The sequence below is a fragment of the Gopherus evgoodei genome, chromosome 3 (genome assembly GCF_007399415.2).
Source record: "Gopherus evgoodei ecotype Sinaloan lineage chromosome 3, rGopEvg1_v1.p, whole genome shotgun sequence".
Taxonomy (NCBI): domain Eukaryota; kingdom Metazoa; phylum Chordata; order Testudines; family Testudinidae; genus Gopherus; species Gopherus evgoodei.
Window position 1 is genome coordinate 18,243,148 of NC_044324.1, and position 144,179 is coordinate 18,387,326.

Consider the following 144,179-nt stretch of genomic DNA (forward strand, 5'->3'; position numbering starts at 1 on the left):
TAAAATGTATGTGTGAATATTCTTGTGAATGAAACTCATTTAAGTCACGTTTATTCATTTATTTGCCAATATTTAGGTGGAGAAAATTTTATTCACAAGATTTTTTTCTTGTGGAAAGCAAAGCACTAGTGTGAATAAATATTCACAAGAACACTCACTCCCAAAGTGCTCTCATAGCCATTTAGAAGAGATGTTGTGATTATTTTTGGCAAACAGTTATGAATGTTGGCAGAGCGTTCACAAACAAACACAGAACCTTTTTCTTTTATAATGCCTAGGATGTCCAATCAGGGAACAGGAATAAAACCATGTGACTCAGGTGAACAGTCACATGGCATGAATACTAAATACTCATTGTGACAATGAGGAATGGATTGTTGGGTGGTTAGAGCACTGGAGACTTGGGGTTAAGTCTCTGCTGTGCCACAGACTTCCCGTGTGACCTTGAGCAAGTCACTTAGTCTCTTTGCGGTTCAGTTCCCCCATCCATAAAATGGGGATAACAACATTGCCCTATTTCACAGGGGTGTTGTGAAGATGAATACATTGAATGTTATCATTCCCTCAGATACTAGAGTAATGGGGACCATAAAAAAAGGTAAGACAGATCAACTATCTCACGAGGCCAACATCTTTTCTCACAACCAGTTTGTGTACAAATCGTGATCTGGTCACATGCAATTTCCAAAGAGGCAAAACAAAAATAAAAAAGGCTACAGTTCATCCAAAAGATTGCTTGCTGTCTAGAGTTTTCCCAGGGGCAACCCTGATGGTTGGAGTCAGCTCCAGCTTTGACCTCCTACAGAATGCTGTCACACAACCTTACCTTCCCCAAACCAGCCCCTGCTCCTGCCAGAGAAAGAAAAACCATAGAAGATTGTTCACTGCTGTAACTATGAGTCCCAAAGACAATGTACTAGACCAGTGGTTCCCAAACTTTTTTCCACCAAGGATCCCTTTGCCATCTGACTAAATTACGCAGGCCCGTTTCATTTTGTATAGAGGTTTCTTGTTCTTATTATTCTCTTTGTTGGGTGAATTATTATTTATTATTTGATCCTTGCTAATTGATATTCTGTTTCAACAGTAGATAATTTTTTCTTCTGAATGCTTCTACATTTTAACCACTGATCCATTTTTGTCTACAAATTCACAGTCCGTTTTGGTCAATTTCACAGTTAGAGGATTTTAAAAATGGTAAATTTCATGATTTCAGCTGCTTACATCTGAAATTTCACCGTGTTGTAATTGCAGGGGTCCTGACCCAAAAAGGAGTTTGGGGGAGGTCACAAGGTTATTGTAGGGGGGATTGCAGTACTGCAACCCTTACTTCCGTGCTGCTGCTGGCAGCAGTGCTGCCTTCGGAGTTGGGCAGGTGGAGAGCGGCATCTGTTGGCCCAGAGCCCAGCTCTGAAGGCAGAGCCGCCGCCAGCAGCAGCGCAGTAGTAAGGATGGTACGGTATGGTATGGTATTGCTACCCTTACTTCTGGGCTGCTGCCCGCAGGGCTGGACCCTCAGTCAGCAGACGCCACTCTCTGCCCGCCCAGCTCTGACAGCAGCAGTGCAGAAGGGTGACTTGGTATGGTATTACTCCCCTTACTTCTGTGCTGCGACTGGCGGGGTGCTGACTTCAGAGCTGGGCGCCTGGCCAACAGCCACTGCTCTCTGGCCACCCAGCTCTGAAGGCAGAGCAGAAGTAAGGATGGCAATACTGTACCCCCCCCCCAAAATAACCTTGTGACACCCCCACCCCCTGCAACTCCCTTTTGGGTCAGTGCCCCCAATTTGAGAAATGCTGGTCTCCCTGTGAAATCTCTACCGTATAGGGTAAAAGCCCACAAAAGACCAGGTCTCATGGTCTGTGATGCATTTTTCATGGCCAAGAATTTGGTAGGGCCCTACACATCACCCTTACTTTCACTTTAACTAAAATGATATTTGTGATGTAGTCATGGTATTACTGGAATTCCCCCACCAGCATGAGCTCTCCTGCACCATGCGTGTGAGATCACGAAGTGCAAGGACACCATTTTCAGTGGTGAGCTGGAGCTGGTTCCCACAGGTTCCCAAGAACCGGTTGCTAAAATTAGACCTCCGTGGAGAACTGGTTGTTAAAGGGCCAGGAAGTGAGCAAAGAACTCCGGTCCCCAGGCTGGACCATCCTGTTGCTCCCAGGATTCCCAGCCCTTTCCCCACTTCCTCCCAGCTGCAGCGTGGCCAGCCACCGGCATCAGCTGGGCAGCTCAGCTGAGCTCTGGAGTTGTCCTGCTGCTTTGAGCTGCTGGCAAGGTAAGGGGGGAGGGGGCTGCAAGCTCTAGTGTTGCCGGGGGGGGCAAGTGGGGCAATTTACCCCAGGCCCTGCAGGGACCCCTGTCCCCACAAGTATGTCTCCCTTGAGCCTGGCCCCTCCCCGGCTCCCCCCCTTTAAATCAGAACGTTTTATAGGGAACCGGTTGTTAAGATTTTGGCAGCTCATCACTGACCATTTTATTCTCAAAATGGACCCTTCCGCGCAGCGTGACCTTGCACAAGAAGATGGTGTCCTGGGTGACCACAAGGAGGACACCATCTTGTTCTCCAAATGGCACCCTCTCCACAGTGTGATCTCACCATACAGGGTGACCTGGCAGGTATGGTGAGATCACACTGTGGAGAGGGTGCCATTTGCAGAACAAGATGGTGTCCTCCTTGTGGCAAAAATGGCATAACACTGTACCAGCGCATTCCAGCCCCGCTGCTGTACTCTGGCTCAAGGGGCAGACCCCCACATAACCCACAGCAGACCCCACTTTGGGAACCATTGGACTAGACGGTCACTTTAAATTTCTCTTTTAAGACCATTATTTATCTTGGAAAGGAAACCACTTACCAGTTCCTTCCTGAGCCAATTCAGAGCTTCCTGAATGCTTTCAAAGCCACTTAGTTTCCCTGAAGTCAGAGTCACCTTCTCCTGGGAAGAACTCCCTTTGAGATGCACCTGCACCTTTCTTAAAGGGGCAGCTTCCTCTGTGGCCTTTTTTTCTTCTTTAACCTCTTCCTCCCCAGAGGGCTTGGGGCTCTTCCACGTCTGGTCCTCAAGTTTGGCCTTCCACTCCAAGTAGGAAGGGCGCCTGGTCTCCAGTCTCAGTTTCTCTGTCAGAGTCTTCAGGCTTCTCAGGTGGTCATGGGGGGGTGTGGCATTCTCAGAGGAGGCATCTGCACTGTCCACCACCTCTTCTATTTGGATTCTGGGCAAAGACATCCTCTTCTGTAGTAAAATGTTATAGAGGTTGATTGTAAAGTTCAGGGCAACAGCAAAACTCAGGGGATCCTTCTTCTGAGAACAGCTTCCATCTGTTGACTTGATACACAAAAGCAAGCTCTCGTAAGCCAGCCAGTCACATCAGCTGCCTCTCCTCTCCGGCGGAAAACACCTAAAAATAACGAACGATTGTTTTAGCTGCAAGAAAAAAAAAAGGAAATGACAGCTGAGTGACAGCACCTCCTAAAACCTGTCTGGAATGCAGCGAGTGAACACACGTTATAAACCACCATGCAAAGCTCTTCCTGGGTTATGTTACTTCCCTACAGATTCCTGACTGTTCTCTTGGGCAAGAATTAACAAGCTCTAACTTTTAGAGAAACCTTTGTCATGAAGATCTCTCAATCCTTAAGCTTCTGACCATAAAGAGGTCAGGAAGAAAGCCTTGTCCCCCTCTACTGATAGCATAGCATTGCATAACTAGATGCCTTCGGGAGGTTTTACACTTTCCTCTGAAGCATCCAGCGTTGGCCATTGGTGAAGTGAGGCTCTTGATCAGCCAGGCTCAGATGCAGTAAAAACTCAGATTTCTAGTCAGAATTCAAGCCAAAGGCAGTTGGGACATGTTTGATTAACTTTTTTTGTTCCAGCCCAGTTTTTCAGACTTTATTGTTTCAGATACAAAGGATTCGGTCTGTTCAAGCATCCGAACTTTTGGTCCCAAGCCATGATATTCAGATCTAGCTCCTCATTTCAGAAGATCGGGAGGAGGGGACAGAGTTTGGCCTGTTACAGATAAAAGGAGTGACTGTGACATACATATCTAGACTGGGGTTCAGACCCCAAATCTTTCCAAAGTTCAGTGTGTTTGGACATGGGATTATGGGCTCCTTGCCTTCTCTGACATAAACACAGAGCAATCTGTACATTTAAAAACAGAACAAGACCTAAAACCCTACCAAAACAAAACACTCCACTGCACCCTTTGGGGAGAGGAGGCGCGAGCAAACAACACATGACAAGTGTTAATCACATCGCTTGAATGTACGGTGATGGGCGCAGTATAGGGGATCTATAGAATAGACCAATATTGGGAGCAAACCTTAAAACTTTGAAATTTCACATATCTCCACTCTGCTCACACACCTCTTTGTCTGAGACTAACCCTGCACCACTGGCACCTTTCAGTGGGGTGATCAGTATGTTTTACAGGCATCACTGCTCTGAGGTAGGCAAGTTTTATTAGTCATCTGAAATGACAGTGGATTAAGATCTGAGTTCTATTCTCACTGGCTCCCTGTGTGACTGTAACCATATCACTTCCCCTATTTGTGCCTCAGTTTACCCATCTGTAAAATGGAGATAAATGAGGCCAACGGGTGATATCTAAGCATTACCATTGTTACATGGAACGGGATGATGTTAGGCGCAGATAAATTAAGTGACTTTCTCAAGGAGCTGCGCTAAGTCTGTGGCTGAGCTAGGAATAGATCCAAAGGAGTAAAAACAGAAAACAAAAATCTGTGCTGCTGGGTTGGTAGTGTGCCCAGAAAGAACTGCCAGTGGATATCCAGCCTTCTAGCTGAATATATTAAATGTTGTAATCTTAGTGATTCAGTAATTCTTCTGCCTGCTATTGACGCCCACGAGGGCCCCTGTAATTTTGAAATTAAGACCATAATTACTCCTTGCAAATCTTTTCAGAGAAGATTCAATTTAAATAAACATCAGCAGGCAGCAAGGTTTGCCCTACCGCTGCGTGTCGGCAGGGAAACAGACTGGGAAGCTGATAATATACACAGACAGTCCGTGGGTGGAGAGCTATTCAAGTGACAGGATTGTTCCTGCTCTGCAAATTAATGGGAGTTATCTTGAGAGCAGGATGGAGCTGAAAAGCTAGAGTTGATTCAAGCTGGCAGCTCTCACTGGGGCTAGTCTGGATGTCTGAGGGAAGCATCAGAGTTTGGCTGTTGGGATCTGTGCACACTGCTGAGGAAGGATGAGTTAGTGGTTAAAGCAGGTGGTAGGTGATTTAGGTCCAGTTGCCAGATCATAGACTATTAGGGTTGGAAGGACCTCAAGAGGTTATCTAGTCCAATTCCCTGCTCAAAGCAGGACCAATCCCCAGATTTTTACCCCAGTTCCCCAAATGGCCCCCTCAAGGATTGAATTCGCAATCCTGGGTTTAGCAGGCCAATGCTCAAACCACTGAGCTATCCTTCCCCCTCCCACAGAGTCTCTGTGTCATCTTGGTTAAGTCACTTGCTCTCCCCGGTTGAGATTTTCAAAGGTATCTAAACACCCATCTCCCATTAAAATCAACAAGAATGAGATGCCTAGATACCTTTGAGGATGTGGGCCTCTGTGATGCAGTTCCCTATGTGTGAAATGGAGGTATAAATACTCAGTATTATTTGGATTATGGTAGTGTCTTGCCCTGCCCCATTTGTGCTAGGTGCTGTACATATTCTTTTGTCTGTCTTCTCTGTTTAGGCTGCAAAAACTATTCAGAGCAGGGATTGTCTCTCACTGTGTCTGTATGTGGCTAGTACAATAGGATCCTGAAACTACTGATCCAGGATAAGGCCCTTACTGCCAGACAGAAAGTATCAGCTGTTCCTTCACTGGTATTCCTCAGTGGGGAAATGACACTTTCTCTCATTGTCACAGGCTCCTTGGCTCAGGCAGGGGATTTGAGTTTTTCTGCACTGAAAACCACTACCATTCGGAAGCTCGAACCCGTCGCCCCTCTCGCCCCAGGCAAAAAGAGGCAATTTTCACCATGAAACCTCCCAGGCCGCCCTGTCTCAAAATGTGCAAATAGATTTTTCTTTTGAACAGCAAAGCCTGTTATTCCTCCCACCCTTTCCAACTTCAATGCTGGCAAAAGGGATTTTGTTCCAGGTCCCCTCCCAAAGATATATTCACCTGGGGTCAGAGAGCTAATGCGGAAATGTTTTTGAAAGTTATAAGCACGTAAAAAAAGTGTGTGGAGTTCTAAGAGAACCAGTTTCGTAACCCTAACGCGAATTTGCTCCCCACCCCTGGCTAGGATAAACAGAGATCCATCATATCCTAAGTTATGTTCAGCCCTTTGCATTGCCTTCTGCACAGGAGTGAATTCAACCCTATAAGCGTATGCCACTTTATCAGTGCAATATGGAATATATTACAACTCATGCATAATATATATCCAATATCCATGGCAACATGTGACATGTTGTATACGTACGAAGGAACAGTAACCAGTACACATTATTTATAGCAAATTATTGAGAAGGCTCTGCCTGGACAGAGTGACTTGGTTTGCTTGGTTACTGCTGGCAGGTAACTGCTCTTCCTGGTCCATAAGTGAATATGGCTCTAGCCAGCATTCCTTGTGCATCCACTGAAATCAATGGGCCTTTGTAGTGAGTAGATAATGCTCTGGTTTTGTGTTCCTGCAGTGGACTAAGAAGAGGGCATCTCATGAACTATGAAGAGAGCAAAGACTCACTTGGCTGATTTTTAGAACAGATAAAACAAATCACGTTAATGCAATGCGCGATTCAGCCTGTGGAACCCCCTGCCACATGATATAACTGAGAAAATAGTAAACTCTGAAACAGACTTGGACAGTTATGAAACCGATAACTATAGTAACTGCAGTAAAAGCAGGCAGGGTAACAATACTCGAGAGCTTTCAATACTCATGACATAGGGTGTAAGCTAATTGGCCCCTGGGAACAGGAAGATATTCCCTGCCTCCAACATTGGCATTGCACTACATGATAAGATGCATCTTGGGGGTTTTATACCTTCCTCTGAAGCATCTGGCATTGGTCACTATTGAAAACAAAATGGTAGTCTACCGTAGCAGGGCCATTGATCTGTTCCAGTGAGCATGGCTATTCCTATGTTTCTAAGTGTACGGTGACATCTTTAGCCTTTTAATGTTGTTACCCTAGCTGCTTTTACTGTCCAAGTTTGTTTCACAGTCTACTATTTGCCCCAGTATTATCATGTGGCAGTGGGTTCCGCAGGCTAACTCACACATTGCATTAACATGATTTTGATAATGATATTAATTAGTCATTTGCAACCTAATGCCTGAACCTCTGCAGGAAAGTGATGCGCTCAAGTCCTTAATATAATTCTGGAGAGACGTCAGGAGAAGCTTCCATCCTGTAGAATGACTCAGCTTCTGTCTTGCCTTCATGTTTAGGGCACAGAGAGAGGAGGGATTTGAGGGATGCAGAACCTTCCACTTGCTTTGTCAAAGCCCATTTGGCTGACAGGTAATAATGACATTGCCATTAGAAGTCAATCAGAGGCTGATGAAAGGAAATGGAAGAGGTTGCGCTACGAATGACTCCATATTAAACAGTGCAGTTCATGGCCTTTTACATGGCTGTGTAATGGAATGGGCATTTTAAATGACAGCTTTTAACATCAACCATTTCCCGACCCCCTGACAGCTGCCCCGTGGCTTATGCAACTTGGCCCACGCCTTATTTGTCCACAGAGCACTACGCCCAGTGACTCTACTGGGCATTCAGCAGCGTGGGAGGTCAAGCAGGTTCATTTTATCTGGGTGGATTTTTTGGAGGAGAAAAGGAGGACACAGAACTGAGATTTGGTTAATATTTTGTATCAAATGGAGTGATGTGCAAAAAGCAACGTAGCCCCTTCATTTCATTATGTTTGATGGATGGTATATTATGCTATTTGCCTGTATTATTCTGGATGAGCAGCAAGCAATTCTAATAGCCTTTATCAATCTGCTCAATTATTCTTTGAGAAGAGAAGAATATACCATGATGCAAACCCTAGACTTCCCTGGTCCAAAGAAAGGACTTACACAGCACCCTTTCTGACAAGCTCTCCAGGTAGCCTCACGGAGCGTGCACTGGACTGGCACCCAGGAGACTAGTTGTCTGTTCCTGATCTTGAGCAAGGCACTTCACCTCAGTTTGCCCTTTTTTAAAAGAGGGGCAGTGATACTGCTGTCTGCTGCAGTGTGCTACAGAACCACCTGGTATCATTAGCAATAAAAAATAGGGGTGATCTATGCACAAATAGCAAAAGGTGTGAACGTAAACTGATTTCAGCGTGAGGCTATGTGGGAACACTCTGATTTCAGAATCAAAGAGGCTACAGTCAATTGTTTTAACCAACATCAGTTAAATCAATTTTTTCTACTTTTAATCCAAAAGAAGTGACTTCCCTCCCCCTCTCTCCCTCCTGCAGACATGCACCGAAGTAACCAAGTAGGGTTTAGGAACCTGACTGAGTTAAACTGGTGCAAGTCTGTGTGTAAACCAGACTTCCAGGCCAGATCCTGGTGAGAAAAGCAAAGTCCATCTGAATGATTATTATGGTTTGTATTGTGGTGGCACCTAGGAGCTTCGGCTGTGGACCAGGACCCCATTGTGCTAGGCGTAGGACAAACACAGAACAAAAAGAAGCTCCCTACCCTGAAGAACTTACAAGCTTAATGGTCCTTCCATATGAGGACCATTGAGGATGGAAATTTTAGCTGCCACTGACCAGGTTACCTGGGCAATCATGCTGTGGCCACTAATACAGTCAACAGCAGGAGTTGCAACATCAGCCAGGCCCCTGGGCAACACGTATAAGAGACCAGGGGAGACTAAGCCTCCCCTAGAAAGGCCGGCCATGCATAGGGGAAATGCCACGGACGCGGCATGGGACACCCCTCTGAAGGCAGCCGGAAGCAAAGCTCCATAGAAGTGGGGGGAGCCCACACTCTGCCCCGCCCCCCACTCCACCTCTTCCTCTAAGGACCTGCTCTCACGCCACCTCCTCCCGCCCCTGCTCCGCCTCTTCCCCAGAGACCTCCCCCCGCCCACCAATCGCTCCTCTCTTCCCCCCCACCATTGCTCACCTAAGGCAAGAAAAAGTGATGGGCCATGGCCCCGTGCCCCCTGGTGGCCCACATTGTTCCAGGAAGGTGGTGGGCGGGGCCTCAGAGGAAGAGGAGGAGCAATGAGCGGAGCCTCAGGGGAGGGATGGAGAAGTGCGAGCGGAGGGTGGGCGGCAGAGACTTTGTGGGAGGAGGCAGAGAGGAGTGAGTGGCGGGTGGGACCTCCGGGAGGGGGAGGGAAGAGACGGAGCAAGAGGGGCTTCAGGAGAAGACACAGGGCAGAACCTTGGGGGCAGGGCCATGGTCCAGGCACCGGTGGCCCCTGTCATTTCTAGGTTGCTTCCAGCACTCACATGTGAGCCTCCTCAAATGCCTGTGCCCAATCCCCACCCTGCTCCAAAGCAGGTTTTGGCTCCGTGGATCCATACAGCATAGAGATCCAGGCCCCTGTCCCATCTCAGATCCTCTCTCCCTGGGAAGCTCTGGAGGCCTGTCCCAAACATCTTCATCATTGTGAAGATGGGGATATGGCATCTGCTTTGCTACTATTTCCCTCCCCCGGCCACACAGTGGACCTGCTGCTTTTCAGCTGTTTGGGGGTCATCTCCACCAGTGCTGGACACCGCAAGGTTCAGCCCTAGCTAATTAATTCATCAGCATTTCCATGACACTTGTCACTATCACATTGGAGTGGCCAGTTAAGCCTACCAGCATCCCCTCTTTCACAGGTGGGATATGTGAGAACAGAGAGGGTCATGAGGCAGCCAGTCAGGATAAAGGAAAGAGCCCTGCTTCCCGACCCACGGCTCGAACCACTGCACCACATCCATAAAGGCAGAACAGCCAGATGATATGCGAAGGCTGGGGCCTGTAGATCTATCCAGACTGGAAATGCTGTTTGTTTTGGATAGACACTGTTTAGCAACTGCGGTTACAGAGTTGGGAGGCATTGCTCACCAAGAAGCTCTGATGATCCAGCCAGAACTTACGTCTCCTCTGGCCGTGATCCATCCAGGCCTTTGGGTTCATGAGAAAGCATCTGTTCTCTCCATGAAAGCTCCGGGCCAAAAAATTTCAGGGACCAGGCATAGAATCATAGGGTTAGAAGAGACTGCAAGTGGATGTCCACCTAATGGACTTTCATCTCTGCTGTATGGTTTACAATGAATGGGGAACCTGGGCCTCTCAAATGGAGTAACGAAACATTGCATTGGGGCTGAGTCCTGCTTGTCCACTGAAGCCAATGGAGCGGAGGGTGCTCAGCACTTCTGGCCCCAAACCCATGGGAGTGCCATGCGAACAGTCTCATAGCCAGTAGCAAGGGACACCCATGTAATGGAGGGGCTGCTGCTAGAGGGGGACCATCTGTTCCCATAGGCGCCGACTTCCCCTCCTCCCAGTGGATGCTCAATCAACCTCGCCCCTGGCCTCACTCCTGCTCTGCCCTCACCTCACCCCCATTCTATCCTCTTCCCCCAAAATCCCTGCCCCCCTTCCTGCCCCCATTCCACCTCCTTCCTCCAAGTCCCCGCCTCTTCTCCACCTCCTCCCCTGAGCGTGCCATGTACCCGCTCCTCCTTCCTGGAAAGTCCTAAGTGCCGCCAAACAGCTGTTAGGTGGCAGGAAGCACTGGGAGGGAAGGTGAGGAGCGGGGATGCAGCACGCTCGGGGCAGGCTGCGGGGAGAAGGAGACGAGGAGGTGGGAGTTTGGCTTCTGGTGGGTACAGAGCACCCACTAATTTTCCCCCCTGGGTGCTCCAGCTGCGGAGCACCCACAGAGTCGGCACCTATGCCTATTCTCTCTTCACCCTGTCCTGTGTATGCTGAATTCCCGCCTTTCCATGGGTAAGCCATGCCTGCTCGGTGTGGTTCTCTGTCCCCCTCTAGTGGTAACTAGGCCAACTAGAAATTGATGGGCCTGCTACAGCCTTGACCACATTAGTTGAGACAGTAGAAGCTCATACATTAAAATCCCAAGGTCCTGGTTTTGATCCCTGCTGCCGACAACTCCAACCAGGGGTGTCAGTGTTATACACATGTCAGTAGAGGAGCCAGCTGGGCACGTCTGTGCCTGCTAATTCCCTGCCCTCTGCAGGTTCACACTGTGCCCAAAGAGCACCGTTCAGACAGGGAAGCAAAGACATGATCCCCGCTATAGGGTGCAGGGGGTAGATGAGGAGGCAGTGTGAGGGTGACCAATAGAACAGAGTGCAGTTATTTATGGCTGTTATGTAAATATCTTGCTGGTTCTTGTAGGTGTATTGACTTTAATTTAATTGACAGATAAGGAGGTTAGGCAGAGGAGCTTCCAATTACAGCAGAAAGAGCTGGAAAATGGGGTGTGGATGTGCATCTCTCTGGCAGCACACAGGAAGATGGGGTAATTAGACACACCAGCAATGTTAATTATGTGCATTGTAGTAGCATCTAGAGGCATGAAATGAGATTAGATCCCCATCACGCTAGATACGTGCAGACAATCACAGTCCTGAAGAGCCCAAAATCTAAATCAGAAGACAGACAAAGGACTGATTATTAGTCCCAGTTTGCAGATGAGGAACTGAGAGCAAGTGACTTGGCCAAGCTCACACAAGGAGAGCTGGGGAACTGACCCCAGATCTCCTGGGTTTTAGAGCTTTGCTTTAACCATAAGGTGATTCTTTACCAGGATCGTTGAGTGCAGCCTCTCTCTGCTTACATGAGTAGCACCTGCCCATTGATGTCAATGAGACTACTCATGTGAGTAAGGGCTGCAGGATAGGATCCCAATGGCTAGATGCGACATGTTTGTGAGTACTCATGATGATAAGGGGGGCACCAGTCATGGAGCAGGACCCTACTGTGCTTGGTGCTGAACAAACACAGGACAAAGGGATGATCCCTGATTCCAAGAATTTACAATCTAAGTATAAGACAAGTCCAAGTGGAAGATGACAAGCATCTTGGGGCAGGACCGTCCCTTTGTTACAGCCTCTTGCGAGGTATCGAGCAGAGGTGGCTGGAAAACAGATTTTCTGTTAGGCAAAAAAAAAAAAAAAAAAGAAATCAAAAAGAAATAAATAAAAGTGTCTCTAATTGGGACAAACAGCTAAAATGTCAGTTATGTTCATGAAACAACATTCTGAACAAAAATTCAAATTGGGTCAATCAAAGCATTTATTTCAATACATTCAAAATGTTTCTTTTCTAATTTTTTTATATAAATTAAAATCAATTGCTAAACAAAAGGTGGTTTTGATGGGAAACATCCCAACTTTTCAGTCTGCAAATGTCAAAGTGGGACAATTAGGCAGCTTCAGAACTTTTTTTTTCTCCACTTTTTTCTTTTTCAAAATGAAATTTCATAGAAACTCATGAAAAAAAATGCAGTTTCATCAAAGCAGCGTGACCTTTTCCGATGGAAAACTGCTTGGCAGAAAAATTTCCAGCCAGCTCTAATGTCGACTTCTCAAGTCTCATTGAAGATACTCAGAGCTCCGGGTGCTCTGCACCTGGCAGAATTGAGTCCTGAAGGGAGCAGTTTTCTATCCCTCCTGAGCCTTAGGTTTGTGTTGAACAATTTACAGCTTCATCTCCTGCCAAAGGAGGGGAAGAAATTGCTTCACTCTCCCGAGGGTTGACTTACTTCCTGGGTATGTTTGGGGAAGGTGAGGAGAGCTGTTGCTTGCTGCTGTCACCCGCTGACTTGCACCAGTGGGAGCTGGGAAGCAATGGCTAGTTGCACTGCACAATCTGCAGTGAGTTTGCTGTGGGGCTGGTGGTGAGGAGCTCGCAAGCGTTGCCATAGAGATTAGAATAGGGCAGGAAGCTGGCTCCACTTTCCCTGCGACCATTAACAAGCAGCTTTCCCCCTGCATCCATACGCCAGCCAGTTCTTAGTGGAACCGCATCACAGGTATGCGGTGGGGAGGGTGCAGATGGTGCCGATGCTGGGAACAATGGTGGCTCGCCCTTTTGGCCTACGGTTTCCAATCAGAGATGGGATACTGATACTCTTTGGTTGAATAGCCCCTTGTTCCACAAGTGGCCAATGAATGGGGCTGCTCATGGAGGAAGATTTCACTCCGCATGAGGCAGGGGTATCAGAATTCAGCGGCTTTGGGTTAGCAATAGGAGCACATTTGGGGAACTGTGTTGCACGGATCTGTCTCAGTGCACTTATATACCGAAACATACGCAGCACTGGTGGGACAATAACAGTTGTCAATAACAGGTGGATAAATAACAGTCCTTGCATAATGGAGAGACTGAAAAGACCTGTTAGGTCATCTGTCCATCCCCAGGGCTCTGTGGAGGATTGCTCTCCCGGCATTACATTAGAGCATGGGAATGTCTGATCTTTTACTGTATCGTTTGCCATATGTCCCTGCTGCACGTCTCCATTTCCATAATGTCCTTCAATAGCCTGCAACAATCTTCAGTCCCAAGAATCAAGATAGAAAAAACTGTATTCAAGACTAGTCTCTCTCTGGGCCTGATCCAAAGTCCTTCAATGTCATTGGGAATTTTCCCATTGACTTCAGTATATGTTCGATTGGGCCCTCTGAGGGTAGGTGCATAGGAAATATGACATGCAGTGGTACAGCTTAAAGGACTGATTGGACTGAGTTTCATATGGGGGCTTTACTCATGGGTAGTGAAGCCATGAATGCATTATGCAGGTGGCTGCAGAGCAAACCTTTCTACTGTAGGACCACTATCAAGCATCATGTTCTCCTTCGACATGCTCTCAGGCTGTGTCTCCACTTACAGAGGTGTGTAGAGTCCAGACACTGCATGCCCTCCCTAGCATGGGTAGAAACAGCAGTGGAGACGGTGAGGCACTACCTAGGTGAGTAGAGACACACCAGAACCTTAGGGTATGTACCCTGCATGGCTCTTTACACCCCCAAGCAGCATCTTCTCTGTCTACATTGCTAGTTTTAGCAGTATAGTGTCCTGCTGCCGGAGCCTTTCCCCAGTGTCTCCCCCCACACCAGAGCCTTTCACCGCCATGCATAGCTACACAGCGCAATGTGGACACAGCCTGCTTTTCACTGCGGTGTGTAGCTCTACGTACCCTACACACCGCTGCCAGTGTAGACAAGGCTACAGACACACACATACGCAGACTGGCTGGATCTGAACATGTTTCATTACGGAACAAATATGTTCAAGAAAAAACCCTTTGGGAATGTTTTAGATAATTTTACACTTTTTACTGGGACCAGTTCTTGAACCTATACTGGCTTAGTGCCCAAAGGGCCTCACCTCCACAGGTGCAGACAGGCATAACTCCTCCATGAGTGCAACTGCATGGGGCTGAGAGGGAGGTATACAAGGCTCCACATCTGAGCTAAAGTAACTTTTCTGAACCCCCAAATGTCACAATTTTAAAGTCTTACTGTTTCCCCCAAAATCTGTGATCATACTTCTTGCCTCTCGCCCTTTGTCTGTTAGCTCTTAAGCTCAGGACCATTTCTTACAATGTGTTTGTACAGCACCTAGCGCCATGGGGTCCCAACCCGGATTTGAACCTGGAGGTACTATTGTAATACCACAAGTGCCACCACTAACACAACGACAACTAAACACATTGGCTGGCTGCTGATGCTAGCTGGAACAGCAGTGAAATAGTTAACGCTGAGTTATCACCAGCATTCCCACCATTGTTCCTTCTTCACGGTAATAAAACCTGATTGCGCAGTCCCATGTTCCAGCACCAGCTCTGGACTCCTCCCAGCTCATAAACATATTGTCTTTCCTATGGTAGCCCTGGCAGCTGGGGGAGAACATTCCCACCCTAGGCTCGCATTGCGTGGCATCCTTTACATTCCAGTCGCAAGCAAATGAAGTCAACGGAAAGACTCCCCTTGATTTCAACAGGTTTTGCATCGGGCCCTGAGTCTGGTTCCCAGACTGTGCGAGGCGAGTAGGAAGAGCTGAGCTTTCTTCACTTTCTGCTACCTGTAATTAGGCGATGCGTCCTGGCCCTTTCCTTTGTTGCTTCTCTCAAATAATGATCAGGAAGATCCAGAGAGGGGAGCCGTGGGGGCTGGCTGACCTGTCGCTCGGTTTGCAGGGGAAATGAAACCAACTGACCAGACTTCAGAGAAAGAGCAAAGCTGTGATGAAAAAGGATTCAGGGAAAAGGGAGGGGACTGGCCCTGTCAAACACACCCGGCCAGCAGCACTGCATCCCCCCGGTCCTCCCTGATGGAGAGAATTCAGTGCCACTGACCTAGCATTGCCTTGTGAATCTGCTCTTCTTTCTGCAGGGGGAAGGCTGTTTGCCCAGAGAGGCCCTAAAGATTACAAACTAGTATTTTCCCAAGCATCAATCTGAGCATACAGTACACCCAGGCTCACTGATCCTGATCCTGATCCTGAGCAACCGTGACTCCCCCTGGCCTCACACTCTGCGGGGAGCAATGAAGATTTTGTTCCCTACATTTTATAGGACTTTTTCCAGGCTAATTTCAAATCTCAGTTGTCAGTCTCGGGGCTCCACTGTATAAACACAGAGGTAGGCAGGGTCCCCACAAGCAAAGATGCTACCCCCTCTTGTCAACCTCAGATAATTCCCCACACTTCCCAAGTGTGCACAGCCCGAGTTAGGGGGGGAAATCCTGGCCCCACTGAAGTTTTGCTAGTGATTTCAAGGGACCCTGGATTTCACCCATAGCGTTTAATTCTGACTTCTTCCTCGGAGGCCAGCTCCCAGCTTTTTGCATATGATAGGAGCTCATCCTCAGCCAATTGCAGCTGGTCCTCACCTCTTGTTATGCACAAACCCAGCCAGGGTCTGACCAGTACCCGTGCGAGAAAGAGAAGCAGTTCTGGAACTGCCCTGGATGGAGCTAAAGGCTGGCCTTTCAGAAGCACTCAGGTCCCATTTGACAACAGACTAAGCAGCTGTATAGCCAAGGGAGCCCAGCCCGTTGGGTGCAGATCCCTTCTGAAAACACAGGCACTGCTGGGTGCCAGGCACTTTGCAAATCCAGCCCTGCTTACGTAGGAGCTGAGCTCTGTTGAAAATCTGGCCCCATTGTGAGTGCAGAGCAGTTGGAAACCTGGCCCCAAGCTCTTTTGAACATGCTGGTCCCAAGGGCTTTGTTGTGGCCTTTGCCACAGCCTTGTGCCATCGATGGGGACTCCCAGCAGGGGTCTTGACCCACCACCCCAAACGAGGGAGAGTAATTAGCCATTGGAACCGCTGGCCCAGGGACTTGGCCCACTGAGGTCATTACATGGAGATTGGATGGCGTTCTCAGAGGTATGCCCTGGCAAGGAAATGTGACAGGGCCTCAGTGCAGGGATGGTTGGGTGGAATTCTTAGGAGGCGTGACTAGGATGATCACAATGGGCCCTTCTGGCCTTAAAATCTAGGACACTGTGAATCCATCCTGGAGCACCTGAATGCACAGAGGCAGTGTGGACGTGAGCCCTGCTGTGCACTGCTTCCCCCCACCCCACCCGCTTCAGGATGGTTTGTGCCCTGGCAGTGCCAGGAAGGAGCAGCCCCTGATCTACAAAGCGCAAGAATGGTGATCCTCTCCTGAGGGTGAGGGCAGGCTCCTTGTGCCCAGCTGCACACAGGTCAGACACACTCTGTTGCCGAAGATCCCAAGGGACCTGGGCTTGTGCTCTTCCCTGCCTCTCTGCTGTCTGCTGTCCTCCACTCCAGAACCAGCTGCGTTCCACTGGGGCTATGTGAACAGAGGCAACAAAGCTTAGCCTGTGTAAACTTAAAGCATAGCGTTCTGACTCCTTATAGGGGTGAATGAAAAATACCTCTCTCCCTGGGAGCTATGGGGAGCGAGTCAACTCTTTACATACAGGAGGGAATTTAGCCTGGTGAGGGGTTTCTTGTAGAAGTTCTTTACTCCTTTCAGGGCTTGATCCTGTGAGCTGCTGAAGACCCTGCACATGCACTGAAATTTTTAGGAATGGATGTAGCTCCCGGCAGCTCACTGCAGCTTGCAATATTGGGCTCCGAGTTCCTTTTAAAACAATCCAGGAACGGGTGGGGGGTCGGTCTCCATTGTCTGCTATAGCTATTGTTCCATACTCTCTGTCTAATCCAGTTCCGTGCCTTAGTATGGGATCCATACAAACACACGGCTGATTCATTTCTTTACCAGGCATTCACCAGCATTGTCAATCCAACCATGACTGTTTAAAGATGAATTGACAGCTAACTGCCCCCGAAAGATTCCAGCTCTGCTAACTACCAGAGGATCAGGCTCCTCTTTCCTGGACTCAGTTTCTCTGTTATGTTTTAAAAACTCTGGTGGCTGACAGTTTATGGTCATAGGATATCAGGGTTGGAAGGGACCTCAGGAGGTCATCTAGTCCAACCCCCTGCTCAAAGCAGGACAATCCCCAACTAAATCAGGTGATGATGAGCAGAACATATATACAAAATGAGTTTATAATGATCACAGCACAAGAGGTAACATTTAAATACGCATTAACAGACAGTCCTGCTTTAGATGAGAAATGTTAACTCTTTGAACACCATCCAAAACCACATTTTAAAACTACAGCACTTAAAGAAACAAATCACTGGAATCTACTTACAGCAGTATCTCCCGAATTTCTATTGACAACCGGGAGCTCCACTGAACTTTGTAAATTAGCAAATCCATGAGCAAACAAAGCAAAGATAATCAGTCCATAGCCAGGTGGACCAGGGTTTATTTACTGGAAAGGAGCAGTTTAGTTGTATTAATGTTAATAATGTTGTAATCACGGCAAATATACTGATGTATATTTCATAAGGGCAGAGACGTCTTAATACTAAGAGAGCTGGCTGCGCTGGAATCTTTACTGAGAAGTAAGGAGAGATCCCTGTAGTAATTTAGGTGTGTCAGTTATACAGCGCGTGGACTGGCGGTGTTCTGCTGTGCTATGATTAAAGAAACCCCAAGCCAGTGTAAAAGGCTTTGCAGGAGTTCTGGATTTTTTCCCAGTGTTAGAATAGCCTGTATGGGCCACCTCCTCAGCTGATGTAGATCAGTAGAGTTCTGATGGAGCTGATTTGCTCCAGTTGAGGATCTAGCACCGTGTCTGATTCAAAGACGGAATGACAATAGCTAAACCTGAAAACACCTCTCCCGCTGCAGCCCACCAACACCTCCCCCAGTGCCATTACCCCAACATTCACTTGCACTGTGTCGGGGCTTTGAGCAGCAGATGATTTTCCCTTACATGGGCCAGACTCTGCTCGGTTCCACCGGTGTCCGTCTAGGGATTTTCTATTGACTTTGGCCAAGTTACCCCCCCAGCCACATCCCGCTTACAGCCATGGAACCGGGAAGGGAATCTGTTCCTGTACAGGCTAGCTGGGAGTCTAACTGAATGTCCTTGATGAGGTTTTGGGGGGATGCAGCAGCCACTCAGGGCCAAATTCTGCTCTGACCCTGCCACAAGCCCATTCAAATCAACAGCGCTGCACAGGGTGTAGTCCCTGAATGGATTTTGGCAAGCCATTAAAAAGTGTGCATTCCGGGGGAGGGCGGATGCCCCTCTAGAGCCCATGAGCACACAGGATAATGCCCTTTCCTGAACTACGCCGGGTTAGCATGGACAGCTCTCACCAATGGGCTCTCCACTCTACCTCCACCCAGTTCACAGGCTCAGATACCAATATCTGACCATTGTCCATATTACCAGGGACAAAATAAAGACCTGTTAGGCCATCGAGTCAGTCCTCCTGCTAGTGCATCTTTTATTTAGCGCTTCGCTCCATCGCCTGGATGAAACTACGGTTAGGAAGTAAATAAAGGAATCAAACTTACCGAGGGCTGAGTGACAATTACTACGCCAGAGACACATTTTTTTCCTCTGTGGCTCCTTCAGCCTCTGGTTTGCAACTCGGGGTTTGCAAAGCTCGGTCAGTGGTGCCATCAGGTTTCTGTCTCGCTCTTGTCTGTGGCTTGCTGCTGAAATCTCTCTATGTCTATGTGTGTGTGTGTTTTAAGAGCTTTTTTTCCGGTGGTTGCGTCAGGCCTGTTGCCTGGATACAGGCGAGCTATTCCAGTTGGAGCTTTTCAGTCCAGAATTTCTGTCTCCCTCTCATTCACACCACTGAGCCCTGGACCCTACCTCCCACCAAGGAATAACCCAAAAGAAACCTGAAAGGGAGCAGCAGCTGGGCTGGGTCCTAAACACACCCAGGTTCAGCTTGTTTGGGTAAGGAGCGAAGGAGGGCCAGGTGCATGAGACTCAAAGTCAGCGTAGCTGACAAAGCAGCTGAGTTGCTGGCACTTGTTGAGGATGGCAAGCCCAGATGCCTGAGATGTAATTAACCAGATGTAATAAAAACAACAGGAGTCCAGGGTATTGCAAAATGTGCCAATGGTTCTTGCATGAAGACTCCCTGGCATGAAGCAACTCCAGAGCCACCCCAGGATATTCCTATTTGGGACAATTACCAGCAGTGATTTGAATATTTTGTTTCTGCTTATTGGTCCCAGACCAGGCTCCTTGCACAGAGGCCACAGAGCAGTCATGGGTGCCTATGGGAGGAGCTTTGAAAGCCCTTTGTTCAGATCCAGATCCTGAGAGCTACTGAGCACCTCCTGAGTAGGGCTGAGCTCTGAACGACTAGGTAGGGTGATAGAGAGGCACATGAGTGAAAACATGTTTCTCTTATAAGATGTATGACGCCGTCCGGCCCTGGCTACACCAGCCAGTGAAACAGTGTTATGTGCTTTTCTAGCAACAACCCCCCCTTGTGTTTAAACATTTCTTACTGGAAAGGTGCTTAGATGCCTTCAAATCTCAGGGCTGGTCCACAATGGAAGCTTACGTTGGCACAGCTACATCTCTCCAGGGATTTAAAAATCCACTCCCCAGGAGACATCGCTGTGCCGACCCCTGTGTAGGTTGATGGAAAAACTCTTACCATCTCTCAGGGAGGTGGATTGACAATGCTGACGGGAGAACCCCGCCCGTCACTATAGAGAACGTCTACACAGCGGTGCAGCCGCAGCCCTGCCGCGGTAGTACTTTAAGGGTAGTCATAGCCTCAGAGACTGAAAGAGATCCTGAAAGGCCAGAAGCTATCTCAGCCCACATTCACCAAAGCCCTATACCTTGGGATGGATTTAAACACTGTGTTTAAGTGAGTAAAGAGCAGTGGCTGCCAGATGTCGGGCTGAATTTAATCTCTTTCTAGCGGTGTTAAAGTTTAAACCTTTGGAGACTTGTAAAGCACTTTTCACCTTAGTATCTAAGTATCTGTGCCTGACTTTAAAACACACTGTGGTTTGCAGTGTTGTGGTAGCTGTGTCGGTTCCAGGATATTGGAGAGACCAGGCAGGGAAAGTCAAATATTTTATTGGGCCAACTCCTGCTGGGGAGAGAGACAAGCTCTCCAGCGTGAGCGCGGTGTAAGCTCGAAAGCTCATTTATCTCACCAATAAAAGATATTGCCTCCTCCGCCTTGTCTCTTTAAAACACATTGAGCATTCAGCTTTTGTTTGTCTAGCAGTTTGGAAGTTGCTAGTGCTCTGAAGGGTTAAATCCTTTCATTCCCCATCCCCACTTTCACATACTGCTCTTAAGCTTTTGTGAGAGAAATGCATGACCTCCCCCTTTGTGTAGGTCAGGGGGAAAAATGTCTCCCACTCTACGTTTCTTTGCCTTCCTCTCTCTGCTGCACACCAGGGCCATTCACATGGCACACACACACAGCAGCGAGAACTCAACTCCTCCTGCTCTCACAGGACAGGCCCGTATGTAAAAGGAGACTCTCCTGTAGCTGTTAGCAGAGCAGGGCCTATGACACACAGCTGAGCAGTGCTGATCCCAATCAAGAAAAAGCTGTGGCATCGAACACACTAGCCAGTTCTTTACAGTCGATGGATTACGCCTGGAATTTTTAAAGGGATTGGGGAGCCTCCTTTGAAAATCACAGCCTAAGGGTGGGATTGTCCAAAACATCTAGGCGATTTATGGAATGTCTCCTTGTTCTGTGTTTGTACAGCACCTAGCACAAAGGGGTCCTGCTTATGACTGGGGCACTCCCACGATAATAATAAACAATAATAAAGGTCATAATAATACGTGCCCGACTAATCAATACACCATAAATGTCCAAGGCATTGATGAAGCTAACAGCTAGCAAACAGCCCAGGGGGCAGAAATATTCACATAAAGTAATTTTCAGTCCAGATAACAAACACATTTGTGGATAATTTGCAAATAAGTAGAGGTGGGAGAGGAAAACTTGTCAAGTTAATTATTTGCTGCACTTTCACCTCTTGAGAAATTCGGATTCCATCCAGTAGAGGGCAATGTTGTGAATTCACCAGCCAGTCTATTACAATTTTAAAGATGGCTCCTCCCCAGGGGGTGTGTCTGATCTGAGTTTAAAGTTCTAGTGATTTAAGACTTCATTCTGGTTTATGAGTCATCTGAGCCCCCTGAAATGAACCATGTTTCTATGTATAGTCAGGTGCCAGGAGGGAGAGGTTTAAATTATTATTTATATTAACTAATGTGAAAAAATCACATAATTTGGATGTAGCTTTGAAAACATTCAGTGTGGATAAAAAATATGTGATCTGGAATTTGTGTTTGAAAATAAAACTGTGTGTTTCTCCCATCCCTTTCCCACCTCGCCTCTCAGTAATCACACCACTTATTTGACCCGATCTGCTTGCCTGTCCACCATCGTATTAGATTTCTTGGTCTCTGGCTCACGTACATTGCCAATGGTGGGCTTCATCTTCCAGCAATGTCCCTGTCAATGCATCATTGCCTAGTACTTATCAAGGACTTTCTCAAGCCAACACACTGAAAACTTGGTTGCTAGGTCCATCGTACTGGACTGGCTTATTGTGCGTTTGCCGATCCACATGACATCAAATGGAGTCATGCAGAGTTGCTGTCCGCCATTTCTCGGACCAGGTGCTCTAGATTGATCAGTTGCGTGGAACTCAAGCTGGCTGCACATAGGGAATCAGCAGGTGTATGCCATCTGCACCATGCAGTTGGAGATTTTCAGAGGTGCATAGGAGATTTAAATGCACAGCTCTAGGCACCTTTGAAAATCTTAGTCTTAAATTACTGGGGAGAAATTTCTTATGAGGCTTTTTTGTTGTTCTTCGTCAGGAGGCTGTGTGACAATTGCCATGGAAAGGAAGGATGGTCCAGCGGTTAGGGTGCTGGCCTGGGACTCCTGAGATGTGCTTTCACTGCCCTTCTTGGCTGCAGGCTCCCCATTTGACAAGGCAAAGTCTCTCTGTTTGCCACCTGTAAAATAGGGAGAACAGTGCTTCCCTCCCTCATCAGCACAGTGTGAGGTTAAATGCAACAGGCACTCTGGTAATGGAGCCGTTGACCTCCATTTTTTGTTAACATCTGTGGTGCTTCCCACCTGAGGATCCCAAAACACTTTGCAAACACAAATGAATGTAGTCTCCCAATATTGCTGTGAGGAAGTTAACACCTCCACTTGACAGATGGGGAAACTGAGGCACAGAGGGATTAAGTGATTGACCCAGCATCACACAGCAAGTAAATATCTGAACCAGGATTAGACCCCAGGGTGAAATCCTAGCCCCACTGGCAAAATTCCTATTGACTTCCCCAGGGCCGGGATTTCAACCCTAGTCTTCTAATGCCATTATGCTCTTTGTTAATACAGCCATGCTTATTGTATATCAGTGAATAGAGAGCATCATAAATGTCCCTGGCATTTTACAGATGCATAAAACATGAAGAGACATGCTTCCCACCCCAGAGTCTAACCTGGGCAGATCTGACATGGGGTGAAGGTTCAAAGGCAGGTGCTTGTGAGCACGCCTGCTAGCAGCAGATCCTCAATGGCAGGCTTCATGGAAAAATACTCTTTAAGAAGGGATTGGAAGGAAATACTGAGCCCTGGTATACATAATAAATAATAATAATACTAGGCTTTGTAGAGCCCTTATATCTGCAGATCTCAATGCACTTTACAAAGAAGGTCAGTACCATTATCCTCCTTTTACAGTTGGAGAAACTGAGGCAAACGTCAGGAAGGGATTTGCCCAAGATTACCTAGCAAAGCAGGAAATTGAACCCAACTCTCCAGAAGCCCAGCCACTAGGCCACACTGGCTCCCCTCCACAGGCTGCTCCAACCACAGGTAGCATCCAACAAGACCCAAGGGCCAGAGTGGGAAAGGAAGACATCCCTTTCCAACTGTACAGAGAGGGTTGTAATGAGCAAGCAGAGGGGTAGGAGGAGCAAAATGAGAGTGAGGTGGGGAGGTGGAGTCATGCAAAGCGAGGCCAGTTCTTTGTATCCTGCATGGCTTTGTTTACGCTAAAATTTCTCTGAACCCAAGTGAATTGGATGCTGGTTAATTCAATTTAGCTAACACCTTTGTAGTCGTTAGCCTGGACTTTCACCAATTTCTTCCAGGTTTTTGGCTTCCCAAACAGGTGTGACCTGGACTAAACAATTGGGGAGGGGCCAGGCCCTACTCACCAATGTGTTCACCAAGTCAGTTGACAATAATTAACTTGAGCTAAAAACCATGCCCTGTAACTAACACTATACTGTAGTAAAGGTGTGAGCTGGGAAGCTGTAGTGATCACAGCCTGTGGAACAGTATGGGGAGATTAGGGTTATATTGCTGGGGGGAGCAGGGTGTGAGTCTGGATAAAGGGCATGGGTATGAATTAGGGCCCCAGCCCACCCCATATAGGCACAAGATTGTCTGAGTATTGCTTTCTCCCATTCTCCGTGCCTCAGTTTCCCCCTCTGTGAAAGGAGGCTAAAGATACTTTGTAAAGTGCTTTGAGATCCTCTGATCAGGTGTAAAATATAATCATTCCTACACTTCCATGCAGGTGTTGCCCTTCCTGGCAACAGTATAAAATAATCATTATAAAATGCACATTTAGGTCTCAGTCCCACACTGAGTTCCAGACAGGTGGGCCCAGGAGGAAGACCTGCAAGTTACATAAGAAAAGCACCCAGACCCCTGCATATTAGAATGGCATGCAGCTAAATTTAAATGTTAATAAGAAATTTTGTTCTACTCAGCAAATAAATGAGTCATTTACTTGCACAATAAAATCAATACACACACAAATAAAGGCTGGAGAACTGCATTAGCACAATAATGGAGCTGGTGCTGACCCCCTGTTCATATTCTATTCGTATTTGTGTAACTGATTTCAACTCGGCACATTCAAAGTTGCCAGGAATACACAGGAATTGACTTCAGTAGGCTTGGGAGCAGGCCTTACATCAGTAACTAAATCACTTTAGTACAAAAAAGAACCATTGATGGCCCAATCTTAATGCTTATTTCTCCATCAGTCACTGCTTTTATGGAGCACTTGCCCTGCAGAATGCATTTCTGAACAATGGACTGGGTGCCAAATTATGTCTAGTCCAGTGTGAATGTGCAAAAGGAGGAGTGGACTGGGCATATGCGACATTGGCACTTCTCTCCTGGCATGTCGATACACACCTAGGCCAGGTCTTTGCTAAAAAGTTAGGTTGATCCAGTGTCGCTCAGGGGTGGGAAAAATTCACGTGTGTAGTTAAACTGACCCAACCCCCATGTAGATGGCCCTAAGGCATAGGTGCCAACTCCGTGGGTGCTCTGGGACTGGAGCACTCACGGGGAGAAATTAGTGGATACTCTGCACCCACTGGCAGCCAAGCTCCCCTCACCCCCACCCCACCTTCTCCTCCTCCTCCTCCCCTGAGCACACCACGTACCTGCTCCTCTGCCTACCTCCCAGCACTTCCTGCCTGGCTGCTGCTAAACAGCTGTTTGGCAGCATTAGCATGCTCCAGGAGGGAGTGGGGGAGCAGGAATGTGGCACGCTCAGGGGAAGAGGCGGGACCTGGGTGGGGATTTGGAGAAGGAGTTGGAGCTGGGACTTTGGGGAAGGGGCGGAGTGGGGGAGGGGCCAGGGGCAGAGCAGGAGTTTCGAGCACCAATGGGAAAGTGGGGAAGTCAACACCTATGCCCTAAGGTGATGGAAGAATTCTTCTGCCAGCCTAGCTACCACCTCTAGGGAGAACCTCTCACCAACTTCTGAGAGAGGTTCACGAGCTACATAAAAGCTCTTCTCCAGGTCTGGGGTCTGATCAACACTGCAGGGGGAGGGGAGAGATCGATCTAAGATACTCAACTTCAGCTACAAGAATAGCATAGGTGAAGTCGACATATCTTAGATAGAATTAAAATTACTTACTTTGCGTCCTCGCAGTACTGGATCGATGGCTACGGCTCCCCCATCAACTTTGCTTCCGCCTCTCGATTGCTGGAGTTCAGCGATGTATCGTGTCTACACTGGGAGAGGTACTCAGAGCGTCACAGCTAAATTCAAGGTGGAACAGATAGTTTATCAAAAGACGTTAGCAATATTATAAGGGCCCCTTCAAGGTGAAGTGGTCCGTTAACACTCCTGCAGTGAAGGCCAGAAAGGGGATTTAATGTGTTACTTTTTGTAGGATAATAATGAGGTCACCTGGCGATCAAACTTGCCTCACCCACAGAGTTTCCCTCATCTGTCTTGTTGTGTGGGCATGGACAAGTCACTAACCTGCTCCATGCTTAGTTTCCTCATCTGTCACACGGAGACGACTGTACGTACCCAGTGCTTGGAAATCTTAGAATAAAAAGTACAGTTCAAGGACAAACTTTTATTAATTATCACAAATCTATGCTTACAGCTGATGCTTCGGAAGAAGGTGTAGGTTTCCCATAATGCACCTCACTGTGCCGCAATAGACCTGGGCAATGCCAGGCTACCGCTATTCCTGAGCGTGTGCCGGTTCATTTTCTGACAGAGGGGCCTGACAGTTGTGTTAGAGAAACTGAAAGGTGATAGCCTCGTGAGCCACAAGCCCAGCCTGACTAATCCTGGAGGGTTCCCTCCTGTAAGAAGCTGAGTGCCTTCAGCTCCCATGGTAGTCCGGAGGAGCTGAGAGTTACCCCGTCTGAATACAGTCATCGTTCCAGCAGCATGAGCGATAATGGCTCAATCCTGCTAAGACACTGAGCACCTCTTGTAAATTGCAGGATGTACTCAGCACCCAGACTGGATTGAGCCCTTATTGGCTAGTGCAGTCTGCTACTGAGAGGCTCACGTGAACTCACCGATGGAGCGTCATGTTTCGCTAGCCTGCTAAATGACCTCATTACCAAATCATATCTCCAAATACCCGGGGGCATTCATTGACATTTTAAAGTAATAAGAGTGAACTATCCAGTCCATTCTCTGGCAGAATGAAGCCAGGAAGTGTTATAAATGCCAGCTAGATGGGGAAACCTTCCCTGCTTATGGAATGATAGAATCACAGAAGTGTGGTAGGACTGGAAGGGACCTCGAGAGGTCATCTAGTCCAGTCCCCTGCACCCAAGGCAGGACTACGTAATAACTAGACTATTCTTGACAGGTGTTTGTCTAACCTGTTCATAAAATCCTCCACAACCTCCCTAGGCAATTTGTTCCAGTGTTTAACCACCCTGACAGTTGAGTCTACACTACACACTTACTTTGATATAATTATGTCATTCACGGGTGTGAAAAATCCAAACCTCTGAGCAATGCAGATATGCCAACTTTAACCTCTTGTGTAGACAATGCTATGTCAGTGGGAGCAGGAGCACCGGAACCTTGGTAGAAGTGTGGGGTGCATGAGGTCCCACCCTTCTCTGTGGCCCTGCCCTCTGCTCCTCATCTTCCCCCCAAGACCCCACGCCTTCACCAGGCCTGAAGCTGGAGCCAGGTAATGGTAAGAATCACCCAAGGAACCCGGTAGGGTGACCAGATGTCCCAATTTTATAGGGACAGTCCCGATTATTGGGTCTTTTTCTTATATAGGCTCCTATTACCCCCCAGCCCTGTCCCGATTTTTCACATTTGCTGTCTGGTCACCTTAGAACCCGGTGAAATTCACTCCTATGCAAAGGACCTACACAAGGCCTATGTGCCTCTTAAGTCCAAATTTCAGGGGTAAGAGGAAGTATGGGCCAGTAACTTGAGCACTGGCCTGGGTTCAAGTCCCTGCTCTACTACAGACTCCCTTGAAGAAGTCACCCCATCTTTCTGTGCCTTGATTCTCCATCTGCAAGATGAGATGAGAGCACTGTCCTACTACCTCACAGGGTTGTTGTGAAAATAAATCCATTACAAATTGTGATATCCTATGGTAATGGGATTAGAACATCTGTACAGCAGTGACTTTCATATGGACCAGCAATGGGTCTATTTTAGTGCATTCATGTAACACTGGCTTCTAGATAAGGTTGAGTTTGAACTTCCAGAGTGCCACCACTGTTCCAGTTGTTCATAGCTCTTCCAAACAAACCCATTTTGGGGTGAAATTCTCTGTCATTTGTCTCAGTCCCAAGGTGAACTGCTCCAGGGGGTCTCAGCAAACTGAATCCAGTTATTGTTGAGTTATTCCAGTGCGTGAGTGGTGGAAAATCCTCTAGAGTATGTTCTAATTAGGGATTTTAACTCAAGAATGGCCGAACCTAATAAGTTTGGGTAAAATTGTTACTTGGACTGCACACTCATTCATAGGCGCCGACTTCCCTGCTTTCCTGGGGGTGCTCAACCCCCACCCCTGCCCCTGGCCCTGCCCCCATTCCACCCCTTTCATGAGGCCCTGCCTCCTCCCTTCCCCCATTCCAACCCCTTCTCCAAAGTCCCTGCCACAACTCCGCCCCCTCCCTGCCCCTATTCCAACTCCTTCCCCAAATCCCCACCCCAGCCCCGCCTCCTCCCCTGAGCACACCACATTCTGCTCCTCCCTCTCCCTACCAGAGCCTGCTAACGCCACCAAACAGCTGTTTGGCAGTGTCCAGGCAGGACACTCTGGGAGGTAGGCAGAGAAGCAGAGACGTGGTGCACTCAGGGGCAGAGGAGGAGGTGGAGCGGGAGGTATGGGGAGTTTGGCTGCCAGTGAGTGCAGAGCACCCACTAATTTTTCCCTGTGGGTGCTCCAGCCCTGGAGCACCCATGGAGTCGGCACCTAGGCATCCATCCAGGGGCATGAGAGGAAGTAAGACTCCCTCAGACTGCTGAGTGAGCTCCCTGGATCTTGGATCTGGCAAGTGGCATGTGAGTGACTCATACCCATGACTCCTCCCCCAGAGCAAGTGGACAGGCAGTAGGTGGAACCAAGGCTCCACTTCTCTGGTGTACCACCTTGTGTGGCTTATTAGCAGCACTGCACACTCCGAGCAAGGAGGAAGCAGGGAAGGAGAGGTGCCCGTGTCACCTCAATCTTCCCAGGCACTAGAGTGCAACAACCACATAGGCCACTGTGCACCGCACAAGGAGTTGCAGGATCAAAGCGTGGGAAGTGCTTTGAGATCCTGGAATGTGAAGTGTGAAACATTGTTGCAAGTCACCCAGAAAATATGTCAGAGCCCCCAGTAGGGGAAGCAAATCTGTAGCTAATGCAGACAGTAGCTGTCACACAGCTAGTGAAGGGAATATAGATATATATATATCATCTGCCTGTGTCACCTGCCAATAGCTGAGTGACTGTACGATACAGCCGAGGCATCTGTGGAACTGGAATCACTGACAGAGGCCGCAAGGGCTCTGCCATCCCCGGAGATACTGGATGGTGTGAGGTTCCAGCAGGAATCCTACAAAGCAAAGACACTCGCTAATAACTATAATTCCCTGGGAACAAATCAGGTGAGGGAGATGAGCAGTTGCATTCATTGTAGATACAGAGCGTCCAGTGGAGAGCTGTAAAGGCATATGAAGCTGGTGTGTCACCTCTCAAATACTCGGAAACCTCAGGGCCTGCCCACATCTCCATTGGAGTCTGGGGGATTTGCTGTTGGGAGCAGGATGAAGCCCTTAGAGAGCTTTGTGAGCTGGGTACAGGACTGCTACAAGGGCCCCCAGCAGTGTTATAAGGAAGAGCCAATTTAGAGATGAACCTAGAGAGGATCCCTCCCAAAGCCAGCGGAGGCAGACTAGGCATAGTTCTCCATCCTTGTGCTGTCGCTGATCCCTGCACCAAACGAATGCAAAGTAAGTGACTGGGTTGCTTTCCATAGCCACTTGGCACAGCAGTGACTGCAGGAGGGGAAGGCAGTGGAGAACAAGGATTCACTGCGCGAGTGTAGGGAGCAATGTACTTAGTTCTCAGGGACAGCATGGCCTATGTGGCAATGGTGAGTAGGAGGGAGTGGTGTGAACTGTACTCATTTCTTTACCTTACAGGCTGGCTTGCTGCCTGGTGCTTGAAAGGCTGAATTTGGGGATCTGTGAATGTTCTGGCTGGGAGTAGAAACTGGTGGCAGCCAAGTATTTCTTGGATGCAACTTTATGTAGTTACAAAGAATGTACAAAGTCCTGTGTCTCTGACCACAGAAGGAACCAACTTATCAGCCCCCATAAACCCATGTAGTCAACACCAGACTCGAAAGCTCTCTCTAGCTTTTTCCAGAGTCATGCAGGGTGTGTCTACACTGCACTAAAACTCCCCTGGCTGGTCTGTGTCATTTGCACAGGCTCACAGGGGATCAGGCTCTGGGGCTATAAAACGGCAGTGTAGATGTCCGGGCTCCCTCATGGGGTCCTAGATCCTGGGCTCCAGCCTGAGCCCAGATGTCCACATTGCAGTTGGATTGCCCTGCAACCTGAGCCCCAGAAGCCCTCCTCAGCTGACGTGGGCCAGCCACTGCAGCGTAGACACAGGGCAGGTCCACAATACAAACGCTGCATCCACACAGCTGCACCAATGCAACTGCACCGCTGTAGCACTCTGATGAAGATGCTCTAAGCGGATAGGAGAGAACTCGCCCATTGGCGTAGGCAGTAGCTATATCGGCAGGAGAAGCTCTCCCTCTCTCTACACGAGGAGTTAAGGTCGGTATAACTGCATTGCTCTGGGGTGTGGATTCTTCACACCTCTGAGTGACGTATTTATACCAAAAGTAAGTGTGTAGTGTAGATCCGGCCAAGCTCTTTATGGTAACAGGCTCCTGCTTGGCTTTTTCTTACTTCTTTTCCACTGCCTCTCTCTGTTCTTGTCTGTCACCTCAGTATGTGGGTTTGCTCACGCTCCCACGCCCAAAACATGACAGTACTCAGCCCAAAAGCTCCTGGGCCAGTTCGCACACACACCTTTTGGTTTAGGTGGGGCTTATGTTTGCAGGAATGTTAACTGAAGGGCAAGTTCTCACCTCTGAATCTAATGGGGTTTTAACCCAGCCCATAAAAACACTCCCTCACCTCAGCTTCATTCATCATCCAGAGGAGGCCTGAAACCCATCCCCTATAGAAATAACTTTACAACGGCCCAGATGTCTTCACATCACCAACCCAAGATGGTGGCATCCAGGTAGTATGCTGCGTCACTGTGGCCTCACTGGGAGGAGCATAATGCAGGCAGCAGGAGTCCGGGGAGGCCGCGCTGGGAGCAGGCAACTGCAGAAGCTGTGGCTGGTGGTGCAGGAGTTCATACAGGTGGCTGGAAGCCACCCTCCTCCTCCCCTGTGGGGCCAGGAGCCCAACCCACATGGGGCTGGGGCAGGAAGAGCCACCACGAGCTGAGGAAGGAAAAGTGCAGACTGAAGTGGAGTTGCCAGTGCTGCCTGCATCACCAGGAGCTGGGCAAGGCAGGAGCTAGCCTGGGTGAGTAGCCAGAGGGCCAGGATAGGGGCCCAGAGAAATGCCCCTGCTCTGCTGCAGTTCTGGCCTCATCACCCCCTAGAGACCAGCACCAGCAGCTTTCCCAGGAGAAAGCTAAGCAGCTCTTCCAGCAGGGACCCGGCGCCTCTGCTGTGGCCTCTGTACAGAAACAGGCCTTGCTGCTGGTCAGCGTGGAGAAGGGGATCCGGCAGCTGGAGCGGCGTCTGGGGCTCAGCAAGCACAGGAAGAGGGGGGCATCTCCTCCATGCTGCACAGCTTCACGCAGAATGGGCTGGGCTATATGCTGGAAGCCCTGGGGCCCGAGACCACCCTCTCCAGCCTCTATAAGGAGAGCAGCAAGGAGGATCTAGATCCAAAGAGGAAAAGGATGCAGATGAGGGGCACCTAGATCTGAAGGAAGGGAAGAAGATGATAAGGAGGATATCAATATGGAGTCACTAAATGAGGAGAGGTGGGGAGCTAGATAGGGAGGAGGAAGATGAGGAGGGGAAGTTAGACAGAGATGAGGAGGTGAGGATAGAAAACACTTTAGAAACCTCAGAGAAGGCAGAAGTGGAAAGGAACTGGGAGCATGAGAGGAAAGGAAGCAGAAATCTTTCCATGTCCCCAGAGGTTGGTGGCATACATAAACCCAACAAAGCCAAGACCTCCAGAGAGGAGATGAGCTTTCGCCATAGGGCTCCAAAGTGTGTTCCCCCTCCAGTGAGAATAGCTGATGAGACAGTGGATGAAAAGAAGAAGGAAGAACTGGGAAGGCTGAAGAAAAAAGTGAAAGGTCTAATTAGCAGGTTGAGTGAACCAAATTTGGCCTCCATAAGTGGACAGTTGGAAGAGATATACATGGCTAACAGTAGCAAGGACAGGAATAAATGCTAACAGATGTTCTTATGAATGCTTGTGTTACTGCAGTCATGATGCATGCTGGATAGATGGATGATGGCACGTGTCATTTGGGACAGCATTCTTCATCATCCCGTGGGAACTGAGGCTGGTGCTCACTTTTTGGAAGTGGTGGTAAGGAAATTTGATGAATTCTATCAAAGTGATGCTGAAAGGAAAGAATGGGATAACCTGTCTGCCGTCTGTATAAGTTTCACATAGTGCATTTGCTGCTGATCCCTAATATTCTGAAGTCGCTCATTAGCAGTTTTACAGAACAGGGCTTTGAACTGATTCTGCTCCACCTGGAAAATGTGAGTTTTTCCTTGAGAAAAGATAATGCTTTGGCCCTGAAGGAGCTGGCCTGGAACAAAGCACATGCTGTGGGGAAGAAATTTCAGGACCAGTCTAGGGTTCACTTTATACTACTATAACCCTTCTGCCCGTTTGAGTTGGCAGCAACAAGGGCCAGGTTCAGTATCCAAGGGTTCCGTTTCAATAACACAATGCAAAACTGGCTTGAGCCCCCACCCAGTGACCTGGGACAATTGCATACCACCCCCTGGGCGCCTCTAAGAGGCAATACTTCCCCTCTTGCAAGCACGTTGTCTGAGTTTAGCAAAATCCTTTTAATACAGGAGGGAAACAATGCGGCATCATGTTGGGGAAACACCACAAACAGGATTCATAACACAAACAATGAGCAAAAGACCCACCCCCAAGTAAGTTTGGCAGTATCCTTTCCCCCTCAGGGTCTTCAGTCCAACAACCCAAAAGACCACCCCCAAGTCCCAAAAGTCTCTTCAGTCCAGCAACCCAAAAATCACCCAAAAGTCCAACAACCCAAAAGTCTCTGTCCCTGGTCAGTGCAGTCCCAGATTCAAAAGTTTATCTGCAGAGTTTTACCCTCCCCCCCTCACAGCCTGGGTGGAAATTGGGGAGGTGGAAAGGGGCACGCAGGGTGTTAAGGGGCACCTTACATGATCCAAGGCCAACTGCCTCACCTCTCCATGGGGTTCTGCTGCAGCCTCCATCATGAGCCACTCCACTCCACCAGCTGTTCCATGAGCTGTGCCAGCCATCCCACAAACTGCTCCACTCACCAGCTACTTGCAATATATCTTCAACTTTCCCACTACTTAACACAGCACTCAGTGATCTCAGCTCTTGAATAATTTTAGCTTTTTAGCAATTTCAGCTTGTAGTAGGGAAGCCCCAGATCTGGTGCACTATTAGCCCAAAGTGAATTCAGCACAGCAGCCTGTAACTAAATTCTTAACAGAATCAAAATTAGCTGTGCTATTCAACGGTAGAGATTAGAGTAGTTACAACTGGTATTTCAGGCCCTCAAACAGGAACCTATGCCATCAGATACACTATACTATACAACTCTCACTCTCCATTCACTGAGTGTTGGAACCCATGTCCCTTGTCTAGCGAGTGCTACTTAGTTGATGGTGAGTCTCTCTGTCAGAAAACAGTTCCACTGGCTTTGATTCACATAATCAGGGTAATAAGACTTTATTCTTCCTGCCCCAATAACAGAAAAACTGGGGATCCCACAGCAGTCAAAATGACCATTTGGGCAGCTGTGGGCTCACGCTAGGCAGAGTGGGTGTGCCTATGCAAACAAGACCAGCCTCTGAAGTTCTTTTCCACAACTCACCACAATTCACCACCAGATGTCAGGGTAGAGCTCATCCTGACTCTGCTTACACTACTATGCTGGCACTAAAAAACAATGATATACAGAAAATCCCAGGTTACGACCCTGAGCCAGTTGAGAAGCTGGGCAAGCTGCAAAGAACACAGGTCCACCATAGTGGTTCTGGAAGAGAAACTCAACTTTGTGTGTCATTGGAAACTCCCCTCAATGCTGACTGGGTTGGCCGTTAGTGGATACTAGGGTCATCCTAGAGTGGAGTACCAATGACTGGTGTTACCAACAGCAAGACTCATCACAAACTGCCTGTAGGAAAGATGAGTTCAAAGATACTGGAGCTTGCTCGTAAGCAGGGAATGAACATGGACATCAGGAGAAATATTTGTTGTGTCTTGATGAGTAGTGAGGACTTGTTGGATGCATTTGAAAAACTTCTGAAGCTTGGACTTAAAGATCAGCTAGAGAGACGGTTCGTGTTCTCATAGACTGCTGCCTACAGGAGAAGACATATAACCCCTTTTATGCATATTAGGCTCACAAGTCTTGTGAATATGATAGAAGATTTCAGACAACATTCCAGTTCAATATGTGGGACGAAATCCAAGATTTGGGAAACCTGTTGGCTGCTAATTTCTTTAACCTGGTTTCTCTCTTGGCCCACTTGCTAAAGACAAAATCACTATCGGTCTTCAAGTTCTTGGGTGATAATGCACCAAGCCCAACTATAGTTGAAGTCAGTGAACTAGATAAATCTGAAGTCCACTTCTTGCAGCAAGTCTTGTATATGCTATTAATAAAAACAGACTTGGTAGAGCTGACTATCATCTTTGGAAGGTTAACGGGCAACCCAAAATTAGGAATGTAGCGTGAAGGTTTGAAGCTTTTCCTTTCCCACTTTTTCCTGAAGAATGTAAAGCATACAAAAGCACTGAACAAGCCAGCTTACTAAAAGAAAGAATTGAACTAGTGGGCAGGAATTTGCAAGACAAAGAATACAGATTAAAACTAGAGTTTTAGTCTTCAAATAAACGTGCATGGAAAATAAGAACGCACAAAACCTGACCTTGACATTTTTCACAAACCAAAGACTTGAGATGCTGAGCAGGGCTGTAATGCTGCAAAGGACTCCATGTTTTGGGTTATGTAGCACTGCATACACCCAAAACATGGTTACAGCGGAGAAAATAGACACAGAAAAATAGAACACGGAAGAAGAAAAAAAGTACAGATATTTATACATTAGTGTGCATTGTTTTAAAAAAGTATTGTTTTTCCCATCGACCTCCATTCTGTATACCTCCCGTTGCCAATTATCATCAGAGGAGATAGCTGAGTTTCCTTTAAATTTTAGTTAATTCCATGTATCAGTCAGTAAGCAGTAGACTTCAGCAACCCCAAGCTTCTAGCCTCCTGATTCCTGCAAGCTTCTGGGTTAAGACTGAGGTTGATACTCAGAGCTGCTCACTTTTTTACAGGTATTATTTTAAACAAAACACAATGTGTTTCTATGCTGTACTCTGACCTATAATAGTCTATGTCTGATTTTAACTGGAAAGCTTTTTAATAGCACAAGAGTATTGTTAGTTGTAAAACAGGCCACTAGATGGTGCAGTCACTGGTAAGGTTTGTAACTACTCTCCAGTTTTAAATAAAATTCAACTGATTGCCTTAGGAAAAAAGCCCAACCCAAAATAATTTTATTCCCTCCCAATTTTCTTTGAGGCTTGTCTCTGCTCTTTCCTTTTATCTGCAAGAGAAGGGCCCCTTTCAGACAGACCCTGAGGAATGCCTATTGTTTCTGTGGAATTTGCTGGCTGAGCCAGACACTGCCCATTCTGTTCATATGGGGGCGGAGGTGGTGGGGAGAAGGGCTCATTGCTGTCACAACTTTCTCAGCGTCCACAGTTAGTCTCAGATTTGGGTGGGGGCAGCCATGCAGAAATCCTATCCCCCTGATATTGCTTTAAAAGGTCCTGATGGAGAACTCAGGGTTTAGTCCTGGGACCCAACTGTGTCCAGTATACCACTTTGTTTAGTTGAGCCACTTCTGAGTAGCATCTCTCCCAAGGTATATACAACTTGGGGCTCCTCCCTCCTTTCTCCCAGGGCTGTGGAACCAGCCCAGGTCCCCTCTTTTAAACATTGCCTCACGTGACTGCATGTCATAGAGAGTGGGTGGCCAAACTGCAGCCCGTGAGCTGCATGTAGCTCTTTTACATAGAAAATGCAGCTTGTAGAGCTCCCCCCTCCCCGACCACTTACCAGACTTGTGGAGGGAGCTCTGGGTTTCTGCCCTGCAGCAGGGTGGTGGGACTGGGGGTATCTGTCAGAGACAACTGGTGCCTGCTGAGAGTAGGGGCCCCCACAATTTAAAGGTCCCTCCCCCCAATAGCTTGAGTCATGCCCCCTCAGGCACACTTCCTTTACCCTCAGCAGCTCCTTCCTGCAGCTCCCAGGTGTTCACGTGACACCGACGGGATCGAACCTGGGACCTCAGTGCATGAGCCTCTCCTGAGTGAGCTAAAAGCCAACTGGCTGCTAGCTAAGGCTGTAGAGTAGACAGGGCTGGCTCCAGCTTTTTTGCCACCCCAAGTGGCAAAGCAGGTGGGGGGGGGGATAAAGCCGCAATCGGCAGCACTTTGGCAGCAGCTCAACCGCGCCGCTTCATTCTTCGGCCGCAATTCAGCAGCGGGTCCTTTGCTCCAGGAAGGACGGAGGGACCTGCCGCCAAATTGCCGTCGAAGACCTGGATGTGCCGCCCCTTTCCATTGGCTGCCCCAAGCAGCTGCTTCCTGCGCTGGTGCCTGGAGCCGGCCCTGACCCAGGAGGTGTGTGGGTTACAGCAGCACTGCACAGAGAGGCAGCCGTCAACAGCGGGGAGCTGCAGGGAGGGGCCGCTGCGTTAGCCTCGCATGCAGAGGCAGCAGCAAAAGCAGAGGCTCTCCCTGCAGCTCCCAGCTTGCTGGCTCCAGCAGCTGCCATGCAGAGAGGGGGCCCTGCAGCACCATGTGACTGAGCGGGGCCAGCAAACCCTGGCAAAAGTGGGGAGCGAATATGACCCCATGTGCTCCGTCCATGTTGCCTCCGTATTCTGCCCAAAGGGGAGGGGGGTCTTGGAGCTTCAGCCCCACGAGGGGCTCCTGCAGTGGCTTGGGGCTCCAACAGAAGCAGGACTGAAGCCCCGGCCGGCATGCTCCAGCTCTCGAATGTCAGAAGATTGTTGTGTGCAGCTTGGAGGGTCAGCGCACGTGGCTACCCTTGAGTCTCTGCATCGTATCAGAGGCTAGCCTCCCATTTTCCCTAGCAAAATGCTGAACTTTTCCCACTTTTCATGGAAGGGTTTCTCCATAGTCCAAGTCGCTCTTCAAGAACTCCATACAAGAAGTCCTTAGCTAGTGCCTGAACACAAGGAGTGCAGGGGTATATTTTGTACTCGGAAAGGCACCTCTTTTTGGAACCACTCACAATTCTTTGGGCTCAGTTTCAAAGTGGCCACCTTCAGTTTACCACCGACCATTTGTACAAATGATTTAGCAAATGCACCAGAATATCATTGAGGCGTAACAGCCAGGCTGAGAGGGGCACTGCATATCAGACCCTCTCCATTCGTCTCTCAAATGTGGCTGGTGCATTGCACAAGCCAGAAGACAGCTCTTAAACTGCCCCAAGCCTGGTCCTGTTGTGAAAGCAGGTTTTTCACTTCCACTTGCCAATACCCACCTTTAAGACCCAGTGTGGAAAACCAGATTAAACCTACTACAGCATCAGGGTATCATCTATTCATGGTAATGGACAATAATCATTTAGGTGCCTTCATTTAATGCTCTATAGCTCCCACAGAACTTGGAACTGGCCAGAGCTCTGGGTGAGAATCAAGGGCTGGTTGAAGGCTCAGTTATGCCTTCCTGCTACATTTCCTCAATGACCGATAGTGCCTCTTCCCTGTTGGCAACTGGCAACTGGTGAGGCGGCTGTTAAAAGGGTTGGCTTGCCTCAGATTCAGCCAACTGCTGGACCAGTGCAGTACAGCCTATGACTCTGTTAGGTCAGGAAAACAACTCCTGGTTGCTAACCAGAAAGGTTCTCAAGCTGCTGTTCCCCATTTAAAAGTACAGCATTGCACCAGAAGACCAATAGAAACTCTGGGAGCTCATCTTTCCCCCGCTCAATCTTTCCTCTTGTAGTTTTCTTCTAGACTGGTATTTAACTGATCCACTATTTCACATTTTGCAACAGCAGCTCCCCTCCCGACCCCGCCTTTTTTTTTTTTTTTTTTTTTTTTTTTTTTACTATTCTCTGTTTGTCAGAAAGGTTCCGCAAATGAACAGTGCTCAGTTCTCCTTTCAGATCCACAGGAGCGCTAGCAACTAAGATTCCCCTGAATGCCCGAGTCTCGGACGACTTTCAGCCACTCCTGTCCCTTGCTGGAAAGCTACACAGCATGTAGCTGTTATAATGGTTTCTACCTGCAGGGGGAAGAACAACTTCCCTACTGCAAACCAATTGCCTACAAACCATTCATCTTGCTTGGGCCGTGTCTTTAAAGGGAATTTCCACCCACTGAATTTGTCAGACTTCTTTCCTGACATTGATTGACAGTTATTGGCCCTCTTGAAATCCAAGGCAATTATTAGTTCATCCACTGTTTCAGCCACCCAGATGTCTTGCTCACATTTCAGAGGTGCAATCTTGAAACCCAGTTTTCCCAGTCTTTGGACAGGCGCCCTTCCCCTAGTCACTACTTCATTTGAGTCAATGAGGTGGCTCAGTTTTGGATTCACAATTCCCTAGCCTTTTTAGCGTGTCCAGTCTAATAACTGTCATGTTTGAGCCCATGTCACACAACACAGATCCTGATACACACTCAATAGCCAGACTGTCATTACGGTTGTGTAATCACCCAGATCTAAACAAAACTGTGGGACTGACACTTGTACCTCCAAATTCCCCCCCCCCCAGCTTAGGGTCCCCCTCATTTTCTAAACTGGGAGAGAAGCTTTCACTAGGTGCTTGCAACAGTCTCTCTTGGCCTGCCTTAAGTTTATAACAATCATCCAATTTTTTCACAGTACCAGCAGAAAAGGAACTGGGGGTTATAGTGGATCACACATCAACAGCGTAACACCGTTGCAGAAAACCCCCAAGCATCCTTTTTAAGATGTATTAGCAGGAGTGTTGTAAGCAAAACACAAAACATAATTCTTCCACTCTACTCAGCACTGATAAGGCCTCAATTGGAGTATGGTGTCCAGTTCTGGGCACTACACTTCTGGAAAGATGTGGACAAATTGGAGACAGTCCAGAGAAAAGTGACAAACATGATTAAAGGTCTAGAGAACATGACCTATGAGGGAGGATTGAAAAAACTGGGTTTGTTTAGGGTGGAGAACAGAAAGCTGAGAGGTAACTTGACAACAGTCTTCAAGTACGTAAAAGATTGTTATAAAAAGGAGGGTGATACATTGTTCTCCTTATTCACTGAGAACATTACCAGAAGTAATGGACTTAAATTGCAAGAAGGGAGAATTAGATTAGACATTAGGAAAAACTTGCTAACTGTAAAGGCAGTTAAGCACTGGAACAAATTCCGTAGGGAGCTTGTGGAATTTCTATCACTGGAGATTTTGAGAATAGATTAGACAAACACCTGTCAGGGACGCTCTAGATAATACTTAGTCCTGCCTCAGTGCAGGGGACTGGACTAGATGAGCTATCGAGGTCCCTTCCAGTCCTATATTGCTAAGATTTAACTGAACTTTTTCCCTTAATTCTTGCATTATTGCCAATTTCCCTTGTTTTACAAACCAAATTGATCATTTGTGCCAATCGTTCAGTACAGTAACGGACCAGATTAGAATCCCTTCTTTCATCACACATATTGGACATGGAGCTGTATTTACAGGACTCATGGTGATCAGCTTCCACCTTCCTCACTCACAGCTGCTTCCTTTTCTGGTGCACTGCTGCAAGAAAAGATCCAAATTCCACACCTACAGGAATGGGAGAAGTTCTCCTGTCAGCGTAGGTAACCCGCCACGTTGCTGTTGGATGTGTCTTCACTTAGGCGCTACAGCAGGGCAGCTGTGCCACTGCTGTAGTGTTTTAAGTGTGGACATATCCTGAGCTGGCTATAATTTTGAACCGAGACAAAGGGAGTTTTTCTCTCAATGCTTTTATATTATTTGAGTTGGGACCGCCAGACCTCTTCCCTCTGGGCCCCTAGAAAACTGTTGTTAGTGTCCCATCTTACTCAAGTCCTCTGGTTCTCTCTCAATTCCTTATCCAGATGCGGGCAGTGATCCTTTGATTTCCTTCTGTAGCTGAGGTTTTAGCTTCCTAAGTCCTTGCTGCATCTCATTGCAGTTGGCGAGTTCCAGATTGGCTAAAATTTGTTTGATCTGCATTATCTGGTGGAAAAACCTCTGGTGTATGGCAGTGTGATTGCTGGTCACCTCATCAGTCCGTTTTACCCTTCCAGTCTAGCTGTGCTGCAGTGGGGTTTCCCAGGCTTTCTGGGCCCTTTGTAGTTGCTGCTCCAACAGGGATCGCATCTCAGCCTGGAAGTCCTTGAGGCCTTTCCGGGAAACCTCCAGCTCTTGTTCTAGGTTTGGCTTAAATCCTTTTGCAAAGTTTCTAGCTCCTGCTTTAAAGCCTGCTGGCTACTTTGGGTTTCTTCAGGCACCTCCACTGTTTGTTCCATCTTGGTCCACCAGGAATCCCCACTAACATGCCCTGTCCTTGGAAACTAAATCCCACAGCAAGCACCAGTGATGCCCCTATTTGACCTAAGTGGCTAGTCAGCGTTTGGGGCTGTGTGCGTGTCCCAGTTGGGAGTAGAAATTGGTCAGAGCCAGGTATTTCTTTCATACAGTCTTGTTTCATTTGCAAAGTCCTGTGTCTCTGAACACAACTGGAACCAAGAACAAAAAGGAGCAGTTTCTGAGCTGACCAGCCACTCAAATCCTTTTAGCCAACAACAGATCCAAAAGCTGTCTAGGTTTTCCTTCCAGGGTCAGCAGCACTGTGGTTACAGGCCCCTGCTTGGCTTCACTTGCCTTTTTTTGGGCAGGTCTACACTAAACCCAGGGGCACCGGAACACTTTGTATAGTGGGGGAGCAACAGCCCCCCTTATTCCTGTCCGTGTCCCTGTCGCCCCCTAGAGCTGGGGCAGGAGCAGGCCCATGGATCCAGGAAGGTGGGGATGTGGACAGGGGAAAGAAGGCTGAGGCTGGGACCACAGCTGGGGCAGAGCCTCAGGTGTGGGGCCAGAAGTGGAGCCCTGAGCATGAGGCAGGCAGCCGGGATCCTAAGTGTGTAGCCAGGAGCAGGGCCCCACGTAAAACCTGGGGGTGCTGCAGCACCTCCTGCACTGGATCCCACGCCTATGCTTAAAACACTGCACTGGTGCAGCTGTGCTGCTGTAGCATTTCAGTGAATATGCTACTAAGCCAATAGGAGATCTTCTCCCTTCGGTGTAGTTAATCCACCTCCACGAGCGTCAGTAGCTAAGTTGATGGGAGAAGCTGTCCTGTTGACCTAGCACAGTCTACACTGGAGGTTAGATCCGTGTAACTGTGCGGCTCAGGGGAGAAGATTTTTCCCACCCCTGAAAGAAGTAGTTAGATCAATGTAAGTTTATAGTAGACCTGGCCTTCCTCTTTCTTTGTTCTTTCAATGACCTTGGTATCTGTGTGTTCTTTCACAGTCCCACCCAAAACAATACACAGCTTTAACCCAACCCATTACAGGTTTCATTCAGCTTATAACAATATTTAATCGCTTGTCTAGTTAATGGCTCCGGAAAGGGGCTTCCATCAGATCCCTTGTGAAAATGAGACGAAAGCAGTATGGGAAAATAATTTCAGCCCATCTTTGTTATAGGATAAAAAGGGATGGTGGGCAGGGCGAGATGCTGTGATTTAGGCTTTGGAAATATTAAAAAAAAAGAGTGGCCAGTCTGATTCCAGGCCAAGGAGGATGATAAGGGCGGGAGCAGTTCCAAGGTTAGAACACAAAGCAGGAGTTAGGAGTTCTGTGTCCCATGACTGCCATTGACTCTGCGTGTGGCCTTGGGCAAGTCACTTATCCCCTCTGTGCCACAGTTTCCCCATTGACAGAGGGATAATAAATTGTCAGCACAAATCCAAAATACAAGGTCAGCCAATGTTCCAACATGCAGGGTCATGTCCCTGGTACAACATCACCGAGCTCAATGGGGTTAGTTACCAGCTGGATTTCATCCATTTAGTTTAGGGCAGGACCTTAGTGTCTCTTCCTGAGTTCTTTTATCTCGATCCTCTTCAGCTTCCGTCTGATATTTTATTAGTGGTGTGGAGGTTGCTGAACAGCCTCTCAGATTGGATTGCCTTGTGCTTAAACGTCAATACACTCCACCTGTCACAAACCACGTCTAATAAAGCAAAAAATCCGGGGAGCTGGGGGCCCTCCACCAAGAATGGCCTATATCCCTGGCCCCCAGAGAGCAGAGAGAGCTTCTTGCTTTTAAAGGAACAGATCAAAGGAAACAGAATATCTCCATCACATTTTCATGGCTGCATTCCCCACAGTAGCTAGATTTCAGAGCATATATGGCTTTCTGCATTAACACCAATCCTCTGAATTACAAACAGCAGAGCAGTCTGGAGCACAAGCATGGCAGGTTCACTCAGGGCAGCCTTGTCCTGGGTGGGAAGAGTCTCCATGGGGAGCCCTAACTAGAGGACAATATAATGATCCAGCATTGAGGTGAGCAAAGGACAGTGTAGTAAGGAGGTCATGTGACACGCACAAGTGCTTCTAAAGGTTGTGCCCCGGTCACTTGGTAGGTGTCAGCATTCCAGAAAGGCCCCTTTCCCAGAGAAAGAGACTCTCCTCTCTGTGTTTAGCCAGGAGATGGCGTGTTCTTAGCCAGCGTTGCTACCTGGTGTTGCAGGGGCAGAAAGAGGCCAGAGGCCCAAACCATGCTCCTAGACAGCAAACTCTTTTGATGAAAGGTTGGCACATGTTTCTCTGGAGGGAGCCGACAAAATTCATCCTGGCCTCCCGCAGCATCATCTCTGTCTCGGCTGATGAAGCTCCAGCCAGCTTGCCTTCATCCACGCCTCATTTAAAAGCCATTGAAGTCAGTGGAAAGATTCCCGGGCTTTGCTGGGTTTTGGCTCACACCCCGGGCGAGAGGTGGAAAAGGCACCGTCTGGATCCAATGAAAACAGGGGTCAGCTGTAGAGCAGAATGAAATTTTTCAACTACAAATTTTTCCTGTTAGAAATTCAGATTTGGGACAATTCAACTGTTTCACAAATTCATATCAGCTCTGGCAAAGTGTTTAGGTCTGTAAAAACCAAAACCAAATTCAAGGTTTGAAAAGATTTCAGTGTTTTGTTTTTGACATTTTCTAAAGAAAACATTTCAATTTTTCCATTCAAAATGACTCGAGTTCGATACTGATTTTATTTAAAAAAACTTGGAAAGCTTAAATGACTCAAAATCAGATGTTTCATTTGACCAGAAATTTATCCTCCCCCTCTCCCCACCCCAATTTTGCAGCATTGCCAGTGAACAGAAAAAATCAATTATTTGCCCAGCTCTTGTCAATGAAGATGGTTGGGTTGAAGTGTCCAGAAAAATACAGAATGACATGATCCTAGATAAACAATAGTCTTGGCATTCAGCCCCATTCATAGCAATAACACCCACAGAAGTACCACAAACTAAGGGCCTCAGTGCTGCCATGAGCTCTGTGTGGACACACTCTTGTCCCAGCATAACACTGTTGACTTCCATAGAGCTCCAGGAGGGGGCACAGGCTCTGCCCATGCAAAGCTGATTGCAATACCAGGGCCTAATTGTACAAAAGGTAGGAAAGCTCATGGGAGAAATGCAAATCTCCACATGCCCCAGTGATAGGGAGAGACTGGGCAGCATGAATTACCATCTTCTGTACCTTCCATCCCCAACGACTTTCCTGTCGCTCAGGCTGATCCTTCCTTCACCCCTAAATGCAGCCAGTTTTACCATGGGCTATGGGGGCAGGGATAGTTCAGTGGTTTGCACATTGGCTTGCTACCCCCAGGGTTGTGAGTTTAATCCTTGAGGGACCATTTAGGGATATGGGATAAAAATCTGTTTGGGGATTGGTCCTGCTTCAAGCAGAGGATTGGACTAGATGACCTCCTGAGGTCCCTTCCAACTCTGATATTCTATAACTGTTATTTAAGCACGCACATCAGCTGTACTATAGTCCTGAACAGAAAGTGAACTAGAAAACAGTACAATAACCTAGATGAATACACAGGGGGAATTCTAGTTAGGCAGGATGTATAATCATTTGCCCTGGAATCTGGCCAGAGGTAAATCCTCTAATGTTCAGTTTACCCAGTACATAGCTCAGTTCCCCTCTACACACCCCACCCTAGCTGGCCAGAGGGTACTTACTTGTGAGCCATTATGTAGAATCCTGAAAGCACGTAGCCAAAAAATTTCAGGGCTTGCTTCTCCTCTCATTGATACACCTATTTGACACCCTTGAGTGGAGTTACATTCAAATTGCATCAGTGTGGGTTAGAGGGGGAGCAGGCGCTATCTGCACCCAGACACTGCTTTTCATATAGCCTGGTGAGTCTTTGCACGGTGTGCGTGGGGGGGGGGAGGCTGGGAAGAGCACTTATGAGCTGGTCACTGTTCTAACATTAGCTCGGGGTGTGCAGTGCGGTGGTGCTACCAGCCCCTGATTACTATAAGTGTAACAAACCAGCTAGATTTGTCATTCAGCTGCTCTCGGCAGGAAACCACTAACAGCACTCAACTGACAGAGCCAAGAAGAATTGGGGTTTCTCTCGGTGTGTTTTAAGAATTAAAACTTATCAAGCTGGGCTTATGTTCCTCAACACACATCCTGCAAAGGACTTTTTCACACCGGAGGATGACTAGGAGTTAAAGAGCGATGCTGTAGTCCAGTCAAGAGACACACCAAAGTAAGTGCCTGCTTTTCCATTAGCCCCACTTTTTCAGTACCCCACTTATTGAATGAGTGCTGTTTATCATGAGGATTATTCTTTTACTGGTTGCCTAGTACCCCGACTACCTGCCTTATGAAAAAAATATTATATGGACTAAACAACCTCTTGAGACCCCTTCCAGGCCTACGTTTCTGTGATTCTGTGCTTTTTGGGGTTTTTTTTTTTTGGGGGGGAGGTGTCAGATCCTCCACTGACATAAACTGGCATATCTCCATTGACTTCAATGGAACAATGCTATTTCACACCACTTGAGGAACTGGCCTGTTAATATTAATTGCCGAGGGGCCAGGTGGTTAAGGTATTTAAGTGCCTGAAGATGCAGATAGGCACCTAGTGACACTTTCCAAAGTGCCCACGGGAGTTAGACACTGAACTCTCATTGATGTGAGCAAGGCTGCTCGTTAATTAATGTCGAGTTGGAAATTTGCTGCGTAGCTAACGGCAATCCAATTTATTTATTGTGGTACTATTGCAATTAACTGTCAAAATCCTCTCTGGCAACTTTCTTCTTGGACGTTGGTCACCTTTTTCTTGAAAGAATTAAATCCATTGAAACATAAATGTACCATTAGCTACTTCTCCATGTGTTTTTTGTGAAAGCAGGGCCCAATCCTGAAGTTAAGGGGAGTTGCAGGACTGGGTGCTTAATAGATAAATGATGCTTGTTGTATTGTCGTCCTGAAGGGACTGTGTGGGGTTTAAACCAAAGCCGTAAATGTCCATCATGGCATGATGGGCAGAGAAGACACTGTAAGAAGAGGGCACCTTCCTCCGCTTTGCCCCGCAGCGGGTTTTGTGATTCAGTGACGTTTCTCTCCTCTTGGGAAATATTTTCTACTTTCTCTCTCTTTTTTTTTTATTTAACCCTGAACTTTGTAGCTCGTTATTTAACCTGGGTAAGGCAGACAAAGGGTTTTGTTTAATTGTGGATGGAGCTTCTGGGATGCTGGTGATCTCGAACAGAGTGGGCTGGGGTGTAATTGCTTCACTCCCAGAAGACTTCATCACCCACACATCTGAAATCTTCTGGCTAAACCTCTATAGCTTTCAATTGTCTGTACCCCAAATCTTCAAATCCTCTACAGAAGAGCTCTACCTTGCAGCCGTGTCATCTTATGGGTGTGTTTGATGTCAGTCGGGGTTCTGTGCATTGCGTGGTTACAGTATTGAGCCCTGTGTTTGTATCTCAACCATTCATGTCATGGGCGTTGGCCCAGATCCACAAAGATATTTAGGTTCCTAACTCCCACTGAAATCAACATACCCCTGTCCAAAATAGAGAGCAGCTCGGAGAATTTTGGCACCTCAATATCTTTGAGGAGCTGGCTGTGTGTAGGGTGACCAGACAGCAAGTGTGAAAAATCAGGACAGGGGGTGGGGGGTAATAGGAGCCTATATAAGAAAAAGACCCCAAAATTGGGACTGTCTCTATAAAATTGGGACATCTGGTCACCCTAGCTGTGTGCCATAACACTTACAAACAAAAGGCAAATTTTTCCTAGCCGATCTGCACTGGGAGTCAGGACTCCTGGGTTCTTTTACATCCATCTCTGCCACTGACTCTTTGTGCCACCTTGAGCAAGCTGCTTAATCCCTCTGTACCTCACCTGTGAAGTGGGACTATTCATAGCTATCTCCCAGGGTTGCTGTGAGGCTTAATCAATTAAAAATCATCAAGTGCTTTGAGGTCTTCAGATCAGAGATGCAGTATACATGAAAAATGTTATCCTTATCTGCATGGATTCCTAGTGCATACTCAACACTCACTGTGTGCACTGACCTCTCATAGCTGCTGTGTATGTTGGACAGGAGCATGTTGCAATAAATCAGCAAGAAAAATGGACAGTTGCACAGAAGTAAAGGCACCCGGGTTAATACTGGATCAACATTTGCAAATGCTGTGGTACCAGCTGAAATAGTTGCGTCAGAGTATTAAATGACTTTAACAGAAGGTTTTGCATGGACCTTTGAGGGCTGCAGACCCCGGCTGGAGGGTATGTGAGTGTAGCAATCACATATTTTTAGTGGGATCCTGATGTGGTTATTTCATACCCATGACACAGTTTTCAAAATGGCCTTTTAATGGTGTCAGTTCTAGTTTTATTCTGCAAAAACAAGACTTTGCTGTGCATGGGTTAAGGAGGCTCAAAATCTGACCTCTGAAAAGCCTCGAGACTCGAGGGGGCCAAAAAATCGAAAATATTTGGACCAAAATTCTCAACTTGAGACATTCCCTAGTCTTTTAATTTTTAGCTGCAGCTCCCGTTGCCGCTGGTGCCGGGGGCTGCTCATCATCTCTGAAAATCAAGCCGATGATGTCTCCAGCTGAGCACCCAGAATCACTGGCAGCTTTTTGAAAACTTGAGCTATACTGTCCATTTCAGACAGGGATCTGAGCTCCCTTCTTTACTGCTGTGGAGCTCTTCCTTCACCCAGGAGGTTTTTTTAAGTCCCCCATGATACCCACAAAAATCATCCTGTTCATAGGTCCACGGAATTCCTGGGTTTATATTTAATAAAGGATAGTGTAAGAAAGGAGGTTCCCTCCCCCAGCCCGGTACCTCATGATGGCTTTTGAAAGAGGTAGAACTACTGTTAAATATCACCATGGAGTTAAAAGAAGGCCAGGCAGTCTATAGATGAGCAAAGTCGGAATGCATGGATCCTATGCTGCTGCACCATTCTTTGCAACTTGTTTAACAAAACGTCCTCGCCTTTTTCTCGTTCCATTTCTCTCTCAAAATTAAAAGACGCTTCAGAAGGACACTTTCCCTTTCCTTTTTTACACCTCACGAGACAGAAGAAAGGCACATTTGTTGTTCAAGGATCCCTTAAGCCATGATCCTGCAGTTTACTCGGGAGTGAAGCCTATTCCCCAGTGACACAAAGAAGGCTCTGGGCAGCCATCGATGTCTACTTGCTGGTATAAATGTGCAAGATCCGGGTCCTAGAGCTAAATCCTGCTCCAGCTGATGACAGTGTCTAAACTCCCATTCATTGACATCAATGCTGGGCAATCGGCTCTTTATTTAATGCTCCAGCATTTCTCGTCAATGTCTCAAATCTGTGTCTGTTGTAGGAGCAGTAAAAATTAGATCTAGTTAGAGTGAGATGAAATTAGCATCTAAAGCAGTGGTGGGCAGCGTGTGGGCCGCATGTGGCCCTTCAGGGTAATCCGCTGGCGGATAAGACAGTTTGTTTGCATTGACTATCCGCAGGCACGGCTGCCCGCAGCTCCCAGTGGCCACAATTTGCCATTCCTGGCCAATGGAGGCTGTGGGAAGTGGCGTGGGCCTCAGGTTGCCCACCTCTAATCTAAAGCGATGTATATGTAACTCCCACTGCCCTTGACAAAAGATTACAGTCTCTGATTATCGATATTAAGTGTGATGGAGATAGTGACCATCCCTCGACGTGCAGCTCTGAGCCATGGATTAATGAATGTGCCTAAATGCGGTTTGATGGGATATTAGTGGGCCACACAGTCATTACTTTTTTTAAATGATCAGTAACATCTAACCACCATAAACAGGAATAGCAACCCAAGCCTGTACATTTCATTCTCTGCACACAGAGTTGCTGTGCTGGAAACGTAGTGCTCAATCTCCCAGCCGGCCCACTGCACCGAATGTAAGACGCAGCAGAGCTGACCAAAGAACGAAAAGCAATGGTTTGGGAATGATTTATGTGACGACTGATGTTGGGGAAAAGAACAGTGAATAATTAATTTGTCCAACATGACCACATCATCTATATGGCCGGTGGACGAATTAAAAGCTTTATTAATGAATAATGTATTTGCTAATTGATTAGGAAGGTTCATGGACTAATCTATTTGTATTTTTCATCCTGCTGCACGATCCCAGCTAAGAGTCCTTGCGGCTCCTCCACTACCGTGTTGTTGCAGCACTAACCCATTGAGCACATGGTTACGGGCCACTCAGCCCACAAAAGGCAGCCCTGCAACTTGAGAAAATACCTCTCCAACTGTCAAGACCCAAACTGGGGTAATGGGCAAAATGGGAGACAGCAAAATTTTTCTTGCAGGAAAGTTGAAATGCAGTGGGATTCCTTCCACCAGCGCATACAGCGCGCTCTCCAACAATGGTTATGGGTGTCTGGTACAAATAATTTTCAACAATAAAAGTAAGGGACACCTGATTTGTGTGGAAATTTGGAAGTAATCTTGGGAGAAGAGAAATGATATCTCTCAAAATGGGGTACTCAGGAGGGGGATGCTTAAGAAATGGGCCATGGGCAATAGTAAAAGCTAGATAAGACGTATGGGAAAATCAAAGACATATGAGATATGTATGAATGGAAGGACTGAGAATAAAGCCATGCTAGATTAACAGAGAAACTCAGGTAAAAGATACATCTTGGTTTCTGCCTCATCTCCTCTCTTTTTTCTATCATATATTTCACTCTCAGTGAATGAGAAGTATTGAAAGAGAAATGTCCGTCTTCAGATGGGATAACATAATGCAAATAAAACTCATTGGGAAATTGCTTTTTCTTGGGAAACATTTTGAAAAAAAACCCATTGTTTTGACAAACACTGTTTTCCATTTTTGAGGATATTTTTAGTTTACATTTTTGGAGTTATCATTGAAAAATAATTTCAGTTTTTGGTAAACACTGAATATATATATATATTTATTTATTTATTGAAAACCGGGGGGGGGGGGGGGAATCTGTGGAAATGGACATTTTTCACAAAAATTTTACTTTGTAAAAAAAAAATTTTGGTAGATTTTTTTTCTGGTAGCTCTAAATAATAGACGAGAACAGTAATCGCCAGAGGGTCCGGCATTTACAAGAAGGGTTTAAGTGAGAGGGAGCTAGACGCTGGAAATTCTGGGCCTGATCCGAAGTGTGTGTTACTCCAGTTTTATACCCATGTAAATCCATTGATACCGCTGAAGCTAATGGGAGTTTTAATATTGACATCAAAAGGAGAAGGATTCAGACTTGAGATGTTTTCATGGTCAATAAGATAAATTTACACTACCATGAAACTGGAGTAGCCCATGGTGAATCAGGATTATAGTCTGCATTACTATGCTGTAAATAAGTGAATTTCTATAACACACAACCTTTTGCCCTGGTCTCATCCTTTGTACACCCAGACTCCACACTGATTTCAGTCAGGTGTTGCTGATGTGAAGGTTGCAGGGTCAGCCCCTAATTTGGTTCAGTGTCTTTCATGCAAAGTGGATCCTGACGAGAGAAATAATGAAATGACATTTAGATGAGGAATAATAGCAGAGGGAGAGAGAAAAAAAGAGCTATGGGCAAGGGAGATACTTATGTTCAGATGAGAATTAGAAAGGTAGTGACTTGCCGGAGCAGACAGAGAAAAGCATTCCAAGGACCTTAGAAATGCCCTTACTCAGATCCTTCCAACTCACTGATCTTGGTTGGAAGGGAAATCTTAATGTTAATATAATCGAGACTGTGATATATTTCTTGACCCCATTAAAACTGTTTAGGAACCAATTTATTTTTTGGATAGTCCCTCTTGTGTGGTCAAATTCTTGATTGGTCTTTTCATATGTGCATAATTGCCTGACTCATTCAGCCCTGTCTCAGCTGCCTTTCTCTCAGGTATAGCAAAAATACTAAGGCTGTAAGGCCAGTTCTTAGCTCCTTATGAGTCAGATCCTTGGCTGGCCTAAATCAGCATAGCTTCATTAACTTCAGTGGAGCTGAGTTGATCTATACCAGCTGAGCATCTGGCCTCCTCTATGTTCAGGCTTACCTTCAGCTGATGGGAACTACAGATGAGTCTAGCCCCAAATCTCGGAACTGAACACACCAAAACTTTGGGGAAGTCTGGATTCAGTTCTGAGTTTCACAAGTCAGGCTCCTCCCTAGATACAGCCCAGCATGACCTGATAAACTTGCATGGTCCTCCTAGAGCGGTGGGAGGGAAAACCACAATGCTTGTGAGGGAAAAATCATTAGTCAGCTCCTCAGCTGGGTCTAAGCTCATGTAAAGTGGCCCAGTTTGGCTGATTATGCCAGTTTACATCAGCTGAAAATCTAACTGCAGTTTTTGTGCAGCCAGAAAAAAGGTGATTTGGGTGGTGGGAGTAAGAAACCCCTCTCACGTCATTTTCACAGAAAAAATGAAACATCATCGTCTCCCCAGAAAGCATCCCCTCTCCCCTCCCCCACACCACATTTGAGCAAAATTTCCATATACAGTTTCCAAAATTCTCTGTACCTCCCATATACCCAAAACTCCCTCCCAGTTCCCATTGGCCAGCCACCATCCTCTCTTCAGTCAACCCCCTCCTCAGAGCTCCTTTCTTCTGCAATGTCCACGAGAAGTGAGTCAATAAGAAGTCATCATCGTAAGTCATTACAAAAAATACTTTGCAGGGCCATCTAGACATGTGCCTGTCTGAACGGAACAACCCTGTCAGCGTGTTTCTATAGACCTGCAGATGATGATGTGAAGAGGCAGATGGGTAAATAATGATGAGAATCGGGCACTCAGTATTGCAATACGGATAGTTTGGAAATCATAGAATCATAGAAATCAGGGTTGGAAGGGACCTCAGGAGGTCATCTAGTCCAACCCCCTGCTCAAAGCAGGACCAATCCCCAATTAAAGCATCCCAGCTGGGGCTTTGTCAAGCCTGACTTTAAAAACCTCTAAGGAAGGAGATTCCACCACCTCCCTAGGTAACCTAGTCCAGTGCTTAACCACCCTTCTAGTGAAATAGTTTTTCCCAATATCCAATCTAAACCTCCTCCACTGCAACTTGAGACCATTACTCCTTGTTCTGTCATCTGCTACCACTGAGAACAGTCTAGATCCAGCCTCTTTGGAACCCCCCTTCAGGTAGTTGAAGGCTGCTATCAAATCCCCTCTCACTCTTCTCTTCTGCAGACTAAGCTGGCAAGCTGGGTCCATTCAAACAAAATGAGTTTTAGTACGCGCAGTTAGACATGTAGGAACAAAGAACACTGGGCTAAGCCTCCAGAATGGAGGACAGTATTGTGGAAAGTGCTGACTGTGAAAAGGAGTTAGGGGTCATAGTGGGCAAACAACTGAGCATGAACTGACAGTGCAATGCTGTGGCAAAGAGGGATCCTGGCATGTATAAGCAGAGGAATAGCGAGTAGAGCTGATTTTTTTTGGTTTGCTGGCGGTGCCAGGAAAAAAAAATTTTTTGGTTTGGCACAACATGAAACTGAATTTTTCTGGAATTTTCAGCGCATCAGAAAAGTAAACAAACATTTCCTTTTGGATCAACACAAACGTGGCAGTGCCCTGAAATGAAACTTTCACTGAAATTCTGTGCAGCTTTTTTTAAAATAAAAGTAAAGAAAATGAAGGGCTAGTTTCAAGCAACTAGAAGGGGAGGAGGTGCCATGGTTGTCTCCTTTTTCAGGCCAGGGCCCAGTGGTTAGGGCACTGATCTGGCACGTGGGGTACCTGAACCCAGGGTTCCCTCTCGAGGGCTGTGGAGTGCCCTAATAACAAGCGATAGCTAGACTTGGCAGAATTCCAGTTTTATTCTTTCCTAATTTCAATGGATGTTGATGTTTATTTTTAAGCATTTTTTCTGCTTTGATCTATTTAAATTTTCACAGTCGTAAGAAATTACAGGTGGTCAGACAATGGTGGTGTGTCAGACCATCATTATTCACTGATAATAGATACTGAGGTTCAAAAAGTTGCAGCTTTATAGCCATGAAAACACAAATTGTCAACATCACACGTCAACATCTACAAAGTCAACGTCCTTTGATCCATCTGTAATAAAAGTCCTCAAGGAGCATTTTCCTTATTTTGCCAATCTGCACATTTGGATGATCGACTGGAAATGCTTCTGCATCTGTTGGGGATGTGTGTGATAAGATCAACGTTTACCGACATTGACTGATAAAAATCTCATCCTTCCAAGCCTCGCTATTGGGTATCCGGGTGTGGGTCTCTTTCAATTTCTCCTATTGACACTGTTTCACTTTGTATAAAATACGCGAATAGTCACCGGGTCAGAGATGTGAGAGTTCCAAGTCCAACGGTTATTTCATTATTTATGGGACAAGGTAACTAGGTGAAACTTAATGGCCTGTGATACGCAAGAGGTCACATTGGATGATCTAATTGTCTCTTCTGACCTTAAATTCTGCTTATCATCTTCCTACTCCCCTACCCACTCCCTCCATGTTGCATGGAGTCTGCAGTTGAATTGTCGGCCCATCACAGCAGGCCAGGAGGTTGCGACCTTTTCTTTCCAACACAGACCTCATTGCTATGATTCATGCCTGTGTCACTACCAAAGATGGTTGCCACGTGCTCTGCTTTGGGCTACGTCCCTACATCCATTTGGAAGCTGAAGTTGGGGCAGAATGAGACAGCCTGCTTGCTGAATGGGATCTCTTGCCATGAGCTGGGTGCTTCATGACTGCGATGCCTGCCTGCAGGACTCCAGGTGGAGTTTAAGGGGTTGGTACCAAGTACCAGTCCTTAAAGCCCTAAATAACATGGGCCTCTCTCTTTTAGAGTTCTCCCCATACATGAGACCAGCAGAGGCACCCAAGCTGGAGTTCTCCTGGTTATAAGAGAGGGAGCTGCAGGCGATCATTCTCTGTGAGGGCCTTGGAACTCCTCCTGCCTGTCCTGAAATAGCCTCAGTCTAGCTTGTTGGGTTTCTTGGGGGGAGGTGTTCCCCGAGGAGCAAGATTTATTCTTATTAATATGACAGCTGCCCCAGAAGCCACAACCAAGATCAGGGCCCAGTTATGCTCTGCCATGTACAGACATCAGAAGCAGCACTTCCTACTCTAAACAGACCAACCATGGGAGGCAAGACAGAGACGTTTCCAAACTTGTCCAAGATCACCCAGGGACTGTTAGGCAGAGGACCCAGCGCTCCTGACGCTAACATGAGCGGTCTTGCTACTAGACAATGCTGCATTCATGGCTGCTGTTCTCTAGCACCCCATGTTCTCGCAGTCTTCTAGCAGTGGGAGCTCTTAAAATATTTCTGCTCACTAGAGAGGTTTTTGCCGGTTCCACTGCCTTTCTCATTTTAAGTATAGAGAGCTTGTCTCAAAACAGAAGAAAGTTTTTGAGTGGATTCTCGACTCATTTCCCAGACCTACTGAGAGGACTTGGGTTGATACTAGACTATTTATACCTCTCAGCTGTATCTGGTCACAGCCACTCCGTCCTACCTAAGCAGTGGAGAATAAGTTCTGAACAAGCAACTTCCCTTTTCACAGGAGTAAGAAGTGAAGCTGTGGTGAGAGCAAAGAACTCAGGTGCTTTCTCTGGCTGTGGAGGAGACCCCCCACCCCGGGTGAATCTTGTCTGTGTTCAAGTGAGGCACCTTTTGTTGGTTTATCCTGAAACTGCATCCCCGGCTTCAGCTAAGTGGAACCGATAAAACGAAAGTTCAGGAGGGAGAAGTTCAGCAAATGCCTACCCTCAGGGCTTCCTCATTTAGCTGTCTCCTGGGCATGCACACATAATGGTGTAAATGTTTAACCGTGAGGGCAATTAACCACTGGGACAATTTACCATGGGTCGTGGTGGAGTCTCCTCCATTGGCATCCTGTGGCCTGTGCTATACAGGAGGTCAGACTAGATTAGTGCAAGGGTCCCTTCTGGCCATGGGATCTATGAAATACAGGGCTTGAGCCTGCAAGTGGCTTTGCTTAAGGAAACCCACCCTACACCGGGGTCAATGAGACTCCATGCAGCCCCCAGGCATCCACCCACGCGTGCTCAGTTGCAGAAACAGGGCCATACCTTCCCTGAGTGTTAGTAAAAGTAGCACACGTGTGGGGCGATTAACCAACCTAAGCCCCATCCTGCAACTGCAACCAGAGAGCAGACTTTTGTGCCCATGCAGAGCCCCATTGACTTCAGCGAGTTTCCCCATGGGAAGAAGTCCACCTACGCAGGGCTTGTTGCAGAATCAATGCCTCAGTGACTTGCATAGATTGAATTTTCATGAAGGGCCTGATGAAAACTGACACCTCCTTCCTTTTATACTCTCTCATAATCCAGGAACCAGGGTCCCTCAGTTAAAAAGAAACAGTTCTTTATGCAGCCTTGTAGCAGTGTGGTTACCCGCTCCTGCCCTTCAGGGCTTAAAACAGCCCAGGAGAGGACTGTGGCTGAGGCAAGAAGCCTGGGCTGATTAGGGAGGGTAGGCTCAACTGGGGCCATGCCCCAACCAGGCCCAACTGGCTCCTATAAAAGGCTGTGAGCCAGCGGCCCACTCTCTCTGTGTTCAGAAGGAGAAGAGCCTGGCTTCAGGGAGCTAGAGACAGGGCACCTGAGTGGAGCAGGGCTGAGGAAAGGCAGAGGAGCTGGGGAGCTCCAGCCTGGAAAGCCCCAGGCTGTGGCCTAGCATGAGGCCAGCAGGTACTGGGGATTGCTGAGGGCAACCCAGGGGTAGGCAAAGGCAGAAGGTCCAAACCCAACCTTACCAGTGATGAGTAGGCTGATACTGCAGTCTGCCCTAGAGCATAAGGGCTAGACAATGACTGGCAGTAGCCTTATACTGAGGCAAGGTGGGGATAGAGGGTGGGGGGTTCCCTGGGGAGGAGAGACCCAAAGAGAAAGGGGTTACTGCTGGGTGGCAGCACTCCAAATAAAGGGGCACCAGGTCCTGGGAGGGACACGGGGAACAAGAGACAGGTGGATCACCGGCCTGCAGAGGGCACTCCAGAGGCTGGAAATCAAGCTAATTCCCTGAGAGACCAGCAGGAAGCACCGCAAGGGTGAGTCTGCGCACCTCCACCAGCCTATAGGCAAAGTCCCAGCAGGTTTTATTAAATAATCAACACAGCTACCTCTTACAGGGTTCTTTTCATCAGTGCACCTCAAAGTGGTAAATTTCATTGTCAAATTTAACAGAAGGGTAAACTGAGGCACAGAGAGAGGAAAATGACTTATCCCAGGTCACCTAGTTGACCAATGGCAAAGCCAGGAATAGAACAGAAGTCTTATGAGCACCACTCTCGGGTGTTAGCCCCTAGGACACACTGCCTCCCCAAATACTGTAGCTGAATTAATTTATGGTCAATTAGAGCTGGGTTGAAATTTTTGGAACCAATTTTCATTGAAAATGGCCTTGTAGCAGGGCTGGGGTATAAATCCCTTAGATGCTCTGCCAAAGGGATAAAGAATCCTGTGGCACCTTATAGACTAACAGACGTTTTGGAGCATGAGCTTTCGTGGGTGAATACCCACTTCCTCAGATGCATGTAATGGAAATATCCAGGGGCAGGTATATATATGTGTGCTAGCAAGCAAGCTAGAGATAACGAGGTCAGTTCAATCAGGGAGGATGAGGCCCTGTTCTAGCAGTTGAGGTGTGAAAACCAAGAGAGGAGAAACTGGTTCTGTAATTGGCAAGCCATTCACAGTCTTTGTTCAATCCTGAGCTGATGGTGTCAAATTTGCAGATGAACTGAAGCTCAGCAGTTTCTCTTTGAAGTCTGGTCCTGAAGTTTTTTTGCTGCAGGATGGCCACCTTAAGGTCTGCTATAGTGTGTCCAGGGAGGTTGAAGTGCTCTCCTACAGGTTTTTGTATATTGCCATTCCTAATGTCTGATTTGTGTCCATTTATCCTTTTCCGTAGAGACTGTCCAGTTTGGCCGATGTACATAGCAGAGGGGCATTGCTGGCATATGATGGCGTATATTACATTGGTGGATGTGCAGGTGAATGAACCAGTGATGGTGTGGCTGATCTGGTTAGGTCCTGTGATGGTGTCGCTGGTGTAGATATGTGGGCAGACGTGTACCCAGAAGCCTCCTACTGCAAGACAAACCCAAGAGAGAAACCAACAGGACTCCACTGGCCATCACATACAGCCCCCAGCTAAAACCCCTCCAACGCATCATCAAGGATCTACAACCCATCCTGGACAATGATCCCACACTTTCACAAGCCTTGGGTGGCAGGCCAATCCTTGCCCACAGACAACCTGCCAACCTGAAACATATTCTCACCAGTAACTGCACACCACACCATAATAACTCTTGCTCAGGAACCAATCCATGCAACAAACCTCGATGCCAACTCTGCCCATCCACCAATGTAATATACGCCATCATATGCCAGCAATGCCCCTCTGCTATGTACATCGGCCAAACTGGACAGTCTCTACGGAAAAGGATAAATGGACACAAATCAGACATTAGGAATGGCAATATACAAAAACCTGTAGGAGAGCACTTCAACCTCCCTGGACACACTATAGCAGACCTTAAGGTGGCCATCCTGCAGCAAAAAAACTTCAGGACCAGACTTCAAAGAGAAACTGCTGAGCTTCAGTTCATCTGCAAATTTGACACCATCAGCTCAGGATTGAACAAAGACTGTGAATGGCTTGCCAATTACAGAACCAGTTTCTCCTCTCTTGGTTTTCACACCTCAACTGCTAGAACAGGGCCTCATCCTCCCTGATTGAACTGACCTCGTTATCTCTAGCTTGCTTGCTAGCACACATATATATACCTGCCCCTGGATATTTCCATTACATGCATCTGAGGAAGTGGGTATTCACCCACGAAAGCTCATGCTCCAAAACGTCTGTTAGTCTATAAGGTGCCACAGGATTCTTTGCTGCTTTTACAGATCCAGACTAACACGGCTACCCTCTGATACTTGATGCCAAAGGGATAGCTTCTCCCCAGCTTCCCGGTAGAAGGGCCAAGTGCAGGGGCCCAGACACTCAGCAAAGAGCTCAGCCGCAGGCTCTAGCAATGGCAGGCTCAGAGGAATCAGCTGAGTTGAGTGGAGCCAGCTGTGCTGGGGGCTGGGAGGAGATATAAGCCCAGGCTCATTAGGGGGAAAAAGGCAAGCCATGGAAAGATAGAGGGACTGCAGCTCCGTCACTAATGGCTGCAGAAAGCCTCAGGGGCCAGTAGACCCAGAGAAGAGTCAGAGTGGGGATTGGTGTTGTGTGAATCGGGACTTTGTATTAAGCACTATAAATAAAAAGACACTGATGAACCACCTGAAGGAGGTGTTGGACCCTTACTTTGACCAGACCGTGCACAGGGACGAGAGGGCAGTAACCTGTGCAGGCCCTGTGACAGGCCTTTTTTATCAAAAAGTGCAAATTATTGCAAAACCAATGGGGTAAAAATCTGTCTGGGGATTGGTCCTGCTTTGAGCAGGGGTTTGAACTAGATGACTGCCTGAGGTGCCTTCCAACCCTAGTATTCTATGAATCTATGATCTAATTTTTTGTTCCCCAAATGTTTTGTTTTTCAACTTTTTTCTATGGAAAGTTTTGACGAAAAATATTAACCCGTTTATTTTACTTCCAAATATATTTTCATTGAGTTGTTTGTGGGTTTTCATGTAATGGAAATGCAGTTACTCAACTCTCCATGACAAAGAGGAAGAGTATCTAAAATAGGTATAATAAGCGTCAGATGCTCTTTGAAAAAGGTGCAACCACTAATCTGGAGTCTCCATTGACTTCACTGAACCTTTGAGCTTAGTAAGGCCTTCAAGGGTTGGATCAATGGTCAGAGCAGCAGGAAGGGAGCCAGCATTGTCTGCTCTGCAAATCCACCCTCCATGGCTGCTCTCGGGGGATAAAGGGGGAGGGTAGAGGGTGGAGCACAGCTGTCTTTAACCCCCATCGATTCACCCCTTCCCTCAAGCTGCAGAATCCCTCTGCACCAAGCCCAGCCACTAGGGCTTGGTGCATGATTTTGCCAAAGTCTTTAATCCTGGATAATTGGCACTTGGTTTTTATTAACCCAGCAGACAGCAAAATCTGAGAAGGGGCAACAGTGTTCAAAGCTGCCTCTCAAACCACTTCTCTCCCCTCCTGCTGGATGTGCACAGAAGAGTGGGGCTGCAGGAAAGGCGTTCTTGGCATTCACGTCCTTCCCCAGGTTTGAGATAACTCGGGCCTTCAGGGCAGCCGTCAGGCCCAGCTATTTGCTTAGCCGTTGGGCAGGGGGCAAGGTGGTTTGTTTGGGGGAAGATGGAGCATATACAGCACCTGTCAGGGAATGGTGGCTGGGTGGGTCTGGTTGTGTTGTCGGAGTTGTTGTTTGGGACTGATGCTGTTGCACAGGATTTATCAAAGCTCTTAGGGCCCAGGATGGGGGATTTCTGCTCACACAAAAGGATCAGAACCTTCACTGATGTAAACTAGTGTAGGTCCATGGATGGTGATTTACGCCAGCTGAGAATCTGGCCCCAAGTGGCTGGCAGGACATGGCTCTTTGCCAGCTTTGAACTTCTAGGTTCTCTCAAACCAGTCCTTTTATTGCCACTCTGGGAAGGTGGCAAACGGCATCTGCAATCCCTTGTCTCCTTATGCCCGGTAGGCACTTTTCACTCCTCTGAGCTGTTAGATCCTGCTGTGTCTTTGTTCGCCTTGTCTGTGAGCCCTTTGGGATTGGCGAGGTGGTGTCATTCACTCGGGGGTAAATTGTGGCTGTCCCCTGAGTGGATGTGCCAGGATGGATGGTTACTCCTTCCCATCCCAACACCACCCTAAAAGAAACAGCCAGAATTCAGACTCACTGCACCCGGGAGCCAGCCGCTACACCTAGGAGTCATCCTTGTCCAAAAGGGATGTGGCCAGACAACAGGGGGCGTGGCCAAGGCACTGAACCACATAGCCCACCTGCTGGCTTGCAAAGACAGACATGGACAAGAGTACACACTGTTGATTACCTTAAGCAATGCAAATACTGCCTCCTGGGGCATTCTGCTTGTATCTCCCTCCTTGCTGGGGCACTTCGCCCACTCCCCCACCTCCCAGCCATGTAGAGCTGGGCAAATGCGCAATCTAGCCCTTTGTTTGGAAAGCACGGAGTAAATTCCCAGTACAGAATAAATTGCTGATGTTAATTAGTAATAAATAGATGATAAAAATTAAAATCTACATCCCTGGAGGCACAATCTAGGGTAAATAAAGCTCCAAGGACCAGCTGAGTTTGCCTGTGAAAAGCCTCTTACTGCTCAGCAAAGTAGCTGGCAGGATTCAGCTGGTTGCTGTTCTCTGTGAAATCAGCAATTTTTTCTGCAGACAGGGGTTTTGATCAGCAAATAACCATGCCAGCATCATATGGAGATTTTCTACTTCTGGAGAAAGAGAGAGAGAGAGAGAGAGAGAGTTTATTTTTCCTCTCCCTTCTCATAAAGCGTTTGCATCTGCTCAGACTGGAGCCCCTAACCCCCCAAACACCGTGTGGTCTATCATCCCAGCTGGCTTCTTGCTAGAAGGCACCACCTTTTGGAGCAGGCTTTAATGAACCAGTGAATCTGTTTTTTTTCCGGCTGGATTCACCTGCTGGAGCAAGAAAGTTGAAAGACTCCGAGAGACAGGTGATTCTGAACCAGCCTTTGTTTGGATGGAAGTAACAAGCCGGCCTGATGTGGTTTGAGAGATCCGAAATTAATCCATATCGTAGTTACTCCATTCATGCACCTGGAGCACAGGTTAAGGTGGCTTTGAAGCATTGTTTTTCTCCCTGGGTTATGGATCCATGCAGGAGCCTGTCCGGCCCCACGTGTAAATCAGAGAAGCCTCTGGGCTGCTCTGACTGACGCTCTGCTTCTAACCCTCATGTGGTATGTTCAGCCACATCTCTGATCTGCCTCAGAGTTGGGAACAGGGGTACCCTCCAGATTCTCAGAGGAGATCAATTCTACCCTCTGGGGATATATCTACAGAGTCAAGCTAAAGATCCCCTCACATTCAATGGCTCACTGGGCTGACGCAGTTAAGGCACATCAGTTTTATATGGTTCACAAGGGAGCGATGGTGCTCAACGGTGCACAAGGGAATGATGTGGTCAGCATCATGTCTGCCTGCCCTTGACTGCCTGAACCCAGTACCCATTCTGCCGCTGAGGGAACCAGAGCCAACCTTTCAGTGTGAGATTGTGCAAGACTCAAATCCACGCCCTTTAGGATTGTGATCAAGCACCTCAGTGACTCAGCCACTGAGAGGCAGTGTATCTGTGCTGTAATGTAAACCCAGGTGTGAGAGACCTGGGCTTGTGGACTCAGGGTTTCCAAGCCTATACACTGCACCGCAAAGCTGGTTTTACAATTGCTGGATCTGCATCTCACAGACGTGTTAGTGCATCTGTACTGCACCACACAGACCTTCTGACTCAGGTCTGCAGTTTGACGTGGATCCACACACTGCAAAATGGCAGGGCTTGGACCTGAGTCACAGCAGGAGTCAGGGTGTGACCCACCCACCTCACAGGCAGAGGATCCAGATCCTGAGAGCTCGCTGACCCACGTCAGACTGATTTGTGTGTGGATGAAAGGGGGGGCTTGGGCCCAAAGCTGAACAGAGCCCGTGTCATAACCTTAGTCCCAGATTTGGACCTTAGCGTCCAAAATATGGGGGTTATCATGAAAACCTCCAAGCTTAGTTACCAGCTTGGACCTGGTACTTGCTGCCACCACCCAAAAAATTAGAGTGTTTTGGGGCACTCTGGTCCCCCTGAAAAACCTTCCCTGGGGACCCCAAGACCCAAATCCCTTGAGTCTCACAACAAAGGGAAATAATCCTTTTTCCCTTCCCCCCTCCAGGTGCTCCTGGAGAGATACACAGACACAAGCTCTGAGAAACTACACAGAGTGACTCCCCCTCTCTGTTCCCAGTCCTGGAAACAAAAAGTACTTTCCTCTTCACCCAGAGGGAATGCAAAATCAGGCTAGCAAATTCAACACACACATATCTCCCCCCCGATTTCTTCCTCCCACCAATTCCCTGGTGAGTACAGACTCAATTTCCCTGAAGTAAAGAAAAACTCCAACAGGTCTTAAAAGAAAGCTTTATATAAAAAAGAAAGAAAAATACATACAAATGGTCTCTCTGTATTAAGGTGACACAATACAGGGTCAATTGCTTAAAAGAATATTGAATAAACAGCCTTATTCAAAAAGAATACAAATCAAAGCACTCCAGCACTTATATTCATGCAAATACCAAAGAAAAGAAACCATATAACTTACTATCTGATCTCTTTGTCCTTACACTTAGAAACAGAAGATTAGAAAACAGAACTACTTCTCCAAAGCTCAGAGAAAGCAGGCAGACAGACAACAAAGACTCAGACACAAAATTCCCTCCACCCAAAGTTGAAAAAATCCAGTTTCCTGATTGGTCCTCTGGTCAGGTGCTTCAGGTGAAAGAGACATTAACCCTTAGCTATCTGTTTATGACAGCCCGGGCTTAATATGAGCCCTTGCACTGCCAAAATGACATAAAGGGGCCTACATGAAACTGCAAATCAGGCCCAATATCTTTATATGGCAAAGGGGAGACAAGATAGGACCAGAGCGTCGCTAATAGGATAGGACCAGTTCCCAAGCTGGCTAACATGTAGGTTCGCATCTGTAGCACACGCTAGCTGGGGCCCCACCCTGCTCCTTTGCAAAGGACCAAGCAGTGTTGCTTGTAGGAGGCAGGTGTCTGCTCTGGGCTATCCTGCACCAGCAGGACAGCGCTGCTCCATTTGCCCCACACCCAGCCTGGCTCCTACCAGTCAAGGCAGCGATTGGCTTGAGGAGCCGCCATTAACGGTGAAGAACCGGCAGCTTTTTGGCTACAACCAGCAGAGCTGGAGCCCTGGTTAGAACTAATTCCCCGTTCCCAAACACTCTAAGGGCTCCTGTAAAACCAGGGATGGATTTCCCCAGGCTACCCCCCAGAGCATTTGCTGGCCAATATTGCAGCATTAGGAAAGCAAAGCAGATGCCAATGCCTGTGAGATGGGAAAGTTTAAATTAGGCCCTGACCACATCAGCCACTGCATCCTGCTACAGGAAGATAGTCACGCACTCCACCTTCTCTGCCTGAGCTAGACCTTGTATCTGATGGGGACTGTTTATAGTACGCTATGGTTGTGTTATCTTACATCTCTTTCTTGCCCTTAACCTAGGTAACTAATCATTTAGCGACTCAAAAAACCAGCAAGGGGATGGAAGCCAGTTACGTTATATGCGAATATCTGTAAATAAGTAGGGCTTTCTTTTTCAGAGGCAGAAGATAAAGAATATAGGACAGGATTCCCCAGTATGCTGCAGCTACTCTGCATAGCTCTAGTGATGTAATTCATCCCTGGTTTAATGAGCTGGTTTTTCAGCCAGGTTTTTCAGCTGCTCTATGTTGTCCTACTAGTGCAAAAGAACTGGAGAGGACCAGTGCATCTGGTCCATAAAATGCAACCATGCCGACAATTCTGCAAACAACAAAAGAGACTCTGGAGTGTTTAATGCGGCGGAGGTCTGATTTGCCACAGCACAATTTCACGAGAGTGAGGTAGACAGGTGAGCTGAGATGTCTGCTTTTTGGCTAAACTCTGTTTTATTTAGGGTGACCAGACAGCAAGTGTGAAAAATCAGGACAGGGGGTTGGGGATAATAGGAGCCTATATATGAAGAAGACTCAAAAATCAGGATTGTCCCTATAAAATCGGGACATCTGGTCACCCTAGTTTTATTGTTACCTTGTGATCCCAAGAAACCTCCCTTTGTCTCTTTCATCCACATGTTTTGTCCTGACTGGCACCTGGACTGTAAGCTCTGAGGGGTGAGGATTGTCTCCTTTGTCATTGGCCTGTACAATGTCTAGTGCAAGGGGGCCCAATCCAAAGCGCAATTGGAACAGAAATAGTATAATTGAATCCTAGGGTCTGGGTGAGTGTGTGTTACAAGTCCCCTCTGGGCCAATCCATGAGGATATATGTTGGTGCAGCCCCCAGAGACAAAGTTTGCCTCTTCAGCTCAAACCACTTACTCTTTTAGCCCCATTTTGGTCCCCAGGGTGTTGGTCCAGAGAGAGGCTGTCCCAGTTGCTTTGTGCTGCTCTGGAAGCTCCAAGCAGCTGGAGTGGATTCGTGAATCTAGCACACAGAAATCAGAGTTGGAGAAGACCTATTTGGTTGATCTTCCTGTCCACCTTCATGGTTCTGTTAAAGGCTGAGCTTGCTCACATTGAAGTCAATGTCAAAAACTTCAGTGACCTTCAGTGGGAGCAGTAGAGTGTTTGTTCTTCTACAGCAGTGGTTTTCAACCTTTTTTCATTTGTAGCCCTTAAAAAATTTTGAACAGAGGTGCACATCCCTTGGGAAATCTTAGACAATCTGCAGACCTCCAGGGGTCTGCAGACCACAGGCTGAAAACCACTGTTCTATAGTAATGACAACCTTACACAGACCTCAGACACATAGTATGTGTCTCCAGTTTCCATAGAATATTAGAGTTGGAAGGGATCTCAGGAGATCATCTAGTCCAATTCTCTGCTCAAAGCAGGACCAACACCAACTAAATCATCCCAGCCAGAGTTTTGTCAAGCCTTAAAAACATCTAAGGAGGGAGATTCCACCCCTTCCTAGGTAACCCATTCCGGTGTTTCACGACTCCCCTAAGAAAATAGTGTTTCCTAATATCCAGCCTAGACCTCCCACACTGCAACTTGAGACCATTGCTCCTTGTTCTGTCATCTGCCACCACTGAGAACAGTCGAGCTCCATCCTCTTTGGAACCTCCCCTTCAGGTAATTGAAGGCTGCTATCAAATCCCCCCTCACTCTTCTCTTCTGCATACTAAGTAAGCCCAGTTCCCTCAGCCTCTCCTGATAAGTCATGTGCCCCCGCCCCCTAATCATTTTCATTGCCCTCCGCTGGACTATCTCCAATTTGTCCACATCCCTTCTGTAGCGGAGGGACCAAAACTGGACATAAAACTCCAGGTGTGGCCTAACCAGTGCCGAACAGAGGGGAATAATCACTTCCCTCAATCTGCTGGCTATGCTCCTACAGCCCAATATGCCATTGGCTTTCTTAGCAACAAGGACACACCTGCTGACTCAGTTTCCAGTCTCATTTTAAAGACATCATATGATTCACGTGATTTAGCCACTTCCTTTCAACTTCCCACTTGATGTTCTTGTACCAAAACACCAGCCTTACTGAAAATCACATGCTGACAAACAAGAAGGTGCAAAAGTCAATGCAGACAGTCTCACGAGCAATGGTCACTGGGGTGAATGGGGGTTACAGGAACATGCCACGAAGGGTGGGCAGATCAGCATGTTCCTGGTTGAGTGGTGGAGCTGCCCGAGACTGACCCATTATAAATAGATCTGCTTTTTGCACAAAACTTTTTGGGGGCAAAAAATGCAGCTTTCTCAACACCGAAACATATTGTGAATTGGTATCAGTTTTGCCAAATGGTTTCGGTCCAAAAAAAAAAAACTAACAAAATTTTTAGAAAGTTAAAACATTTTGATTTTTCTTTTTGAAATAAGATTTCTTTTAAAAAATACCTTTCTTTTTATTTTTAAATGATCAAAAATGTCTTAAATGCTAAGAACTGATACAAAATTTGAACTTTGTGTGACCCAAAACTTTTTTTTTAATTTTTGTTTTACCAAAAATTTCCTTTTTATTTTTTGAAATTGCCAGTGAGCTGAAAAATCCATTGTTTGCCTAGCTCTCCTTGTGAGAAGGAGATTAGGTTTCTTTAGTGTGGAAGTCATTGCCTGGATTTGAAGTCCAAGGCCAGCTCCATCTTATAATAATGGAGATCCAGAAACGCAACGGGGTGAACCCCATAGTCCTGATTCAGTTGAATCAATGGGAGCTTTACCTGAATAAAAACTGAGTAAGGACAAGAGTGGGGTTTTCAAAAGGGTCTAAGCAGAGTTAGGTTCTAGTTCTCATTGATGGCTAGTGAAAGTTGAGTATACCAAAGTCCCTTGCACTTTGGAAACTCTCATCCTTAAGGACTTGGTCCCCAAATGGTTTGCGGGCTTTAACTAGATATAAAAGTGCTTTATTTTCATTCTTGTCCTCATCAAGCTTGCTGTGTGATACATGTATCTACAATGAAGGTTGGATCGGTGTGGCTTCATTGACCTTTATTTACCCTGTCTCCCCCTGATGTTTTTCTAAAAGAACGGCTCTAGGAAATATTTTAGGGAAGTTCTTCGGTGTGTGTTATACTGGAAGCCAGACCAGCTGATCAGAATGGTCCCTCTTAGCCATGGAATCTAGAATCAATGTGATCTGGCCGAGAGTATTTAGCCACCACATAAGCCATATCAGTATAGACACCATTTTACATCAGCGCAGCAAGATCAGTGCATGCAGCTCACACCAGGATAAGGTAAACTGATGTCAATCATGTCTACACCTATGGGGCTTTGCACTGGTGCCTGAATGCCCGCCAGCAATGAGGCTTAAATGTCTGTCAGCTGGAAGAGGTATTTGAGGGCTAACTTAAATAGTCTTTTGTATCTCTAGAAGTAAACAGAGGCTTTGCTGTGCGCAGAATTACACTGTGTTGAGCTTCTCAAGATGTGCCTGTCCTTCTGACCTCACTCTACCTACATGTGCTGTGAAATGGGTCTCAAAAGCTGCCGAGTGAATGATACTTTTTGCAGCAAGAATGGTGCAGATATTTCACTTCATTTGGGCTGGAAATGAGGTGGGATTCAAGGGCGAAAATCTGCACTGGTCAATGCACCAAGAGGTATATGGTCTTTCAGAGGACCGCCATCCTTTTGGGTGTGTCTACCCTGCGACTAAAAAGCCCAAGGGAGCAAGTCTCAGAGCTCGGCTCAGCTGACTTGGACTAACGGGGTGCAGGCAGCAGAGCTATAAAATAACAATATTGATGTTAGGGCTAGGCTGGAGCCTGGGCTCTGAGCCCCAGGAACCTGTGTCAGCTACCTTAGCCAGCTGCCATGGGTCTCTTTTTGCAGAGTAGACATACTATCTGTTACTCTTTGAAGCACAGTAATTTTGGAGGTGCTGTACAAATAATCAGTGTGTCTGTAGCCTTTGTGTGTTTTCTGACATACAGTATGAGCCTGATCCTTGGGGTGTATTAAAATCTGCGTTAAAATTGTAGGCTGTTACTTTAAATTTCAGAGGGGGTTGGCTGGGGACGGGGGTCTAGGGGAAGTGTGTTATCTGCGTCCCACCTAGAAGCACCAGTCAGCCAGCAGAGAGCCAGCCTAGTGTAAGGCCGGGTGAGTTGCGCCTCTCTGTTTTGGGGAGTAACCTGCTTTTTCTCTCTGTTTTGGGGGTTTTGTGTGTTCTGAATTCTGAAAAAATAAAGTCACGCTACATTGCAACCTTCCAGAAAGAATATTTATGTTTCTATCCAACAGCTCTGTGTGTATGCCATGAATGTAACAATCCCATGCAGTGCTGATTTCCCTCAACTCCCATGGACCCAAGTGGGTAGAGCGGGTCAAAAAACCTGTTATTTTCCCTGTGAGCAATTTCAGACAAAATGTTTTGGCTCAAAACTCTTTGATGCCAAATTTTGATTCTTTGGCAAAAAGCTTCCAAACTAAATGAAAGTTTTGATTTCAGATTGCAATTTGTGATTCATTTTTGGTTCCGGACACCAAAAACAGTTTGATTTCCAAAAATGTATTTTTGACTGTTTTTTAACTTATTTACTTTCTGGAATGGGGTGGGGTATGGGGAAATAAGCCAAAAAGGGAAAGAAAGTAGGGAAAGACATTTATTTGATATTATGGTGGTGAAAGAGTAACATTTGCAGTTAATTAATTAACTGACAACTCTAGCGGTTAACACTAAACAAATTAGCTAGATTAAAAAAGTGTTGCAAGTAATTAATTGGCTGATTGAATGTTAATCAATTAACCAATAAATTATTTTACCACCAATCAATTAACAGTTTAATTGATTGCTTAGTTGCTTAATTAATTGTGACTATTTTTTAATCTAGTTCGTTTTGCGTTAACTGATAACTCAAGCAGTTAAGTAATGAACTGCAATTAATTAACTGCACTGCTAAACAATAATGGAATACCAATTTAAATTTATTATAAATATTTTTGGATGTTTTTCTACATTTTCAAATATGTTGATTTCAATTACAACCCAGAATACAAAATGCACAGTGCTCACTTTATATTACAACAGTGCAATGTGAACACTGGTTCTCACTTTCAGGTGACATTCAACATTATCTCCTGCAAATGTAAACAAACTTGTTTGTCTTAGCGATTGGCCGAAGAAGAAGTAGGACTGAGTGGACTTGTAGGCTCGAAGTTTTACATTCTTTTGTTTTTTGAGTGCAGTTGTGTAAAAAAAAATTTACATTTGTAAGTTGCACTTTCATGATAAACGGATTGCACTACAGTACTTGTATGAGGTGAATTGAAAAATACTATTTCTTCTGTTTATCTTTTTTACAGTGCAAATATTTATAATACAAAATAATAATATAAAGTGAGCACTGTACACTTTGTATTCTGTATTGTAATTGAAATCACTATGTTTGAAAATTTAGAACATCCAAAAATATTTATAATACATTTCAGTTGGTATTCTCTTATTAACAGTGTGATTAAAACTGCAATTAATTGTTATTTTTTTAATCTCTTGATTAAAATATGGGAAAGTGGGTCTCCCCTGCCATTTCTCTCATATTTTTTTTTAAAAAAATCCAGCTTTTTCAAGTGGGAAAAGGTAAATAAGAGGGCTGTCAATTAATCGCAGTTAACTCATGCCATTAGCTCAAAACAAATTAATTCAATTCAAAATATTAATTGCAATTAATCAGTTTTAATTGCACTTTTAATAATAGAATATCAATTTAAATGTATTATAAATATTTTGCTGTTTTTCTACAACCCTAATAAATAAATCAGAATATTCCCTCCATACACACTTTATCTCATCTTTTTACCTCCTTCCCCTCTTTTTCAGAGGAAAATAAAAGAGAGAGTGGGGGGAGGCTAAAAAAATTGAGAAGGGAGCATTTTCCACCTGTTTTGATACAAAACTTCTCAAACCTCTCGTGAAATGTTTTTTTTCCCCCAAAATTAAAAAACTCAATTTCTTCAAAAACAATTTTTTGTTAAAAAAAAATTCAACTCTATTGGTTGAACAAAACACTTTATTTTTGTTGAGGGGAAAAAAAAAAGCAAAGACATTTTGACCATCTTTGGAGGCTCAGCACCTCACAGGAGGCCTAGCAGACTCTCTCTTATCTATCTATCTGAGGGTTTTGCACAACAGTTATCTGCATGTAGGACTGGCATATCCGCAAATCAAGAGTATAAATAGAGTGTTTCCAGAATGTATGAATCAGGTCAGAAAGGGGCTAATGTATATTGTAAATGCCTACAGCTCTGGTCTTCTTACATTTCTTAAAAAAATAGGGCGGAATGATGAGCGGCGGAAATTATTCGCAATTATTTCACAAATTCCAATTCCCATCTAGGCAGAGCCACATTTGTTGACTTTTTCTGTGTAGTTTTGCAAGAACCATTTCTAAATGTGAAACCTTCCTACGCCATCAGACGAACCAGGTGCCACCATCTCTGTTTATCCTAGGGCGCTCTTTGCAGGTCCTCTTGTGGTGTTAAGACCCATAAACTTTCCATCTCGGAGTAGTGTTCAGTGCAGCCTTTTCTGTTTGAGGAGGAACTTATATTTGTGCAAATGCACCTGGTTGTCTGCAATTCCACTTACTCTTGTCTGGATATCCTCCATGTTGAGTGGAAGGATGGTCTAGTGGTTAGGGCACTAAGCAAGGACATGGAGACCTGGGTTTAATTCTGTCCTTTGCCACAGACTTTGTGTGTGATGTTGGACGAGTCACTTAGTCTTTCTGTGTCTCAGTTTCCCCATTTGTAAAATGGAGTTAATAACACTTGCTGTACCTCACAAAGGTGTTTTGAGGAGAAATACATTAAAAGATAGTGAGGTGCTCAGATGCCACAGGGGTGGAAGCCATAGCTAGATACACACTTAGAATGAGGCTGACAGTAGCTAGACAATGCAGAAGGAAAGTGAATGGTTTTAAGTAGGGTGACCAGATAGCAACTGTGAAAAAAAACGGGACGGGGGTGAGGGGTAATAGGTGCCTATATAAGAAAAAGTCCCCCAAAACAGGACTGTCCTTTTAAAAATGGGACATCTGGTCACGCTAGTTTTAAGCCAAGCAGCTTGTCTATGATCCAATCAAGGATCAGCAGCAATGCCTCAGTGGCTTAGTGGACCAGTAACATGACTTGAAGAGCAAATTCTGAATATCCAATACTCAAATGCCCACATGTGGCAAGTAGTTCAACACGCAGGCTGAAATATAGTTGCACAAAGTGTTAAAGAACTTCAGATAATGAGCAAATTCATTAGAGTCATGATCTGTTCATGGACAATTCACAAGTGGAAAGAATGGGGCAAGATCAGTAAATAGATCACATTTGCTCCTAATAATCACCTAGTTCTGCTAAGCAGGGACAGGCCCTGTCAATACTTGGATGATGGTTTTCACACCTCAACTGCTAAAACAGGGCCTCATCCTCCCTGATTGAACTGACCTCGTTATCTCTAGCTTGCTTGCTAGCACACATATATATACCTGCCCCTGGATATTTCCATTACATGCATCTGAGGAAGTGGGTATTCACCCACGAAAGCTCATGCTCCAAAACGTCTGTTAGTCTATAAGGTGCCACAGGATTCTAGACAGCCAAGGAAAGCCCAAGCTGCTGAAAGAAGTGGAATAGGTGTCTGAGTAAGTGAGGTTTTCTCTTCTGAGTCAGTGGCATTAGAGGGCTTTGTACTGCCACACAGATCATCCAAAAACTCAGGTCCTGACTACCTGAGTGCATTGAAAAATTCGAAGTCACGTTTTGCAAGAGCAGGGCATTTTGCCAAAGGGGGGAAGCTGGAAGCTCTGCCCCATCAGGCAAATTCTGTCTTTTACATTTGGTGTACCTGAAACTCCCCTTCTTGCTGGAAGCCTGTATGCTGTGGCCTCCCCTTCCTGCTCTCAGTTGCCACCAGATTCCACCTCAGAGATGGCTGCATATCAATGGTGTAGTGATTTCTATATATACACAGCTAGACTGTGCCACTCTAGTGCAAATTGGTGAGCCATTCCTCACAGCAGGCCCTGTGAAGTCAATGGGAATTCGGTGCCGCCAGCTCTCGCGAGTTCATTGCAAGTAACGCCAATGGTGCCATTCTCTGAGAGTCCTGGGAGAAGCTCCCACCTTCTCAGGCATTTCAGCTCCGCTCAAGGAAACCCCCCTCCCATTGCCTGCCTTCGGCTTACCTGCCTCCTGGGGGAAAGCAGCCAATCATGGATGCAGCAGGAGGTAGGCAGAACTCTCCCCACTCCCCGTGGGAGCCTAATGGGCTTTTTGGTAGGGGTGGGGGATTAGTCAGTACCATTCCCATGGGGTAGACAGGGAAGGGAAGCCAAATTAGCCCAGCGGTGCAGGATGGCTCTGCTCCCCCATTTTCTCCTGTGGTGAATGGGTCAGTCTGTTCTCTGTTCCTCTCCTCCTATCCCTTCAACACCAGACCTGAGAACGGGGGGCAGGAGGATTTGGTGCAGCGGCTCCCCCAGGCCTGGGAGACTGGGATGAAGAACCCTTGAAGCAGGGATGTGCTGAGGAGCAAGGGGCAGCGGTGGGCAGTATTGATATGGGCCCGGGGATGCATAATTACAGCTGGGATGGGCAGATGTGGGGTTGGGTGGGCACAGAAGTCATTAGACTTTTGGAGGTGATGGGAAACTGGTAGCGCAGCAGTCAGCATGTTAGGTAAATCTGTGTGATTTGCTCTCAGCTGGGTCCTGCCACCACAGCTCCTGGAGCAGGGTCCAAATCATCCATTTCAGGAGAATGGGCAGCATGGTATGTCTCACAGGTGCTGGGTGGTGAGGGGAGCTCAAAGAGAGACCAAAACCACAGGAGATGGCTTTTTGATACACATGATGTTTGAGTCAGTCTAGTGACTTGTTGGGGTCTGGCACATGCCATTTGAACTTTGGAAGTTGGCAATACTGGGGTGATTCATGGATAGGGTGACCAGATGTCCCAATTTTATAGGGACAGTCCCGATTTTTGGGTCTTTTTCTTATATAGGCTCCTGTTACTCCCCCGCCCCCATCCCGATTTTTCACACTTACTTTCTGGTCACCCTATTCATGGAAAATGTGCTGCTCAGCTGGAGTCAGGATATCAGAATCTGTCCTAAAACTGGTGAAGCCCTTTGGGAACCATGTGTATAAAAAGGACTGCCTAGGTCAGCTTCTGATATCCTCACTCACGGAGAGCATAATGTACTCTTCACGTGTCTCAGCATCTGACCCCAGAAGTACAAGTCAATGACCATCATGTAACTAGAAACACTGCTCACTGTCTGTGCACCCTGGATTTCCATAGGTTATTAAGCTCCTTTTCCAATATCACACGGAGGAGCTTTCCTCTTCTTGTTAATCAGGTGACTTGTCTCTTTTACCCTCTTCCTGTTGTTTCCATTGAAGAGCTGAGTGGCAGTTGCCAATGGGGAAATCAAAGTCGGCTTATAATTTACAGATGTTTTACCCTGCTTAGTGTAACCCACTGGGGAGCGTGCGTTACTGGTCCCCCTCTGTGCCAATCCACAGAGGCTATGAGAAGTTATAGCTTCCAGCTAGGGAGCTTTATCTCAAGGGGCATCTCATGCTATTAGCTGGTCAATCTCTGGTGTGTCATCCAAGAGGTTAGTCATCACATCAGCGTCATATGTGGGTATAATGCTCCACAGTGGAAATAGAGATGGATTCCTTGAGTGAAAGATCTTACAACCTAGGAGCCTGGTGCTGTCACGCTGAGTGTGTGGGACTTGACAAGCTGCCCTGAGTTACAGGCAGCAGTAGCTGCCCTGCCATTGAAGCAGACTCTCAGAGTCAGAATTCATTTCCTGGCTTGTCCCCCTGGATCCAGGGTAAAGATTCAGTCTGCTACTGATTTAGACAAGGAGCAGAATAATTCCTCTTCCAGGCAGGCTCAGCAAGGGGGGAATGAGCAAAGTCAGGGCAGCCCCCGCTTCCCATTCCTGCCCGCCCACACCTATCAGAGGGGGAGCAGCAGTGCTATGGAAGCTACTCTCCCACCCCTGTCAGGGTGCATAGCCCGTGCAGGGTTGTAAAGGCATCTACGCTCCCTTATTCTCCTGCCTCGGCCTGTAGAGCGAGAGATGATTTTGCAAAACTAAAAAATTAGAGCCAGTTGAAAAATGCCAATTTTTGCTGGCTTTTTCCCCCCCCTTCCCCCCCCCCCAAATATATATAGGGAAGGGGAGGTGTTTAAAAACCTGTCACTGACAAATCTTTGGGGTATCTGAAAACTGAAAAGTGAACAATTTATTTCTCAGTAGAAACATTTGGGTTTCCTAAACCTGATGTCTTTTCTCCTGTCATTGTCAAAGCAGAACATTTCGACCGAAGCAAAGAAGTAGGTTGTGGTCAGAAAGCCAGTTTTTGACACAAACATTTCAACCATCTCTATTCAAAACTTCTGCTACCTTCCAAATGCTCGGACCCAGAGTTCCCGTATATGCTCTGGGCACTGGAAAGCCAGGATGTTAGCCTCAGAGATGCACGCCCAGTGCCCTGCTCTGCCACAGATTTAGAATCATAGATTATTAGGGCTGGAAGGGACCTCATCTTGTCCCAACCCCTTGCTCAAAGCAGGACCAATCCCCAACTAAATCCCCAAATGGCCCCCCTCAAGGATTGAACTCACATCCCTGGCTTTAGCAGGCCAACGCTCAAACCACTGAAACTTCCTGTGTGACCTTAGACAAGTCACTCATCTGTCAGAGGCAGAGAACAGTGCTTCTGAATCCTGCAGGCCTGTTGTGAGGCACTCAGGTATTACAATAATGGGGGGGCTTTTAAGTACCTCTCACTCATCCCTACCATTTGTCCTTACCTTAGTTTGAGACCTGCTAACACCACCCTTGCTTGTACTGAATAGCACCTTACTCCGTGAATCGCCCCCCGTCACGTGCTCATTTGTGTTCTCTCTCACAGGATGGGACTGTATGGGAGCAAACGCCACCAGTCCACGCCACAAAAGCAATGTGAGGCTGCGAATAGGCAAAAACTTCAGATATTCTCCAGGAAGAAACCTCCTCCACCCCCGCCCCCAGTAAGTAAGCAGCTTGTGACTTCCTTTCTGTGTCCTGTGGCAGCGTAGCCGCAGCGGCTCAGGTAGTTCTGAAATCCGTAGGGCAGCACTTGTGTATGCCAGCGGTAACTCGAGCCCTTTTGTTCCCTTCAACTCAGGCCACCTTCTCTGTAAAGATGAGGGAGGATGGTCCAGTGGCTAGAGTGCTGCACGGGGCCTTGAGGGACTTTGATGCTATTTCTGGCTGAGCCTCAGACTTCCTTAGGTTTGATAAGTTGCTGCCTCTACTCTGTGCCTCAGATCCTATCTGTAAAATAGAGTTAATGCTCCCCTCCCTCATAAGGGTGGTGTGAGGATAAAGCCTCTTCAGGACTGTGAGGTGCTCAGAAGCCCTGGAAGCATCTACCTGGGTAGATTCTGTAGACCAGTGGTCATTACTCGGTCAGTCGAGATTGACTGGTCGATCCCAGAGAATCTCCCAGTCAATTGCGATCTCCGGCGGTGCAGAGGGACTGCCCCCGAACCTCCCATTGGCTGGAAATGGGGATCTGTGGCCAATGGGAGCTGCGGGGGCAGTGCCTGCAGAGAGGGGCAGCATGCAGAGCAACATGCCCCCCGCTTCCCACCCCCAGGGGCTGCAGGGCCATGTTGCCCCCTTCTGGGAGTGGCATGGGGTTGGAGCAGGCAGGTAGCCTGCCTTAGCCTCGCTGCGCTGCCGACCTGGAGCTACCCAAGGTAAGTTCTGCCTGGTGGGAGGCTGGCACCCCAGCTCTGAGCCCCCTCCCAGAGCCTGCACCCTGTGCCCCCTCCTGCACCCCAGCCCCCTGCCCCAGCCCTGACCCCTCTCCCAGAGCCAGCACCCCGAATCCCTTCCTGCACCCCAACCCCCTGCTCCAGGCTCAGCCCAGAGACCTCTCCCACACCGTGAACCCCTTGGCCCTAGCCCAGAGCCCTCACTCACTCACTCCCTCCTGAACCCCACCCCCTACCCCAGCCCGGTGAAAGTGAGTGAGGGTGTGGGAGAGAGGAGAGGATGGAGTGAGCAGGGCGGGGCCTCGGGGAAGGGGCGGCACAGATCCTGCTTCCCCTTAAATTCAAAAAGTGATCTGGGGCATAAAAAGGTTGGAGACCACTGCTGTAGACATGAGAGGGGTTGAGACCAGATGGATGGCTGACACGATCATTTGCTGACACTGTGCATGGTATCGAAGTGGAGAATGGACTGGATCTGGGAAGAATATAGCTAGCTAGGTGAATAACCACCCAGGCTTTGCTGTTTTCTGTTGCCTCGCTGAGAAAACCTGGAGAGATTCTAAATGGCATAATTTTACCACATGGAAAACTGAGGTGCAGAAGGATTAAACCCCTAAAACTTGGGGATTAAATGTAGGCATCTAAAGTTAAATCTGTGTATTTAGGTGTAAATAATTAACCCTGATATTCCTGAGCAACCAACATTCTATGAGCTGGAGACAATTATGGCAGATTCCTGGTTTTCTGCCTGAAGTAATACTGATTTGTAAATTCCTTCAGGGGGTTCATTGATTGCATCATGCATCATTTAACAGAGATCTTGCAACAATGAACTGCATTACATAGTATGGCAACGTTTGAAATCTAGTTAACTCCACTATAATCATCCAAATCAATTGACCAGTGAGTTTTTAAGGACATGCACAAGCAAGCTCTGAATGCGTCATAGTAAAATATGCTAACACCATGAAAATACATGAAGAACCTGTTCCTAAGCACATTTAAAGCAATTAAAAAACTCCTATTGAATTCAATGACTTTAGGCCTTGAGTGACTTTTGTGTCACAAAGAAGGTCCTTCCCCTAGTAACAAATGGACTTTTTTTATTTCTCCCAAAGTTCAGACAACATATTAGAACCTCGCCTCTAAACCAAACATCACAGCAAGGTAAGATTTTTACATTTAACCACTTCACTGTTTCCTTCTCCGCCTCTGGGGTTTCTGCAAGACAATGTGTTGTGACTGGGTGAACGAGTTCTAATATCATCAATTCATTTGTGTGGGAGGGTTTTTTTTAGTTTTCATGCAGATGCACTGTTAGCTCCTTATTAGTACATCTAGGCCTGGTCTACATCTAAAATTTAGGCCGCCTTAGCTGCGTGGCTCAAGGGTGTGAAAGTAGACGAGTTGTTAGAAGGATTTGATGTAAGTATTGGTAGTCATCAATTTCTCTCTCTGGTCAACAACCATAAGGGAAAAAACGTTCTCTGTTAATTGACCAAGTGGAGCAAGGTCTACACACAGGGGATTGAATCAGGAACCTCCAAAACTAAAATTAGGAGCTGGTAGAACTTGATCTAAAGAACTAATCTGTGTTCTCCCTGGCTATAACAGACTCATATCCTCTGTGGACAGAGCAGTGAGTAGGCAATTTAACGTACATTCAGTAGTGAGTTACATGCACACGCACACAAATTTCACTAAATCAGTTTAGTTAAATTGATGCTGGCCCTTCTGAAACTGGTTGAAGAGTGCTGTATATTGAGTGCTTACGTTTAATAAGGAATAAACTAAATCATCCTTAGGCATTCTTCAACCAATGTTAGGGTGTCCACACAAAGGTGTTGCATTGATAGAATTAAATTGGCACATGTTTTGTGGGTGAGCAAAGCCTGAGACTCAGAAGAGCTGTGCTCATTTCCTGGCTCTACTCCAGACATTCTAGGTAACCCCAAGCAGCCATTTCATATCTCTGTGCCTCAGTTCCTCATCTGAAAAATGGGCTAACAATTCTTCTTTTATGCCATCCTTTGTCTGTCCTGTCTATGTAGATCGTAAACTCGTAATGCAGAAGACTGTGTCTTATTCTCATTATTTTATATTCCGACTGTGGTAGCACCTAGCAGTCTTGTACAAACATAGCAAGAAAAAATTCCTGGCCTGGAAAGCTCACAACGTACAGTGCCTAGCACATTGGGGCCCCAATTTAGGTTGGGGAGGGTCTCATCAGTGCTCATAGTTTACTGTCCCAGGATGTTTTTTGTCAATTTAAAGGGAAAATGTTACAATTAATATTAAGGATTATGGTGCTATTATATCAGAATCTGTTCCATGACAAGGTTGCCTGCAAAAGCAGAGGACTGGAGTGGATGGCCCAGGAGGTCCCTCACAATTCTATGTCCTATGAGCTCTGGACCTACCACTGTTACATATTAAGTAACAATTATTCAGAAACTGAGGGTTATGCTATTTTTATTTCCCGTTTGTGCAAAAATTTTAGCCTATAAAAATAATGCAAAAATGCAGGACTATCCATAGAAACCCATACAAATAAGCATCACATTCTTCCTACCCTAATTGCTATTAACAAAAGAACTTCAAGGTATGGAACTAAGCGTCTGCCCAGACAAGGAGCCAGACATTTAAATGATTAAACTAAAGTTTATTAAAATCTCTTAAACTGGGCTGGTTGAAAACTGGAATTTCCATCCCCGTGGGAAATTCCGATATTTTGCTTTATGTTTTTGGATGAAAAGTCGAAATGTCAAAACTTTTTCCAGATCGGAACATTGCTAAAAATATCAATTCAGAAATGTTGAAATGTTTTGTTTCAGGCTGGTTCAACTTTAATTGGTGTTCCCAAGAACTCCTGTGGAGCCTCATGGGAGCTGTGATTTGACTGCCTCGGGAGTCTGGGTGTTTTCCCATGGAAAGATTTTGCAGAAATTGCATTTTCCAGAACGGAAAAAGCAACGTTTTGACAGAAAATTCCCAACCAGCTTTATTCTCAAGTCTTCAAAATCAGTCTGGAAATCTCAAATGCAGGCTTTTGAGGGGATTTGTCATCTGCTGTTTGCAGTCTAGCCAGAAACGCAATGAGAGCAGCTTCCCTCAGAACTGGAGCTTTCACTTCTGCTTCCGGCTAGAAGGCAGAAGTACAAAGGTGCTCAGTGAAAATGAAAAATACTTCAATGATATATTACAGGAACTTTTTCCATTCCATCTCAAAACACACACCCATGCACTCACATGCGTGCGCGCGCACACACACACACACACAAACCAAAAAGGCTCGGTTTGGGGTTGGGATCAGTTCTAGTTTTGGGGGAAGGTTCAAAGAAACAGAGTGGTGAGGTTCTTATTTTTTCCAGTCTGAGGAAGGATTTTCAAAAGTGCTCTTTTGCTACAACACAGTTTTATGAACAGTTTTGGAATAATTAGTTTATTCCGTTAAGACAAGACAATTAATGTGAATTGACTGAGGAAACTCAAAATCTAGGCAGTCCAGCCATCAAAAAAGCCTAAGAAATAAAAGACCTGAGATGTGTTTTCTTCAGAATTGCCAGCCCCACACCTTCAAAACCCATGATTGAAGGCACAAAAAAATCATGAGAATTGCTTTAAAAATCACAAGGTGTTTTTGTTGTTGTTGAAAGACTAAATGTTGGGTTCTTTTTCATTGCCCTCTGGCTTGTGAAACTTCAGGGTGAACTTGCTTCACGTTTTCAATCTCTTCTCTGCAACTATGGTTGCTACAAACTGACTTTTTTTTTTTTAAATGAAAGCTGAGACTCTTACATAGTCACTTGACTCCAGAGGCTGGAGCTTTAAGAAAAATACCAAAATTCAATAGGATCCAGATAAACTCACAAGAATTGGCAGCACTGTATGGTATCTATTTCAATTAGACCTATAGGCTCTATAGCCAGAGATTTTTAAAAATACAAACCTGTCGTCTTGGTGAGTCTTTGCTCATTTCATGCCACATGGGTTAAGTCCCCAGTGGTGACCATGAGGATATGAAAGTTGTCATTCCCAAAAAGGCCTACATCTTCCCTGAGCTCTTAAGGGTGGGGATTATCTTTTTGTTCTGTTTGTACAGCACCTAGCACAATGGAGTCTTGGTCCTGCATTTGGTAGGGGGAAGATATGGTGGTTTTGTAAAGGTGTTTGGTAAAGGGAATTCCCTCTTCCTCTCTCTTGCTATCCACATTTCAGCCTGGATTTTCAGAGAACACCGATGGTTTTTGAGTGCCTTCATTTTGGGGTCACCAACCTGGGGCCTGGTTTTTCACAGAGCAGGTGCTGAGTGCTTTCTGAAAATAGCGCCTCCCCCCCCTCCCCCGCGCCCACATCATTAGTCACTTTTCAAAATATTTGTCCTAATGCTTGTCCCACCAGACACATGGACTTAAGCATGGAGTGGAGAGGAGTTCTGCCACTGGAAATTTTGGAAATATTGAAAAAATGAAAAATGAACATTTTTGACCAATGTCTGAAAAACTTTCAACCTAAAACTAAAACATTTGTGACCAAAAATGTTCAACTTTCTGGAAAAAACAAAACAAAAACAAACCTGCAATACAAACAAAAAATCCACCCACAAATTTTGACACTTCCCATGAAAATTTTCACCCAAATTTGCACAGAAAAAAGAAAATGTTTGAGCAGCCCGAGCCTGAGAGACCCCTGGCATTACGTTACACCTAGTGGTAGCAGCAATGGAAGTCGTTGCATAAACAGGCCTCTGGTGTTTTTATGAAAGTGTTGTCTAACCTGCGCTGAGCCGCTTATGGCCATGTCTTAAGGCCATCAGCTCTAGAGAACAGGGCCATTCCTAGCTGACCTGTGAGCACAGGACCAGAGAAAGCATAGTCGGTTTGATGTGCGCACACTAGCACGGCCAACCCATGTTCTGAACTGTGGCTATTTTGCCCCCACCTCCTCCTAGCACTATCGTAAACCATTTCGGGAACAACGCCCTCTGAAGAACTATCCCACAGGACCCAGCTCTCTGAAGCTGTGGATTCTGGGACATCTGTAACCTCCACCAGTGCATGAGGGGACAGCAGTGGGAGAACTGTTTGAACTAATAGGCCCTAAACCTGTGCAGACTATGCTGGTGTTGAAAGCAAGGCTCACCCAAGCAGTCATTGGACTGTAATTAAAGTATGTGGTTTGTTGGTTTTATACTACAGCAGCACATAGTGGCCCCTTCCGAGGTCAGGGCTTCACTGTGCAAAGTGCTGTACAGAAGAGCTCATAAAGTGGTATTATCCTTATTTTACAGTGGGGGAAATCCACTAGTTAGTCAGCAAAGTCTATCCTGTGCCTGGTCTGAAACAGCCAGTGTGGAGTAAGTCCCGCTGTCATCACTACTCTTGTGACTAAAACCAGGACTGGGAGTAAGGAGGTGTGGGTTCTGTTTGTACCATACGGTACTTATGTGGCCTTGAGGTAAGTCATTTAGGGTGCATCTACACCACAAACAAAGACCTGTGGTGCTGAGTCAGGGTTCGGGCTCAGGCTGTGGAGTGAAAATAGCAGTGCAGATATTCTGGGCTCTGAAACCTGGCAAAGTGGGAGGGTCTTAGAGGCCAGGATCCAACCTGAGTTGGAACATCTACACTGCTGTTTTTAGCCTAATCCAAAGGCCACTGCAGTCAAGAGAGAAACTGCCATTGACCAGGGTGGACAAAAATCGATGACATTTAAAAAAAATCCAAACATTTAGATTTTTTTTTTAATTTAAATTGGATTTTGTTGATTTTGTTATTTAAATTACAAGTTTTTCTTCTTAAATGTTTCTTTTCTGTTTATAATGAAATCTGAATTTAATACAAAATATGTTAAGGTCTAAATTTATCATAATCTCTTAAAACACAAGATGGGTGAGGTAACATCTTTTATTGAACAAACTTCTGTGGTTAACGATAAGATTTTGAGCTTATATCGAAGAAGAGCTCTGTGTAAGCTCAAAAGCATGTCTTTCTCACCAATAGAAAGTGGTCCTGTAAAAGATATTACCTCACCCATCTTGTCTCTCTAATATCCTGGGACTGAGGCAGCTACAACAACACTGCAAACATAATCTCTTAAAACATTTAAATAAAAAATAATATGCTGGTTTGTGTGTTGAATTAAATTCTACCATCCTAATTCAGCTTGACGTAAATCATGAGCAAAAAGTTAGTTATCTAGTAAATAAGCAATATGTATTAGGCCATTTTCTGACATAATAAAAATGTACAGTTAATATGAGTATGAAAATATAATATATAATTGCTTAAATATAAATATATTGTTATAGTGTACTCTCCTAGATAGCAAAAAGATGTAGCAAATCTAGTGTAAAGGCACTATTTAGTTGTAAATCAACATGTTTTAATGATGGTATCAGTCAATGACAATTCACCTTTCTTTAGAAAACATTGAGCATTTGACCTCTCTTCTCCTGCCAATCTCATTATCACTAAAACAGGAATAAATATTAACTGCCTCAATGGGATGATGTGGGCGGTTAGCACGTTAACCTGTGTGACATGCTCTGAGATCCTCAGATGGAAAGCCTCACAGTAATGCAAAACATTATTATGTTTCCAAGTTTTCTCTCTCACTGGAGCTGCTCCTACCTCATATCAGGAAGACTCAGACTGATACACTTGAATCTGCCCAGTTGACCTTCAGGTTCCTCCCTAAAAGCTGGAGAAGGCTTTGGTTTCCAGAGCCTCACGATTTCTCCCTTTGATCATGTGACATTGCCAATAAATCCCAAAACAATAGCCAGGCCCGGCACACACAAAACTCGTGTTGTTCCGGAGATGTATTATCTTTCAGTGAAAAGGGGTAGTCTCGGCTGCTTGCTGATGGCATTATCTGAAAAGGTCAAAGAGAGAATGTGACTTGACTGTCTGTCTTGAGACATTCTATATATAGAATGTTGATCACCCCTGCTGCATTACTTAGGCTACGCGCACACAAAATCTTTCCACATCACATGGGGTTTTTACTTAAGCTCCTGGTAGGGTTTGATTTGCCCTAGAATGTCAGGAGAGCAGAGGTCTTTTCTGCTTCAGTAGCCGTAACCACACAGAGCAAGTGAATAGTTACATACTTGTTCAGAGAGATGCAGCCATGCCGTAGGCGCAGGGCATGGAAATGTAGCAGTGAAACAACGTCACCAAGTATTTCACTGACAAAAGGTTCACACTGGAGTGGATTATTATGTTAGTCATACTCTGACAGTGTCCACAAAAGGGTGCTGGGTGTGGCCAGCATTTTAGAGCAAGATGCAGAGCCCGAGGCTACGTTTCATGGCACCTCGTTTACACTGATGCAACACCGCTGGTGTAAAGTTGGTGTGTGTGGACAGAGAATCAGGCCTGGAGCCTCGGCCCTGAAGTGTTTACAATCTAAGGACCTGATCTAAAGCCGATGGAAATTGACAGTACTCTGAATGGTCTTGAGTGGGGAAAGGCCAGCAAGGAGGAAGCAGTAGTTGAGGTATAAGAGAATGGGGGCCTGAAGGAGAGTGGGGAAAGGCCAGCAAGGAGGAAGCAGTAGTTGAGGTATAAGAGAATGGGGGCCTGAAGGAGAAATTTAGCTGAGTCGACTGAGAGGACAGGCTGGGTGTCAGGCTATGTCTACACTTCACAGTGATATGTAGAGTACAGACACTGCATGCCCCCCTAGCACAGGTATAAACAGCAGTGTAGACACTGAGGCATTGTTTAGGTGAGTAAAGACACACTAGAACCTTAGGGTATTTACCCTACATGGCTCTCTAGATGCCCAAACAATGCTTCCCCCATCTCCATTACTATTTTTAAGCGTAATGTCCCGTGTCCTTCCTGTGCAGGAGCAGGGAAAGGCTCAGTAGCAGGGAAAGGCTTTGGCGGGGGGAGCTGCAGGAACCTTTCCTTTCTGCCTCCCCGCTGCCAGAGCCTTTCACTGCTGCATGTAGCGACATGCCACACTGTGGACGCAGCCTGCTTTTCACGGTGGCTACTCATACCCTACGCACTGCTGCTAGTATAGACAAGGCCTCAGAGATGTTGTGTAGAAAGTAGCGACAAGATTTAAATGTGGCCTAGATGTGCGGGTCTAGAGAGATATTGAATTAAAAGGGAAGGCCCAGAATACACACTTAAGAGGATGGTGATGTCGTCTACTATGACCGAGGGAGGCGGGAGGAGGTGGGGTTTGGGGTTCACTAAAATCCATGCACCACATATTTAATTCCCCAATCAATGACAGACCAGCTAAACCCAATAGTGTCACTTTCTCTTGCCGCAGATGAGGACTTTGTGATTGTACTGTATGATTTCGCCTCCACGAGTGACCGCGATTTGGAGCTGACCAAGGGAGAGAAGCTTCAAATCCTATCTAGGTAAGGGATCCCCCTCCACAGCATTTGCCAGCCCCTGCTGGAGAAGTCTTTACAAAATTCCGTGGAGTTCTGGGTTCAGGGCTTGGTTCTGCCAGGCCTACTCTGTGATCTTGAGAAGTCACTTGGTTCCCTATCTGTAGAACAGGGATTATAACATATCTTTGGTCTACTGAGTTTGTATGGACAGCACCCAGCAATGTGGCTTTGCTGTGAGTTGATGCTCATAGGTGCTGAAGTAGTATAAATAATGACTTGTCAGCACATAGGCTGATCTTTGCCTTAAAAAGGATGTGGGTTTGGTTTAGTTTAGTTTAAAAAAAATTGTGTGACCATAGTCCTGGTGAAAGAGAGACAGCCCTGAAACAGGCACCATGTGTGCATCCAGATGAGAATAACGTTGCAGGCTTGCCTCATATTGCCCTACCATGTGGCTTTCCACTCTCTTGCTCAGGGATTTGCAGTGAGAGAGCTGTTCATTAAGTGTTAGTCCATAACCTCTCTGTGAGGCTCTCACAAATGGGGTTAGCGATGCTGATGGATATTTCTGATTCAGACACCTGTCCCCTGGGCTGAGACCATTCAGCTGGTTACATGTGGGCTCCTGAACATCCAGCAGATGAGAACAGCTTTCAGTTACTACCCTGGTAGTGCTGTGGTTTCTGGAGGCACTCGGAGTGGCAAAAGCAGAGAGCTGCCTCATGTGATAAAGGAAACAGCAGTGAGGAGCAGATGGGGAATTGAAGACAGTGCTCGGGTCTCTGTCTGGGAGCTCGGGACTGAAAGTGGGAAGTGAATAAACCAGTGTCTTTAAAGGTTGCCTTTCTAGACTGCCTTCAAACTGGGGGTGGCCTATAGGAATGGGCATCTATGGGTCTGCCCACACTGGAGCTGGGAGGTGTAATTCCCAGCTTGAGTAGACATACCTGCACCAGTTCTGATCAAGCTAGTGTGCTAAAAATATCAGAGTGGCCCCACAGCAGCATGTACCTATGACCTCAGACCAGGTTGTAGTTGGGCAGCTAGCCCAAGTCACCGCCAGTGCGGCTGCAGGCACACTGCTATTTTTAGCATGCTAGCTTGCTCACCCCCAAGCTGCAGTGTAGACACACCCCCTGGTGCTACCTGTAGAGTACAGGGCTACCTACATGAGAGAGGGCTTCAGAATGTGCTTCCTACTTTGCAAGATTCATGAAGCCTCCAAATCCATGAGTCGTCTTATGGCGGGATCTATGTCAAAACTCCTTTTGGTGTTCATGCTTCTTGTCCTGTTTGGTTTGTAGAGATGGGGACTGGTGGCTGGCAAAGTCTCTCACCACTGGAAAGAAGGGTTATGTGCCCAGTAACTTCGTCGCACAAATGGATACCTTGGAAGTGGAAAAGTAGGTGCACAAGCTTATATGAAACATTAACACTAATATCAACACTTTATAATAGCCCCTCCGAGGGCTCTTATAAATATAGGAGCAGGGAGGGCTGACAATGGGAATTGTTTCAACCATCACCGAAATGCAGCCACAGCTGTGATGGAAGGTGACAGCTGTTTTACAGCCCACAGTAACACTACACATTAATTTAGGAGAGGATGTGGAGTTTAAAATGCAGAGTGTTTTACAGGATTGGAATTGCCAAGAAGAATTTGGCCAGAAGACTAATAAAAACACTCATTCTGTTCCCTGTCTTTCTAATGGGAAGATTGAATTCCTAATATCTTCATATCTTTTAAATACCAGTGAATTAAAGGACTCAGAGAAGGTGCAAATGGAGTTTCTAGTGTGAGAGAAAGGTAAAAGGCAGCATTCAATTTCAATTTGGGAGGAATCCAGTCCCTTAACATATCTGCAAACAGTAATAGCTTAAAAGGGATACACTCTGTAATATAATGCCATATGATTATATAGCAGCTTTGGTCCCAAAGAATTCCAAAGGAGACTACAGTGAGTGCAGTTAAAAAAAAAAAAAAGGTCATTCCAGTTTAGGGTGACTGGATAGCAAGTGTGAAAAGTTGGGATGGAGATGTGGGGGGCAACAGGCACCTATATAAGTCAGAGCCCCAAATATTGGAACTGTCCCTATGAAATCGGGACATCTGGTCACCCTACTCCAGTTTCAGAGATATTCCTGATTCCAGTGATATGCTATCTAGCTGTAAAACGGAGAATACAAGTAGAACCAGCAACATCTCTAGAACTAAAATGAACTTTTAAAGTGTCTCCCTTGAGGAAGAGCACTTGCATATACAGCCCTCACTCCGCTCACCACTGAAAAACCTTTTCCTGGGGCAGAACATGACAGCTCTTTAAAAGCCCAGCGTCATGCGACTTAGTAAGCTATAGAAGTGAAGACATATCCAGCTGAACCTGCAAATGAATCTATACAGGCTTATCCCTGGGATATACATTCACACTGATATTTGGACACAAAGTGAACAGATCTTAATCTCTTGAAAATGTTATGTTAGGGGGCCCTTCCCAACCTAAAACCACCCTGAAATGTAGTCAGTCTTAGACAGAGGAACAGCCAACCTTGGACTGAAAGTGACTGCTTGGGTTGAGTCCAGTCCTCTGCTATCACAGACAACCACCTCACCTAATCCTGTTCATCAACCTATCAGCTTCATCTTAAAACTAGTGAGCTTGTTTGCACTCACTACTCCTATAGGAAGGCTACTCCAGAACCTCACTCCTCTGATGGTTTGAGAGCTTCTTCTAATTTCCAGCCTGAATTTAATCATGCCCAGTTTATCCCCATTGTCCTTTCACTTAAATAGCTCTTCTCACTCCCCCAATGTATTTCTAAAGAGCAATCATGTCTCCTCATAGCCTTCATTTTGCTAGACTAAACACAACACTCAGCATTTTAATGGCACAAAAATTGAACGGCTGGGTAGGATTTGCCTCTTCTTGGAGCTCTTTATAACTATTTCATGACTTTTCTCCCTCAGATGGTTTTTTAAAGCTCTCAGTAGAAAAGATGCCGAACGGTTGTTGATGGCTCCTGGCAACAAAGTCGGGTCTTTCCTTGTAAGAGAGAGTGAAACAAATAAAGGTAAGATTTGGGTGGTGGGTGGCCTCTGATTATTGCCGTTCCTGGACAAATCTCCTAAGATTTCAAATTGAAACCCCCGCAAACGTGGCTCCTTCTCCTATGGTTCTATACTCTTGAAATGTACTGGAGCTGTACCAACCTAGACAGATTAGATTAGATACAACACATCTGCAAAACTGGGCTCTGATTTCATGAGACCAGATTTTCTCACAAGATTTCTTGCATTTCCAGTTCTGGTGCCTGGGTGTGAGTGTGGAAATGATGGCTACCCGCAGAACAGCCCCTGTCATATTTTGTGTGTGACAGGATCAGGCCAGATGGCTACAGGAGAGTGATAGAAGGCAGATACATTAGCCCCAGGTTAAGTGAGTCCGCTTTCCCTGGGTAAGGTAACAGCGAAGTTTCCAGAACAATCACGAACTTTCTGGAAACAATTAAGGCAGACAGGCTGATTAGAACACCTGCAGCCAATCAAGATACTGCTAGAATCAATTAAGGCAGGCTAATCAGGGCACCTCGGTTTAAAAAGGAGCTCACTTCAGGTTATGGTGAGTGTATGAGGAGCTAGGAGCAAGAGGTGCAAGGAGCTGAGAGTGAGAGAATGTGCTGCTGGAGAACTGAGTACAAGTGTTATCAGACACCAGGAGGAAGGTCCTGTGGTGAGGATAAAGAAGGTGTTTGGAGGAGGCCATGGGGAAGTAGCCCAGGGAGTTGTAGCTGTCATGTAGCTGTTACAGGAGGCACTATAGACAGCTGCAATCCACAGGGCCCTGGGCTGGAACCTGGAGTAGAGGGTGGGCCTGGGTTCCCCCCAAACCTCCCAATTCCTGATCAGACACAGGAGGAATTGACCCAGACTGTGGGCTCCACCAGAGGGGAAGATCACTGAGGCAAGCAAATCCGCCAATAAGCACAGAACCCACCAAGGCAGAGGAAGAACTTTGTCACAGTGCCAAAGATGTGGGTAGTGTAAGGGGGAGTGATGGTCAAATTTTTTTTTCACAGAATCGTTTTTCTCTGATGGAAATGGTCTTTTTGGCAAAATGGACACTTTTGTCAACATTTTTCATAGAGCGTTTGGGTTTTCAACCAAAACTCAACACATTTTGAAGAACATTTTGATTAAAATAATTTCATTTTTGTGGACATTTTTCACAGAAGGTAAAAATCTTTTCCCCATTACCTTTAATGAGGGGAATTGATCCAAATGTTTCAGAGCCTCTGAAAGGCTGGATTCTGTGCATGGACGTACATTTTGGCCGGGGGAGAAAGGGTAATTCGCGAGCTTTCTGAACTGATTCACCCACCCCTAGTTATTAATTTTCACATACACACCAACACACACACATGTTGAGGCCTCAGTCAGCTATAGATGGAAGGGAGGAATTGCTGAAGTAAACAATTGTAACCCACACACGTCCTGGGTGTGGTATTCTGTCCCCTCTAGTAGCACCAAGACCACTTAGAGATTAATGAGTTTGCTACAGCCTTAGCTAAGGGCCGCATAGCTCCAGGCTTATGCATTTAGCTGTAGAAGTCCCAGGTTCGGTCCCGACTGTGGTCTGTCAGTGTTACATAATCTTTTGTGTGTATGTAACTGTTAAGATCTTGTTTCTTTGTGCTGCACTGTTAGAGGTTGCCCCTTTGGGATAAAGGCAGGCATTTATACAACATTCCCTGGGTGACAACATTCCTGTGGGCCAGTCCTGGGGTACGGCCCTCCAGCTATATATCTCTTAGCGAGTCCACCCCCTTCCAGGAGAATATAAAACAGTCCAAATAAAAAGGCAACTCGTCCCAAAGCCCACAAGGAGCCAGACCCCTCCCTCACACAAAGAAGGGGCAGCTCTCTCTCTGGCTCCACAGGAAATCCCAGCTCCCATTCTCCTCCATGGCTACAGGCCAGGAGATAGTCCTGGGGATGTCAATAAAAGAAACACACCAGCCTGTCTTTTTTTCTCAGAGGGAGCAGGCTGGCGGTGCTGCCAAGCTGTTCCTCAGCAAAGAACCCCACGCCCTAGCCCTTGTCTACACTACAGATTAATTCAGTATAATTTACATCACTCGGGGATGTGAATAATCCACACCCTGAGCGGCATAAATTACACAGACCTAAGCGCTATGTTGGCAGGCTAACTAAGACAGCCACCGCCTCTTGCAGAGGCAGGAATTATTAAGCTGATGGGAGAGCTCTCTCCCGTCGATTTAAGAACGTTTTCACCACAAGCTCTACAGAAGCACAGCTGCATTGGTGTAGCTGCAGTGCTGGAAAAGATGTAGTGTAGACGTAGCCCTGGTCTGGGAGCTCTAGCTCTGCTTGTTTCAGCGTGTAAACTCAACGGGGCTGTGCACCTCCCCCTTAAGGGTCCATCCCCAGGCCTGACAAGCCATGCAGCTAGCCACAGAGTTCTTTAAGCCCTTCTTGACATACCAGTCAAGTGGGCGGGGTGGGGGGAGGTTCTCTGCCCTATCATATACACTTTTACAATTTAGGCAGTGTGCTGTCTGCAAAGTCCAGCAGCCATTTTTGTTCACTTCAGGACAGAGGATTACCAGGAAGTTGCAGACTGGCTTCTCCAAAGGGGACTTTGTTTTTGTTCTTTCTTGTTTTATGGTTCTTGCATCCATCAACATAGAAGATGGAAGTCTACTTGGTCATAGAGGAAAGGTGGTTCTGTGGTTTAGGCTCTAGCTTAGGGCTTGGGAGAGGTGGTTCATGTCCTTGATCCACACAGACTGTCAGTCAGGTATCAGAAGGGTAGTCATGTTAGTCTGGATATGTAAAAAGTGACAAGGAGTCCTGTGGCACCTTATAGACTCACAGACGTATTAGAGCATAGGCTTTCGTGGGTGAATACCCACTTCATCAGACACATGTCTGCCGGTGTTATATTAAACACATCACTTGGTTTCTCTGTGCTCCTCAGTTCCCCATCTGTAAAATGGGGACAGTGGCATTTCCTTATCTCCCAGTGGTGCTGTGAAGCTAAATTCATTAAAGATTGTGAGGCACTCAGATAATACAGTATTGGGGACCATATAAGTATCTTAGATAGGCAGATAGAGATTTGGAGTGTCCCCTGCATTGATCTGAAAAGCTACTAACCTCTCCTCATTGAAATCCCTCTTGAATGCCCACTTCTACAATATATTATTCCTAAGAACCGCCACATTGGCTCAGACCAATGGTCCATCAAGCTCAGTATCCTGTCTCTGACAGTGGCCAGTGCCAGAGGCTTCAAAGGGAATGAGCAGCACAAGGCAATTATTGGGTGATCCATCCCCTGTTGTCCAGTCCCAGCTTCTGGCAGCCAGAGGCTTAGGGGCACCTGGAGTATGGGTTTCCATCCCGGACCATCTTGGCTCAAAGCAGTTGATGGACCTATGCTCTATGAACTTATCTAATTCTTTTTTGAGCCAGCTAATAAAAGCTTGGGGGAGGGGCAGCTGGTCTAGATGCTTAATTTTTTTTTAAGTGCTTGTATGTGATCACAGCTTTCACCAACTTTCATGTGTTTCCTCTAATAACATAAGAGATACACCTATCTCATGGAACTGGAAGGTCATTGAGTCCACCCCCTTGCTTTCACTAGCAGGACCAAGTAGTGATTTTGCTCCAGATCCCTAAAAGGTCCCCTCAATGACTGAACTCACAACTCTGGGTTGAGCAGGCCAATGCTCAAACCACTGAGCTATCCCTCCCCCATAATCTGTACTTTTTCTCTTGTATCCTGTTCTCTTGTACCTTTAGCAAGGAAACTTCAAACAGGGACTGTCCCTTTCTCTGTGTGACCAGTCCCTAGGCATATTGTGGTCCCCACCATTACATAACAATTGTTTGAGTGACAAGCTCTTTTTCCAGCTCACAACACTGACAGAAGCCTTAGTTGATTAGATGTGCCATCTCAGGCAAAGAAGATCTTACCTTGCTAAGCAGGGAAAGCAAGTTACTTGAGACAAGAAGATTGGGGGGGAACCTGATAACAGGTTTTCAAATACCTTCACGGCTGTTATAAAGAGGAATGTGAGCAATTGTTCTCCATGTCCACTGAATGTTGATCAAGAAATAGGCTTAATTTGCAGCCAGGGAGATTTAGGTTACATATTAAGAAAAACTTCCTAACCAGAAGGGCAGTTAAGCTCTGGAACAGGCTTCCAAGGGAGGCTGTGGAATCCCCATCAATGGAAGTTTTTAAGAACAGGTTGGAGAAACACCTTTCAGGGGTGGTCTAGGTCAGTGGCTTTCAACCTTTTTCCATATGCGGACCCTTAAAAAATGTCAAATGGAAGTGCAGACCCCTTTGAAAATCTTAGACATACTCTGTAGTGGACCACAGGTTGAAAACCACTGTCTTTGCACAGAGGAGTAGACTGGATGACTTGTTGAGATCCTTTCCATTTCTGTGATTCTCTGTATCTATGCCCAAACCCCTGTGTTTGAAGCAGAGTGACAAACTTTTTTTCTAAACATAAAACCCTGCCTTTCCCCACCCAGTGGGCACTCACTGAGTTGCCTCTAGCTAGGTGGTTTCTTTGTACATAGATCTGTGACATCCAGAACTTCAGGCTTATCGAGGGCAAGTTCTGAGACAGGAAAATCTGAAAAAAAGTGCTTAAGAGTTTCACCTCAGAGAGCCCCTCAGTAACATTAATATTGATTCTGCGGCTAGCAGGATGTGGTCCCTTTAAGCAAGCCAGGAATAGACTAGCGATGTAGCCACATGCCTTGATCACTGTTACTTCCGTCCTCTCTTGCCCACTCTTTCCTTTTGTTTTTTATACCCATTATTATAGAATCATAGGACTGGAAGGGACCTGGAGAGTTCATCTAGTCAAGTTCCCTGCCCTCATGGCAGGACTAAGGATTATCTAGACCATCCCTGACAGGTGTTTGTCTGACCTGCTCTTAAAAATCTCCAATAACGGAGATTCCACACAGGCCTTCCCTAGCTATTCTGGGGCCCTACGCAGCCCCCTGACGTGGGTGGGGGGTAGGCCTCCACGGGGAGGGGAAGCGAGAAGCTGGCTTGGGGGGCAGGGGGAAACCACCCCCCCCCCAGCACTCACTGGAGGTGCGGCTGGAACCAGGTCACTGCACTTTCCGCTGCCGGTGAGTGCAGGCCCGGCCCTGCTGCAGTCCTCAGGGGCGGGGTGGGGACAGAGCAGGATGGGGACTTTGGGGAAGGGATAGAGTAGGGGCATGACTGGGGCAGAGCAGGGGCAGTAAGGGGTGGGATGGGGCAGAGCAGGGCAGGGACTTTGGGGAAGGGATGGAGTAGGGGGTGTGGCTGGGGCGAGGCTGGGGCAGAACAGGGGCAGGGGCTATGGGGTGGAGCAGGGGCTAGAGCAGCACGCAGCTGAACAGGGCACCAGGAAATGTGGTGCCCCAAATTTCCTGGTGCCCTACACAGCTGCGTCCTTTGTATGGGTAAAGACGGCCCTGATTCCACAACCTATCTAGGCAATTTATGCCAATGCTTAACTACCCTGACAGTTGGGAAGTTTTTCCTAATGTCCAACCTAAACCTCCCTTGCTGTAATTTAAGCCCATTGCTTCTTGTCCTGTCCACAGAGGTTAAAGAGAACAATTTTTCTTGCTCCTTCATGTAGCAACCTTTTATGTACTTGAAAACAGTTATCATGTCCCCCCCTAGTCTTTTCTCTGGATTAAACAAACCCAATTTTTCAGTCTTCCCCTAGAGGTCATGTTTTCTAGAACTTTAAACGTTTTTGTTGCTCTTCTCTGGACTTTCTCCAATTTCTCCACATCTTTCCTGAAATGTGGTGCCCAGAACTGGACACAATACTCCAGTTGAGGCCTAATCAGCGCGGAGTAGAGTGGAAGAATTACTTCTCATGTGTTGCTTACAACTCATGCTAATACATCCCAGAATGATGTTTGCTTTTTTTGCAAAAGCTTTACACTGTTAACTCATATTTAGTTTGTGATCCACTATCACCCCCAGATCTCTTTCTGCAGTGCTCCTTCCTAGGCAGTCATTTCCCATTTTGTAGGTGTACAACTGGTTGTTCCTTCCTAAGTGGAGGACTTTGCATTTGTCCTTAGAGAATTTCATCCTATTTACCTCAGACCATTTCTTCAGATTCTCTAGATCATTTTGAATGTTAATGCTGTCGTCCAAAGCACTTGCAACCCCTCCCAGCTTGGTATTATATGCAAACTTTATAAGTGTACCCTGGATGCCATTATCTAAATCAATGAACAGACCCACACCCAGTGGGACTCCACTCGTTATGCTGTTCCAGCTTGACTGTGAACCACTGATAACTACTCTCTGGGAACATTTGTCCAACCTTATGGCTTGATATAAGCCTGGGTAACTGACTTCAGTGGGGCTCTGGAGTGGCTGGGACAGTCACATTCAGTGGGACTCCGGGCAGGCCCAGCAGTCCACCCTGTGCTGTCACATGAAGGGCTGGAAAGGGAGTGAGGTAGGGTTGCCAACCCTCCAGGATTGTCCTGGTGTCTCCAGGAATTAAAAATTAATCTTTAATTAAAGATTGTGTCATGTAATGAAAGATCCAGGAATTCATCCAATCAAACTCATTAATGCAACTCATTAATGCAACCCTTTGCCCATACATATTCCTAGTCTCTATGGTATCTATGGTCTAGATTGTAAATACTTGGTGGCAGGGACCATTTCTTTCCATACACATGTACCGTCTGTGGAACAATGAGGGTCTGATCCTGATTGGGACCTGTGGCAAATAGATAATAATCATGAATAAACTCTATATTTGTCAGTGCTATGGAGAATGGGTGAATCTACCCCACATAGTATTTTCTATCCCTGATTAGATTGATATAAGAAGTGGAAATAGGATCTTGTGAATAAAATATATGACTTGGACTCAGGAGACATATGAACATAGGCGTGGTAAGGCTGGATCAGAGCCGTCATCTTCAGTATGGTGGTCTGAAGAAGTTGCAGAGGAGCAAAGTGTGAGAAAAGTGTGAAAAGTGTGAGACATCTTGAAGGAGATAGATGTGTCAGCATAATCTGTGTAGTTAAAAGTTTGGCTGTGTGTGTGTGTGTTCTCCCTGTGTGCTGCCCCAGTTCTGCGCAGACAGCCAGCACAGCAGACCTTGAGTGAACTGCCCAATGACCACAAGATCCGTTATGGTACAAAGGCACCAGGCCAGGTTTATTGTTGACAAAGCACGGTAATAGCCCCCGGCAGATCCTACAATGATACTAAGACATGTATGTCTGTGACAATGGATGCAGGTCTGTGTATGGCGGGACTTTCCATTCTCCCCTCGGCTGAACCAAAACACTCTCTCAGAAATACCTCTTTATACCCTGATACAAACAAGTTACATACTGCCTCTCTGACATAGTTAGTTACTGCCTCCAGACGTGGCTAGTTATCACCCATCACCTTGTACATGGTGGTTCACTCCAAACATCTCTATTCATCATACTGTCATCCTGACCTTATCTTTTAGGAGGGGTCAGCGTGTTCCTGTTATCCTTGGGGAATGTTTTTGTACCATCCTTGCTATCAGGATGTTCTGGTACCACTCTTCTGGAATGTGTTTGTGTGAGTGCTCTGTGCCTAGCACTTCTTAGGAATGGGTGTTTCTGCAGTATTAGCCCTGTTCTTGCCAGATTCTGCGGATCCTGATGTTTGCTCAGAGCCTGATTTTTGCTAACTTTGCTTTATATCAGCGAATCTTGCCCACCACTTTAGCTCAGGCCTCATATCAGGGCCTCATATAAGGGCTTATATCTCAGGGTCTCTTCCAAGTACAATCTACTCCATGATAAATTCCTCCTGACTCGTAATAGTCAGTGATTATCTTATACCTGAAAGTGTGAGCTTTTATCTTCAGTCTGACACACTCTGTTATTTTGGTATTTGTTATTCTGCCTCTGGCTGTCTTTATCCAGATAAGAGGTCAATCCCTCTTTTAATCTTACTAAGTTCTTGACTTCTGTTTGACTGATGTCTCTGCCACAGGCTTTCTGAATCACCTTGGTCAAGCTACTTAATCTCTCTCAACCTTGGTTTCCCAGTCTATAAAAGGAGAAAAGCTGTCCCTCAAAGGGTATTGTGAGGATGAATTCACCAATGTACAGCACCTTGGGATCCACACACAGAAGTGCAAAGCTATACATTAATACACACTGTACACTGTGGTTGAATTCATGTTGCTCTTTGAACCTTAAAGGTTTTTTTGTTCTTTAGTTACATATTTATTTACATCCACCTTTCATTGTGTGGGTCATCAGCAAAGTTTATACTCCCGATCTTCAGCACTGGTCTCTACCTTTTGAGCTAAAGGAGTAACTCCATTAACTGGTACCAGTAGTAGGCTGTTATCTGTGACTGTCGCAGGCACTAGATGGGGACACAACACACTTTACTAGTGTATTACATGTTAAGAATTCATCCTTACCATTATAGTGATGCAGGTATTTACAGTTCCAGTAATCTAATTTTGTCTACGATTAATTTTCTAAAGTCTTGTAATGCTGGCAATTTCCCTTTAAATTTAAATTTTATAGAGGACTCTAGGGGTATATTCAAGAGCACATTAAGGTGGGGCATTTGTCAAGACGACCTGATAAGCGGGTCACTAATAAAACAAATACCAGAGAGCAAATCTGCCTAAGCTGGAGAAAATAAACAAACCTTCCAAAAAATAATAATTGTTCTGAAACTTGTGGAAACAGCTGTGCCTCACTAACCTCAGACTAACAGAAAATGAACCTCTCTGGTGTGGAGGGGGAGGAAGAGTTTACCCGCAATATCTCTCTTTTTTTTCTCAAGATCACTGAAGTTTGAATGTTGGAAGGACTAAGAAAATATTAACCGTGCAGTTACTGATCCCACTGAAGCTGATTGGGTCTTGGCGACTTTCTTAAGGCACCACTTGTAACTTTTTCTAAAAATGGGCAGATCAGTGCTGTGGGGCTACATTACTGTGATGAGGGCTATTTTCTTCTCACTTTCCAGGCACAGTGGAGTAAAAATCCCATAAGAGAATCAGAAGCTTCTCATCTAATTTTGCAGACTCAGTGGGCCAGTTCTGATCTCAGTTATCCTGGGTGTAACTCCACAGAGAGGAAGGCTAGACTTGTGGGCAAGACAGTGGTGTAGGACTTGTGAAATCTGGGTTACGTTTCCAGGTTCTGCCACAGACTCACTGTGCGCCCTTGGGCACATCATTTAATCTCCCTCTGCTTGGTTCCCCGTCTGTAAAACAGGTCATGCGTGAGAATAAATGCAATACAGCTTGTGAGGTTCCCAGATACTACAGGAATGGGGGAGTAGGAGGGTGGAGAGCCTGAGGCTAAGACAGCCCTGATTACAAAATGAGCCAAAACCAGGCTGAATCAGGTGAACCCAGTATAAAAAAAGAGTAGGAAAGTGCAGAGAATAGGGGAAAGCCCAGGCGATTACGGCGGCATCTGTAGGTACCGCAAGGAGCAAGGAAGTTCCTGCGAGGCTGTGAGTCAACAGGGTAAAAGCTAAAGAAGCAGGAGAGAGGGGGAGCATGGCTGGGTTTTGGGCAGGTGACCCATAGGCCCACCTGGAGTGCCAGGCTTGGGGCCGTTCCAGGCTTCAGTTCATGGTAAGGGCGAAAAAAGCAACCTTTTGAACTAAAGAACTTGAGTTAACGTTCTAAGGCTGGCACCTACTGATACCCGATTTAATACTGGTTCACCTAGTGTTGGTGTGCGGTTCTATTTCTTGGTGTTAGTACATTTTAGTTATTCTTAAAATTAAAAAGCTTCTGTAAGCTTTAGCAGAAACTCATTTTTTTTTAATTTGCTTGAATAAATACGGATTTACAGATCCCAGCATGCAAATGTATCATTTTATATAACAGGTATTAATCATGCATGCAAATTGTGCATCATAGTCATGAAATGGGCTACAAATGCAATGAAAAATGAGGTATTCAAACATTTAACAAATGGCAAGGGGGCAGGGCTGAAGATGCTCCTTGCCTGGGGTGCCATTTGGTCCAGGGCCGGCCCTAAGTGGTGGAAAGCATTTGTAGGCAGAGAGGCTGGGGAGAGACCCTGTCTAAGCAGGGGAGAGACTGTAAAGGCCAGCTGGGATGAAGTCTGTGTGAGTTTGTGTTCTGTTCTGTGTTATTTTGGATTAATCAGGGGAGGGATACTGAACTGGGCTCGAGGGTCACTGTGTCCTCGGGGATGCAATAAATTGGACCCCAAGAGGGGATTTATTTTAACTATCTTTTGTACTGAGTGAGTTCTTAAAGGGCCCTGAACAGGGGGCGAGCAAAGCTGGGGCATTCTAGGGGCAGCTGCCTGATATTACATAGAAGTAGCTAGAACAGGGGTGGGCAAACTACGGCCCCTCGGGCCATATCCAGTCCGTCAGATCTTTTATTCCAGCCCTCAAGCTTCCATCAGGGAGAAGGATTGGGGGCTTGCCCCACTTCGGTGCTCCAGCCGGGGAGCAGGGTCTGGGGCTTGCCCCACTGTGGCACTCCAGCCAGGGAGAGGGGTTGAGAGCTTGCTCTGCTCCAGCGCTCCAGCTGGGGAGCGGGGTTGGGGGCTTGCCCTATTCTGCTTGGCAGCTCCCATTGGCTGGGAACTGTGGCCAATGGGAGCTTCAGGGGCAGTGCCTGCGGACAAGGTAGAACCACCTAGCCGTGCCTGGGCATAGCAGCCAGAGAAGAGACATGCCCACTATGCCACTGCTTCTGGGAGCTGCGGGGCTGGCGCCTGTGGACAGGACAGCGTGCAGAGCTGCCTGGCCATGCCTCAGTGTAGGAGCTGGAGGACGGACATGTCGCTGCTTCCGGGAGCTGCTTGAGGTAAACGCCATCCAGAGACTGCACCCCTGACCTGCTCCCATGCCCCAACCCCCTGCGCCAAGCCATGACCCCCTCCTGCACCCCAACCCCCAATTTCATGAGCAATCATAGCCTGCCATACAATTTCCATACCCAGATGTGGCCTCTGGCCAAAAAGTTTGCCCACCTCTGACCTAGATAGACGGTTAATACACTGAATTCAGTAGTGTTAGGCTGGATTGGTGCCTGTGTGCATGAGCTCAGAATTTTGTAGAATACATCTGAATAGTTCAGAGAAACATCTGCTTATTGTAACAGAATTGCCAGTCCACTCAGACAGGTACATTGTTTCAAGGTAGTCTTCATGATTTCATGCCATTTTCTTGCTCACCTTTACTTGCTCATTATTATGATCTGTATTTGTCTTGTGGTAGCACTCAGGGGACTTGAATCAGGGCCTCACTGTGTTGCATGCTGTACATCCACAGAACAAGAAGACGGTCCTGGAGTTCAAAGTCTTCTCTTATGATGAACAACAAGAGGTGGATACACAAACCAATGACAGGAGGGGTTGTTACCCGGAGTGGCACCCTAAACCCTCTTCCCTCCTGCTTTGGTCAAGCTGAGTTTGCTGAATGGCCAATTTACAGCTTGCTGACTAGGCCGCCTTTAACAATAAGCCATAGTGGTTTCAAGCGCTTTAGTGGTTTGCCAAAGTCTCCCCGTACAGGGTGAGGGAAGCAAATAACAGTGAGATGATCATGGTTAGTTCCAACACAGAAATAATAATTAGCCCTTGGAAGAGTAAAATTCACCCCTTCCTTTTGGCCACAGATCTCATGCACATAGTGACTGGAGGGTTGGTCCCCCTCCTCCTCCAAATTCTTACTGCAGGGATGCCTCTGCATGCTAGGATGTGTACACTGAATTATTATTGTCGGGCTGATTGAGCTAGCTGGCTTTACTCATTGGCTTATTATTACAGTGTTCCTTATTAGTACTAAGCTCTGCATGCAGCTTTATTACTGGGAGTCACTGAGGCTACTAGTGTTGGGGATTTTGTGTCAATCTTTCGTTATTATTGTTGTTAAGAGAAGAAAGAATTGAAACCTTCCAGTCTTGACACTTTCCCTTTGACTAGCAGCAGGCGTCCGGCTCTGTTCTGTAATCAACCCTGAATGGGTAAATGACTTTGAAAGGAACCAGACCCTGGCGGTCTTGCATTTCAGATGAACAGCGATGGAAACCACGGTGAAAAAATCTTTTCTTCCGCTCCCCTGAAATAAACCGGAGCTGCTTAGGAAAAAAAGAAGTGCCCTGGCGAAGTTCAAGAAACAGACTAAACTCCCGTACCAGCTGAAGTGCATTCTACACTGCCCAGAATGATACAGTCATTCATTAACATAAATGGCAGGGTAAATATTAAGGCTAGCATTAGACAGCTGATTGATTTGCCTGTAGAACCGCTAGATACTAATCATCAGGCAAAGCTCTTATTAGGGTGGGACACTTCGTTGAGAAAAGCAAGTTAATCTCAAGCAAACAGAAGTGCTGGAGAAGAGGATACTTGGACAATCAGGATCTGGATTTCCACCAAGTGACCCCTAGTTTTGCCTGCCTCCATTTTTGGTTGGCCAACTTGAGCTGACTTGCAGAGGTGTCGAGCGCCATCGCTTCTTTTCACGTCACTGAGTTATTGATGTTAAGGCTACAAGGGCCCATCCAATCACCTAGTCTGATCTTCTGCATCACAAATATCTCTTCCAGAAAGGCATCCAGTCTTGAGCTGAGGATCGCAAGAGATGGAGACTCCACCACTGTCCTTCAGCGTTTGTTCCAGTCACTAAGGGTCCAGTAGTTTTCAGTTAAAAACTGATTGCTCAGCACACTCTGAAAATCAGACCCAAGTAGTCTCAGGCTGGTAACCCAAAAACAGAGGCATCCCAAAATTACTGGCCACTTTTGAAAGCATTGGCCCAAAGACCTCCTGAATCCTCATTCCTCAGAAGCTGAATCTGCGTCAGGGTGAATATATCCAGAAGAATTTTATGTAAAAGACAAGCACAATTGGGCATGGTTGCCAGTCACCTCTTAGGAGAGACTCAGGGCTGCAGCAGGAATGGGTGGGAACAAGGTGAGTTAGCAGAACAGTCAGGACTGGAATAGCAGGGAATGCTGTTGGTCAGGGCTCAGGGTTGCATCGCAATGCAAGAGTGAACTAGTAGGGGGTATTGCAGACCAGGCTGAAGTGCATTGACAGAGTGATGGGGGCTCAAGACAGGAATAGCAAAGAATATTGCATGGCCGGGGGGGAGGGATGGACCAGGAATACTTATACAGACAAGACAACTAGCACTTAACCATATTCATACTGACCTTCCACATTTTTTACTGACACAAAACAAAATACAAAAAAGGCCAATGGGTCGGTATTACACATTTTTAAAAGTCCTCCCATGTCTGGAATACTACGATTTCAAAGCAATTTTGGATGCATATGACTTTTGTTTATGGTCCTATATAACAGATTTTCTTCTATAGAATCCAGTACTTCAAACTTCAAAAAATCACATAAATCCAGATTAATCTGGCATAGTCCTAGTCTGGAAACATAGTGCAGACAAAGGAAATACTGTCTCTACATTGTCTTGCCATTTTTACTGATGTTCATTTTAAGCTATCATTCCATAAATGTACTGGCTGCTGGCAACCCATATTGGACTGGACTAGCAGGGAGCTGAGAAGAGCAGAATAGAGGTGTATTTTCAGACCTGCATGAAATCCCAGGATTTAAATAATAAGGATGTTGCATTAGTTGGGGATTGATCCTGCTTTGGGCAGGGGGTTGAAGTAGATGGCCTCCTGAAGTCTCTTCCACCCTGATATTCTATTATTCTATAGTTCTATGTCAGGACTGAGGTGCTTTGCCAGATGCTGAGATGGTCATCACCAGTGTGTGAAGTCTCAGAGGGGTAACCGTGTTCTTCTGGATCTGTACAAAGCAACAGAGTCTTGTGGCAACTTATATACTAACAAATGTATTGGAACATGAGCTTTCATGGGTGAATATCAACTTTGTCCCCACAGACATACATGCTCAGAAGCATCTAGTGTTCTCCATGGGGTTGCTGGACCTCATGGACCAAAAGCTAGATCCAAACTGGTAAATGCTATGTCGCTATGAAATGTGATATGGCTAAAAGGACAAGTGCCCGGATCTCACCAAGATGGAAGATGGATGTGGGGCAGTCATGTAGCGTGCCCTGCATCTGAATATTCCCAGCACAGACTCACCTGTCTGTGAGAGGTGCTGTATCCCATTGCAGGCATGGGGCTACTGAAGGAAGATGAAAGCCATCAGGTCTATCTTAGACAGTGCCAGTCAGGCCAGTAAGTGTGGTTTCTTCTGCTTGTTCCCCAGATGCCTTTTCACTGTCCGTGAGAGACAGCACCTCTGCTCAAGGCGACATCATCAAACACTACAGGATCCGCTCCTTAGACGGCGGGGGATACTACATCTCCCCCAGGATCACCTTTTCCTCACTGCACCAGCTAGTCCAGCATTACAGCAGTAAGCTGCCCGTGTCCCCTTAAAGGGCCGTCTGTCATAGCATTTGAGATTGCTGGAATGAGGAGGCCACATGCTCTGGTGCCTCATGGCTAGTCAGGGGTTATCAATCAGTCACATGCCCATTGAGCAGCGACTGCATGTGGAGCAATGCCTGTAATAGGTAGCAGTATAGGGAAGGGGGAGGTGGACACAAGGTGGGCATGAAATGCCTACTCTAGCTAGCACTGGGTGGGGGTGCAGCGGAATGCAGGTATATGGAGAGAGTCGAGCAGCCCCTGCTGGTCACTCCCCCCACAGCCATAAGCAAAGTGACCAGACCAAATCGGACGTGCGCATGAGCAAAACCGTCCCTCCAGGGGCACAGCGAGCTTCACGAGGCACGGAAGGGGCCATGGAGGATCCCCAGGGGAAGGGATGTGTGTAGAGACTGGATTCCGGAGAGAGGCATTCGGGGGGAGGTTGCAATCACTGTGATGCACTGGGGCATGAGCCGGCTGGGGAAGGGCAGCACTAGGGGATCTGCCATTGCATGGGTCCTCCAGGCCACGCTCCTGGGGCATTCAGAGCTTTGGGGCTGAAGCAGCCTGTTTGGAGTGGCCGTTCCACACGCTGAGGAAGAAGAGGAGAATTACCCTCTGCATGTCTCCAGCCCAGCAAGTCAGGCTGGAGGCTGGGTGGAGGGCTTGACCCTTTACCAATGAGCTGACAAGTGTTCTCTCAATACCCAGACAAAGGGGATGGTCTGTGCCAGAGGCTGACCACTCCATGCACATCCCTGGTTCCCCAGAGGCCCTGGGTGCAGGACGAATGGGAAATCCCACGGGAGTCTCTGAAGCTTGTGAAGAAACTTGGTGCAGGACAGTTTGGAGAAGTATGGATGGGTAAGTGCAGTGCTCTCCAGGCCTAGCAGGGTCAGCCCCAGTTGCTACACATGGCCCACAGGAAAAGGGAAAACCTTGTTTTCTCAGAATTGTCATGAATGCGGGACCTTGCTAGGACCCAGCCCACTGCTCGTGGTGGGGGAGAGCTGGGAATTATGCAGCCCATTCAACTGTGCTTCTTTTGGGCTGTATTCAGGCTTTAAAGCACAGCTTTTGCCACAGGTGTAAGACAACTGCACCTGTGTTTTCCCTTAGTGTTTCAGCAAGGGCACCTCCTCCCAAGCTTCTGGCCCTCTAGCCATTGCCTTTCCTGGGGGGAGACATCTCTGTCCCTCCTGACTGGGAAATGTCCACCCTGAAGAGTTTCTGCCTTCCCTGTGTTATTCCCAGCAAAAGACTGGCTGCCGAAACAGGCCTGCATGCTTTCTTTTCAGAGACTAATAACAGAGTGATTGTCAACAGTTATAGGTTGCCACCCACCATTCTTATCCAAGCCTATTTTATTCTTAAGGTAAACACATTCCAGAGAAAACACATTAAAACAATAGAAGAACCTATGTGTATGCTAATAAGCTTATCAGAGATCCCTCTGGCCTGTCCCAGCTGTCTCCAACATGGGTTCTGGCAGGAGAATCCTTCAAACCACCCAGAAAACAGGTTCCAAATAATCTGAGCCTAGAACTAGCCCCCTCCTGAAAAGTTTACTCTTCCCTTGATACAGTTCAGGGGTTTTTGATCTGGAATTTCCAGAAGCAGGTCATTTTTCTTCCCAAGGTGTAGCTTCAAAAGGCCTCCCGGGTACTCCCTAGGAATCCCGCTTAACACGTATTGTCCCAGACAGTTCTTTGAAGTTTCTAACATTTACACTGCAGTCCTACAATAACACACAAACAATTGCATGTTTAATACAATGGATGCCAAAGGTAGGAAATAAAATTAAATCTAATTCAGGAAAGTTCATTCCGGATATTGCAGGAAATTGCCATCTGTTACAGCCCGGCTTGTGGGGCCAGGGGGAGGTGAGTAGTGGGAGGCTGTGTGCCTTGAGGGACACTATACCTACCTATGACACAGGGACCATGCATCCCCCTTCAAAGGATGCAACTTGTGCTCCTACACGTGGCTGGTCAGGGTGGGAAGGAGCTGGAGCTTAACGTCTCCTCTTCTTCCACCCCTTTGTGGTTGATTGCTCCCAGGAGAGTGCAGGAATTACAGTTGTGGCCAGCACAGTGCAGAAGACTTGGAAGGAGCTGGGACTTTGCACACACAGTCATTATGGAGTCAGACACCACGGTGAGGGGCATAGCTAGATAGCTGAGAAATGGGATGACACGGCAAAGGACATGAAGGCCGTATATGAGGAGAACATTTCCTATCAGTAGGGGTCTGGTAAGCAAGGGAGCCGTCTCAAGGGAAGTGGTGGAAACCACATTGTTCAAGTGACTTAAAACCAGACCTCAGAAAGGTCCTGAGAATAGGCCATAGGGCAGGGGTTCTCAACCTTTTTCTTTCTGAGGCTCATCCCAACATGCTGTAAAAACTCCACAGCCTGCCTGTGCCACAACAACTGGTTTTCTGGATATAAAAGCCAGGACCAGAGTTAGGGGGTAGCAAGCAGGGCAGTTTGTCCAGGGCTCCACACCGCAGTGGCCCCCATGAAGCTACATTGCTCAGGCTTCAGCTTCAACCCCAGGAAGGTGGGGCTCAGGGCCCTCGGCTTCAGCCTCATGCAGTGGGCTTCAGCTTTCTACCCTGGGCCGTAGCGAGTCTAATGCTGGCCTGGCTTGGCGGCCCCCTGAAACCTGACACCTGGTTGAGAACCGCTGCCATGGGGATAATCCCACATTGGCGGAGAAAGGGGAGTAGACTGGAGGCCCTGGTCTGTCTTCCTCCTGTGGAACATTCATGATTCCTCTCACCAGGAACTCAATAACCTCACACCACCCTCTGTTTTACTGCTCAGCTCCTCCAGAACAGAACCCTTAAAGGCTCCTTCCCTCCCCATCCCCAGCATGGAAAAGGGAGCCACCGAAATGAGGCCTGGATCCCCTGCCTCTTTCATTCTGGGGACACCACCCTCTGGAATAGCCTCCAAACCTCTTCCAAGGTTACCTACTCCCCAGAGGCATGAATTCCCCAAGATCTCTTACAGACTGGCTGAAAACAGTGCTTATATGGGCCATCCTCTCCATCACTCCAGCATCCCCCACCAGTGCACTGCAGTCTGTTTCCCCAGGACCTAGTGTGTATCCAGCTGCCTCCACTCTCCACCACACCTTTCTGGAACCTCTACACAATAGGGTTGCCAATGCCTTCAGGATTGTCCTGGAGACAGTCTCCAGGAATTAAAGATTAATTTTGAATTAAAGATACTATCGTATGATGAAACCTCCAGGAATTCATCCAACCAAAGTTGGCAACCCTTCTACACAGAGACCCTCTCAGAGGAGATAGGTCCTATTCACTTCCTTCTGAGGCTTCTGCCATCTTGGAAGGATTGTTCCCCGTGGTAGATACCCTATTGCTTAGCACATTGATTGGTATGTTTAGCTATTTCACATGATAACAGGAAGACCAGACCATCACATCAAAGGGTTTCTTGCTGTTAGTTTTCTATCTTAGGTAGGTGACCCTCCCCCCACATCACTGAAAATGGGACACTAGATGGGGAGGTAATTACAGATAATTCTTTCCCAGGTATCTGCCTGGGGGTCTTGCCCGCATGCTCAGGGTCTTACTGATCGGGAAGGAATTTTCTCCCAGGTCAGATTGGCCGAGACCCTGGGGTCAGGTTTCGCCTTCCTCTGCAACATGTTTGCAGCCTGGGGCCTGGTTCACTTGCAGATTTAAACTAGTGTAAATGGTGGATTCTCTGTAACCTGAAGTCTTTAAACCATGATTTGAGGACTTCAATAGCTGAGCCAGAGGTTAGAGGTCTATTACAGGAGTTGGTGGGTGAGGTTCTGTGGCCAGCAATGTTCAGGAGGTCAGATCAAATGACCATGATGGTCTGTTCTGACCTTAAAGTCTATGAAGTAACTGAGCATCTCATAATCTTTAACATGTTTACTCTCATAACACCCCGGTGAGATAGGGAAGGCCTATTATCCCCATTGTACAAATGGGGAAACTGAGCCACGGAGCTTCAGAGGTAGCGAGGTTCCAAACTTCCATTAAGAGGAAAACTGTGGCAGAGAAAGGAATTGAACCTAGTTCTCCTAAGTCCCAGGCTAGGGCCTTAACCATTGGACCCTCCTGTCTTTTTTGCTGCAGGGTATTATAAGAACAGTGTGAAGGTGGCTGTGAAGACCCTAAAGGAGGGATCCATGCCTCCCGATGCCTTCCTGGCTGAGGCAAACTTGATGAAGATGCTCCAGCATGACAAGCTGGTCCGGCTCCATGCAGTAGTCACCAAACAGCCAATCTACATTGTGACAGAGTACATGGCCAATGGTAAAGAGCCTCCTTGGGCTTTATTCTTTAGACATTTTGGCTGAGTTTCAAAGGTTAGGCCAGTGCTTAGGATTTGTGAAAATCCTGTGCTTGCAACGGGTAATGTAGCAGACGATGCCCCAGGTGCTGACTTTCATTTTTCTGGGTGGGTCCTCCAGCCCTTCTTCGCCCTGAGGCTCCACCCCCTCCCCAAGGTCCTGCCCTCGCTCTACCTCTTCCTGCCCTGCTCCTTCCCTGAGCACACCCTGCTCTCACTCCACTCCCAGTGCTTCCTGCCTGCCACCGAACAGCTGATCAGTGGGTGGCATAAAGAATCCTGATAGAGGCAATGAAGTTCCTGAGATCTTCCCAGGAGTAAAAAAGTTGTAGACAGGTTGGATAGCAATGGTTAAAGAAGGACGGGGACCTAATGTGTAACTTTCACTCAAATCACATCGTCCAGAGAACACCGTGTGTCTCCTCTTTCACAGGGTGCTTGCTGGACTTTCTGAAGACAGAGGATGGAAGCCAGCTAACTCTCCCGAAACTCATTGACATGTCAGCCCAGGTCTGTAGTCAAAGACGCCAGGATGAGCGTTTGAAAGACAGTGCAACGTTATCCAAGATGACATGTTTGCAGGCGCAAAGGGGATACATATTATTGGAGAGGGTTCAGAGAAAAGCTATGAACATGGTTAAAAGACTGGAAAATATTCCTGATGATGATGGACTCAAAGAGTTCCATCTATTTAGCTTATCCAAGAGAAGGTTGAGGGGTGACTTGATCACAGTCTATACATATTTATACTGGGAACTGAAATTTGATAACAGAGAGCTCTTCAATCTATCAGATAAAGGTATAACAACCACCAATGGCTGGAAGTTGAGGTTAGACAAATTCAGACTAGAAATAATGTGCATTTTTTAACATTGAGGGTAATTGCCCAGTGGAGCAACTTACCAAGGGTTGAGGGGGTGGATTCTCCAGGACTGGTCACTTTTAAATCAAGATTGAATATTTTCTAGAAGCTTTGTAACAGTTATTGGACTTGAAGCAGGAATTAATTCAGAAAAGTTCTATGGTCTGTGCTATGCAGGACATCAGACAAGATGAAAAAAATGGTCCCTTCTGGCCTTAGAATCTATAACTCTGAACTTCCAGAGGTAATAGCCAGGGGTTCCTCCTTTCACCTGCAGTATTGATGGGAATGCCAGCGCATCAGCAGCACCATCGGACACCTCACACGGGTACCCTTTTCTTAGCACTCTGCGTAATATGGAAGACAGAGTCTTTCCTGGCTTAGTGAGCAGAAAAATCTTTTCTCTTTTCTCCAGACAACCTTAGTAAGAGAAGGTCCTGCTCTGGAGTGACAGTGATCTACTATATGTAGGGACACAGGCAAGAAGAAAATCTGGTTTTCAGAGATGCTGAGCATCTCCAGTTCTAGCTGACTTGATTGGCAGTAATGGGTGCTTAGCCCCTCTGAAGATGAGGCAACATAGTAAGGGGGATTAACATGCACTGAGGTGCCTAACATTAGGCAGCACTTATTCTTGTAATATGACCACTGTGTCCTCTATCTGACGATCTCAAGGTGTTTTTTTGCAAACATTAACCAATGTAGCTTCACAACTTCTTTGGAGGTACATAAGCATATTAACCACCTTATATGGGTGGGGAAACTGAGCTGCAGGGTCTTGCCCACAAAGCTGAAGATTTTCAGAAGCACTTAAGGCTGGCTTAACACTGCTCCTGGTGGAATCAATATGAGCTTTGTCATTGATTTCAACAGGAGAAGAGCTAGGCTGGCATTGAGTATATTAGAAAGCCTGACTGAGGACCCATCCCAGGTCAGAGCTGACATGAGAACCCAGTGCTCTTGGCACCCAATGCAATTCCTTAGCCACATGGCCACCATTCCGCTCTTTGGTGGCGATGAGCTAACTTCACAGTAATTTTCAGTTGTTATATTTAACAAGTCTCTTTTCCAAGGTACTACAGCATCCAGCCACAATTCATATTTGTTTTTAAATGAATAAAATACCGGAAATGTGTATTTCTGAGGAGGTGCTATCTGACACGACAGAAGCATCTGCTTTTCATTTTACCCAGAAGCAAAAATACTGAAATATCTTTAAGAAGCCACCCCATTAGCTATTTTTATCCCTCCCGTGAATGGTGTAACAATTCTTTTCCTCTTCATTAGTGATAAAACCTGGTCTGCTGCCCTACCTTTGATATCCATAATAGAGTAAGGGGAGCAGCTGCAGACTTAGTGGTTAGAAGTTGTTTCTGTTTTTTATAACTTGAAGGAAATAATCAGCGGTTAGTTTGAAATTCCCGAAGAGAAACACAACCGACCAAATTTAACCCTCAGGTAACTCCTTCAGTTGGAGGTTACACCAGGGAATTTGGCCCAATGAGTTTGTAGGGAAGAGGGAGAAAAATGCCGTATCAGGAGCAAAGCTGAGCAAATTTAGGGAACTGGGGTAAAAATCTGTCTGGGGATTGGCCGAGCTTTGAGCAGAGGGTTGGACTAGACGACCTCCTGAGGTCCCTTCCAACCCTGATAGTCTATGAAATAATTGATCTTTTTTTTTTTTCAGTTTAGCCACCAAATCAAAATATTAGGGCAGGTGGTGGGGAGGGGGGAATTGTTTCTGGTGGACTCAAACCCAAAAATTTTTGGTTTGTCTTATTGAAACAAATAAATTAAAAAAAATTATTTCAGGTTGAACAAAATGTTTTGTTAGTGTTGGATTTTTTTTCCATTCTATTATGTTTCTTTTCCAGGAGTTTTTTACCCTTTCATTTGTTTGTTTTTTACAAATAAAGCTAGCTAAATATCTAATGGAAATGTTTCAAAACAAAAAGTTGAAATGTTTCATTTAGAAAATGTCAAAACATTTCAACTTTTTCAGGAAAAAAAAAACCAAAAAAACCCAGCCAAAGCTATCCATCAAATTTGACTGGAATTCATAAATAGTTTTGGTCGACCTGAAACTGCATTTTTCTGCTGATAAACTATTAATCCAAAAAATTTCAGCCAGCTCTAATCTGGAGAGACCAAAGTGCAGCCCCAGGTCAAATATGGGCTAGAGAATTCCACAGTGAAGCCATCAGCCCCTGTTATCTTCACTGGGGTGGTGCAGGCTGTAGTGACCCCATGGCCCAGCATGCATTGTTCCATCCATGCTTGACCTCAGCAGAACACTTGCCAAGCACTTTGAGAGTCTGGGGTGAAAGGGGATCTCATGACCTCCAGACTGGCTTACCTTCTGCTGGAGCCCTCCCTAAGCAAGTTCAAGAGGCCCAGGTCCTCTAAAACTGCCCTCTAATGGAAAGATTCTTAGTTTAACAAGAGACCGTTGGGGTCTCAGTAGCCCAGCCCAAAGGAATGTGACAGTGGTTTGTTCTAGTCAGTCCCCTCCAAAGAAACAAACCAATTGCCTGCAAATCAGCACATTTATGCTGATCATCCTCCTACTCCTGGCCTAGCCACTTAGCATGGGAGACAGGGGCCCTTTCCTGCAGGTAGAGCATCTGTCCAGCTGCCCTCAGAACTCCAGTGCTCTGGGCTCCAAACCTCTTTGCAGCGAAGGCGGCATTCAACCCAGCTGGGCCTGCGTTAACCCTTTCCTTGCTGCCCAAAGGCATGACACTGAGACATGCCACTACACACACGTGTGTCTCTAAAGCACTTAGGGATGCTTCTGAAGGAATGCTTAGGGATGCTTTCTCTGAAAATCCCACCCAAGTGGGCAATGCTATCTGTTTCTATTCACAGGCCCTGTTCTTTATTAAGCAGAGAAATCTCAAGCTACTGAATCTTTGGTTTAATCTTCAAATAGAGGGAAGTAGGGGGCATGCACTGTTAGCGTCATAAATCCCCATTAAAGTTCCTACAGTCAGGTCCCTCCTATGGCCCATGTATAAAGCGGAGAATATCTCCTGCCAGGCACAAGGGCTGACAAAACGCATTCCAATGGCTGGACTTGCTATGTGTGTGCCCAGCATAGCAGAGACAGGTAGATTATAAACCCGGAAGAGACAACTATGATCATCTAGTCTAGTCTCCTGCATAACACAGACCAGAGGATTTCAGCACAGGCCACAGAATGCTGGGATCTTGCAGCCTGAAGACAGTGAATCTATCACATGCACCTAATGATGGGATGATTTAGTTGGGAATTGGTCCTGCTTTGAGCAGGGGGTTGGACTAGATGACCTCCAGAGGTCCCTTCCAACCCTGATATTCTATGATTCTAAAGGAGGCTTCAGCTCACCAAGCCAGTACAGGAGCTACACAGGAATTTTTTGCATCCCTTCACGCTGTGCACATCTGTGCCATTGCAGACCTGGTGCAGAGCCAGAACTTTCCAAACCCCAAGTACTGGGCTTCTGTTAATCACTGACCATTTCTGGCTGGGGTGATGTAAAGCTAGTCATGCTCTTTCACAACATGTTTACTCGTGGTGTTTTGAATACGTCATGTCCCAAGGCAACTTGACCCTTCAGATGCAATTTGCAGCCAGTAGCATCAGCTGTAGTTAAAATTAGAAAGTTTTGGGTGCACCGAATTCATCCTGTGGTCAGTCTCACACACACACACTCGGATGCACACACATGCTGAAAGGAAACCATATAGTCTAGTGCTATCTCATTAACATCAGGACAGGAAGTGACATCAATTCTTCCATTTTCCACTGAGGCAAGCAGCGCTCAAGCTTGAAGGGTGTTGATAGAGGGTGAAATACATATTTGGAAAGTACATGTTAGTATCCTGTTTAAAACCACATGTAAGCAAGAAGCTGATGAGAATCTTAATGGGTGGAAAATCGTAATGCCCTAACCTCAGGGCGTGTGAAAACCCAGATTGGTGCTAGGTCTTCTTGCCAGGGCTTATTCTCATCCACCCATTGCCCTGAGTGTCTGGGCTAAAGCTGAACCTGTCACTTTTCAAATCCCCCTTCAGAGCTCCCTGTTTCTGCAAAGGCAAATTTGGCAATTCATTGATCTATGACTATTAATGGTAAATAGGCCCAATGGCCTGTGATGGGTTGTTAGATGGGGTGGGATCTGAGTTACTATAGAGAATTCTTTCCTGGATGTCTGGCTGGTGAGTATTACGCACATGCTCAGGGTTTAACTGATCACCATATTTGGGGTCGGGAAGAAATTTTCCTCCAGGGCAGATTGGCAGAAGCCCTGGCGGTTTTTCGCCTTCCTCTGCAACGTGAGGCATAGGTCACTTGCTGGAGGATTCGCTTCCCTTTGAAGTTTTAAACCACAAATTGAGGACTTCAACAGCTCGGACATAGGTTGGGGCAGGGGTTCTCAAACTGGGGGGTCAAGAGCCCTCAGGGGGTCATGAGGTTATTACATGGCGGGTCATGAGTTGTCAGCCTCCACCCCAAACCCGACTTTGCCTCCAGCATTTATAATGGTATTAAATATGTAAAGAGGTGTTTTTAATGTAAAAAGGGGGGGGGGGTTGGCACACAGATGCTTGCTGTGTAAAAGGGATCACCAGTAAAAACGTATGAGAACCACTGGGTTAGGGGGTTGATACAGGAGTGGGTGGGTGAGATTCTGTGGCCTATGTTATGCAGGAGGTCAAACCAGACGATCATAATTGTCCCTTCTGACCGTAAAATCTATGAGTCCATGATTCTTTGAAAGCCCGCAAACCCTAAAACTTGCTATTACTCTTATTTACAGAAGAGTTTATCATGCGTTCGACGCTTCCCAAACACTCGTCCCTTGCTCTAAGGAGCTCAGCATCTCAGACCAAAAACAATAATAATCAAATTATATAGAAGTTAGCGCAGTTCAGGGAGTGTTTCTAAGAGGGACGTGAGCAGGGTCAGGGGCTTGGCTCAGAATGCTAACACATTCCCATCATATTAACGCTCTAGGATACAGCTTCCATTGGTCTCTCAGTGACTGATGATTGTATGCTTACCTAAACTGCTTGGCTGTCCATGCCACACTGTACAGAAGAGGTGAATGGATGAAATTATTAATGATCATTTCCTGTTGATCATCTTAGATTTAAACTATTCTGGCTATGACTGAAAAATGGGAAGAGGTTTTTTAAATTTAATCTGCAATGTTTTCAACTAAACGCCAAGATGTAGGGGATTAAAGATGGTCTTGTGACTGAGCCTTGGAATCAGAAGATCTAGGCTTAGTCTCTGATTCTATCACAGATGTCCTGTGGCCAAGTCTCTTCATCTGTCTGTGCCTCATTTCCCCATCTGTAAAATGGCAAGAACAACCCTTCCTTTCTGCCACACTTTGTCTGTCTTGTCTAAACTCTTTGAGGCAGGGATTGTCTCTTCCTATGTACACTGAGCGCAGTCAGACCCTAATCTCATCTGCAGCCGGTAGGTTCTACCATAATACATGGAATAACAGCACGATCTTGTGTCAGGGAGGGGATGGACAAGGTCTTTTCCATCTTTAATGTCTAGGGACCAGGAGGCTTATTTGAATATTCTCGTGGTAAACACTGTGGCCATGTCTGCTCTCCTAGGTTGCAGAAGGAATGGCATACATCGAGAGAATGAACTCTATCCACCGAGACCTGAGAGCAGCCAACATCCTTGTCTCTGAGACGCTCTGCTGTAAAATTGCTGATTTTGGCCTGGCCAGGATAATAGAAAATGAGTACCTGGCCCAAGAAGGTAGGTTCCACTCATGACACTGTACGGAAGAACCTAGCTGAAGAAGTACCAGTTACATCTGCAGCTTGCGTTTCTCCTTCTCACAATTCCACGCCCACACAGAATAAATATAACATTGGAAACTAAAACAGGGTTCAAAAAAGAACTAGATAGATTCATGGAGGATAGGTCCATCAGTGGCTATTAGCCAGGATGGGCAGGGATGGTGTCCCTAGCCGCTGTTTGCCAGAAGCTGGGAACGGGTGATAGAGGATAGATCACTTGATGATTACTTGTTCTGTTCATTCCCTCTAGGGCACTGTCCACAGTTGGAAAAAGGATACTAGGCTAGATGGACCTTTGGTCTGACCCAGTATGGCCGTTCTTATGTTCTTATGGAGTAGAATACCATAGATACAGGGGCATCCTACGGATTCATGCTAAGATCTCTGGCTCTGCTAGTGGATAAACTCAACCTCCCTGATGCTAGGGGAAAAACTGACTCCTGAACTGAGGTCTTTGCAGGGAAATGAACACTTTTTTTGCCTATATCTGCATACCGTAGTGATGCAATATACAATGAAACTGTAAGAAATGGGCTTGAACTGCAAAATTTGGATGTGGATCCAGATTTGAAACACGGTCTCCATTCTGATCCAAGGTTTTGGTGTGTCCAGGTGTAAAAGCCAAGGACAATTGACACAATTTAGATTTTTAACTTCCATCCCCCCAAGTTTGGAGACATATCTGGCTAGCGCTGTGGTTCTGTTAGTGGTTCTTGTGAGGGGGGAAGTATCTCTATAAAAAGATACACAAGGAGCAACTTCTAGCTGGCTCCGTTTATATGAAGCTGCTTTTTGAATCAGCTGATAGAGCCAGTGCCCTGAACAAAGCTCCCAGTTCGGGTTTCTGCTATGGTAATATGTGGGACTAAGAGAATGTGAGCACCAAAAGGGTATTGAGCTAGGTGGTTCAATTCACTCATCTGTCTAGCTACACCCAACTGGCACACAGCAAAATACAGTTTACTCAGCTATAGTATTCTTCAGCTACCCAGATGCTGGTTATGAGAGAGATTCATTCAGCTTGCTATGAGGCTTTATAAAATATATGGGAAACAAAACAGACCGTTTTTTAAGTTTCATTAGGTCTCCCGTAGAGCTGGCTGGAGGATGACGATTCTGTTTGGCAAAGGATTTTGAGACTTCGAGATGTCTTCTGATTTGCAACAAAACATGAACATTTCAAAAGCCCCTCCCCCCCTCCACAAAATATTTCTCTTCAACTAAAATGTTTTGTGTTGGGTTTGATTTCTGATACTGTGCCCGTTGTGTTTGGGTTTGCAGGAGTTCAGGGAGGTGTTTAAATCAAAATGCTGTTTTCATCAAAATCGTTATAATATTTAGTTTATACTAGGGTTGTTTTGTCCTTAATAAAACCTGAATTGTGGGCTTACCCTCATCTGATGCTAGCAGAGCCACAGAACCCTGAACGTAGGTTTTTGCAGGTAAATAAAGGTGGGACAGATTTTCAAATATATATTTTTAATTTACATATATTTACATTTCTCCACACCCTCTGTAGTACACTGGCTAAATACTGTGTCCCTCTCTAGTGGCTGATCTGCATAAAAGATAAATCCTACTACCTCTGGCCTCTAATGGAGTTACTCCTTTACCTTAAGTGACAGAGGCTTTAGTTTTTGTGATAAAGATCTTGGGTTCTAGCATAGGTCGTGAGTGAAGCTTCCCCTTGGAGAGGCTAGCCCCCTGCCCTGCCTCTCCTGGCAGTGGCCATGCCCCCACTCACTGCTCTCAGTGCCCCTCTCTTCCCTCCTCCCCATGGCTTAGCCTCTCAAAGCCTCACTTATGCATCACCTATGGATTCTTGCTCCACTGACTACTCATGGTAGGGAGATCATTACAAAGATATTAATCACTATCTGAATGCACCATGCCCTCCACTCATGGTTAGGCCATATAGAAGGTAAAAAGCTACATGTGCTATGAGTTTATAACATTCCTTTAGCACAAGTGTTTGCAGCCTGTGCTTTGGTCCTGAAAATCCTGGGCTCTATCTCTAAAATATTATTGTTGGAAGTGATACATATGGCAAGTATTTTCATAGAATCATAGGTCATTAGGGATCTCAGGAGATCATCTAGTCCAACTCCCTGCTCAAAGCAGAACTAATCCCCAAACGGTCCCCTCAAGGATTGAGCTCACAACCCTGGATTTACCAAACCAACGTTCAAGCTACTAAGCTATCCCTCCTTCCAAAGCCAAAATCTATTAAATCCATGGATGATACAAAAAATGGTCTTCTAATCCTTTTGATCCTTTTCACTTTATTAGTGTAATTACAAGCTGTTCTTTTCTTCTGTTGGCTATTACTCATTTTCTGTAATGTTCATATCATGCATGTGTGGTTTGCATGCTGCATGTGATTTATGATGTATTTGGATACCTTTTTCTCTTAATTTGCACCTGCTTTTTAAGGTTATAGACCATTCATTGTTTTATAAAGTAGAACCAGAGAGAGCAAAATAATATTACACAGGCAATGATGCCTGATAGTGAAGGGGAAAGCCAGGAACTGGTCCATTCTATGATGAATTATTTTGATTCAGTTGTACTTTAAACAAACATTGTATCAGCCCCAACATCTGGATAAGACCTTCTGAAAACCAACATGCTTGAGCAGAGTGTGCAGAGTATGAATCCAGGAAGACACTCCACATTAATGTCCTTTTTCAAATTTCTTTCTTCCTGACAGGTGCCAAATTCCCTATTAAATGGACAGCGCCAGAGGCAATTAATTTTGGGGTTTTCACAATCAAATCTGATGTCTGGTCATTTGGGATTCTTCTAACAGAAATTATAACCTATGGCAGGACCCCTTATCCAGGTACAGTTCCTCGAGAATACAGCCTTCCCTCCCATTTACTGTGGAGTGCATCACAATTCCCGCTGAAACTGCTACTCCAAAGTTACGAGGACTGTTGCTCAGGGGATCAGCCATGAGATATGGAGCCTTTTACCTCTCTAGTAGGTTAATTGCTTGACTCCTGCCAAGGCCCCAAGTCAGCGAAGCACTTAAGCAGGTGCTTAAATTTAAGTCCCTATGGATGGAACTACTACTCAGGTCCTTGAGTGCTTTGCTGAATCAGAGCCACAAAGTCATTGCAAAGCGTAGGCTGTTTGGTGGCCTATGTGGAATGTGTCTGGTGGTTGCAATCCAGTTCCCACTGCGCAGCAGTCTATGGCACAAAACCAGCCAGCTTAGCCTAGGTGTGTCCTTGTTGGCAAACTCTGTAGGGAAGCTAAGGGCTGGGACTGGTCCATGAAATGCAGATAGCTCTCAGGCATGGTGCTGGAAGCAGAGAGGGAAAGCTGCCTGGCATTGCTCCAAGAGCAGGAAGTGATTCTCTGGGACCATTCCTTGCTCTTTCTATGCCTCCAAGCAGAATTCCTCTGAGTAGCTTCTTCTGCCTCCTTAGAGCAGTGAGTGCTGTCCAGGGTTCTCTCCTTAGTGTTCCGCTCTGGGGCCCTTGTTTTGACCTTTAACACAGCCTCCCCTTCCTGGTTTGATTTTTTTTGTTGATTCCAGGGTTCTTTTGCCTCCGCCCTTCTGTTAAGGGGGAAGGTCCTTATTGGTTTTATAGGCTAGCCTCCCTCTGGGTTCTCAATCAGGCACACAGGGCTTAAACAGGCTAGGGTAGGTCATAGAATATCAGGGTTGGAAGGGACCTCAGGAGGTCATCTAGTCCAGCCTCCTGCTCAAAGCAGGACTAATCCCCAGATTTTTACCCCTGTTCCCCAAATGGCCCCCTCAAAGATTGAACTCACAACCCTGGTTTTAAGCAGGCCAATGCTCAAACCACTGAGCTATCCCTTCCCCCCCAGGAAGAGAAGGAGAAGGAAGAAGAAGATGCTGGATTCAAGCAAGATTTAATCCCGCTAGCTCAGATAGGGGCGCAGTGAAGTTGCAGCAGCATGGGCTGTACATGCCTGCCTGGAAACCTGGGTAATTACGCAGGTGGCCAGCCCACCATTAAGCCCATGGCATTAATGCTCCAGGACCAGAACTAGCGAGACTGAAGCTAGCTTGGATGTGTCTAGAGGAGAGACAGCCAGACCCCGTGATTGCAGTGTAGATGTACCCTGACTGTGAGTTTACTGGGGCAGCTTCTGTGCCTAATGCCATGTAGTCCTGATCTTGGCTGGGGCTTCTAGGAGCTACCACCATGTCAATAATAATAAGTAGCCGCTGAGTTCGGTCCTGGGGGGTGGCCTCAGCAGCTGCCATGATGCTTTGCAGCTTTAAAGCTGTGCTCTCCTCTCCTGGCACATAGACACCCATGCATGGTGAACTGACGCTCAGGGTCGAGGGGTGTGTTTTGTTCTAGGCATGACCAACCCCGAGGTCATTCGGAACCTGGAGCGGGGCTATCGCATGCCATGCCCAGACGATTGCCCTGGAGAACTCTACACCATCATACTGAGGTGCTGGAGGAGTAAGCCAGAAGACAGGCCCACCTTTGAGTACCTGCAGTCCGTCCTCGAGGATTTTTACACGGCAACGGAAAAGCAGTATGAGCCAGAGCCTCTGCCATAGCCAGGAACCTCGCCACCCCCTGTGGGACAGCGTTGCAGGAGACGGATGACAGCATGGAGTGCTGGCTGGGGAAGATCCTCCACTAAGCCTTCTTCAGCCACTTAGCTTGGGTATCCTGTGGACATCTAATATAGGCTTTCCCCTCCCCCTTGTTTGGTGTATGCAGATCAGCTCCAGATTATGCTAGGAAATGATGCATTTTGGAGGCTTCTGGGAGGGTGGGGGGGACTCTGCAAGCCTGTGGAGATGCAAAGAGAAGCGTAATCAGTAATTGGCAGAGCTCATTCATCCCTTGCATGGGAGTCCGAGCCCAGGGAGTCGGTATCTGCATCACAGTCATTGGCATCACAGTAGGGGCCAGTGGACTCCCTTGTGGGATAAGAGAAGATAAGGGCTGACCGGCCCATGGAGACTGATGTACTCCCTGCCCCTAGAGCTGGGTCCTTCCTGTCAGGGGGTTGACAGGGCATCAAGGGAGAAGCTGGTCCTGTCTCTGTCAGTGCTGCACTGGTTTGGCTGGGGCCTTTAATGTCCAGGACTGCCAGTCCATGCAGCACCTATTGCAGGCCAGCAAATAAAGAACTTTGTTATCCAAGCACTCTTCTGCGTTCATTATTAAACTCTCATTTGGCATCATGATAATCATGTGACACAAGAATGTAGGCCATACTGGCTCAGACCAGTGGTCCAGCTAGCCCAGGATCCTGTCTTTGACAGTGGCCAGTGCCAGGTGCTGCAGTGGGAATGAACAGAACAGGGCAATTATCACATGATCCATCCCTTGTCATCCATTCCCAGCTTCTGGCAGTCAGAGGTTCAGGACACCCAGAGCACAGGGCTGTATCCCTGATCATCTTGGCTAATATCCACTGGTGGAGCTATCCTCCAGGAACTTACCTAATTTTTTTTTAATCCCACTTAAACTTTTGGCCTCATAACATCCCCTGGCAATGAGTTCCACAGGTTGACTGTGTGTTGTGTGAAGAAGTACTGCCTTCTGTTTGTTTTTAATCTGCTGCCTATTCATTTCATTGGGTGAGCCTGGTTCTTGTGTTATGTGAAGGGGTAAAAAACACTTCCTTATTCACTTTCTCCACACCAGTCATGATTTTATAGACCTCTATCATATCTCTCCTTAGTTGTTTCTTTCCTAAACTGAACGGTTCCAGTCTTTTTAATCTCTCCTCATACGGAAGCTGTTCCATACTCCTAATCATTTTTGTTTTCCATGTCTGTAGTTTTTCCAGTTCTAATATATCTTTTTTTGAGATGGGGCAATCAGAAATGCACACAGTATTCAAGGTGTGAGCGTACCATGGATTTATATAGTGGCAATATGATATGTTCTGTCCTATTTTCTATCCCTTCCCTAATGGTTCCCAACATTCTTTTTGCTTTTTTGACAGTCGCTGCACATTGAGTGGATGTTTTCAGAGAACTATCCATGATGACGCCAAGATCTCTTTCTTGAGTGGTAACAGCTAATTTAGGTCCCATCCTTTTGTGAGATCTCTTTGTAACTCTTCACAGTCAGCTTTGGACTTACCTATCTTGAGTAATATTTTATCATCAAGAAATTTGCCACCTCACTGGTCACCCCCTTTTCCAGATCATTTATGAATATCTTGAATAGCACCGATTCCAGCACAGACCGTTGGGGGACTCCAATATTTATCTCTCTCCATTGAGAAAACTGACTGTGTATTCCTACCCTTTGTTTCCTGTCTTTTATCCAGTTACTGATCTGTGAGAGGATCGTCCCTTTTATCCCATGACTGCTTACTTTGCTTAAGAGTGAGCTTGTCAAAGGCTTTCTGAAAGTTCAAGAACACTGTATTGACTGGATCTTCCTTGTCCACACGCTTGTTGTCCCCCTCAAAGAATTGTAATAGATTGGTGAGACATGATTTCCCCACAAAAGCTGTGTTGACTTTTCCCCAACAAATCATGTTTATCAATGTGTCTGATTAATTTGTTCTTTAGTATAGTTTCAACCAGTTTGCTCGGTCCTAAAGTTAAGTTTGTCGGCCTGTAGTTCCTAGGATCACCTCTAGAACCTTTTTTAAAAAATACAAGTGTTATATTAGCTACCCTCCAACCATCTGGTGCAGAGGCTGATTTAATTGGTGGATTACATACCACAGTTAGTAGTTCTGCAATTTCATATTTGACTATCGCACTTATCCTTAGTTTCACAACCTGTCAGAATAATGGGACTTATTTACATTCTTCCCACCCAGGGGTGGTATGAGGAGTCTGTGCAGGATGGGTGCTGGGGATAAGGACTATGCAAATCACTGATTTTTCGTTTTGAATCCAAACCAAAAAATTAAAGCTCGTGTGTAATTGTCGGCCGGGCCAGGTCCTATAATCACACCCTGTTGTCAAAAGGGCTGACATTTTTCAAAAAATTCAAAACTTTGACTTTTTTTCATGAAAAACTTTAAAAAGTTGTATATTATTTTCAGCATTTTTTGACCAGCTCTGCCATCTTTGAAAGGAAAAGGACCATTTTCCTATGAGGTGCATAGGACTTCTGCTGGTGCCTAGGGGCAAATCTGACCCCGCACGAAACATTCCCTCCCTGAAGAGTTTACAGTCTCAAAGGCAGGCCCAGGGAAGCCATGATGTGGGTAGGAAGGAGGGTTTAGTGTATAAGGCATTAGACTGGGACTCAGCAGACATGGGGTCCATTCCAGGTTCAGACACAAGCTTCCTGTGTGACCCTGGGCAAGTCACTTTATCTCTTGGGTTGTTTAGCCTAACCAAAAGAAGGCTGAGAGGGAATATGATTGCTCTTTCTAAATATATCAGAGGAATAAATACCAGGGAGGGAGAGGAATTATTTAAGCTTTGGACACAATGTGGACACAAGAACAAATGGATATAAACTGGCAATCAGGAAGTTTAGACTTGAAATTAGATGAAGGTTTCTAACTATCAGAGGAGTGAAGTTCTGGAACAGCCTTCCAAGGGGGGTAGTGGGGGCAAAAGACATATCTAGCTTCAAGACTAAGCTTGATAAGTTTATGGAGGGGATGGTATGATGGGATAGCCTAATTTTGGCAATTAATTCATCTTTGATTATTAACAGGTAAATAGGCCCAGTGGTCTGTGATGGGATGTTAGATGGGGTTGGATCTGAGTTACTACAGAGAATTCTTTCCTGGGTGTTGGCTGGTGAGTCTTACCCACATGCTCAGGGTTTAACTGATCGCCATATTTGGGGTCGGGAAGGAATTTTCCTCCAGGGCACATTGGCAGAGGCCCTGGGGGGTTTTGCCTTCCTCTGTAGTGTGGGGCATGGGGTCACTTGCTGGAAGATTCTCTGTGCCTGAAGTCTTTAAACCACGATTTGAGGACTTCAATGGCTCCGACACAGGTTTGATACAGGAGTGAGTGGGTGAGATTCTGTGGCCTGCATTGTGCAGGAGGTCAGACTAGATGATCATAATGGTCCCTTCTGACCTTAAAGTCTATGATTCTATCTACACTGTGCCTCAGTTCCCCATCTGCAAAATGGGGATGATACTAACTCATGAATGACTGTGACGTACTGAGATAATATGAACTTAAGAACATCCATACTGGGCCTTTGGTTTGACCCATCTAGCCCAGTATCCTGTCTTCCAACAGTGTCCAGTGCCAGGTGCTTCAAAGGGAATGAATAGAACGGGAAATCATCAAGTGATGCATCCCCTGTTGTCCAGTCTATGGTGATGAGGGTCATATAAGATCATAGGCAGGGCCCTGAACAATACTGAGAAAGGAATAATGAAGCTAAGAATTAACATTTTATTCTTTCTCTTCAGGAGTGGGCTGAGCATCTATGATCCCTTGGGCTCTGTCTGCTTTGCATATTATCTGCTTGATGATTTCCAGATCATAGATTTCAAGGCCAGGAAGGATCGCCAGATCACCCAGTACAACCACCTAAGTTTAGCACGAACATAGTCACCCTGGATTCCTAATTAGGCGGATGAGTCCACATGGCAAGGTGACTCTGCAAACAGAAAGGCCCTGCAAATACATAAATAAAGCAGCCCCAAGCACCACTGCTGGAAGTGCAGCGATGAGCTTGTCTCATCAGGAATTCAGAATATGCTAAGGAGATTCCAATAGCTCTGCAAATAAACACACAAACCTCCCTCTAAAGTCTGGAAAGATTGAGGGCAAGTCACTGTTCCAGTTCTCCTGGGTTGGGTTTATGCACTTGTTCAATGCAAACTACTGCATCGCCGTCATTATTATTACTAGTTTTGGTTCAATGCAAAACCAAAAAGTTTTTAATTTTTTGGAGATCAAAGAAGTCAGGGGGAAATTGTTGGGGTGTCAAATGAAATGTTTTGTTTAGTATTTAAGTATTTTTGAAAACTTTTTAAAAAATTGAAGTAAATTTTGAAACAAAAAGTCATTTCCAATCAAACAGCCCAAATATTTTGTTTTGAAAACATCAAAACAAAACCTTTTTACTTGTTTGGAATTTTTTGTTTGTTTGGGAATTTGACACAAGTTCTCAGAAATGTTTCAGTTGACATGAACCTGGAGGTTTGGAGAAAAAAGTTTCATACAGAGACACTCAGCCAGGCCCACTCTAAGGTGATGCAGTCAGTTGCTGGAGGATTCTCTGCACCTTGAGGTCTTTAAACCACGATTTGAGGACTTCAGTAACTCAGACAGAGGTTAAGGGGTTGTTACAGGAGTGGGTGGGTGAGATTCTGTGGCCTGCGCTGTGCAGGAGGTCAGACTAGATGATCATAATGGTCCCTTCTGACCTTAGTCTATGATTCTATGATGTGTTCTGATGATCCAGTAGAGGGCGCCCTTCCCTCTGGCTGATTCAAATGTTTAATAAACCAAGATCTTGACGACTTATTTTGACTGAACGTCCCATGATATTTTGGTATTTTGTATCCAGGCCAGATTTCAGATGGGTTAGTATATTTTGCCTTCTTAAATATTTCCCTGAAGTTTAAATCTTCTTTCCTTCGTCTCTACCACCTAATTCAACCTAGCATCCCTATTCAGCGAAGCATACACGTGCATGCTTAACTTCAAGCAAATGCTTAAGTGCTTTTCTAAACTGTGGCCCTACATTGTTGTGTGGGAGTGTCGTATGCTGTTAAATGGCTGTCATGTTCCACCCCAGAGGTAGCTGCATTGTAGTCATACTGATAAGCAGAGCCATTCTTGTGAGCAGACACCGTGGTTTGTAAAGAGTTGTGGCATGAAAGAAGCACACGGACTGTGGAGATGATGTAAATGATTGTTATTAAGTTGGCCCAAGAGTATTCTAAAGCAGACAGAACAGGAGTACTTGTGGCACCATAGAGACTAACAAATTTATTTCAGCATGAGCTTTTGTGAGCTACAGCTCACTTCTTCGGATGCATAGAATGGAACACACAGACAGGAGATATTTATACACACAGAGAACATGAAAAGGTGGAAGTATGCATAGCAACAGGAAGAGTCTAATCAATTGAGATGAGCTATTGTCAGCAGGAGAAAAAAAACTTTTGAAGTGATAATTAAGATGACCCATAGAAGGTGTGAGGAGAACTTAACATAGGGAAATAGATTCAATTAGTGTAATGACCCAACCATTCCCAGTCTCTGTTTAGGCATGAGTTAATTTATCTAATTTGCATATTAATTCGAGTTCAGCTGTCTCTGTTCAGAGACTGTGCCAAAGATGCTATTCCTCGGTGTTGCCACCAGGTGTCTCTCCCGCCTCACAAATCCCAGGCTGAGTTGCCACCTCTTGAAGCAAAGCCAGCCCCAGAGGCAGGGTGTGGGAATGCAGTGGTACCCTGGCAAAGGGCGTTCCAGCCTTACTTTCTCTGAACGGCTTGCAGCTCCTGTTTGCTGAGTTTGCACAGCAAGAGATTCCCCAGCTGCAATTGCTGGGAGCCTCTGCAAGCCAAGCCATTTTCTTTCTGCCTTCAGTGTTCGCCATCAGCCTTGAGAACAATCCTGCAATGTTGTAGGGGATGCATAAGGATGATCTCCCAAAGCTGCTCTAGCCCTGCAGCGCAGAGAGGGTTAAAAACGTACTTTTGCTGTTAACCTAAGCAGCAACTCACAGACACAGAGGAAGCACATGCAAGAAAACAGCCACCGTGAGGGGTTTGCGTTTAAGGAGAATCATAGTGTTAAAAAACCTTGCAGACATTCGATTCAGGGGGGCGCTCTGGGACCCAGCACTGGGAGCCATGAGGACTGGGATGACTGCTGTGCTGGGCACATGCCGCATGGAAGAGGTGGAGTCGGGGCAGGGCTGGGAGCAGAGGAGGGTCGAGCACCCAGGGGAAAGTGGGGAAGTCGGCGCCTATGGTCTCAGCTCCTCCATATACTGGTCTGGACGGGTGTTGGACCCAAGGCAGGCCCTTTCAAAATTTCCTAAGAAGGCCTCTGTATCATCACCTATCTTGTACGTGGGGAATTTCTTGGAATGGGGAGCAATCCCTGGAGAAGGATTGTTAGGGTGGATCCAGCTTAGGCCTTTCCAGCTCTACGCGTTTCAGCTCTAACTCCACTTCCAAGCACCTTGCCTGTATTTCCGCTTCCGCTGCCCAGCACTTCAGCTCTGCTTCTGAGTGCTTCATCTTCTGCCTCCAAGTGCTTTGCCTGTAGGAAGAAATTCCTTTCTCCCTCAGTTAGAACTCGGCCTGGGTTCAGGATATCCCTCCATTCTGGCACCGGGATCTCAGTTCCCTCCTGGAAAGTCCCCGTTCCCCCATCCCATCCCAGCATTTCCATCATGCAGCAGGATGTCTGGGCTTGATCTGAGCCTGTCTTCTCTATGGTGTGCTGCTTTAGGATTTCAGTGCCCAACCTCAATCTCATGCACAGATCGCCTTACACTAGCCTAACTATTTCATTGCCATGAAGATAGAAAAGAAAAAAAATCCTTATTGTACTCCCTGGCTTGGCAAGGCTGAACCCTTTGTGTGCCTATTCTCCCTCAGGCAGCAAAGAAAAGAAAGAGAGGAAAAAACCTCCCTGGGTTTCAATTCAAGCAGCCAAAAGGAAAAATGTGTCCTTAAAAAATCCTGAGGTCTGGGCTTCTGGTTCAGAATGATCCCAAGCTCTGCCACCATGTCAAGGCCAATTCCCCGCTCTGGCATTTCGAGTGCAGAAGGTGGGGGCCTGCAAGGATTCTAAAAATTAATACTGGCCACTCCAGACTGGTATTGAACTCCGAAGGTTACAGCTTTTCTCTGACGTTGGCTTGGTAAACGCTGCCACCACCCAAGTGAAAAACTGCCTCTTGCAAATCCTGGGAAAACTCCCTTGGGAAGTTTTCCCTGAGGCCCCTTGCCTTTTCCACCCCTCTCTCAGGGAAGCCGAGAAACAAAAGAGAAATCCAGCTGTTGCCACCAACTAACTGAAAAACATATGCCCAGACCTTTAAAGACAAAGGCCTTGGCTACACTCACACTTTACAGCGCTGCAACTGGGGTGTGAAAAAACACCACCTTGAGCGCTGCAAGATACAGCGCTGTAAAGCCGGGGCAGCGCTTTGAAATTCCAAATGTAGCCATACCCAAAAAGAGGTAACTTTTATTAAAGAAAAGGAAACACATCTGGAAAACCAGGCTATTGCTAGATGTTATAAAGCAACTGAAAAGGGGTTGAACATCAGGAATGGCTCCCTGGGGCTCAGCTTAACGTTACAAAAGAAAACAAAAACACCTGAGCTTAGCCCAGAGGAAATCCACAAGCCAAAACAAAGAAATAAACCTGATCATGTCTATCTAAACATTCCGTGTCCAGGGAATCCTTCTAGGGATGGAAGATGATTTTTCATACCTGGTCCAAACTTTACAGAGCATTCCTGCTGCCCTGTCATTTCAGCCCAGAGAGAATAACAGAGAGACAAAGGGAAAGCTTTTTTCCCATTTTAAAAAGTTCTAGCCTTCCCATTGGCTCTTTGGATCAGGTGCCCACTTCCTTCCTCTACCTGGGGGCCTTTTTTTAACCCTTTACAAGTAAAGCAAGCAGAGAACAGCCACCAAGAGGGACTTTATAGCTAACTGGTGTGGCTGGGTGTCCATCAAAAGGAGCTACTCTCCCCCCCCCCCTTCATTTATCACAGGGTTGTTTGAGGGAAATTTGCATTGGTACTAGGGATAGATAATACACTTGCGTTGGAGACAGAGAATACACTTCAGCCTTTGGAGTTGTCCACCCCGTAAGGAAAATCCACTTAATGATTACTTCGCTTGTCAGAGCCACTTAATTAGACTATAAATTCTTTGTAGCAGCAACTGACTGTTTGTGCTGTCTTTGTACAGTGCCTAGCACAACGGGGTTGTGGTCCGTCACTGGAGCTCCTAGGTATTTCAGCAATACAAATAATAAATCATGGGGAAAAGTGAACACGTGAAATCCTGGATTCAGGCATTCAATGTGAGGATGGTCGGAAGACGCGAGATCTTGGAGCTGATTCTCTGTTTTAATTCGGTCAAGATAATCATTGTGCGAGGAAAACAGCTGCAAAGAATGACCAGCGTCCAACGTAGCAATTGTGGGCCATCAGTACCTTCCCCTGCTATTCGTTTAGTCCCCTAGGTGGTGCTGGTTTACCTTCCCTGAGCTACTGCCATGGCAGTGGCCCAAATGACCTACGCAATACAGGACGCCTCTGAGCTTGATCTACTGTTTCTGAAGCTACTCAATACAGACTAAAAATAGATTCTTGCCCCTCTAAGGGGTTAAGCCCTTCTCTCTCCCTCTCTCCCCCCACAGTTCTCACAGGCAAAACTGAGGCAGAGACGTGGTAAAAATAAAAGCCAGAATCTAATATTCGGAGTCGTCCTATTTTGTTTTATCGCCTCAGAGCTCAGGCCCAGACAAAGGAAGCTGCAGTGGAGAGGAAGGATGATCCGGTGGTTAGGACACTAGCATAGGACTTGGGGCATGTGCCCGAGCTTTGCCACAGGCTTCCTGTGTAACCATGGGCAAGTCATTTAGGACCAGATCTTCTAAGGTAGTTAGGTGCCTAACTCCCAATGGTTTCAATGGGATCTGGGTCTTAGTCTCCCTGTGCCTCAGTCATTGTGAACACAAGCTACATATGAGTCAACAGTGTAACCCTGTTGCAAAAAAAGCAAACCTCATTCTGGGATGTATTAGCAGGAGTGTTGTAAACAAGACATGAGAAGTCATTCTTCCACTCTACTCCGCGCTGCTTAGGCCTCAGCTGGACTGTTGTGTCCGGTTCTGGGTGCCACATTTCAGGAAAGATGGGGACAAATTGGAGAAAGTCCAGAAAAGAGCAACAGAAAGGATTAAAGGCCTACAAAACATGACCTATGAGGGAAGATTGAAAAAACTGGGTTTGTTTAGTCTGGAGAAAAGAAGACTGAGCAGGGACATGATAACAGTTTTCAAGTACACAAAAGGCTGTTACAAGGAGGAGCAAGAAAAATTGTTCTTCTTAACCTCTGACAATAGGACAAGAAGCAATGGGCTTAAATTGCAGCAAAGGAGGTTTAGGCTGGACATTAGGAAAAACTTCCTAACTGTCAGGGTGGTTGAGCACTGGCATAAATTGCCTGGGGAGGTTGTGGAATCTCCATCATTGGAGATGTTTAAGAGCAGGTTGGAAAAACACCTGCCAGGGATGGGCTAGATAATGCTTAGCCCTGCCATGAGTGCAGGGGACTGGACTAGATGACCTCTGGAGGTCCCTTCCAGTCCTATGATTCTATACAGCACACAGACATCTAGTGGCTGGATAATGTATTACACATTAATATATCTGGCAGAGCTGCTCAGCATGACCCATTCATTCTACACATTTTCCATATTATTGAACAGAAAAATGTGACTCATTTGTGCTGAAACAAACAGGAGTCGAATGGTGCAGCTAGACACAGGCACAAGCTGGATAATTTTATGATCAATACGAACATTTCTAGAGCTGGATGAACGCAATAAGAAGAGGTTGTGAGTGTCCTTCGGACTATACACCGTCATTTCCCTGCATTGGTATTTGCGGCTTTTTTCTTTCCTTTTCATAAACGCTTGTGTGAAGTGATTGTTTGCTCCCTGAGGGGTTCGTGGAAAATGAGCATGTCACAACCACTCATCTGGCTGCCTAGCACACCAGTTTCCACACGGGGAAACCCAGAGATGAGGAAGTTGGAAAAGCTCCCATTGGCTAATGGTGTGCGATCGGACTTTGGAAATGACAGTAGGATCAGCCTGAAATCTCTATGTGGGTTTGAGCATTGGAGGCCATCCACCCAGGGAACACAAACAATGTCATGGACCATAGGCCACGCCTACCCGAGAAGCGCTTTACCTGTGTCGCCATACTGATATGCTGTACTAGCAACATACTCCTCGTGTGGATGCAGCTGCACCAGCAATTTGTCTATCGGTGTAAACACCAGTCACCTGGTCCTGCTCATGGTAAGACTGGAGATAGCAGAGCATGCGGGCAATAGTACAGTGGTTGGCTCTATTTCATACAACTCACACTCAAGTCCTTCCACCTCACCCCATCATGGGTCCTAGTGCATAAAGAAATTCCCTCGGCTCAATGCTGTGCCATAAACAGATTTGGTGGAATTGTAGACTTTCACATTGGGAAAAGATGCCCACTAAATGCCCCGGAAACTTTGCACCATAAGAATCTAGAGAGTTTGGGTTTATCAGCTCTTGGCAATTCACCGAAATAGTGTTCCGGGAACACCTCCCTGAATAAATACAGAATAAGGGTGTCCACATGAGGGCTTACACCAAAATGACTGTTCTAGAGTAATTATTCCAGCATAGCTATGTCGGTGAATTCCCAAGTATGGGCAAGCCCTTAGGCTGGTGTAAATCAGCATAGACAGTGGGATTATGCTGTTTTTCACCAGTGGAGGATTTGATCATTAACATCTGCAGTTGTACGGGTGACTTCTGTAACTGTATATATACTTGGGAATATCCCCAGAAATCACTGTGGTGACCATAGTGATCTGAAACAAAGGGTTTCTTCTGAGAGTGTCTACACTGCAGTTAGACATCCGTGGCTGACCTGTGCCAGCTGACTCAGGCTAAGGGGCTGTTTAATTGGGGTGCAGATGTTTGGGTGGGCTGCAGCCCGAGCTCTGGGACCCTCTCACCTCGCAGGGTCCTAGATTCCAGGCTCCAGCCTGAGCCTGAATATCTACCTCACAACTGAATAGCCCCACAGCCCAAGCCCCAGGAGCCCAAAGCAGCTGGCCCGGGCCAGGCATGGGTTTTTGATTGCAGTGTAGACACACTCTCAGATCCTCCTGTGGATTTTAAGTCCACATGTCATTTCATTGTGCCTGATCTAAATATGAACAGATCTAAATCCTGCAGCCGTACACCCAGGGCCGTCCCTAGACCAAATGGTGCCCCAGGTGCAAAGCGTCTTTGGTGCCTTCCCTCCATTTGTGAAACTTGTGAATACCTTATTTTTTATAGCATTTGTAGCCCATTTCCCAACTTTGCAGCCCGATTTGCATGCATGACTTATCCCTGTCATAGAAGACGATACATTTGCACACTAGGATCTGTAAATCTGTGTTTATTCATGCTAACCACAAAAAGAGCACCCCGAGCCCAGCACACCCAGAACCCAGCACCCCAGGTGGTCACCTGGGTCACTGGTCCCTAACTCCAGCCCTACATACACCCTCAGGCTATAAGCCTACGGTAGCAAGGAGCATGGCTTGTTGGGGCGTTCCTGAGAACAAAGTGTTGATCGCAAAGGACTCACCCCTTCACCAGGATGCTCCGAATTTTTCAGGCCCAGGCTGTCCTCTTACTCACACCAGGGGACACCGGACAGCCATGTGAGAGGTGAAGGGGCTCCTCTGAACGTAGGGCAGTGTAATGGAGAGAGGCGTGTGACTCAGTGCTGGGCGAATGTACGGTGCTATACGAGGAATAATCGTCAACCCCCAATCTCAGCAGGGACAGGCCTGGTCAGAACCTACTGGGGAACCTGCCCAGCAACCCCCAAACACTGCAGCCAGCCACGCTGAGATGTCATTAGATGTCATCGGTCCCTGCAAGGCTGAACGCCTGCTCAGCCCAGGGGGGATCACAGGGCAGAGGAGAAGGTACGGGAGTCTCTCCCAACATGACCCCAAGCTGGCACTCCCCAGCACTCCCGGCTGAGGGCTGCACTCCTCAGTTTTGATTTATAACATAGACATACAAGAAAGAGCTGGGCTTGGGCTCCAGGTGCCTTTGCCAGCGTTTCCAAATGCACTGGAATTGAGGGCAGCTATTCCGCGCTCCATGGCCCCAGCGATCTGCCGAGATGGGCACACGGCTGGACCTCTAGCTCCCCCACCAGCAAGGAAACTGCCATCAACAACTGGTATTGGGAGGGCCATGCCTCGGTGCTCCTTGGCACCCTGTCCCTCGTGCCCCAGCCACTCCATTACCCTTCTCCCCCATTCACCATTCAGAACAGCCAGAGCAAAGACTAGTCTGTCATTTTCCACTTCCTTGTAGAGAACCAAGGTGTCGCTTCAGGGCATTTAAATACATACAGCTGAGCAGACCCACTTTGATAAGAGGAGAGTGGGGTGTATGCTGTATGCACCATCCCCTCTCAGGATGGGGATAACTGCCAGGCATTAGACTGCCTGCCACTCTGACACAACCGATGGATGGGTCAAACAGCAGCTGCAGTGAGGGGTTGCAGGGTGGATTTTCTGGCCTGTCTGCTGCTGAAGGTCATCTAGATGGTCATGACCAGGGAGCCTAGTCATCCACCAGCCACAGAAAAAAGGCAGAAAAATGCAGACTTTGTGTTTTTACAGAGAATCTTTCATTTTTACATTTTGTGAAAAAATAAAAACATCTGCTGTGGATCCCCGATTAGCCAACCTAATTGGGACCGGGGCCAGATCAGATAATCAAAAATTCGGCAAATCAGGCAGATGGGTGGCATTTGGCCTGTCAGTCCCAGGTGGCAGGGCTCAGGCTGTCAGCTTAAAAATGGTAAATATATCAATAAAACATTGTGTTCAACAGATCCCTATATATACTGTGGCTAGAGAAACTACAGTCCAGCATTTCATTTTCATCGCGAAAAAATGGGATTTTTATGGGTTTTTTATCAGAGAATTTTGGAGTTTTTATCAACGGGAAATTAGGATCCCTGGTCACGATGCTCCCTGTTGGCCTGGAAATCCATGAGTCTGTGACTTCCAACCTGCAGCAAGAGTTTTCTCTGGCAGAGAGCCCATGCCCCATCCTCCTGCGGCTAGACTCACCCCTGCCTAGTGACCTTTGACTTTGAGGCTCTCAGCAGCATTAACGCCCTGGTGAATCTGAAAGTCGACCTGAGGCTGCAGAAGGCTTTGTAAATGAATCTTTGGGGGCACATTAGACCCAATTCTGCCCGGGTTTACTTGGGCACAACGTCCCCTAAATTCAATGGCATTTGTACTTTCTTACACCAGAGCAGAATTTGACCCATAAGGGTTCATAGGCTAGAGCATGAGAGGCTATCTGAGCTTCATGGACGGCCATGCACATGTCGACAAAACTCTGTTGCAGTCTATGGCACTATGTTGATTGACACCAGCACAGGGTCTATAGATACGCCCCTATGCCGGTCTATATCTTCTTCATCAAGTTGCATTCAATCATTGGGCCCTTCATGATGCATGCTAGGTGGTCCTCAGCCCTACCGCATGGCTGCTTCCCCCTGATAGCTCAGGGGTCTTAAAGGTCAGCTTCAGGTCAGCAGCTAAGCATGTATCAACCACCCGAGACACGCTCCACTCCAGGAGTAGCTATGTTTAGGGGTAGTTACTCTCTGATCTTCAATAACCTGGCAGCGGCGTGTAAACACTGGGCTTGATGTGATAGTGTCTTCAGTGCATAGTTCACGACCCCCCTTTAGCATCCCCATGATATCAGTTCCTAAGAAGAACCCACAAGGTGGAGCCACGGACAAAGAGTTCCAGAGTTACCTATTGATCTGTGACATTGATCTGTTGCGTAGGAGGCTTGGAGGTTAAAATGGGGTAGTCAGGACAGCGTGAAAGAATTAAAAATATCCTGGGCGCGTTCATCCATGCACCCGCATGTGAATGGGTCAAGAGATTCCAATCACACATTTTATACACAGAGATGAAAAATAACTCCCTTAAAAAGAACTGGACAGCTGCAAAGCGGAGCACTACAATACAGTCTTCAATTCCATGATCACACCTGATCCCAGATTTTCCCTCAGCCGACTCCTGCCCTGGTGGGTGCTCAGTGAATGAGGCAGCTGTTCAAAATTTGTTTTTCTGGTGGCTCAGGGAGTAGAACACTGCTTCCTTCACTGCCTGGCACTTCGGGGCCTTGGTCCCAAGCCCATTTGAGTCATTGGGGAAGCTTCCCAGGACTGCATTGAGCTTTGGAATAAGCTCTGAAGAAGGCAGGGCTCTGCTCACCTTTGTCCTCCCACCCTGTCCCTGCGGGCTGCCTTTCACTGGTCCCTCAGTCTGTCCTGTCAGCCCTTGATCTAAGACCGCAAGCTCCTCACAGAAAGATCTCCCACCCAGAGCGAGGTGCACTCCGACGGCACCACACCGTATTAGAAAATAACAATCTGTCAGACTACGGTGCAGTGACCTCTCCTGTTCCCAGTCCCGGTTCCCCGGACGTGAGTGAAGGAAACAAAAACCAAGCTGGATGCTCTTTGAATGCTCAGGACACTGAACCATTACTGTGTGCAGCCCGTAGTACAGCCTCTCCTTGATGCAATAACTCTGGGCCCGATTCTCAGCACTGCTGAGCATCCATTGGGTCAGTGAGGAGCAACAGGTGACAAACGCTACAGTCTTAGCTGCACCTGGTGGTGATTAGGCACGAAGGAGGCCATGTGGTTAGTAGATAAATCATTTGAGTGGGACTCAGGTAACCTGGGTCCTCTTCCAAACTCTGCTTTATGCCCTAGGACAAGCCACTTTGCCTCCGTTTAGACAGCAGGTACTATATCTGAGCAGTGTCTAGCTCACTAGGGTGCTGATTTTGCTTGGGACATTTAAGTGCTACTGCAAAATTGTCAATAACACAAGGCTCCTGGGTGGAGGCTAATGGCCTGAGGATTCTCCTGGCCTGTCCGCTGGTGCGATCCCATCTCTGGAGTCCCTCCTAGTTTAACCAACTTGAGGGCAGAATCAGGCCCTAGACAGGGCGTTCGACTCTCCTGGTGCTTTGGTTCAAAAGCTGGTTAGCTTTCACCTGGGAAGAGACTGGAAAATTAAGGTAGAAGAAATCCGAGGGATCTTCCTCTAGCCAATGTGCAAGGTGAAGGTCATGGGATGGAGCCATCTGTGCATGGCGTTACCGAAGAATTCTCCCATCCGATCCCTCCCTCCTCCCCCTCCTGCTCTTGGAACACTCCTGTGTGTCTCTGACACAAAACAAGCTGACTCCATCCAAAATATTTTTTTAAAAGTTCCCCAGAGCTCAAGGTAACAGCGGCGAGCAGCTGTGCTGGGTTCCCGTCTCTGCCCTCCCCTCCCCTCTGGCGAGAATGTTCTGTACCCGGCCGGCAGTAATGCCAGGAGGGATACAACCTGCGTCAGACGGCACCAGCTGAGGGGCCTTGACTTCTGCAGGGGAGTGAGAAGGACAGGCAGGGGCTGTGCTTTAAAATTAATATATGAGTCACAAACAACAACACTCAGTCACAAAACGCTCTGACCTGATTCTCCTCTTGCTAACTACAGCTACGTTGCTGCTGTAGCTCATAGGAATCTAGCAATTGCTGTTCTGGGTTGGGTCTGGCATGTTGTCTCCAGAAGTAACTAGCACCAGGTGCTTTAGAGAAAGGTTCCAGACTCCCTCTAATGGGAAGTTCTGGAATAAATGCCTCTGGGAATGTTTCTTCCTGACCACCATTAGTTAGAGGTTGGAGCATGCCTTGGAGTATGAGGGTTTCTATCCCTTCCAAAGCTCTGGCCTATTATTTTTAATCCTTACCATTATCGCTCTGGATATTCTTATTCATAGGTGCCACGTTGGTGGGTGCTCTGCAACCACCGGCAGCTCACTGCCCCCCCCCGCCTCATCTCACCTCCGCTCTGCCTCCGCCTCCTCCCCGAGTGCGCCGCGTCTCTGCTTCTCCCCCTACCTCCCAGGACTTGCCACTGTGAAACAGCTGTTTTGCAGTGGCAAGCACTGGGAGGCAGAGGGGAGGAGGAGAAATGTGGCTCATTCTGGGAAGAGGGGGGGCCAGGACGGGGATTTGGGGAAGGAGTTCAATAGGGGCAGGGAGGGGGCATAGTTGGGGTGGGGATTTTGGGGAAGGGGTTGGAATGGGGGCAGGGCAGGGGCAGAGTTGGAGCCGCGCCGGGGGCGAGCACCCACTGGTGCCAGGAAAAGTTGGTGCCTATGTTCTTATTAGCCATATAAAGGTCCAGTCCTTTTTTTAAACCCTCTAAGATCCAGACTCTCATGATATCTTGTGGCAATGAGTTCCATTGGCTAATAGTGCAGGGTGTGAACAAGTGTTTCCTTTTACGTACTCTCACAGGAATTTCATTGACCTGAACTGGTTCTGATTTACAATGCAGAGTAGGACCAGGCCTGTCCTTTCCATTGTCAGGCCATGAATGTAACACAGAGTTGTTCTCTCCTGCAATGTAAGATAATGAAAAGAAAACACAAATATTTCTGCCTGAAGGTTCATTCCTTTGAACTGCTGAAAGCTCTCGGAGATGCAGAGCCCTTCGCTGCTATTGAAGTCAGTGGGGGCCCTGCCTTAAAGGGCCACAACCGCACAGAAATCCCAGGGAGGTACTCCTAAAATGGCTGCCATTTGAGGAGGTTGTCTGCCTGGACCATATGATCCCCACTGCAGTGTCTGGGAGCTGTGGGTGCTCAACCCTTCTGAAAACTCATTCCCAAGATGTCCCAGGCTGGGCACTCCAAAACAGGGACCCCTTTCTGAAAATTTGGCTGCAGTGTGACTTGGCTTAGGTGACATGGGGAAGTAGTGGTAGAAGGAGGATTGGAACACCAGCGTTCCTGGCTCTCTGGCCTGCTTGCAGGGACCAGTCCAATAGGGAGCTCACAAAATCCCATCATGGAAATAGGTTACACTCTGCCGATTGGGCAATGCTGAAACATACATTTTTAGAGCACCCGCCTCCCCATTTTCTCCCCTGTTGGTTTCTTCTTCCCATCACTCTTAGACCCTTGGTAGGAAGACAGGCCAGTGGGCCCAATGCAAACAGCTTTCCGGGGACCCGGCTCCAGGCAGTGCTTAAAGCAATACTGACATACTCCAGCTGTCCTTGAATGAACGTATGGGGGAAAACAGAGGAGAAGCCCAAAGATTCCCTCCCCTGTGCCCTAAATTAAGCAAAACAAAGTGCTGGGCAAAGTGAATCACTCTTGATGCTGAATAATCTGGTTGATGTCCTTGCTGTTTAAAACATATAGGAATATATTGCAGCCACATAGCCCCTTTCAGCCAAGGGTCTCAAAGGCTTGCTTCCCAAAGGAGCAGAACTACACTTTAACCGGTGTACCCCATCCACGGGATGGTCACCGTTCACGCCTTTCACTGTCCACAGTCCAAATGCCTGGCGCGTGTCTACACTGGTACTTCCACCAGCAGAGCTGCACAGAACCATGCCGGGCGAATGTGTGTCTTTGGCTCCCTCTACTGGCTGGTCCCAGCAGATTAACTCTGCCGCAACAGCCAAGCAGGGGATTTAGGTCTTTCGCTCAAGTGCCACAGAGATTCACGCTTTCGTGGGAGAGAGTTCCAGGTTCAACCCCTATTCTTGGTCAAGTGGGGCAGGCAATATTAGCAGTGGTGGGAAATTCATCAGAAAAAAGGCTAGTGCAGCTGCAGCCAAGTGGCCGTAATCTGAAGATGAGGAGCGGTGTCCACATCACAAATTAGATGCCATTGCCCTTTGGCACTGAGTCCACCCATTCTCCTATTCTTCACCATCACCACAGCACACATATGAGAGTGCGCCTATTCTCATCATATCCTTGGGAGGCAAGGAAGTTCTTCCTACCCAATTGTAGGGATAGGAAACTGAGGCACAGAGAGATGAAGAGACTCGCCCCAGGTCACAAAGAGAGTCTGTGGCAAAGGCAAAGGACCAAATCTATATTTCCAGACTCCCAAGCCAGGATAGCCACAACACCCACCTTTCCTTCCACAGCACCATCCCCAGCAATCTCAGAGAGGTCAAGGACTGACCAGGAATGGAAATAGAATTACCTTCTCCCTGCTAGGGCTGGCCCCTCTGGCTCACATTTCTGGTAGGTCTGTGTGTTGGACCTGTCTCGTGCATAGAGGACTGAAGTCCCTAGACTGGCCAGCCTGCCACCTTTAGCCAGCACTTGAAAAGAAAAGGCAGGGGCAGGCAGGGAAGAATGTTTATGACTTCTTAGGGACTCCACCACATTCCTCCCTGAAGACAGAGTTTGCTGGGCAAAGAAGTAGTCCATAACATGTGCCAGATGGTAACCAATTTCCTCTATCGAGGAATATGCTCCATGCAGCAATTGGCTGAGGAGATTTCTCAGCCCTTGAACTCCAAGCAGGTGGTGGTATCCGAAGAGCACTTTGCAGCCATGGTTCCCTGCAGATCCTCAGCCCCAATGGCTCTTGTTTCTCCGCTAAAACACCAGCTCGGCAGGGCCACCCACAAAGGACAGAGCAGATGAGGTGCCATGAACTTCTCTCCACTTTGCACAGCTCCCACAGTCCTCACAGTTGTTGTCTTATGAGCCATGACACAGAATATCGCAGCCAAACAGCTTGTGTCTGCCAGCATGTGACCAAACACTTGGTTTGGCCAGTTATCAGCTGCCCCACCTGCACGTGGCTGTTACATGTCTCCCATTCCATCTTTTGGGGAGTCTCTCATTTGCATAAGGATGATTCCATGTCCTGAAAGCCATTAAAGGAGTCCCAAATAAACCTCCTGAATTTACAGTGCCTGGAGGCAGCCTCGTCTAGTGAACAGGGTTTAATTTGTTATTTATACTGATCTTGGTCAAGTCACTTCATCACTTTGTGTCTCGTAGGGACAACAGTAATTTTGGCTCACAGGGATATTGGAAGAAGTCAAGGGAAAGGCAAGGAGAGGATGTAACTACTGTTCTTTCAGTGAAAATGACGCAAGGCAAAGGAGCGGAGATGGAAATTTTGATTTGGGGGATTTCTTTTTCGTTTGTTTTCCAACAGCAAAATGGAAAGAAAATACTTTGGTTTGTTGGACGGATCCCAGACATTTCATTTTGAGTCATCCAGCTGCATTGTCCTCTCAGAGTGCTTTGCCTCATGGAGCCATTGGAAGACAAAGTGACTTGCCCATTGTCATGCAGCAAAGTCAGTAGCAAAGCAGAGACTTGAAACCAGGTCTTCCACATCATCCAGGGCTAGTGCCCAAACCACTGGCCCATCCTTCTTCTCTTCCACTTTGTCTTCAAAGCAAAGGAAAAAATATGCCTCCTGACACCCCAGCCATCTCCCCACCCCATCTATTGGCCCATGGTGCCCCACACTTAACTTATGTCTCTGAAAAATAAACGGCGCGAGACATAACAAGAAAAGATGCTAATATAGAGAGCAGCAATTCCTAAATTGTGCTCCACAGAGGAGTTTGGGACTTGTTTGTGAAGAGCTGGCTGGTCAGATGATACTGGCTTGTCCCATTTCTTTCCAGCTGTAAAGCTAAAAATACATCTGTTCTTTCCCAAAGTTCCTCCTCCACATACATAAGGGTGATCCTATTTTCAAAATAAAAACCTGGGACTTTTGTGGCAGCATTTTTTAGGGATTCAAAATAGTCCACAAATGGGAAAAGAACACTGTTTCTTGTGCTTGCTGGTCTCAGTACTGCCAGCTCTTGATTTTACAGCCATGCTGGCAGATTTCTCAGGGCAGAGGATTTTTTCCGGTAACATAACATCTGAATGAGTTTTCTCGTCGATCAAATGTCGTTAACATTCACTTTGAGCAAAAGAACAGCTTTGATCATGTCGGCTGTGAGCTGTGTCTGTACAGTTCCTAGCACAGCTGACTCCTGGCCCAGGAGTGGGGCTTCTAGGGTCTATGTTCATACAAATAATACACTCACATGATTTTTTCTTTTAGCTCTAAATGCAGTTCTGCAGGACACATGCAACTTCTGCTTGGTGAGGCAATCTGTCCCGAACAGACAGATTGCTTTTTGTTTTGTTTTGTTTTGTTTTGTTTTGTTTTGATTGATGCAATGGAAAAACAGGACGTTTCAGATGTCCTGAGAAGTTCCTGGGACATCACAGAAAAAAACAACACATTGTCCAGGTGAAGATAAGCCATATAGTTACTTATATGTGCCACACAGCCAACCCCAAGCTTTCAAAAATCTCCCTTTTCTCCCCCCACCAAAAATTACAATTGTCTTTAAAAATTAGGATATTTTAAAAGGAAATATTTGGGGGATCTGTTTATTTTCCTTCTGCGATTTGAGCATTGAGAATTCATGTCTCCTCCACAACCATGGAGGAGTAAAAACTTTTACTTTGTGATGAAATCTGAGACTTTTGAGTGATCACTTCACTCCAGGAGTTGGGTCTTCAACAACAGCACCCCCAAACTGTGAGATGAAATCCTGAGAGTCAGCAGCCAAGCACTTGCTGAGGTTGCCACTGGCATGTTAGATAATTGTCAATGGGAAAGGTGAATGCAAGCAGAGGTGGGGTCACAAGACCATGTCTCCACGAAGGTTCTGATTCATAGAATCATAGAATATCAGGGTTGGAAGGGACCTCAGGAGGTCATCTAGTCCAACCCCCTGCTCAAAGTAGGACCAACACCAATTAAATCATCCCAGCCAGGGCTTTGTCAAGCTGGGCCTTAAAAACCTCTTAGGATGGAGATTCCACCACCTCTCTAGATAACCCAGTCCAGTGCTTCACCATCCTCCTAGTGAAATAGTGTTTCCTAATATTCAACCTAGACCTCTCGCACTGCAACTTGAGACCATTGCTCCTTGTTCTATCATAATCCTGTTCATCTCAAAGAGCAGACTATTTGACCTCTTAAAGTCTCTTAAATTCCTATGATGGGTAGCACCTTACTTTACAAGTGGCCCCAATGGAACCATTTCTGAAGCAAAGTGCCATTTAACTCACCCGTTTCCTGTCCTTTCCCAACTGTACCTTGTAGTGAGCAGTAGCTCCGGCCCTACCAACCTCGGGTGCCTCTGATGGGGACCCTTTTTGGACCTCGTTTTCAAACGAGTTTGGCTCCAGAGGGTTAAACACACTCTTGGCTCCCATTATATCCTTGCAGATATTTTGCATTACAGTCCCCAATCAGTCACAGGAAGAGCACTGAACGCTGGAGTAACTGAACAAAATTATGCTGGCAAAAATGCAGAGGGACTGCCAAGGAACAGGCTGGGGGTATCTGACTGAGTCACAGAGGGGAAGTCAGATGAAAGCAGGTTCTATGCTAAGGATGGGTTATCTAGTTTGGATACATTATCCTTACCCTTGCGTTCCCTGTGATCCTCTGTCCATTTTTAGATCTGGGACCTTTTATTATAGCCTTACACATTTCACGCTGTTTTATATTTACTCCAAACACCATGAGGAAAACTATTGCAGGGAATGTACAGCCCTGCCAGAACTCAGAGGCGCATGAAATGATAACGATGACGTTTAACACTGATGTAGGGCTTCAAATAAACAAGCCTCACAAAACCCCTGTGCAGTAGCTGAGTAGCTCTCCCACCATTTTACAGATGAATCCACTGGGACTTGTCAAAGGCTGTGGAGAGACGGGGCTAGCGCTGAGCTTAGTGGTCTGGCCCCTGGCTCCCAGTACTGTGCTCAGACCGCTAGGTCTCATTGCCTCCGCGTCCAACTCGTTCCCCTGGCATTTCAAGCCCAGTTTCTCAAGTGCAGATGCTATTGAAATCATCACACTGGGCCAATTTGTCAAAGGGATTTAGGGGCTTAAAGATGCAGCTAGGGGCTTGGATGGGTTTTCGAAATGGCTAAGCAGGTTAGGCACCCAACTTCCAGTGAAATCAGTGGGATTTAGGTGCTTTTGAAAACCCCACTAGACATTTAAGTCCCCCTGGAAATCCGGCCATCTGGGACTGAGTAGGAAGGGCAGTTTGGGAGGGAATACTGGCAGGGTTGGTGGAGATGATTAAAAAGTGCCCTTTTCCTTTGGTAAATCCTCACCTGCTGTGACCGTGACACTAATAGATTATGGCTCATTGCCTACCTAACGGCTCTGCAGCTCATTTAGTGCAATATAATTACACACTCTGGTGGCCTTCCTTATCTGCAACCTAACTGGGGGGAATCTGTATTCCCAGCAGCATGGCGAGGTTAGAAATATTGGTTATCGATGGCAAAGGAAGTAACAGTAGCCTAGAGTTAAGGTTGCCCAACGCTTCCCACTCTAAGACCTTGGCTTCGGTTGCTTTGCCAGACGGGAACATTTTGGGCTCACAGTTTCCATGTCGGGTGTATGCTTCAGGCTGAATATTTCTGGGAAATTTTCCATTAAAATGGCTCAGCCATTTCCAGCCAGCGGGTTGAGGAAAAATACATTGTTCTGCATATGTTAAAAAAAAAATCCTGCCATTGTTTCATTTCTAATCTCACCGTGTTTTGGAGCCAGGCCTTGAATTTTGGCTGTGGGTTCACTTTGGTGCCAGGGATGTGCCTTTTGTTGTTCCCTGATTGTGTGTTCCTCATTTTCTGGGTACCCAAGCTGAGCCCCTGAGGTCGGATTTGCAGGAGTCCTAAGCGCTCACAGCTGTAACTGACGTCAGTGGGAGTGTGATTAAGTGCAGGATAATTAGGCTTGGCAAAATTTGATTTTTTTTATATAATTCCAATATCTAATCATGTTTATTTTTAAGCATTTTGTTTCTAGTTTTATTTAAATTTTCACAGTTGCGGGAAATTAGGGCCCAGACAATAACAATTTAATGCTAGTAAATGTTGAGATTCAAAACATAATAGCTTTATAAACTATTAAAACACAAAATGTCAACATCCCATGTCAAAACTTACAAATTAAATACCCTCCAGTCAAACTCTAATAAGTTCTCAACCAGCATTTTCCTTACTTTCTCTCTCTGCAATTTTCAGTTATCACCAGCGGAAACAGGTTTTTGTTGGTCTATGTGTGAACTGTGAAATTGACATTCAGCAACATTTACCTATAAAAACCCAGACTTCTAAGTCTATGTATAGTGCTCGACAGTTTGAAAAACCAGCTCCTAGGCTGACCAGACGGGGCACCCAAACTTGGATAACACTTGACAATTTTGGCTTTAAACTCGGTGCCTCAGTTCCCCGTACGTAACCTCACAGTGCTGTTGTGAAGATAAAGTCACTAATATCTGTAAGGAACTGAAATACTGCCATAAAAGCACCATCAGAAAGACGATGAGGAAACGAATAATTAGTCAGCACAGGGTTTGAATGGTGTGCAGTATATAACGTATGGGCCACACCTAGAATTCTGGTGATAAAGAGAAATATTGAACAGATACTCATTCATGGAATGAGGCAGGGGCCCTGTGGAAAAAATAGGATTGTCTCATGTAATTAAAGACTTTATCGTAATGCATACACACAAGGGGGTTGGATTAAGGTGGCATAGACCATCTCACTGCTGCTCTTTCTTAACTTTTGGGGTGCTTGATTTTGCAACCTTTGTTTTCTTTTAACATAATTCTTTTCACAAAATAATATTTATACTGAGAGGCACCATGGTTCAATGATTGCTAAGGTCCCAGTCAGGAATCAGGTCCTCTGTTCTTTGTTTGCTCATTGTCTAGCACAGAGAGCTCACAATCTATAGGCTGAGCAAGTGCAGAATGGTGGTAGAACGTGCCTTTGGACGTTTAAAAGCTTGCTGGCACTGTTGGTCAGACCTCAGCGCAACCAATATTCCCATTGTCTTTGCTGTTTGCTATGTGATCCACAATATCTGTGAGAGTAAGGGGGAGAAGTTTATGGCAGGGTGGGAGGTGGAGGCAAATCACCTGGTGTCCAATTTTGAGCAGCCAGACACCAGGGTGATTAGAAGAGTACAGCAAGGCGCGCTGCTCATCAGAGAGGCTTTGAAAACCAGTTTCATGACTGGCCAGGCTTCAGTGTGACAGTCGTGTGTGTTTCTCCTTGATGCAAACCTGCCCCCTTTGTTGATTTTAATTCCCTGCAATCTAATCACTCTCCCCCCTTCGAAATAAAGTAACTATTGTTTTGAAACCATGCATTCTTTCTTTATTAATTAAAAAAAAATGAGATAACGGACAAAGTAGCCCAGGTAGGGTGGAGGAGGACAAGGCCTCATTGCTTATTGTAGCCACACTAAAAATCAAGCTGTTTGAATGACAGCCTTCTGTTGCTTGGGCCATCCTCTGGAGTGGGGTGGCTGGGTGCCTGGAGCCTCTCCCCTCCCCCCCCGCATTCTTGGGTGTCTGGGTGAGGCTCTTGTTGGCTCTTGTTGGCTTTCCTGCAGCTCCAACAGATGCTTCATCGTGTCCGTTTGCTCCCCCAACAGACACTTCATCATGTCTGTTTGCTCCCCCATTAGCCTCAGCATCGCGTCCTGCCTCCGCTCTTCACCTTCACTTAATTTTTTCCTGGCCTCTGCCACTGAATGCCTCCGTGCATTAAGCTGTGCCCTATCAGTGCGGGAGGACTGTATGAGCTTGGAAACCATGTCATTGCGAGTGTGGTTTTTTTGCCTTCTAATCTGCGATAACCTCAGGGATGGAGATGATATGGGGAGCGTAGAAACATTCTACGCTCTACGATTCTGGGGAGACTGCATGGTCACCTGTGTTGCTGAGTGCTGCCAAGTTCACCACGCTGACCAAACAAGAAATGAAATTCAAAAGTTCCTGGGGCTTTTCCTGTGTACCTGGCTAGTGCATCAGGAGTTCAAAGTGCTGTCCAGAGGGGTCACATTGGAGCACACTCGGATAGCTCCCAGAGGCCAATACCATCGATTTGCGTCCGCACTACCCCAAATTCAGCCCAGCAAGGTCGATTTGAGTGCTACACCCCTCATCGGAGAGGAGTACAGAAGTCAATTTTAAGAGCCCTTTAGGTCGACGGAACGGGGTTGGTTGTGTGGAAGCATTCATTTTTAAATCGACCTAAAATGGCTAGATTTTACCTAAGCCCATAGTATAGACGAGGGCTTAGAAAACATTTTACCCTTGTGGAAATTTTTGACAAAATTATTTTTATCAAAATTTCCATGGAAACTTTTGACTTTTTGGAAACAGCAAAAACAAAACTAAAAACCCCACAAAATATTTCATCCAAGAACTGAAGCAGTTTGAGTTGGAAATCCCGCTGCAGTGCCTTATGCTCCCATTCTCTCCTATAGGCCTGACTACATGTCCCATGATGCATCATAGCCTACTTATTGATGAGAGGAGGTGGTACATAACAGGACTCATAGGCCATGGTGCATAATGGGAGATGCAGGCCCACTGAGGAGCTTGGTCCATAGACACTAACGCTACTCCCGTGAGGCACTATTTCAGAATCAAAGTATTGCCGTTTTCAGCCTAAATTTTGGGTTTTCAGTCAAAAAAACTAAAAATTCTCCAGTCCTTCAGTTTCCAATGGAAAATCAGAATGTGCGGTAGAAAGCAGACCCTTCCAGTGAAAAAAATTGTTTAGTGGAAGCCCTCATTTTCTGCCCAAAAACAATGTTGACAGAAAAAATTTCAGCCCGACCTAATTTCAGCTTTGACGGACGTACGGAATGGCCTGAGTGGAAGCAGCCATCCAGGAAGAGTATAGACGAGCCCGCCAAACTCAGCTCATGCAATGCTGCGACTTGGACACAAACAGAAGGACAATCAGATCCCTGATCCCTTTCCTGCTCTTTGGCCCCCATCTCTCCTGTCCCCCCAACATGCCTTGAAATGTAATTCATTTGAAAGACTGTCATTAATTTTTTTGGGGTGGGGGGGCAGTTGAGGGTGGAGGATATCAGTGTGCTCATAAATCTGGACGACGTGTATATCACTTTAATTGATGTCAAACTTTCAGCCTGACATGCTTTATAAACCTCAGGTGGCTTTGATCTCCTTGTCTTTGCCTATAAATGCGAGGATTTACAAAAAACATTCCAAAACCAGCACCAAAATGTGTCTTTCACTGAGATCCTTTGCTGCCACAGATAAGGGTAATAAGTACAGAAACCTCGGGTATTAAGAAACTAGGCTTTGCAGTAACTTAGTCTGGGGTGAAGTGGCTGCAAGATATTAGATGCTAATGCTCTGCCTGTCAGTATTTCACAATATTGTTTACATCCCAGAGATGTGGATAAAGGTAGCTGTCACTTCTGGCACCGCCGTACCCCGGTGGAGATTACAGCGAACTGTGGCTGACATTGGCCAAATTTGCTTTGACTGACAGCCTGGCATGGCATGGTTACTGTCAGGGGCTCATGAGGGGGGGGAAGGCCGAGAGGCATTTTTAGATGAGGTGTCCACACGGCCCTTTGGCCTTCACAAAAGGCAGCTCGCTCAGGACTTGATCCTACAAACACATGCACCTAGGCCATGGGGGAAGGATGTCTAGTAGTCTAGAAGGCAAGTCACTTAGGCTAGATCCTCAAAGGTATGTCTAATCAGTGAAAGTTAGGAGCCAAAATACCTTTGAGGATCTCTCTGTGCCTCAGTTTTCCTTCTGTACAATGGGAATAACAACACTTCCCAACCTTCCAGGGGTGTTGCGAGGGTAAATATATCGAAGGCTGTGAGATGATCGGCAGCTCTGGTAATGGGAGCTGTTTAAGCACCTGAGGCAGAGCTATCCTGCAGTACAGTATTCGCCTTATACCCTCAATGGCACTGCTCATGCGAGTAAAGTGAAGCACATGAGTAGGAGTTTGCAGGCTCAGGGCCTCAGTCTTGTGCCCATCGGGAAGCAGGAAGGCTACATTTCAAAAGAGCGCCAGTGAGGGGGATCCTATGGAGCTGCCAAGGAGATTTGGACACCTCAGCCCCATTAATTTGTAAGGGGAACTGGGCATCCAAATCCCATAGGGAACTTGGAAAATTTCAGCTGTAGGGAGTGCTTTGAAGCCATCTCTGGGTGGTTAGGATTCTGGCAGCTTTGGTACAGCAAGCCTTGGCTAGTACCTAGCAGCTTCCATCTGAGGATCTTACAAAATGCCCATGGGGCAGGTACATCATATTGTCCCTATTTTGCACAGGGGGAAACTGAGGCCCAGTGAGATTAAAGGACTTGTCCAAGGTTTCTCCGGAACTCTGTGGCACAGCCAGGAATCGGACCCAGGCCTCCCAACTCCCAGGCTGGTGCTTAGCCATCAAGACGTCACTTGTACATCTTTATAAGAAACATGTAAAACAGTCCAATTACACAGTCTGAGCATGGGGACAGGGCCTACTCCAAAGCCTGGTCAATGAGAGTCTCTTGGACGTTGGACTGGGCCCATAGTGGGGGAGCTGCGCTGTGGCATCCCCATCTTCACTGCATTTGCCTGGGATCTTTTCCCTTTCTAGCTCTGTAGGTGTCACTCGCAGCGTACATGCCTCAGGACTTCAGAAAAGATCCCAAACTTCTAGGGCCTTCTGCAGCAAGCCCCAAGTTGTTTGAGGCCAGTCCTTTTCTGCAAGAGAAACAACAGCTAGATGCAGTGCTCAGGGAGAGCCAACAGAAAAATGAGATTAAAAAAAGGAATGGGACATTTATATGGCTAACGAGGACGTCCAAAGTTACCATCATCAATGATAAACAATTTGGAAGGGCTCCTGAATTCCATGCTTCAGGGCATAAGCCAGTCTCTAACCATCAAAGATCAGGCGGAGACCTAACACGTGGGGACAGATTATCCCACATCTACTAGCTGTGGGGTTCTTATACCTTTCTCTGAAGTATCTGGTGCTGCCCACTGTCAGAGGTGGACCCCTGTCTACAGAGCCCTTGGGACTGGCCCAGCTCAGCAATGCCTATGTCATAAGAACATAAGAAGATAAGAACGGCCATTCTGGGTCAGACCAAAGGTCCATCCAGCCGAGGATCCTGTCTACTGACAGTGGCCAATGCCAGGTGCCCCAGAGGGAGTGAACCTAACAGGCAATGATCAAGTGATCTCTCCCCTGCCATCCATCTCCACCCTCTGACAAACAGAAGCTAGGGACACCATTCCTTACCCATCCTGGCTAATAGCCATTAATGGACTTAACCTCCATGAATTTATCCAGTTCTCTTTTAAACGCTGTTATAGTCCTAGCCTTCACAATCTCCTCAGGCAAGGAGTTCAACAGGTTGACTGTGCGCTGTGTGAAGAAGAACTTCATTTTATTTGTTTTAAACCTGCTGCCCATTGATTTCATTTGGTGACCCCTAGTTCTTGTATTATGGGAACAAGTAAATAACTTTTCCTTATTCACTTTCTCCACACCACTCATGATTTTATAGACCTCTATCATATTCCCCCTTAGTCTCCTCTTTTCCAGGCTGAGAAGTCCTAGCCTCTTTAATCTCACCTCATATATCCTAAGGTTGGCATTCCGGAACGCTGAAAGGTTTCATGATTTTTACTTTTGCTTGGACTGGCAGAGTTCTGTACATCCCAAAACTGAGCATTGAACGAGCTCTAAGACCCCTACCCAGAAACTTAGCACAAGCACTCTTGAGTGGTGCACTGGGGAAGGGATGGGAGGGCGTATGGTCCTTTATGAGCCGTGACAATACTCTCATAATGGCTAGCTTCAAAATGTTTTTTAATTTGCTC

The 144,179-nt window shown here is 46.5% G+C and overlaps 2 protein-coding genes and 1 pseudogene across 6 annotated transcripts in view; 2 read left to right on the forward strand and 1 right to left on the reverse strand.

The window, feature by feature from the left end:
- Window positions 1-3,274, reverse strand: part of FAM167A (family with sequence similarity 167 member A) — a 14,669-nt gene extending 11,395 nt beyond the window's left edge. Inside the window, exon 1 of the mRNA XM_030558412.1 lies at window positions 2,871-3,274. Within this exon, the coding sequence (XP_030414272.1) occupies window positions 2,871-3,242 (372 nt within the window). The 5' untranslated portion in view covers window positions 3,243-3,274. The remainder of the gene's footprint in view (window positions 1-2,870) is intronic.
- A 27,907-nt stretch (window positions 3,275-31,181) lies between these two features.
- LOC115647673 lies at window positions 31,182-34,299 on the forward strand (annotated as a pseudogene).
- A 9,770-nt stretch (window positions 34,300-44,069) lies between these two features.
- BLK (BLK proto-oncogene, Src family tyrosine kinase) lies at window positions 44,070-116,000 on the forward strand. Of its 5 annotated transcripts, XM_030555206.1 has the most exons (14): window positions 44,070-44,256; window positions 62,463-62,611; window positions 73,148-73,265; window positions 75,116-75,164; window positions 82,293-82,386; window positions 83,667-83,765; window positions 85,328-85,431; window positions 99,657-99,806; window positions 100,535-100,687; window positions 103,961-104,140; window positions 104,611-104,687; window positions 110,659-110,809; window positions 113,564-113,695; window positions 115,197-116,000. In XM_030555206.1, exons 3-14 carry the CDS (start codon window positions 73,149-73,151, stop codon window positions 115,403-115,405), a joined length of 1,515 nt encoding a protein of 504 aa, XP_030411066.1. In that variant the 5' UTR covers window positions 44,070-44,256; window positions 62,463-62,611; window position 73,148; the 3' UTR covers window positions 115,406-116,000. The 5 variants fall into 5 exon arrangements, with proteins under 5 accessions (XP_030411066.1, XP_030411063.1, XP_030411068.1 ...); XM_030555203.1 differs by lacking the exon at window positions 62,463-62,611; XM_030555205.1 differs by lacking the exon at window positions 44,070-44,256 and having other exon boundaries at window positions 62,297-62,611.
- The last annotated feature ends 28,179 nt before the right edge of the window (window positions 116,001-144,179 follow it).

Excerpts from the sequence above, each read along its gene's own strand:
- BLK (XM_030555206.1), top strand. The coding sequence starts at position 73,149 with ATGGGACTGTATGGGAGCAAACGCCACCAGTCCACGCCACAAAAGCAA. Across the intron at positions 82,387-83,666 it reads AAGCTTCAAATCCTATCTAG|AGATGGGGACTGGTGGCTGG; the intron begins GTAAGGGATCCC and ends TTTGGTTTGTAG. Across the intron at positions 85,432-99,656 it reads AGAGAGTGAAACAAATAAAG|ATGCCTTTTCACTGTCCGTG; the intron begins GTAAGATTTGGG and ends CTTGTTCCCCAG.